We start from the raw sequence: 128421 nt of genomic DNA, 5'->3' as shown, positions 1-128421 counted from the left end.
TGAACATAGGGGAAGGAAAGGGAAAATAAGATCAAAACAGAGAGGCAAACTATAAGAGACTCTTAACTCTAGGAAACAAACTGAGTGTTGCATGGGGGATGAGGTAACTGGGTGATGCACATGAAGGAGGGCACTTGAGGTAATCAGCACTGGATGTTGCATATGCAACTGATGAATCACTAAATACTACCCCTGAAACTAATAATACTCTATATGTTAACTAGAATTTAAATAAAATCTAAAAATATATAAAGTGCCCCAGTTTAGGCATCCCTGGGTGGCTCAGTCTGTTAAGCATCTGACTTTTGATTTCTGCTCCGGTCGTGATCTCAGGGTCATGGAATTGAGCCCCACATTGGGCTCCACACTCAGCAGGGAGTGAGCTTGAGATTCTTTCCCTGTGCCCCTTACCCCACTCACATGCTTGTTCTTGAACTCTCTAAGCAAAATCTTTTTTTAAAGATTTATTTCTTTATTTGACAATACAAGAAAGGGGAACTGCAGGGAGAGGGAGAAGCAGGCTCCCCACAGAGCATGGAGTCTGAATTAGGGATCCATCCCAGGACCCTAAGATCATGACCTGAGCTGAAGGCAGATGCTCAACTGAATGAGCCACCCAGGCACCCCCATTAAAATCTTTTTAAAAAATAAAAGTGCCCCAGTTTAGGTAATTGATAGACTCAGGCAAGGTCTCTAATGACTTGTGGGATCAAGCTCCAAGTCAGTCTCCATGCTCAGCATGGAATCTGTTTGTATTTCCCTCTGCCTCTCTTCTCTTCTCTTCTCTCTCCTCTCTCTCTCTCTCTCTCTCTCAAATACATAAGTCTTGAAAAAAATCTCTAATGATTGGAACACCTGGGTGGCTCAGTCAGTTGAGCACTGGTCTCAATCTGAGCTCAGGTCTTGATCTCATGGTCATGAATTCGAGCCCCACACTGGACTCCGTATTGGGTGTGAAGCTTACCTTTAAAAAAAAAAAAAAAAAGATCTCTAATGACCTAACCCTGAATTCACTTTGTTTCTGAAAGTATTCTTTCCCTCATACCCAAGAATTTAACTCAATAGCATTCTCTCCTTGAGAAAATACAGGTATTTTAAAAATCTGTGGTGAAGTGCCATAGATGAGAAATGATACTGGTCGAAAGCATAGCAAATTTCTCTTTGGAGGACACCTGGGTAGCTCACTCAGTAGGTTAAGCGTCTGTCTTCAGCTTGGGTCGTGATCCCAGGGTCCTGGGATCGAGTCCCATGTCAGGCTCCCAGCTCAGTAGGGAGCCTGCTTCTCCCTCTACCTACTGGTCTCCCTTACTTGTGCCCTCTCACTCTCTCTCAAATAAAATCTTTTTTTTTTTAAGATTTTATTTATTTATTTGACAGACAGAGATCACAAGCAGGCAGAGAGGCAGGCAGAGAGAGAGAGGAGGAAGCAGGCTCCCTGCTGAGCAGAGAGCCCAATGTGGGGCTCGATCCCAGGACCCTGGGATCATGACCTGAACCAAAGGCAGAGGCTTTAACCCACTGAGCCATCCAGGTGTCCCTCAAATAAAATCTTTTAAAAAATAAAATTTTTGTTTGGGTCTTCTGTCTATCTCTTGTTCAAATTCGAATTTTCCTGGTCTTGATATGATGAGTAATTATGCATTGTATCCTGGACATTTTGAGTATTATGAAACTTGTTCCTATTTAAATCTTCTATTTTATATGACAGTCAAACCACTTAGGTTCAGAATGCATATTCTGTTCCATTTATGTGAGTCCTTGTCAATTTAATTTTCTAAGCTTTTGCTTTGCTATTCTGGTCTGCATCCACTTGGGTCTTACCCAGAACCCAATCTGAAACCTGGGCAATAGTCCACACAGTTCATTTTGCTGTGTTGATTATGGTTTATTTCATGCATGGTCTGCTTGAGGAACTCCCCAGGACTTCATATACAGATTTAAAGGAACCCTTTCTCCAGCTGCCTCCTTAATCCTCCCTCAGTCTCCAATCCTCCCTCACCTAAAGATAATTAAGGTGCTGCCTCTTTGCAGCTGGTCACTTAGGGATGGTCTGCAAGGCTCCTCCCCATAGGCCTGGCCACATCAGTGAGTAGGGAGATGGGTGTTCACCAGGAGTGGGGCAGGTAAACTCAACTGGGTTTTTCCTACAGGTCACCCTTTTCCCATTCCTTTGTCTTTGAAATAAGGCTTTGCTGGGAGGAGTGGGGTGGTGGGGAGTAGCAGCAGGGTGACTGTGCCCATCAATGTTTTCAGGTTGTAACTTCCCTTGCACCCAAGGAAAGAAGGTAAAAAGAAGGCAAAAAAGAAAACCCCCAGAAAACTTTACTGCCAGATCATTCCTCAAGTTCCAAAATGCCTAGCCCCAGGCTACCTTCATTTTTTCCACCTTTCAGGGTCTTAATTGTTGCTTTATGTATTTCCTCCAGGGTTTTTAGTTATATTTAGCGGCAGGGATAGAGTGGAATATACTTACTTCATCTTGTGTGAAACTTGAAGTCCCCCAAGTAGCCTTTCAAAAACGGATTTTTACCTACTGAGAAACCAAAGCGTGTTTAACATTGAAGGAACTCTATTTGAGAGGAAACTGACATTAAGCACTTAGGTATCAAACACTATACTAAATAATATTAAAAATTTCCAACAAACCAAGAAGATCATTTCCTTCTATTATAAAACATACTCGAGCCAGGGGAAGGAAAGTAACTTCTATGCCTGTGGGGATTTTGCTTTTTTTTTTTTTTTTTTTTTTTTCCCCCGTAAGATTTATTTATTAGAGTTTGTGAGTATGAGGAGGGCCAGAAGGAGAGAAGCAGATTCCCCGCTGAGTACCTGAGCCCAAACTCCAGCCGGGTGCTCAATCTCCTGAACCTGAGATCACACCTGAGCCAAAATCCTTAAGAGTCAGTTGTTGAACCAGCTGAGCCACCCAGGCATCCCTGCCTGCTGGTGTTTTTTTTTTTAAAGATTTTTATTAACTTATTTGACAGAGAGAGATCACAAGTAGGCAGAGAGGCAGGCAGAGAGAGAGAGAGAGAGAGAGGAAAGCAGGCTCTCCACTCAGCAGAGAGCCCGATGCGGGACTCGATCCCAGGACCCCGGGATCATGACCTGAGCCGAAGGCAGCAGCTTAACCCACTGAGCCACCCGGGCGCCCCCTGCCTGCTGGTTTTTAAAGTATGAACAATTACAAAGAAATTGTAACTAACACCTTGCATATAGACTACTCAGTATCAGTCATTGTTAACATTTTTTTTAAATAAAGAACAAAATAACTACAAAGGAAGTTGACAACTTTGTCAACCTTTCCATATTTCCCTCCACCCCAAGAAATTATCCTGAATTTAGTGATGCCTTCTCAGTTTACTTTTTATTATGTATTCATTTATATAAGTATTCATAAAATATAGTATTTCAAGTATTAAGTTTTATGTAAATGGTATATTGTATGTACTCTGCAATTAGCTTTTTTACCAACTTTGTGCTTTGGGTTAATTTTCTCTTTTAAAAAAGGTAAATTTGTTATGATGCTGAAATATTTAAACTTATTCCTCTCATTGCATTTTGTTTTCTATTTATCTTTATTGTGAAAAGGGCAGGAGTAATTCCTGTCTTAACTTTCCTTCTTGTCCTTACCTCTAAAGAGGGTTTGAACCTACCCTCTTTCCCTTGCACTGCACCAAAAGTTATTCACATATTAAATCAGTTATTATTTTTTACTCTTTTATAATTTTATTTTTTATTTGAGAGAGCAGGGGGAGCAGCAGAGGGAAAGGGAGAGAAGCAGACTCCCCACTGAGCAAGAAGCCAAAGCAGGGCTCCATCCCAGGACCCTGAGATTATGACCTGAGCTGAAGTCGAGTTGGGCACGTGCAACCAACTGAGCCCCCAGGCACCCCAATTTTGTACTCATTCTTAAGTTTTTAACATACCTATACTTTGGAGCATATAAATATTTATAAAATGACCATTGTCTCTGTTTTTTTCCTGGATAAGTATCTCACCCTATTTTTTACTACCAGCCTTCAAATACCTTTTCTGATCTGTTTTCCATGTGTTTATTATATCAGTTAGAACTCTTTAAAACCTGAGTTGTTTTTTAAAATATGTGACTTACGGATTTACTGACAAGTTTTGTCTATTTCCTTGTTCACTATTTCTTGTTGAATACTTAAAGATGTTTTTGTACCATAGACGTTCCAGTAAATGTCTGTTTTCAATAAATTTTCTCAATCTTGCATGTCTGAAAATGTGTTTCTTTTTCACACTGTTAGAAAAATTGGTTTGGTTTAGGTCTAGGTTGCTAGTTATCTTTGTTCAGCATCTTATAGACATTCCATTATGTTCTGACATCTCTTCTTACTGAAATGTTGGGTGTCAATTTGTCATTTTTTTTGAAGGATGTAGCGTCTCTAATAGCTTCGGAGTTTCACTGAAATCCACCTAGGTGTGGATTAGTTTTTATTTGCTTGTATTGGGACTCATTGTATGCCTTTGAATTGGGAATGCATGTCTTCATTTTGGCAATTTTTTACTTTCTCCTAAAAACATTGACCTTTTCCTGTTTCCTCTGTCTCCTTCTTGATCTGCTTTACCTTAACATCTCTTACATTTTTCATCTCTTTACCCACTCTGTGCTGTATTCTAGGTGATTCCTCATATCTTTTTTTTTTTTAAGATTTTATTTATTTATTTGAGAGACAGAGATCACAACTAGGCAGAGAAGCAGGTAGAGAGAGAGGAGGAAGCAGGCTCCCTGCTGAGCAGAGAGCCCGATGCGGGGCTCGATCCCAGGACCCTGGGATCATGACCTGAGACAAAGGCGGAGGCTTTAACCCATGAGCCACCCAGGCGCCCTGATTCCTCATATCTTATAATTCACTGAATTTTCTTTTTTAGTCTAGCCTACTGTTTAACCATCTAATGTTATATTTGACTTCAACAGCTGTTTTCTTCTAATTTTGTTGTCACATTTATCTGTTCTTGTTTCATAATCTCCTGTTCTCATTTATCGATTTTAGTCCTTCTGTTTTCTCCTTGAGCATTTAAAACATACTTATTTCAAAGTTGTTTTCTGTCATTTCTGGTTCCTTAAGTAAGAATTCTGCCATTTTTTGGTGCTTAGCGTTGAACTTCATTGTGTTTTGTAAATTTGTGAGCTCATCTTCTGTGGCATTTTCTTCTCAGAGAGTTTTCCTTATGGCTTATTTTTGTGTGTAGTCACTTCCTTTGGAGAAATTTTTAGATTTGTTTCTTCTAGGGCCCTTAGAGTTTTCCTAAAACTGAACCAGTTGTTAGGTGAATTTTATTGAATCTGTTTTCACCCATGGCCTCAGATAGAAAGCTTGTTTCCTGCTGTGACCTTGGGCTAGTAGAATAATGATAATTCAGTTCTCTTGGAATAGAGCTTTCCCAGTTTTGAACATGCTTCATTTCTGTTCCTTACTATCTATTATAAATGCAGCTTTAAATTCTAACATTCATTCCCTGGCATCATTGAAACCCCAATCATAAGACACACATCTAGTCTAGCCTCCTCTTGGCCCAGGTAGTTTCAGGCCCTATGGGTTCTCTCTTCAGTTCTGCCACCTGGAGTTTTCCTTTTCTTCCTCAATAACCAGTTCTTATTTTCCTGTCTGTTTGTTTGTTTGTTTGTTTAATTGGGGGAAGAAGTACTTTATCAACATGTTCATTTGCAGCAGAGATGGCAATAGTTTTCACATCTGTGGAGTCTGTGTCCAGAAAGAAGAGTGCTATGAGCATTTTTCAACATTATTTCACTTCTCATACACACTCTGTGAGGTAAATAGTATTATGTCCATTTTACAGACAAGGTAAAGTGATTTCAGAGAGTTACTCACCCCAAGTCACAGGCAGTAGATAAAATTTAAACTTAAGGCTATGTGTTACTTTCTGCTACTTTTTCTGCTTCAGTGTGTTATTTATTTACTACAGTTTTTACTTTAAATTTATACTACAACCTTTTGCCTTTGAAAACCAGGTTTGGACACTATCTTAAAGGGAAGTCATATGCAACCTGACTGAATTTCATCTCAAAATATCCAATGGTTATTGCCTGGTGCATATTTCTTTTAAAGGCTTTTCTCATTTTCATACTCTTAAAAACCCTGGTTTCATTCTTAAAGGCAATTAATTTCTGGGAAATCCTAAAATTGTCTTAAGAACTGTACTGAGCCTGTTTGCCTGTGGCACCTTTTAGCATCTTAGGACCGTTAGTCTTCCTATTAACAGCAATTTTCTGAATGGCAGGTACATCCCAGGCAAAACCTGTCTTTGGCAAACCACAGAAATGGTGCTACCCCCCACAGTCCACCCCTCTTCCCAGCATGGCCAGCACCACTTACTATACTCACTCCTTTGCTATTTGCGAGTTTATTTAACAGCGTACCCAGCTGTCTCTTTCCGTGGTGACTATTTTCCTCATTGTCTTTTGGAATGCATTTGAAGCAGCTTCTTTTAACCAATAAAAACATCTAGTTGTTATATTCTGGGGAGCTTTAATATTCATCTGTAGTTCACATTGGATAGAATGTCTTGAACATAAGCAAGTTATTTTTTTCTTTCCATTCTTTATGCCCAGACTTTAAAGAAAGGATCTGTTTGCATCTAATCCTGCTTTGGCTGCTCATACTTCAGTGAGTAGCAGTTTTGGATCAAGTTCCCAGTGGCAGCACTACTGGGGGGAAAGTCTGCATATTTTTAGGATGACTGACATCGCTCCTGGTGCTTTTGGATTACAACCTTTTTTCCGGGAATTTATAACTTTGGCTGCTACTTAAAGCCCTTAAATCTTCAAATCTCACCAAGTTTTGTATTTTTTTTCCAAATGATCTTCCACACCCTGAATGATAACACTTTATTGGTAAGGTTAAAATACAGTGCAACAAACAGATCAAAAGCACACTAAAATTTCTCTTGCATTGGTTCTGAAAATAAGAGAGGTCCAGACACCCAGAAAGTCAGATAGATTGGTTCATTAAAAAAATTTGTACTTCATTTTTTTTCAACCCTCCATCTGTTGAATTTAGAAGAAATATCAGGCAATCTTCAACTTGCATTTTGGAAGTTAATTTGTAAAAGAATGAAGGCCATGATCTTTGACTTGATGTAGGTTGAAAATGTAATAATCTCATCTGTATGAATTTGTACAAATATTACCTATAGGAACAATGATACAGAAGAAAAGGGTAGGTTCCCAGGTTAGTGTATAGAAGCCTATTAAACCATAATTTAGCAAAACTGCTTTTATGGAAAAGGTATCCCTTGCCAGTCCCAGGCTCCAGAGTCCATCCCCTGTCCCAAAACAACTAAATTTCTCTAAATTTGGGGATGGGTGAGCCAAGAGCACAAATTGTAACTTCTTTAATATCAGAGACTTATCTCCATCCCTAGTGAGTTGTATGTATGAGAGGTGGGAGCTATGGGAAAATCCCTAGATGAACAATGTATACAAAATTAGATGGTTAAAGCTTGGCTAGGTAAAGCTACAGTTTGGAAGCACTCCTGAACTGGAAGGACTCAAGGGCATCAGGAGGAGGGGAAGAGGGTAAGATAGAGTATTCAGTGAAGCAAGCAATGAGAATTGCATATGAACAGGAGCAGGAAGAAAAAGGCAGCAGTAGGAAAAGCACATCATACTCTGATGTATATAAACACACTGCACAAATCATGCATATAGGGCACCTGTATATGTATAAAGTTGATAATGAGCAAGTGGGTCTTCCAGCACCTCAGCCTCCCATTCTGGGTTAGTAAAATAGTCCTGGGAAGTTTCCACCAGCCTTATATTCAGGACTTTGTTGCAACCTGGGCTTAGATTTCAATTTTGCAGACATTCTAACCCCAGGGCTTTCCCTTCCCTGCCTCCTGCTTCCTTACCTCTGGCCTCGGGTCTAGGCACCCTTACCTCAACAATCTCACTGCCTAGTTGGTTTCCAAAAAAGATTTACCTCCTCTCTTCTCTCAGGGTCCTCCCCTCTCACCCACCTTTCCCTTCCAATCATGGGCTTCTCTCTCTACCCCTTTACTAAGAGGCCACCCTACAGTTGACCAACGACCCTCCCAGACTTTTGCACTCAACATACTTGTTAACCATCCCCCTTCCCCAGTCTCATCTTGTTCCCTGTCCTCTTCCTGATTTGGCAGTCGTCTCTCACTTTTTGATCCATGCCTTCTCGTGCTCTTGACTCCCTTCTCTTACTTCCCACTGAAAGAGCTTTCCCAATCTCTCCTACCCCAGCATTTCCTGACTCTTCTGTCTAGTCATTGAGCTAATGATGTTCTTTCTCTTTCCACATCTTAATCCCTTCCTTCTCCCCATCCCTACCAGAGGCTCTTCTCTACCTCCTCGACCCTTTCCTTCTTGCATATTTCTCCCACTTTCTATCCTACTCTTTCCCTTCTTGTCCCTGATTATAGATCCTTCCCTCTCTTCCTGACCCAAGGACCTCCATCCACCCCCATTTCTTTTCTCCTTTTCCTTTTTCTCAAAGCCCTTCACCTGAATCAGTGTCCCTTTCTTCTCTGGACCCTATTTTCATTCCTTGTGATCTTGACTCTAGGCTAAAACCCCTCCTCACTATTCATAACTCCTAGAAGGAGTCCCACACATCTCCCCAGCCTCAGCTTTTATTCCTCACCTTCTCTCTCCCCTCCATATTTCCCAGGGATTCAAACCTTTACATATGAAAATAACCAAGTGCTGCAATGGAGATACTAACGTGCTTCAAACATGCTTCTCTCTATTCCTGAACACTCCCCTACCCCTTCCCTACATCTAGTTATGGCTGGCTTCTTGTTTTCTTTAGATTTTAGTTGAAAAATCACCTCCTTAGAGAATCCTTCCCTACCCACCCAATTTGAAAAGGTTCTAAATCCCCCATACATATCATTTGATTTTTATTTTCTAAGGAATGTTTAACACTGAAGTCTTGATTGATGTGTTATCTGTTTGTCCATCTAGCATTGGTGCACCATGAAAGAGGTGTCATTTAGAATTGTGCCTGGTACACAATGGCGCAGTCAGAATTCACAGACTAAGTTCATGATTTCTATGAACACTATGCTAGGTGCTCACTTTGTGTTATCTCATTTAATCCTTAGAACAAGCCTGATTAAATTAAGTGCTATATTATTGCTATTTTATTTTATTTTATTTTATTTTTTTAAAGATTTTATTTATTTATTTGAGAGAGAGACTGTGAGAGAGAGCATGAGCGAGGAGAAGGTCAGAGAGCGAAGCAGACTCCCCATGGAGCTGGGAGCCTGATGTGGGACTCGATCCCGGGACTCCAGGATCACGCCCTGAGCCGAAGGCAGTCGTCCAACCAACTGCGCCACCCAGGCGTCCCTATATTATTGCTATTTTAAACCTTAACAAACTCAAGTGCAGAAGTGATAAGTGAATTTGCCTTTTGTCTCAAAAAAATTGGCATATCTGAGAATTTAATCTAGATCTGTATAAAGTCTCAGCCCATGTTCCTTCTACTTTCTCTGGCCATCCAGAGGAAATGGAAAGGAAAGCAAAGGAAATGGATCTGAATGCAAGGTAGGTCCAATTGGGGTCAGCATCCCACTCCTGGAGAAGAGAGTGCAGGGATTTATAGTATAGGACACAAAATCCTTAATGAAGATGAAAGTAAGAGCTAACTTAATAAACACTTATGTTGTGTCAGGCACTGTTGGAGCAATATATTGACACTTCACCCAGGAGTGGTAGGTAATATCATTTTACAGGTAAGAAGACTGAGGCTGAGAGATGCTATTTATCCTAAGGTCATCCAGCTGGGATACGGAGAAGCTAGGATCTGACTCTGGAGCAAATACTCTAATTGCCATCCTGCACTACCCTCAGTAAGAAGAGTGGAATACTGTGTGTTGGGCACTAAGTCCTGCTTCCTGGATTTTGTCCTGCCTCTTGGCCTACTTTTCACTGCTGTCCGTCGAGGAGACAACTGATGATAACATTCATTCATCCATGGTGCTCCACTAGTAAGGCGAGACCCCTTGGTATCTCCCCTGTTCACCTGGGATTAGCACGGGGCAGCACTTCTGCACCGGTGCACTGCTCTACAGACCCAAACTGTCTTCCTGAGTGGCTATCCTAGGCTTAGATTGGAGAAGCATCAGAGTGACAAAAATGGAGAGTAAGCCCTTATGATTCAGCTAAAAACTCCATTTACCAATCAGCTTTATTAGTAATTAGCTGATTATTTTGGACTCAAAAAAAAAAAGAAAGAAAGAGAAAGAAGAAAGAAAGGGAGAAAGAAGGAGAGAAAGAGAGAAAGAGAAAAACTCCTTGATCCTTGATACCACGTTGTTAGGAGCAAGCCAACTAGATCAGAGAGCGTGGCCAAAGCCCTGCTTGCTTCCACTCCTAAAGAGCCTCCTCCTGCCTTAGGATCTTCAATGACAGCAGGGGAAAGAGGCATTTTTCTCAAAATGGTAAGATTTGCACAAAAAAATGCAAGGCTGACTAAATCCAGCCTCTTACCCACCTTCAGCCTCTTAAAACCCATCCTTTAGGGACGCCTGGGTGGCTCAGTTGGTTAAGCAGCTGCCTTCAGCTCAGATCGTGATCCCAGCATCCTGGGATCGAGTCCCACATTGGGCTCCTTGCTCAGCAGGGAGCCTGCTTCTCTCTCTGTCTCTTCCTGCCACTCTGCATGTGCTCTCTGACAAATAAATAAATAAAATATTTTTTAAAAAAAATTAAAAAAAAAAAAACCATCCTTTAAAGTCTGAAATGTGAACAAAGAAGGCTGAGAAGTACTACCTGGAGCATGTTAGAAATGCAAATTCTCTGGTCCTGCCCACAAACTGTATCAAACTGAGGCCAGGGACTCAGAAGCCCTCCTAGTGGTCTATGCATGCTAAGGTTTAAAAATCACTGCCTTAGGACACATTCCTGACCAATTAAAAACCCTACACATTCTGAGCCAGAGCCCTCTGACCCTCCAAAAGTGCTAACATCTCAGCTCCCAAACTACTTGTCCCAGATGTCACCTCCATCCTTTATTTGGATGATAGGCACCAGTTTTGTCATTGGGAAACTTGACCTCTATGTTTACATAGTGGTTTCATGGGGTTTCCACACTAGGCCCTTGCCCTCTATCATTCACAGCAGCAAGGCAATGATTGCTCCAACAGTGGCCTCCTGTTCCAGGGTTGGGAGAGGGCAGAGGGGAATTCCCCATTTATACGAAGTATGTGCATGTCTACCTCAGATCCTCCTCTTCAAAACTGCTGAAAAGGTGCATTCTACAAGTACTTAATGCTACTAAATTGAATAATTTAAAATGGTAAATTTTATGTATACTTTACCACAATAAAAAAAAAAAAAGGTGGGGATGGGGGAGCATCCTATACAAAGCCTATCTAGAGGCTTTGTCTTTAAGGCCTGGCATTTTGTACTTGAACAATTACTTGCAGCAGGCACTGGAAATACTGGTTTCCATAAGAGTGTCTCTCTTTAAGACAAAAGATTGGGGGGACGCCTGGGTGGCTCAGTTGGTTAAGCAGCTGCCTTCGGCTCAGGTCATGATCCCAGGGTCCTGGGATCGAGTCCCACATCGGGCTCCTTGCTCGGCAGGGAGCCTGCTTCTCCCTCTGCCTCTGCCTGCCTTTCTGTCTGCCTGTGCTCGCTCTCTCTCCCTCTCTCTCTCTGACAAATAAATAAATAAAATCTTTAAAAAAAAAAAAAAAAGACAAAAGATTGGGGCACCAGGGTGGCTCAGTTGTTAAGCATCTGCCTTGGCCTCAGGTCATGATCCCAGCATCCTGGGATTGAGTCCCACATTGGGCTCCCCGCTCAGCGGGGAACCTGCTTCTCCATCTGCCTGCTGCTCCCCCTGCTTGTGTTCCCTCTCTCACTCTGTCATAAATAAATAAAACCTTAAAAAAAAAATCATTCCTTTACTCAATTCCTATTTCTTGCTGTTGAACATACACTATGTGGAAGACCCTGGCTGAGCACTGGGAATCCAATGATGAATGAGATTTATAGTCCCTGTTCTCAGGGAACCTAGTCTGCTAAGGTAGAAGAAAACCAAGTAAACAGGGTAATTACTTGTGCTAAGGGTAAAGGAAAGCAAGCTGAGTGCCAAGATACAAAATCATAGCACATTTCACAGATGTGTGGAAGACCTTTTTTTCCCCCCCTAAATGAATTCTTTATTTCTCCACACCATACCTAAGCATAACAGTCTCTTCCTATTCAAAGTAGGGCAGGTTTTGGTGTGAACCAGTTAGCCCCTAAGAGGGTTCAGAAGTTGATTCCCACCAATCCTCATCCCTAAACCATTCAGGTGTTGTTCTTTTCTGAAGCTCCTCTTCTACTTAGATCCAGGATGGTGTTTTTTTGTTTTTGTTTTTTGTTGTTGTTGTTGTTGTTTGTTTTTTTTAAGATTTTACCCACTTATTTGAGACAGCACAAGAAAGGATGAGGATCAGAGGGACAGGTAGAAGCAGACTCCCTGCTGAGTCACTGAGCAGGGACCCTGAGATCATGACCCAAGCCAAAGGCAGCTGCTTAACCAACTGAGCCACCCAGGGCCCCCTAGATCCAGGATATTCTTAAACATGCTTGTTTTGGGGGGGAGGGCAGGGAGAGGCAATGCAGTAAGCAACAAAGCATGAAAACAGATCCAGGGCATTCTTCCAAAGATGCTGCAAGACTCTAGGCCTAGGACAACAGATCATTTGATCAAGTGGCCTCCGTTTCTTTATCTGGAAAATGGGACGAAACTACTACTCATCCTGCTAACTGTAGGTTTTAGGATAAGCAAATAAGATGAGAGAGGAAAAGTGATCTTTCTTAACCATCTACCAAGGACGAAGCTCTTTACTGGCGTTAAGTCATTTTCAAAAACACAACAGCACTACGAAAAACGACAAATACCCTCCTGGGCCTATGAAGCTATAGGTGTTTGAAGAAGATCAGCCTGGCCTCCAAGTCCAGGAAGAAGCCGGAAGTGGCAGGGTGGCCCATGTTTCTGAGGTGATGCAACTGGCCTGGGCTCACCTTGGTTCCCATGGTAGGCTCTTCCCTGTGCTGACCCATTCTCTGAAGCGGGCTAGGAACGCCGGTTTGGCTGGGCGCATGTATGAAACCTGGTTCTGCTTTCTCTTAGCTAGTCCAGGGGTGGAGGGCAGACTATGGAAAATCTTCCTAAGGAAATGCTAAAATGAACTAACAGGAGCTAGTAAAGCAAAGGTAGGAGGGGAGAGTGCTCCAGGTGGAGGACACCACTCAGGCAGAGACCCAGGGGCGGTAAAGATGGATACAAGCATCATGTGAACATATGAGCGACTTAACAGTCAAGGACAATTTGAATATTTGCTCACCTGCACCTCTGATATACTTTACAGTGAAAAGAAAAGAGCTGCTGTTTACTTCGGTGATCTGTTTTCATATCCTGTCCTTCTTCCAAAGGGCATTTTCCATACCCTGAAGGCTAGTCTGTATTGACAGCCTGGTTTCCAGCTCAGGAAGGACAGTCTCCGGGTATGCAGTGACCATGGTAGTGTGGTAACCTGTTTTGACCAGTTGCCACTGGCGTGGTGAAGCCTGGGTTCAAATTCAGATTCTCCCTCTAATCAGCTGTGTGACCTTGGGCACTGCACCATACGCCCTTGTGTAAAAGTGGACTGTTGTGAGGCTCCAAGGAGATAATACAACTTAAACGTTTAGACTACCTGACCCCAGAGAACTCAGTAAACATTAACCATTTAATTATAATGTTAAAAAAAAAAACCCACATATGGATCTCATCACTTCTCTACTGCTTAATTAGGCTGTAATAAATTATTCTACAAATGTTTAAGTGTAAGAATAAGTGGATCACTTGCAGAGCATTCAATAGAGCACTAAGTCCTTTCTTCTGATGACTATCATAATAGCTTGAATAACAGTCAATTGAATGAGCTGCAAAGAACTAAGTAATCAGGAATCGAACAAGTGCTCACAATCAGGGAAGAAACTCTGAAACATTTGCTGTTTCTAGGGGAAAGTTATTTTGTGGCAGGTGTGGTAGTTGGGTACTAAAACCCATTTCCTCCCTTTAATTTATCTAACAAACTCCTGATTTTCTTTGCGGCACTAACATACCCAGGTTAAAGACCTCCTCATACTACCTTGCAGCTAGAAGTGGCAATGTGAAACAATTCTGGCCCGATAAAAGCAAGCAGAAGTTACTGGGTGGAATCTCTGAGAAAGCATTTCAAAAGAAGTTAATGTGGATGGAATTTGCCTTTTGTTTTCCTCCCTTTTTCCTATCTAAAATGGTTATGTGATGTCAATACATCACAGAAGCCATCTGAAAACCACGAGGATGATGACAACATGCAAAGGAAGGCACAACGGGAAGACTGAAGGAACACTAGACCTTGGCTTATTATCTCTTCTGTTAGTGTCTAATGAGGAAAAACTGCTAGACAAAACTGATCATGTAAAAATGGCTATTGGGTTGGGTATTCTCACTGCCCTTCAAATCTCTCCGAACCTGGGCTATGTAGAAAGAAGATCGAAAAGACAGACCAAGAAGGCATTCTTCAAATTGAAATGCTTTTATTAGAATACTAATAATTGCAGACAAATGCAAACCACACACATGGAAAACGGAAAACACTCAGAAATGCTACTATAGATTAGGCAAATTAGAGAAAAATTTTCTTCAGTGTATATAAAATGTAAACATTTGCCCTGGGATTCCTCACAGATGGCACAGTCCACAAGGACTTATTTGGAACAAGAATCTATCAGAGTTTACAGTAGAACCTCTATAAATCATGTCTCTGAACTTCCTACATCGAAAGTTAAAGTTCCTAGCACACCCAAAATTTTCTATGCAAAAAACTAAATGGCAACTTGAACATCAAGGCAACTTGAACATCAACTACTACATACGGAAGCAGCCACTGAGGCATATCAGGCTTCCAATGAGTTTCCACTCACTGTGCTAATGGTATTTACATTTACCTTGACAGAGCTTACAAAAATATACACAGTATATAAAACCCCAAGTTGAGTCTGGGATGGAGAATTATACAGTTCTTGCTCATCAAATGCTCCAGAGTGAGACATCAAGTCAGTTGCTTGAACTTAGGGAGACAGGACTAAGAAGAGGCCCTCTTCTGTTCAGAAAATGGGGACTCATAAACTTCCATGGGTGGGCAGGTGCAAACCAGGTGCTGATCTCCGTAGATGTCATCAATCCGGGCAATGGTTGGCCAGAATTTGTTCTCTGGTTTCACAAAGGGCTGCAAGGGACAAAAGATGGAAATGTTCTGGGGTATTCTGAAACATTTCTCTTGGGGAAAGAAGAGATTTCAGTGATGTCCCCACAACCTAACCCCCAATAAGTGCCCAAAAGTATAAGAAGGTAAAACCCACACTATTTTTATTGCAGCATTATTTATGGTAGCCAAAATATGGAAGCAACCCAAGTGTCCAACAGAGGATAAAGACACGCACACACGCGCGCACACACACACACACACACAGAAATGTTACTCAGCCATGAAAAAGAATGAGAGCTTGCCATTTGTAACAACATGGATGGACCTAGAGAGTATTATGCTAAGTGAAATACATCAGAGAAGAACAAGTATCACATGATTTCACTTACATGTATCTAAAAAACAAAAAAGAAACAGAACCATAAACACAGAGAACTGACAGTTGACAGAGGGGAGGGTGTGGGGAATGGGCAAAATGGGTGAAGGGGAGTGGGAGGTACACCCTTCCAGGTATGGAATGAATAAGTCAGGGAGATAAATGTACAATACAGGAAACAGAGTCAAGAGTATTATAAGAGCATTTTGTATGGTGACAGATGACAGCTACCCTTGTGGTGAACACAGCACAATGTACCAAGTTGTCAAATCACTATATGGTATACCTGAAACTAATGTAACATTGTCAACTATATTCCAATACAAAAAAAGCTAAAAGCAATCCTTTTGTTACTGTCCCCCAAAATCCCAACTTTTGACTCTTGTCTCCACCCTGCCAAACAGACTATAGAGTACCTTTTACATGTAAGAATCAGAAAGGAAACAAAAGACTGTATTTGGTGCATTTGGAGCTATCTCCCTGTTGGATGACAGTAGAAATTTGGCAGGGACTCCTATTTGGTCTTCCTCCACCGTGTACCTGGTGGATTCCCAAACCTATGGCTGACACTCTGACCTCAGACCTCTCAAAGCCAATGTCTGCGCTCTGCATCACTTGTCATGACCCATTTAAGAAAGTGTCCCACATAGGGGCGCCTGGGCGGCTCAGTCGGTTAAGCATCCAACTCTTGATTTCAGCTCAAGTCAAGGTCTCAAGGTCTGAGACTGAGCCCCACATTGGACTCTGTGCTCACCGTGGAGTCTGCTTGTACCTCTCTCTCTGTTCCTCCCCACCCCCTGCTTTCTCTCTCTCTCTCTTACACTCAAATAAATAAATAAAATCTTTGTATTAAAAAAAAAAAGCATCCCACATATAGTTACTATAATGCGGCTGCAAGGATGGGAGCCCCACCGGATCGGCAATGGCCCTTCACACACACACATGAACACTACCAGCTGGCGCGTGCAGCTTCAGAGGTGAACTTACAAGTGGGAATGCTGCCACCTCTCTGGAATAAGGCCGATCCCAGTGTGAGGATGTGACACAGGTCAGGGAGTGTGGAGACATCTGAAACAGACACACAGTTGGGAAAGGGATCAGACTAGAACACTGCCTCCTCCTCCCGTGCTTTGTTTCAGACAGTGAGCTGATGGAAGCCCAGGGACACAGGGCGGCTGTTTGTTTAATTTCAACATAAGGGGGAAAAATTGATAGGAAACTTTTTATTGTGAAGCATTTCAAATGTCAGAAAGTTATGGTAATATATTAGAACATCTACCACCCAACCAACATAAATCAACATTTTGTCATATTTGCTTAACCTTTTAAAATAATCATTGCAGACAGGCACCTGGGTGGCTGGCTCCTTGAGGTAAGTGTCCAACTCTTGGTTTGGCTCAGATCATGATCTCAGGGTCCTGAGACCGAGCCCTGTGTCGGGCTCCATGCTTTGCTGGGAGTCAGTTTGAATTCTCCTTCTCCCTCTGCCCCTGCCCATCCCCACATGTGCTCACTCACTATGTCAAAATATAGAAATCTTTAAAAAAATAAACAGGGGCACCTGGGTGGCTCAGTCGGTTGAGCAGCTGCCGTTGGCTCAGGTCATGAACCACAGGTCCTAGAATCAAGCCCCTCATAGGGATCCCCACTCAGTGGGGAGCCTGCTTCTCCCTCTGCCCGCCCCTCCCCCTGCTTGTGCTCTCCTTTTCTGTGTCAAAAAAAAAAAAAAAAAAACCCTGCAGATACAGTTGAGGCTGCCTACATATCCCATCCATCTCATCTCTAACCCTACTCCCCAGTGATAACCACTATGTTGAATTTGGTGTTCACCGTGCTGGTTGTTTTTATACTATTACTGCATATATATGCATACATAGCATATAGCACAGTTGGGCACATTTTAAAATCTTAATTATCATCCTGTGAATATTATTCCCCACTTGTTTTTGTAACTCAGTATTACGTTCTTTAGATTTCTACTGCCATTTTTAAAGATGGCCTAAGTCCTTAGAATCAGCAGTATCCACAGAAAAGAGAAGTAATAATAAGCAAGATCCCTTCTCCTGCCAGCCTCTGGCCCAGGTACTCCGCCCTCAGCTGGACACTATGGAACTTGCCTGAGCTTCCCCAACCATCTCGGACTTGTTCTCTGGCTTGGGACCATAATAGCAAAACCATAGTCTTCACAGTATTTTCAATTCATGACCCCCCACCCCCAGCTTAATGTCTGGACCTAACAAGAGACTCACAAGCTCACAACAAACATGTTTCAGATTTTCTCCAAAATAGGCCATAACATTATAAAAGGCCAAGTACCAATTAGTTGTTGTAAGCAATAACTGCTCCAATATAAGAACTTGTCTTTATCCAGAGTTTGTAAGGTAAATAATCTCACTAGAGTGTATCAAACAGATACACAGAACGGTAAGACTCCCCAACTACACAGTTCTTCAGCCTCTGCTCCCTCCTTTGGCAACCAGTCAGGTACATGTGGGAGATATACCTCCCACAATGACAAAAAAGTTACATAAACAAAATTTAAACATACATCAAGACATCCACATTGTGCTTGAGTAACTGCTACTACATTGTTCAAGAAGATTTAAATTTGCAAGTAATGAATTTTTTCAGAAGAATTCTCTTATTCTAGGCAAGAATAATCTCATCTTCTGATGGGAGTTCAGGAGTTGCTGGCACACTGCCATACCCAATCTTCTCTATGGAACATTTTGGATAAAGTACCAGTGCCTACGCACCTTCAGTGGATTGACCCTGGGGTCAATGCGGCCCTCCTCAATGTCAGCGATTTCCTGACGAATGCTGATCATGGCATCACAGAATCTATCCAGCTCTGCCTTGTCTTCTGACTCAGTAGGCTCAACCATGAGAGTCCCTGCCACCGGCCAGGACATGGTAGGGGCATGAAAGCCTGCGAAGGAAATAAGGGAATTTGTGTCATTAACTTTGACCTCCCCAATTTAGAAGAGACCCTCCCCGTCTTAAAATTTATCACAAGGAAATCACTGGATAAATGTGCTTACATATATAATTTGCATATGTATATGGATTCATCTTAGCACTGTTTATGCAAGAAAAAGAAAAATAGGGGAAATAAACATCCAACAATAGGCGATTGGTTAACTAAGTTTTACAGGGTATCCAAACAATAAATAAACTGCCATTCAAATGTAAGTAAATTTGTATTTGTAAATTGGGTAAACATTAAAAAATATGAAGTCAAAAAAAGCAAGCTACATAATAATGATATTTCATTTTATAAAAAAAAGTGACAAAGTATTTATTATGAAGGAAGACACCTTGAAGAATAAATACTAGAATTTTAATAGGGGTTATCACCAAAATATAAACTATTTTTATTTCCTTTGGTTTTGTTTTAGAATCTACAATGCTTGTGTATTACAGGTAATTAAGAGAAATTAAAATATCATAGCCTATCACAAGTTAAATAACAATATAGCAATCATAAACCTGAAGTGAGAATTACTCACTTCAAAATAGCAACTGAGAATGACAACACAGATTCTTAATCACACCTACTGGATCTGAGTTTCCAGGTAACCTGCATATTTAGTAAGCATCCCACATATAAGTCTTTTTTTTTTTTTTTTTAAGATTTTATTTATTTATTTGAGAGAGAGAGACAGTGAGAGAGAGCACGAGCGAGAAGAAGGTCAGAGAGCGAAGCAGACCCCCCATGGAGCTGGGAGCCTGATGCGGGACTCGATCCAGGGACTCCAGGATCACGCCCTGAGCTGAAGGCAGTCGTCCAACCAACTGAGCCACCCAGGCGTCCCTATAAGTCTTTTTTTTTAAGATTTTATTTACTTATTTGACAGAGAGAGACACAGTGGAAAGGGAACACAAGCAGGGGGAGCGGGAGAGGGAGAAGTAGGCTTCCCGCTGAGCAGGGAACCTGATGTGGGGCTTGATCCCAGGACCGTGGGATCATGACCTGAGCCAAAGGCAGATGCTTAATGACTGAGCCACCCAGGCACCCCCCACAGACGAGTCTTAACAGCCAAAGATGAGGAAACTGAGGCTTGACCGGTACACAGAAAGCCTTTTGTCTTTACACTGAATACAGACTGAATGTATTTCTGTTTCCAAAAGTTTTCATACATAAAATGAATCAACAAGACACAGGCTTCAGAGAGATTTCCTGGACAAAGGCCAAAAATCACCTTTTCCCACTTCTTACCCTTTTTCTATGAAACTGTTAAAAGATGATTAACAGCCCCAAAGCTGATATACCAGTCAGTTAAATTTAAATGGTTCCCAAATTCTGATCTGCATAAATCACATGGAGTGCTTTAGGGTCATGTCTGTGTGCTTGAAGGGACTGTCTCCTCAACATGTTATAAACATTTTCAAACAGTAAGTTGAGAAGACTACAGAGTGAATGAATACCTATATACCATTCACCTAGATTCTAAAATGATGCTGTTTGCTTAATCACGTATGTATTCATTCTTCCACCGTAGTTTTTTTTTTTAAAAAGATTTTATTTATTTATTTGACAGGTCACAAGTAGGCAGAGAGGCAGGCAGAGGGAGAGAGAGGAGGAAGCAGGCTCCCTGCCGAGCAGATTTTAACACGGGGCTTGATCCCAGAACCCTGGCATCATGACCTGAGCCAAAGGCAGAGGCTATAACCCACTGAGCCACCCAGGCGCCCCTCCACCTTAGTTTTGATGCATTTCAATGTATGCTTCAGTCATCAGTGCACTGTTCTTTTAAATACTTCAGCATGCATATTATGAACTAGAATTTCGTATTTGTTCACATGTATTTGTGATAAAATTTACATAAAGTAAAATGCACAAATCTTAAATTATTTAGTTAAGTTTTCACAAAGACATATAACTATGTCATTCAAACCAGAAAAGCATTTATTTTTTTAAAAACAAGCTAATCTCATTACCCATGAAGTCCAACCTCATTTCATGTGTGAGCAAATTCAGCCCAACATATTCTGCTATAGCAGCTCCCGTATCTTAAAACCATCAGAGTTGTCTTAGGAACACAGATTCTTGGATCTTTACCCTGATTCAGGAAGTCCAAAGTAAGGCTCAGAAATCTATGAGTCTTAAAAACTCCCTGGTGACTTTTATTACTAAATTTGGAAACTTCTCCCCCAGGGCAGCGTGCTCCATCTTTTGCTGTTAAGACTCATCTGTGGGGTCCTTGTTAAATATACAGGTTACCTGGAAACTCTGATCCAGTAGGTGTGATTAAGAATCTGTGTTGTCATTCGCAATTGCTGTTTTGGGGTTTTTTGACGGATTTTTTATTTGTTTATTTTACTTAGCTATTCATTCACTCTCTCACATTTTTTTTAAAAGTTTATTCAAGTAATCTCTACACCCAATGTGGAGCTCGAACTCACGACCCTGAGGTCAAGAGTTGCATGCTCCACAGCCAGCCAGCCAGGCACCTCATTCTCTCACTTATTAAACACGTACGTTCTGAGGTGTTTACAAAATGCTAGGCACCTGTACAACCTAGACTTGGGGCAAGTATGGCAATCACCCTATCAAACATCAAAATAATATCAAGGTTGGAGATAGACCAAGACTTTGAAGTACTGGGTCGTAACTTCAGTGACAACTTCCTCCTCACCTGCCCTGTCCCTCCCTGCAGATGCTGCTGCTGCCAGACATGTAAGGCAGACAAGAAAGCTCAGAGGTGAAGCTATAGCCTGCATGAATTGCCCATCACTCAGTCATTCGCCTGAAGGCCACGTCAGGTTACAGGAGCAACCAAGAGATTTTGAGGGAGAAACGGCTAATTTCATTAATGAAAACTTTCTCTGGCTTTCCCACTGCATATATTATAAGGCATAATAAGATCGTGCATTCAGGAGAGGAATGAGCTACACATATGGGACTCCCGTTATGATGCACTAGGGAAACTATTAAATTTTTGAAGCTTTCACTTTCCTTATTAAGAGAAGTTATTCAAATTATTAAAATTCAGATAGATCTCCACACCCACTGAAAGGCAAAGTTCTCCCCACCTTAGCCGGAGAATAGACGTGTCTTTGATATTATTGATAATGGCACTAAAACATATATTTGAATAAGGACTGTGCTGAATGAACATCCACTAATTCACGAAGGGCCTGTGTCTTTCAAAATTCTTCCCAGAAAACTGCACTGTCTTTATGAAACCATATTCCTATGGTGGAAGAAACTCTTCATAAGGTGAGGGAAGCCAACTCCTTCATCTATAGAAACAGCTAAAACAGCTATGCCACAACTGAGGTGCTTGTAACACTCAAATGCCATTCATTGGTCTCGAACACTTCTATTTGTTACCTGCTTCTACTTCCTACATTACATCAACTTATCTCTTCATGAACTCCTTTGTTTACCAAGAGTGGAAAAGGAGTAAGAATTTACCAGAAACATAAGCAAGACAACACACACATACAAAAAAACAATCCAATTAAAAGAAGGCAGAAGACATGTACAGATACTTCTGCAAAGAGGACATCCAAATGGCCATAAGATATATAAAAAAGATGCTTGACATCACTCATTATCAGGGAAATGCAAATCAAAACTCTAAGATATTACCTCATAACTGTCAGAATGGCTAAATTAAAAAACACAAGAAACAACAAGTGCTGGAGATGATGTGGACAAAAGGAACTCCCTTGCACTGTTGGTGGAAATACAAGCTGGTGCAGCCACTCTTGATCATAGCATGGAGTGTCCTCAAAAAGTTAAAAATAGTTAAAAATAAAGTAGGTATTTACCTAAAGGACACAAAACTACTGATTCAAAGGGACACATGCACCCAGTGTTTAGAGCAGCACTATCAGCAATAGCCAATTATGGCAAGAGCCCAAATGTCCACCAACTGAAGAATGGATAAAGAAGATGTTGAATATGAAGTATTATTCTGCCATAAAAAAGCTTAAAATCTTGCCATTTGCAACAACACAGATGGGAGTTAGAGAGTATAATGCTAAGCAAAATAAATTAGTCACAGAAAAACAAGTATCATATGATTTCACCAGTATGTGGAATTTAAGAAACAAAACAAATGAACAAAGAGTGGAAAAAAGAGGGATAGGCAAACCAAGAAATAGATTCTTAACTAGAGATCAAACTGATGATGACCAGAGGGGATGTGGGGGAGATGTGTGAAATAGGTGCTGGGAATGTACACTTATCATGATAAGCACTGAGTAATGTATGGAAATGTTGAATCACTACATTATACACCTGAAACTGACAAATACTGTATGTTAACTGTAATGGAATTTAAATTAAAAATTTAGTTAAAAATGTAAAAAAAAATAAAGAAATATAGGAAACAGCAGCCATTTTCTTTGGGGTTTTTAATTATGTTAACTACAAAGACTTCTTTCTAGGATGCCTATCGATTCAGGATATATGATTTAATATCTTTTGAAGGATATTACCAATGCAGTCATAGGGAAAGTGTTTTCTCATCATTTTGAAGGTTGCCTAGAACCCAGTGCTCACCGTTTAGCCAATGGATCAGTTTATTATGGTGCCTGCCCATGTGGTTAGTGCCTTGAGGAAGTGGCCCATAGTCAGCATGGAAAATTGCATGAATGTCAAAAACCTGAGTTGCCCTAAAAGGAGTTGCTCCCACAAGGTCACTCACCATAATCCTGAAGCCTCTTGGCCACATCCACAGCTTCAATATTTGCAGACTTTTTGAAGGGCCTCGTATCCAAAATAAATTCATGAGCCACATAACCTGGAAAATTGTTTCAGCTCAAGATTAGCAACAGCTTGTTTTACCCAAGCAAATGAACAAATAAATCAGCTTTTTAGCACAGATCAACAAAGTACCAAGAAGCCATGGTCACCTGCCAAACTTATTGCTGGTAACAAAGACCTCATCTACTTTATCAAATATAAAATATAAAAATAATTGTAAAAATAAAGATGTTTTTAACACTTCAGGTCAGTGTGTCCGATCTTCAGTGCACAACACACCCCTGAGCCAAGAGGCTGACGGGAGCTGGGACTCAAGTGCCGATGTACTGCTGCAGGATTTGCTTAGAGATTCCTGGGGATGGTATTTTTTTCTACTCTGTGGTTATAAAATCTACTTCCAACAGTTAAACATATCATCACAGGCCTGACCCTTTTATTACAAAATTATTTCTAGAGCTAAAGATACACTGACACTGTTTTCAGGAACTCTGCCCCCAGCATCAAATAACTTTCTTCTGAGTCTATATGAATATATAGTAAACCTATATCTGTAGGGCATATACGTAATTGTATGTGATTCTTCAAAGGGGCTCTTGGGATTTTGGTTTCAGGCTTCAAGCTGAGAATCAGAAATTGGGACTGTCAAACACCACACCACAGGTGGCAAGAAGCTGAAGAAGCCAAAGGCTCTGGAAGTCAGTTCACTTTGCTCTAGTCCTTGCACGAATGGTCCTCCAGGCCCAGGCTGCTATCGGCTCAGCATGAGCTATTTGATCATCCACCCGTCAGCAGGAATAAGTCATCAACTAAGTCAGCATTTTCATAAATAGAACAACATTTCTGGGGGCGTCCAAATTCCATGTCTCACACAACTGATGAGTTTCCTTCTAAGAAAGTATCTGCTCCTGAGATGATAATGTACACCTTCTTCTTAACCTACTTCTCTGGAATCTCAGCAAACAATGAATCTTACTTATACATACAGAGTGGACATAATTCCTCAAGCCTGAGTACAGCTCCCATCATTAATAATAGCCCCTGAGACCATCTGTAACTGCTCTGCTTCTTATGTAATGACGAGGTAAGAAAGGACTGGTTTTGTTAGAAAACGAAAGTATGAGAACCTGAAGCTTTAAATATACTGTCACTGAGTATTTTAAAAATATTCTTCCTAACAATGATGGGGATTAAATTTGTAGGAAGTGGGATTCCAAAGTACAAGGCTGTATTCCTAGCTAGGTAGTCAGGGAGGAAAAGGTACCTAAAAGAAGGGACCAGTTGGAGTACTGGGTGGGGCTGGGGGCTGGGGGTGGCTGGGGAGGGTGGGAATGTGAGATCATTTAAGTCTAGAAATCCTAAATACAAAATTGTCCCTACCCCATTTTGGTAGCCCAGCCTCAACTTTTAACCTTTCTTCTCTGACCCTCTGGCAACAACCCCAGCACTGTGACAGTGACCCAAGAAAGAAGGCTAATGGAACTCACTGCTCTGAAGGATGCTCAGTGGGCCAAAGGGGGAGAGGGACACATGATGGAGGAAAGGAGTCACTCCCGCTGGCAGGCAGAGGGCAGTCTTCCAAAGAGAAGTTCAGTCACGCGGAGCCCCGCCCGGTACTGTTAACACAAAGCCCGCCTCTGCAGGGCCCCCACCACAGCCAGGCGGTTTGGAAAGAGCTCGGTTTTCAAAATAAGGTTCAGATGTTATTTTCTAAATCCATATCCTAAGGTGTTCAAATGGAAACAGTGCAATTTCAGTGTATCTCTCTCTCTCTCTCTCTGTACTTGAGCCCTGAAGGGGGTGAAACTGATTCTTGGTGGCTGTTAGAGGCCAGATCCCAAGACGTTCATCTTTGTTTGTATTTTTTAAAGAGAAAAGATACGCAAACCTTCTATGGCATATGGTGAGTCAGGGCAATCTGAAGCAGAAATTACATAAACTGATCAGCACAAGTTTTAATTTCCTTTGGAGTTGATGCTCCTGCTGGGCCTAACCATGACTATAGCTGAGTCTGAAAAGATACCAAGTTAAAGGACCAAGAAGGGGAGGGTGGCATAATGGAAAACCAAAATAAAAGTGGCTTGGCTCTAAGCTCCGCATCCTCAGAGTGACTGCCTAAAAAATAAATGGAACTCACTGACTAATTGCTCATAAAGCTTATTAGGAGGGTAATCAGGGCTTGGTCAAGCTTTTCAGATGCAATCCAGGGACCATAACTAATCGAATCAAAACTGCAAAACTGAATGTTTCCTTGGAAATGAGGTCAGGTAGATGGGGCCTCTGGCCTCAGGAGGGTCACTTTCCTGGCCTAGGATGTGTAGGCCCATCCTATACATGAGGCCCATATCTGCCCATAAAGGACACTGGGAAACCAACTGAGGAACAGGAATTTCCAGGCAGTGTTACATTTGTCTGAGGTCAAAAAGGGATAGGCATTTAAGAAATTAGAACCTAAATAAAACTTTGGGATACTAATAAAGTTGCCTACTCCCCTGACATCATTTAGATCTGTAAGCTTAGCCTCCCACTAGAGTAGACATCTGTGAATTTTTTTAATTCCTCCTTTAAAAAAAGGTACCATCTAAAAACAAAAAACACTCAACTGGATGAGTGTTTCTTTCTTTTCTTTTCTTTCTTTCTTTTATTTTTTTAAAAGACTTTTTATTTATTTATTTATTTTTAAAGATTTTATTTATTTATTTGACAGAGAGAAATCACAGGTAGACGGAGAGGCAGGCAGAGAGAGAGAGAGAGAGGGAAGCAGGCTCCCCGCTGAGCAGAGAGCCCGACATGGGACTCGATCCCAGGACCCTGAGATCATGACCCGAGCCGAAGGCAGCGGCTCAACCCACTGATCCACCCAGGTGCCCCTTTATTTATTTATTTGACAGAGAACACAAGTAGGCAGAGAGGCAGGCAGAGAGAGAGGGGGGAAAAGCAGATTCCCACGGAGCAGAGAGCCTGATGTGGGGCTCGATCCCAGAACCCTGGGATCATGACCTGAGCTGAAGGCAGAGGCTTTAACCCACTGAACCACCCAGGCACCCCTGTTTTTCAATAAATAAGAATTTATCATTAAAACAAACAAAAAAAGATACCATTCTACCAGAGGTAATTCCTTTCTTTCCTCATCCTAAATACTACTGCTTTTCCCCCAACCCAATTCTTGCCTGTCACTTCCTTACTTCAGAAAACTATAAGCCTTAGTGGTTTAGCTGGTATTTTCAAATCTCTCAAAGAAATAGTTCATAAAGGGAAGCCTGAAGTTCATTAAAATTATTGCCTCATAGTCATCTGTAATTCCAAAGTCCTTTATATAGAACTAGTAAATATGATTAAGATGAATAACGGTCTTTTAACATTGCCATTAGACATGTTGGAATACAATGTGTTTATTAAGAACATTTCTATTTTGGCCCTCGGGAGATATGGTGGTAATTCTTTTCTAGGTCCTAGAATACTCAGCTTCAAATTATATAATGAATGTGTTTACCAGACCAAACATGAGACAATTTTTTATTTCATGAACTTTTGGGATTAGGTGATAAAATCTGTAATCACCAATATATCTCTGCGTGGGATAAGAAATACAATTTATTATTTAATTCTGGGATAAAATGTCAGAGCAAATGGAAATTGCATCTATCATTTTGTGCTGCAAATCCCCAAGAATGGAGACCGTCTCTGCTTAAAGCAGTCACTCAAATGCTAAGCTCATGGTGGGCACCTGAGAAACGCTTGTTCACTTTCTCTGCTAGACTGCCACTGTACCCCCATGCAGTCCAGATACTTGCATTCTTTTTTTTTTTTTTTGATCACATGCAATCTTGCTTTAAAAAACTAAACTTCAGCCTGCACAACTGTGTGAACACACTAAAAATCGTGAATCGTACATTTAAAATGGGTCATTTGTATGGTATATGAATTCTGCCTCAATGAAGTTTTCAAATAAAGTTAATCATAAGTAAATTTCAAATACCTTAAAAAAAATAAACAGGAAAAAAAAAAAACCCTAAAGCTTGTCAATTAAAGCAAAAAGATCATTTTTTCAACCACCAGAATGGCAAAGATACTTTGTTTTTGTTGGTGGTGTCTTTTCAGCCTGGCACCTGGTATTCACTAGGCCCTTGTGTGACGGTCACTTCATATGCTATTAGCATGAAATAAATTGGTACAAATTCTCTGTGGGGACAACCAGACCACACATACCAAGAGCTTAAATGCATTCATTCTCTGAGATAGCAATTTTTCTTCTACAGCTCTAACCTCAGGAAATAATCAGAAATGTTTTTTTAAAATCTAAATTTAAAAGATATTTGTTGCAGCATTGTTACAAATGTAAAGCAAACAACTAGGGGGAAAACATTATACCTAGATCCTGGTATATCCATATAATAGAATCAACGTAGCTACTTTCTTTTTTTTTTTTTTAAAGATTTTATTTAATTATTTGACAGAGAGAAATCACAAGGAGACAGAGAGGCAGGCAGAGAGAGAGAGAGAGAGAGAGAGAAGCAAGAGAGCTGAGCAGAGAGCCCGACGCGGGACTCGATCCCAGGACCGAGATCATGACCTGAGCCGAAGGCGGCGGCTTAACCCACTGAGCCACCCAGGCGCCCCTCAACATAGCTACTTTCAAATAACATTTAAGGACAAGGGGAAATGATCACAATATAAGTTCAAAAACAGGACACAAACTGTATTTGTAATATGATTTCAATGGTCTAAATGTAAAAGCAGAAATATAGCAAAATATTAATTGTGGTTATGTCTGCTTGATGAAACCATGGATTATTATATTTCTTTCCTCATAGTTTTTATCTTCCCAATTTTTTTGTTAAGCATACACAAATTACTTATACACTCAGACAAAACAAATACTTAAACTAATCCTAAAGGCCAATACATAAGCAGGATACATGGAGCTCTGTTTGAATGAATTAATTAGTAGTTCTTGTAGCTTCTTCATTACCCACCTCAGAAGCATTTTACTGTATTGCTTAGAGACGTATTGTCCACAACTTTCTTTCCTAATCTCTGGGGAGCATTCCTAACCAGAGCTTCTAGTTATTTAGCTCTTCTCTATTTTCAAACTCCAGAACTAACCCTTTCGATACATATTTTTTTTTTAAACTTTTTTTTTTGTAAAGATTTTATTTATTTATTTGACAGAGAGAAATCACAAGTAGATGGAGAGGCAGGCAGAGAGAGAGGAAGGGAAGCAGGCTCCCTGCTGAGCAGAGAGCCCGATGCGGGACTCGATCCCAGGACCCTGAGATCATGACCTGAGCCGAAGGCAGTGGCTTAACCCACTGAGCCACCCAGGCACCCTCGATACATATTTTTAAGGCAAGATCCCAGGTGTAGATATATACTCCACCTGAGCTAGAGAAACAAAGTCAGAATGGCCTCCTTCTTGTGGCCCATGCTGCTTATTGATGGCTGTCCCTCTGCTCCAACCTCCAAGTCCCCATCCGTCCCTGTCTCTGATTCTGTGCCCACAGCCAATGTGCTGCCTATCTACCTGGCTCTTAGCACCCTCTCCTCCCGTCACCTCCAGGATGACTTTGTTCACCCATCATTCCTTCTGCTGTAGCTTCACTTTCCCCTCTTCAATTCCTTTTCTCTGGCGGTTTAAAATCACGTTCTTTTTTTTTTTTTTTTTTTTTAAGATTTTATTTATTTATTTCAGAGAGAGAGAGAGTATGAGAAGGGGGAGAGTCAGAGGGAGAAGCAGACTCCCTGCCAAGCAGGGAGCCCGATGCGGGACTTGATCCCCAGACTCCAGGATCATGACCTGAGCCGAAGGCAGTCGCTTAACCAACTGAGCCACCCAGGGGCCCAAATCATGTTCTTTCCTTATTTCAAAACAAAACTGCATCCTATTGGAGTAGCTCCCACCTGTCCCCTGCCTTCACTACCGTGAATAACTCCCCCAAACCATGAATGCCTCTCCCTTCTTTTCCCCACCCTCAGTCCATTTCTCAGCTCATTTCCATTTGGCATCTGCCTTATCATTTTTGTCCCCATTTTCTTTCAAAGGTGACCAAAATGTTCACAAGTGTTAAAGGCCAAGTTCTTTTTAAGACTCGTGTCATAAGACCAGTCTGTTTCTGCTGTGCACCACTGCATACATTTATGGTTGGCCAGGCATGACTGATAGGGGTACGTGCTAGAGAGTGGAAGCAGGCACAGTCTTGATCCTGCAGGAGTTCAAGGTCTGACGGAGAGAGCCAGACAAGAAACCAAGAGGGAGAAATCTTCAGGAGTGGAGGGAACAAGGGAAGGAGTAGTTCTCTCTGCCAGGATAAGAGGGCTTCAGGGAGGAGGTGTAGCCAGAACAGAGACACACAGGACAAGCAGGGACTTTTCTTGGGAGAGGTACTGTGACAAATGCAGAGGCCCTAAGGCTGCCTCAAGCATGGAACCCTCCCTCACCAGGTACTCCTTTCTTGCTCATCCCTGTTAGTGTAGCCATCTGCTTGACGGGTCTTACCCTAGGTTCTCAAAACTCTTTCCTTGGGTTTCAGCATTTCTAAGAGTCTGCTCATAGAGTCTGTGCCCAAAGCCAGATTTCAGCAGATCTGTCTGGCTCCATCCCCTCCCATCTTCCAGGGTAACTTCTCCCCCTTCTATTATTCCAACTATTGTACCTCTATTGTCAGCGTTAAGAGGCTTACACAGAAATTCTCTTCACACTCAAATAATCAGTAACTAAGTCCTATTGCTTTTACTTCTAATAGGATGTTCATCCCCTCCCAATTTTCTTAATGACTTTATCATTCTCCTAATCCCGTCATTCCCCTGATCAAAAAACCTTTCATGGCTGTCATCTGGCTCAAGGATAAAGCTAAGAGCCTTCTGAGATCTTCAAGGCCCCAAGCTGCCTCTCCAACTTCATTCATCTGTTTCCCTTCCTCCTATCCCACCTATCAGCTCCAGCCAAAGCCTCCCACCACCTAGACAATTCTGGCTTGCTGCAGTCTCTGCTTACCAGGGTCTGCTCCTCTCTCATCCAGGGTCATCTCAAGGGGCTCCTCCCAGAAGTCTCTCCCAATTATTTCACCCCTCCTCTGTCCAGTCTGAATTACTCCACTCTTCTAGAGGCATTCCCATAGCACTTTGTGAGGGAATGAGCTCTCCGTATTTATGTATGCATCTCTCAGTGGGTGTAACTCCTTGCTGACCGGAGCTGTGTACACTAACTGCATCACACAGCCTTCCAAATACTCATACTCATACTCCTCAATTATTCACTAAATAGAAGTTATTTCCAAAAAATCTATGCTTTTCTCTGGTATATGCTAAGAAACGGAAATTTCCTACCCACTGTAGAAAACCATTAGGTCAAACTTGGTCAAGAAAAAAACCAAGGTGATGGTAAACTAAGGTTGATACTTGCCTCTTGCACCCCGGAAAAGGACTCTGTAGTGTTTTTCTAATCGCTTGGCCATGTAGTTGGCATTTAATATAGCAATTTCTGTGGCCTGTTTAAGGCCCTTGCCTCCCATCATCTGCAACAGAGAGAGAAAGAGTCATCAAGAACAGAGTAAGTAAAACTAATGGACACCAATCAAGGACACCCCTAAATAAATCTGACTTACAAAGGGAGTCAGCCCACTATCACTCTGGATTACAGATGGGTATAAAATCCCAACAAGGAGGTCTGACAGTCTCTTCTAAATAAATTCTCAATAAATTTTAGTTTTCTCCTTGGAACATGACTTTGTATTTCTTATTATAGTAACAAAGTAACAATAAGGAACAAAGTAACAAAGCTTACAACAGGGTAAAATTGGCTGCTGACTGTGTTTTATCTAAGGAAGAAAAAAGAATGAGACTCTTTTTTTTAAAAAAAAAAAGATTTATTTATTTATTTATTTATTTGATAGACAGAGATCACAAGTAGGTGGAGAGGCAGGCAGAGACAGAGAGAAGAGGAAGCAGGCTCCCCGCTGAGCAGAGAGCCCCCTGCGGGGCTCAATCCCAGGACTCTGGGATCATGACCTGAGCCAAAGGCAGAGGCTTTCACCCACTGAGCCACCCAGGTGCCCCAGAATAAAAGACTCTTGATCACAAGAAATAAACTGAGAGTTGCTGGAGGAAAGGAACGTGGAAGGATGGGTTAACTGGGTGATGGACATTGGGAGGGTATATGTTATAATGAGCACTGGGTGTTATATACCTCTGAAACAAATAATATGTTAATTAACTGAATTTAAATTTTAAAAAAAGAAAAAAATAAAGAGGAAAAAGCATTTTAGATTACATGCACTTGGGAGAGCTTATGTTTGTTTACTATGAAATTGAAATGTCTTGGTAATTGCCAGAAATCTTGTGCGATCTTGACCTAAATCCCCCCTGAATCAATCTGTATGGTTTGTCTTACCGTTGTCCATACTCAGGGTCATTTGTATGTTTAACAACAGCCAGAGTTGATATTATTCTTTTCTGATAGTTTCTAAATCCCTGTGGTTACACAGGGTGAACATTATCACCAGCAAAGAGCTTAAAATCAAGGTTGCACTAATTTTTATTGTTCACATTTTTTCCAGAATACCTCATGTATGATGGAGGCTTGGTATATATTAAATACATAATTAGTATCAAGCACATGAGACAGCATCAAATAAAACAGTGACCAATGTCCAAAGTAAGGAGAGGACCTATCTTGCCAAGCTGGACAAACAAGGGTTACTAGAGTATAAGTCAGAACTGGAGTGGAAATCTAAAAATGGGTGGAATCTGGAGAGGCAAAAAGAAAGGGGAAGGAGCTCCAGATGCTAAGAATGACAAAACGGCAGCATGGAAGTGAGGCACAGGGCTGCAGTCTGGGGGTTACTGTAGAGGTGGTGGGCTGTGACAATCCTCTTATAAGATTCAAACCTTTGCTATGAAGAACTTGGATTTGGCTCAGCCAGTCAATGGCTCTCAACTCATGGATCACCTGGAAAGTTTGATGACCCAACCCCTACCTTCTGAATTTGATTCCCTCTGGGATGGGGCCTAGGCATGTGCATTTTGGGAAGAATCCCCTAAGGATTCTGTGTAGGCTAGTAAGACTGAGCAGTAAAGGCAAAAGGAAACCAGACGATAATCTGGGCCATTAGGGGAATCCTGCTGTACTACGGAGTGTCCAAGATGGACTGAAGCAGGGAAAGAAGGTAGTTCTGGAGCCCAGGCAACAGCCCGAGATAAAGAGAGGGGTCAAGGTCAGAGGGGTAGTTTAAAACCTATTTCACTTATAATGGAGATTATAAATGTCTGGTATTCCTGGCATATGGCCAAACCAGACTTGGGACATTATTTTTTGTTATGTGGGAAATACTCTCTAACTCGAATATATCCATAATAAATAATCTAGGTTTATAGGATCTCAGGACCAAAAGGAATCTGAGAATAAGATTGTTTGTAAAGAAGCAGACCTTTACTATAATTGTTGTTGTTGTTACTATTTGTAAAACAACTCGAATATCACTTTTAAAAGGAGGTTTTAGTCTCTGAGGTACAGAATTGTTGTCCCAGCTTCCCAGAAAGTTTTCATTAAGAGTCATAAATGCCGCACTGTTTCAGAGTAACAGCCAGCCCCAGAGAGCCATTCAACATGACTTGCGTAGCTGAGTTTTGGAGTCTTATTTCACTAGAAGCCACTCTTCCTTTAAGGAGGGAAGCCAGTTTGGGGATGCTGCTTAATTAGCTGCTGAACAAGTGTTCCGATCCAATGCACAGCCTTGTCAGCCTAGGAGGTGGAGGTGGGCAGGCCCATTTGAATAAGAGCTTTATAAAATAAACTCTGGCTCTAGAGTTTTTTGTAGAAACACAAAGAAAGGAAAGCTGTTCTCTAACAAAGTCTAATTACCCCATAGAGTTATAGTTCCACAGGCTCTAAAGGGCAAAGAGCTTTGGGAAACTACCACATAAGCAAATTTCTGCTATTTTTTAGTCTTATCTTCAAGGTACCTAAGAAATATAAAGCAATATGAGATTTATTCCTAAAGATTTACCTCAGGATTTCAACCAAGTGTAATAATTAGTACGTGCACTGTTTTTCACTTCCAAGAGGCTATACGAATCCTACAGGAAACTAAAATGACGTAGCCAGAACATCCATATGACTCATGGAACTTAACTTGGTCTGAAAAAACATGTCTAGTTTCTGTGATGTTAAACCCACTATGAAAACCCAAAGGAAATAGCACTGTGAAAAGAGAAGAAATAAATTTTTTTTAAAGATTTTATTTATTTATTTGACAGATCACAAGTAGGCAGAGAGGCAGGCAGAGAGAGAGAGGAGGAAGCAGGCTCCCTGCTGAGCAGAGAGCCCAATGTGGGGCTCGATCCCAGGACCCCGGGATCATGACCTGAGCCAAAGGCAGAGGCTTTAACCCACTGAGCCACCCAGGCACCCCGAGATGAAATAAAATTTATCTCATCTCTTTAAGAAGGTTTCTTCCACCTAAGTCAGCAATCTTCACTGAACCATATCTCAGATCATGGATTTCTTCTTCTTCTTCTTCTTTTTTTTTTTTTTTAAAGATTTTATCTATTTATTTATTTGCGGGGGGAGGAGCAGAGGGAGAGACAATCTGTAGCAGACTCTAAGCTGAGTGCAGAGCCCCATGTGGGACTCGATCTCATAACCACAAGATCATGACCTGAGCTGAAACCAAGAGTTGGACACTTAAGCAACTGAGCTACCCAGACACCCCTGGATTTCTTCATTTTTAAGTCAAGAAGAAAGTCTTAGTTTCCCACCCACTTATCACATCCCCCACCTGCCTAACACAGTCACAGGCCTTACCTTAATATAGGCCCACGAAATGGGCAAGATGGAACTGGAGCCCCATGGGGCTGCACTAACAGTACCCACAGGTCGGTCATCCTCACTTGGCTTTACCGAGATGATGGGATGACTGGGCAGGAAAGGGGCAAGATGCTTCTTCCTGTTATTTTTAAACACAAATTCAGAAGATATAATGAAAAGATCCAGACCAAACAAATAGGCAAGTGCTAAGCCCTCTCCAAAAGCTCCATTCCTAGTAGAGGAACTCAGAGTGGAGAGGACCCGACACTTGCTAAGAAACAGATGTTCAGGAAGTGTTCCTTCCTTCCTCCTCCTCACAAGCCATCAGTGTCCCAGTGGCTCACCAGAGAACTATGGCAGATGACTTGGCAGATAGGCAGCCATGAAATAGCTTGCAATGAACTCACCAGGATGTGGGGACCTCCCAGCCCCATGCCCCACATTCTTTCCCGAGGCATCTAAGGGACAGAGAGTGTTGCTGAGAGGGAGCCCCATTGGGCCTAAACATCAGAGGCCAGCACCGAACATGACTATCCCACCTCCCCACAGCTGAGGTACTGAGACGACCCCACTAGTTACAAATAAAAATAATCAAAAAGAAAAACAGGAAAAACCAAGAGGGCCAGGCTCCCAGCAACCTGAAGTCTGGGCCCTTTGGTCCATTTTTGGAAAACCGAAGAAACTCAGGAAATGGTTACTCAGCATCATTTTCACAAGAAGATTCAACTTCACAGTGTAAAAAGTTATCAAGAGCTACGAGACATTCCTTTAGTGTTATTCTGACCTCATCTAATTATTTCTAGTATTAAGGTCCGTTTCCTTCTGACTTCTCTCAGATGTAGTAAGAATCCAGACTGCAAAGTGTTTAAAACTTTACATCCAACTCACTTCTTTCTTTTTCTTTCTTTGTTGAGAACATCTAATTTCTACTCTCTTAGCAAATGTCAAATGCAATACAATACAGTGTTATCAATGGTAATCAACATGTTTTACATGTTACACTTCTCATAACTTAAAGTTTATACCCTTTACCAACCTCTCCCTACCCACCTCCTTGCTCCCCAACCCTGGCAAGCAATTTTTTCCTATGAGTTCTTTCTGTTATTGAGAGATAATTCATTTTCAACCATCAGCTGATTTCTTTTTTAAAAAGAGTGAATAAAAAGAAAAGCTTCTTGGAAATCTATTAAAGTCTAAGGGACACTTGCAGGTGCTAATATTCCAGTTCAGATACATAATGGCTCAGGAAACTCCCTACTCACTGCTCTGCTAATAAACGGCTCTGTCTACACATGACTAGGAGCTGACGGCGGCCAATCGCCCTGTGGTTAATAAAATCTACTTATGCTCCTCTTTGGACATCCTCTTAATCACCCTTCTCACTGCTTCCCTCCCAGCCCCTGCAAGCACACTAGATATGAAGGTGTCCATGACACTTGAAGACCTTGATGAGAAGAACAGCAAATTTGGGGGCATTCTTTCATTTTAGTCTCTAAAACCTTCCTGGAACAAGCAGCCCAGAACTCACACGCCGATGGGCCCCATGCCAGGGCCGCCTCCTCCATGGGGAATGCAGAAGGTCTTGTGAAGATTTAGGTGTGAGACATCAGACCCAAAATCTCCAGGACGACAGATTCCCACCTACCACAAAGGGAAAGAGCCAAAATCAAAAGTCAAGAGCTTGAAATGGTGCTCTGGAAAGGTGGCCAGGCTATTTACTGCAGCCTCTCCCTTTAGAGGAAAAGGCAGGCAGAGCTGTTCACAGAAATTTTCTCAATACTGGCCAAGTTCTGTAGTCAAAACCTCACATCCCACAGGCAGCCTGGCTTATAGTTTCTATGGAAACAGCAACTGACCATTTAGCCTAATTTAGATTTTAAAATGCAGATTTGAATATACAGTCAATTCCTAATTTTCCACCACAAGAGGGAGAAGAGGAAGCACCCTAAGCAAAAGAAAGGGAAGTACCTCCTTGCTGCACAAAGAGATTACTTTCACCCTAGCAACATTACCTCCCCCTGTCTGGTTGGCTTTGAGTAGCATGTACTTCGGGCATACCAGTGGAAGGGGATGGAAGGCCACCTGAGAGGATGCTAAGCCAAGGGCAAGGAAGGGAGGCTGACAGTTTTCCTGAGACTACCCTAAGACCAGCTACAACATTCAACAGGCCCTCCTGCCACTTTGGCATTAGGACTAATTTTCAATGTGGCCGAAGATGAAGCATGCATTAATGCTAGTGAAGCAACAGACAATCCCTGGACCACACTTACAGAAGCAATCAGACAGAACTAAAGAAAAGCAGGAAGAATTTGAAATGGCTAAGTAAAACAAACCGAAATAAAAAATGAACAAAAAACAAAACCAACCCACAATCACAACAATAAACAATGACCAAGAAGTTAGGAAAACTCTGAAAGATCACGACATCCTCTGCTCCAATGCCCCTACAGCATTTGCTCAGGGGTGTATATTACACAGAACCCTATCCAACCCTCCCTCCCTCTCTCACTCTAGCACACACACACACACACACACACACACACCCCACGTAAGTAATCAGGATTGGCCCTTCAGGGACAGAACTCTTCAGCCACTTTACACTGAAAAAGTTGAAGCCAGATTAATGGCTTGTTCATTGTCAAGGGATACTGTGAGAGATCAACATCCGGACTGGCCAGAACCCGGGTCTGAGCTCCCATAGGCAGGGAGTCAAGTGACCTTCTTACCAGTAGCACCCCGAGAGAGAGCCCAACTTCGGACGAACTAAGGACATTCAGTTCATTCCCTGTATCCTGTTGCTCTCTTTATCTCCTCCCCAACCTCCACTATCACCTCCTTTAAATCTAACCTCAGAGAAATTGAAGCACTTTGCTTGAAATTGGCAATAAACAAAGTCAACCACAGTTCTGAATTCAGTATCATCTTTTAAGACAATTGTCAAGAAGTCAGAGGAAAAAATATTTTTCTGACTTACAGGCAGTCCCTCTTTGTGTTGCCTACCTGTGCATTCATATTTGCCCCATCTAGATAGACCTGTCCTCCGTGTTGGTGGATCAGGTCACACACGTCACCAATGTTCTCTTCAAACACTCCATTGGTGGATGGGTATGTAATCATGATTGCTGCCAGGTTTTCCTTGTGTTTATCCACCTGTGGGATAGAAAAGAGCAGAGGGAGACAAAGGAGGATATGTTTATTGGCCAAACTCTTTCTTTTTACTTTACAGAATTAGGAAAGATGAATTCTTGGACTTTCCATTTATGGAAATGGAAAGTCTTTAGTCTTTTCTTAAGCCATTAGTCTTTTCTTAAGTCATTCCAAAGAAATAACAAAATGCCTTTAGGTTAGGTCTCCAAGATCAAGACCTAAAAGACTATTAGAAAGATTTGGGGGGAGGGGGGTGGCGCCTGGGTGGCTTAGTTGGTTAAGCAACTGCCTTCAGCTCAGGTCATGATCCTGGAGTTCCGGGATTGAGTCCCACATCAGGGACTCGGCAGGGAGTCTCTGACCCTCCTTTTCATGCGCGCGCTCTCTCTCATTCTCTCTCTCTCAAAAAAATAAATAAAATATTTTTAAAAAAAGAAAGATTTTTGGATATTTTAGGCTCAACTCCCCTAGGTTTTCCTTGGTTTTAGTCATCTGAATAATTATTTCAGATCTTTTTGGTTCCAGACATGTCTTTCTACAGTTAATCTCTCTCAGCTCATCTTGCCATATCCACCCCTATTCCATTTCCCTCTCATTCTGTTGAAATTAGAATTCCCATAAGGAGTGTCCTGCTCTGATAAAAAAGAAATCTCCCTCACATTTCCTTTTCACAGAAAGCAAACATATATAAAAAGCACATTCCTGTTGTTCTGGCCAGTGAGTCAGAGTGTGCTTATGTGGAAATGAAAAAAAAAATTTTTTTAAAGGTCATATCCTATATTGGGGAAACTTAGTAATTACAACTACTACCCCAAAATATCTGTTGGTATAAACTTTGTGGGGCTCTGGAAGGGGGATAGATGGGAGAGACAAGTGGTGCTGTATGTTTTCAGTTTCCTTTGAAGGCAGTTACATGAAGTTCTCAGTCTCCATGCCTAGTAATGCTGGCAAAATCACATTGCTATTCAACTGATTTCCTTCCCTCTTAAAGATGCAGCCTCCAGTCCACCAGTGGAGAGCAGATACAGTTGCTAGGCAACCTCTTCCTGGAGGTTGGGAGGTTGGGAGTGGGGGTTGATGTTGCGGGAAGGAGATGGAATGCTGCCCGAATTTCAGCAGGTAATGGCTGGGACAGCCACACACATTTGCAAAATCTACATTTATGTTTTAATCCCCAACACAAAGATTGAGAATAAACTGGGACCCCTAGTTTGATTATTAACAGGGAAAACAGGGGAAGGTTGGGCAGGAAGGAGGAGGCAGGCAGGCCCTGCAAGGAGTCGCCTTACTATCACCATGAATAATTCATTCAGTTTCTTACATATGCATTAAGAGGATGGGATTTCAGTTTAAAGGACCTTCTCCCAGTTAGTGAAGGACGAAGTAGACTATGTTCAGTTTTATTATGGACCAAAAATGTGACTGTTGCTTTTTATTTTTCTAATGGAGATGGTTAGGTTTTCTGATTTTACACCATCTTATCCAGACCCATTCAGAGGAGGAACTGCAGTCTTTTAATTAGAATGCAAAGAAAGATAACATTGATATAAACCATCCAGTCCCTTCTCCCCACCATCTCTTCCCAACCCAGACCTCGCCCATCTGTTTAGTGGAAGACGGGTACCATGGCCTTGAGGTGAGCTGTGTCAATATTCCCGTATTTATCCACCTCCACAGGCTGAATCTTCATGCCTGCCATGTGAGCACTTGCGGGATTGGTCCCATGTGCTGATTTTGGAATAAGGCAAACCTTAGGAATGAAAAGGAAGGAGAAAAAATCATCACCAGGCTATTCATGGCAGAAAAGTCCTACAAATGCTTGAAATACAGATTAAATCGGCACCACATGCTTTATTTAAACTGGTCACTACTGCCTTAAAATCTGCTATGATTTCAGTATTATTGTAGTGTAAAACAATGTCCGAAAGAGGAGTCTGCCTTTGAATCCACAAATATTGCTCTTTAAAGACTCGTGTAATATTAGTACTCTCTTCCCTTATCTCAGCATAGCAAAAACCAGACCCAGGCTTACTGTGACCTTGTCACAGTTATAACATGTAGAAAGAAGGCATCTTATAAGAACATGAGGCTGGAAGTTAAACCCTAGGACCCACGTGCCCAAATCACAGCTTCAGTGCTTGGCATGGCTTTGCTGAGATGCAGGAGAGATGACAACGGCAGAGATAATTCCAAGGTCTTCCGGTGCTGATACATCAGTTATGTCAGCATTTACTGGATGCTTAATCTGTGCAATGAATTGTTAGTTGTCACACAAATCATAAGGTGAGAATGAAAGCATATCATGTGTTCATAGACAATGCTAGCAAATGTATAAACAGGGGCCACAGGAACTCAGAATAAGGGGGTGTCACTTCAAGCGGAAGAGGGAAAGGGAAAGGGTTTCCAGAGCTAGAGCCCAAGCTAGCCTTTAAAGATGAGCTGAATTCTTACAGAAGGTGGATGGTGGGTACAATTTTAGAATTCCCAGATTTAAATCATTTTCATTTCCTCCTACAAATCACATGGTCGCAAGCAAACACATATCCTTGGGTAGATGTGATGACGCTGCACTACAGGAAGGTGCACCAAAGAGTTTTTCCCAACGGAAAGCAGCAGGAAAAGCAATGATCACCCTGAAAATAATCCTCTTGTTTCTAAATCCCAGAACCATCACTGCAACCCCTTGAAGAGAAATGGATGGGCATTACAGAAGGGGAAACTTGGCTCACAGCTGTTTCCTCAAAAACATCAAAGCTGTCTACTGAAGAAAAATGTGCATACACAAAGGCAAACTGTCACTTTTCTGTTGACAGAGCATTTGTGCCTCTTTTGAATGGTTACTGGTCTCACGCTGATTATGCATGGTGTCCTCAAATCCTTTTTCTAGTTTAAATGATTCCCTACTGTATTGACTTTCTTTAATTTCTCAACCAAAGTCACTTGTCCATTCCTATGAAGTATTTTTATTCTATCACAGAATCGTTGGATAAAAGGACACCTTCTGAGCAGAACATTGATCAAGAAGGAAAAGGCAAATATGAAAAATTAATATAGTCAACTTATTCAAGTTAAAATTTTTTGAATAAATATAAAATATTGATTAAAGGCCTAAATTAAGAATTTGTACCAGTGAAGTTCTGCTGAAAAAAAAAATATTCAAGATAAAAATGTCAACTGTCCTGTGGTAAGCTGAATAATGGATCCCCTAAAATGTCCAGACCTGATCCCCAGAATCTGTGGATGTTATCTCAGGGCAAAATGGACTTTGTGACTGATTAGATCAGGTTCTTCAGGGGAGAAATTATGGATATTGAAATCTGGGTTATCAGTTGGGCCCTAAATATATTCCCTAGTATTCTCAGCAGAGGGAAGCAGAGGGAGGTTTGACTACGAAGTAAGGAGAAAATTTCATGAATGAATGGGAGGATGGAGAGATGGCAGGAAGGGGCCCCAAGCCAAGGAATGCAGGAGGCCTCCAGAGAGGCAAAGAAACAGATTCTCTCCTGAATCCTCCAGAAGGAGGTAGCCTTGCCAACACCTTGACTTCAGCTGAGGGAAATCCAATTTTGGTCTCCTGGACTCCATAAGTAAGAAAATAATTTTTTGTTTTTTTCAAGTCACTGAGTTTATGAGGATTTGTTATAGCTGCCACAGGAAACTAACACATATCCTGACATAAGGCTGCAGAAAGAAAAAAGTTTCAGCGGTTTTGTCAATGATCATTTATATGTTGCTGTTATATATTTCTGGTTTTCTCTGTGGAAATAGGAAACTTTATTTAATAATTTAAGGGGGGTAATTTTTAAAGGTCATTTTCTCTCACTTTAAAATTATGGGGTCACAAGGAACATAGGAATAACAGGACCCAGATTTGATGCTTTAGTTTATATAAAACATTCCTCTTTGGTGCATTCATGCCCATTTAGGTGGATGCTATGTTTTTCCAACGCCCCAATGTTCCTGGCATAGACCCAACCTAGAGCTCATCCTCTAACACTTGCTGAATGAGTGAGGGATTAAGGAGCAGTGTTCCTTTGTAAGGGAAATAAATTTCTTTTCACTAGTAAAATCTAACAACCAAAGTCTACTATTTCATCTCAGGCAGTTGGGAAGCGAAAATACTCCCATATACATTTGTGTGTAGGGAGCGGTTTTAGGTGTTTTCTAGGGGTTAATGTTTTCCCTTTGTATAAGAATCTCATCTCTGATTAGCAAATCTAAGTTAATATTTGACTAGCAAGTTGAATTATTAATTATAAAGGGCTTTGGAGAGTACTTGGTAAGTACTTGTTAAATAAATTTATATTCCCCCAAATTAAACTGGTAAATCAGGAACTTGGCTGTTGCATTTTAGGAACCTCTGAAATTTAACCTAAGAGCAAATGTGAAAATAACTACCCAACAGCTTGAAATAAGAGAACCATCAGGAACCTGGGAGCTTCTGAGGCACATGATTTCCCCACACTCCTTTTCAAAAAAGAAGGATATATTTTACTGGATTCCATTAGAGTCTATCATGCAGTAGCAGCTGCCTTGGATTTCTCTGATGTGGAAAAATCCTTGATTATTTGAGCAGTAAGTCATTTTCTTCTTTTCCAACTGGAAACATTGGCTTTAATTAAAATCTTTAATCTGGAAAGGATGCTAACATTTCCAAACTTAAGACTTCTGTATTTCTATAAGCTCTGAGTGGCCTTCCCTGCCTCTCCCTCCCAGAGCCCTCCCCAAACTGCTGCACCTAGCTCCCCTCTGCCCTTCAGAACAGAACAAGGACACATGGTGATAATAGTGTAGACAATGGTGAGAGAAGAAATGTCACACACAGGGGACAGAGAGAGAAGGAAGGACTGAAAAACACATAGAGAGGAAAGCACAAGAAAGAAATCTATGAGTCCAAGATCTCTGCCCAGGTGCAATCAAAAGTTCTTCCATCCTTTCTCCTTGACCTTTCTGGTTTGGTCCCCAACTCCTGAACATTCACAGATTCTTCCTGGTGTCACACTGGAGAACTAGGAAACAACGAGGGGTGGGAAGCATCACGAAGTAGACAGAAAGTGTATGTTAGCTGGCTCTTAGTTATTAGAAGGTAGGCTCATTGCTTGCCTTCCATAAGCACCAGAGTGTAGATCTCTGAGGCCTCTCTATAAAGCCTCTGGGAAGGAGGGGGGTGAGACAAAGGAGGCAACGTGGTCACATTGGATGAATGGATCCCTTCCCAGGATTCCCAGATATCTTGTGGTTGAAAAGTTTAACAAGGGGGAGTTCTAGTGGCTATCTCAGTCTGAGGAAGCCACAGAGGAAAAACAGATGGGGGACTTTTAATGTCAGTCACATGGCATCCTTTCCCTGAACAACAGGAGCTTCAGTATTTCCTTTATGATGCTAAAGAATAATAGTAGTTCTAAACTAACCCTTGCTTAGAAAATTAAAGAATTCAGGGTGCCTGGGTGGCTCAGTAGGTTAAGCGTTTGCCGTCCCAGGGTCTTGGATTGAGTCCCACATCAGTCCCTGCTTCTTCCTCTCCCCCTCCCTCTGATTATGCTCTCTCCCTCCTTGTCAAATAAATAAAATCTTTAAAAAAAAAAAAAAGAAAGAAAAAGAAAAAAAGAAACGAAAGAATTCAAAACCACTAGAGAACCCAAGTGAAAAAAACCAAACTGGTGTATCAGGGACTGTGTCTATCTGAGTTATGACTTGATGTAACTCTGGACTGGTACACACAGTACCTTGTATATGACCAGTATTGAATAATTACTCAATTAATGAAAGTCCTCTTTTTCAAAATTCTTTAAAAATCAGTTCTACTTACTGCCCAACTAGGATACAGGGCTGGGAAAACACACCTGTGGAATCAGGATAAACAAATCAGGATAAAGAAAATGTTCTTTCTTCCCTCCTTTTTTGAAAGAGAGGTGAAACGCTTTTTAGATCCTTCATTGCAAAATACAGGCAACTAGCCATGAATAATCTAGTTTTAATAAAAACAGAAATGGGCTGAGATTGGGCCACTACCTATGGTATCCCACTTACTTGGGCGGCCAGAACAAGCCTGGCACCCTTTTCTCTAACTCTCCTGAGATGGGCAGACACTTTTGTCCTGCTCCCAACCCCTACCCACTGCTCTCTCTAAGAGGGAGCTCAGTTTATAGCTCATGTGGACAGCCCATGTCTACAACTCAGTGGAAGTTCTAGCTTAGTGCTGGTCATCATCAAAATGAAGACCTCCCTAAAACACAGTCCCTTTCACCACACTTGGAAGCAAAGTTCAGATCACTGCTACAAACACTGCCTCTGGGCATTAGTGGAGTCCAGTCAAACCCACTAGCACCTCTGCCAGTCCCTATACAGGCTCTAAGAGCAATCTGGACCCTAGAGACTAGACTCTCATACTCAAAGCAAAAACTGAAGCAGAACCATGAATTCTGCTCCATGTCTTCTTCTGCTGCTTAGAGATGACAATTCTTAATAGGGAATTTACTTATTCAGTAAATATTTAATTAAAAATTTATTTATGGGGTGCCTGGGTGGGTCAGTCAGTTAAATTTTGGCTCAGTTCATGATCTTGGGGTCATGGGATCGAGTTCCACGTTGGGTTCTGTGCTGGACATGGAACCTGTTCAGGATTCTCTCTCCCTCTCCCCGTACTTTTTTAAGCAATGTCTACATCCAACGTGGGGCTCGAACTCACAACTCTGAGATTAAGAGTCACATGATCCAAGGCACCTGGGTAGCTCAGTCAGTTAAGCATTTGCCTTTGGCGTGGGTCATGGTCCCAGGGTCCTGGGAGCGAGCCCTGCATTGGGCTCCCTGCTCAGTGGGAAGTCTTCTTCTCCTTTTCCCACTCCCCCTGCTTGTGTTCCCTTCTGTCTCTGTCAAATAAATAAATAAAATCCTTAAAAAAAAAAAAAAAAAAAGAGTCACATGCTCCATCAACTGAGCCAGCCAGGCACCCTTAATAAATTTTTTTTTTTTTATACAGAAAGCAGAATTGTGCCTAGTCACAGTAGGAGTTATAGAACAATTAAAGGTTGGTCTCTGCTCTTTGTCCAGGCCTAAGACCTGGAATTGTAACATTCCTGTCTTTTCCTTCCTTTGCTTCCAGGAGAGTTAGAGAAAAGGGTGTCAGGCTTGTTCTGGCTGCCCAAGTAAGTGGGGTACAGTAGATGGTGGCCCAATCTCAGTCCATTTCTGGTTTTATTAAAATGAGAAGATTGTTTATGACTAGTTAGTTGCCTGTATTTTGCAATGAAGAATCTAAAAACTGGCTGACTTTTACACACTGGGTTTGAGCAAAAACCTTTATTCCAAATGTTTTCCCTTAAAATGGTCCCATGAAATGTCCTGGGGTAAGGACCGTAATGGCCAGTTCAAAGAAATCTGTTTCTTGACTGTATGTTCCCTAGCTGCTTACAAGAAGGTTCAGAGGGAGTGTACCACAGAACAAAGAGGATGCTTGAGTTGGACCCACTGCCACCTGGTGGTAAGCAACCACCACTTGTCCATACTCACGGTCCTGTGTCCCTCTCCTTTCCCATCGAAGTAAGCTCGGATAGTGGCCAGCCCAGCATACTCCCCCTGGGCTCCGCTGCAAAGATAAGAAGAGGGTCAGGGCTTTGGGCCTCCTTGTTTTCATTTACTCGTTCAATAATCAATGGGCATGGGTGGCATGTTCACCAACATGCGACCTAAAGACATTACCCGACACCATTGAAAGCTCACCGAGGATCGCTGCACCAGCCTAAAAGTTCTTGAACAACCACAGAATGGCTCTTGGTCTTGTACTAAAGCTTACCCACTGCTACTCAGAGATGATCCTTTCAAGCCCTGCTAGGGACCATGCACCTAAGATTTCATTTATCATAGAAAATTTCAAAATTATACAAAAATAGAAGAATATAAGGAACTGCCATGTACCTATCACCCAGCTTCAACAATTCTCAGATACAGTCAATCTTTTTCCAGCCATATCCCTCACTAACCCCCTCACTCTGAACTAGATTATTATTTAAGTAGGCTCCATGCCCAACACTGGGCTTGAACTCACAACCCTGAGATCAAGAGTTCCTTGCTATGGACTAAGCCAGCCAGGCACCGTGAACCATGTTATTTTGAGGCAAAATTCAAGCATCTTATCATTTTATCAATTCAAATTTCACTGTTTGTCTTTCAAAGATAACAACTGTTTTTTAAAATACAGTTACAGAGGCATCTGGGTAGCTTAGTCAGTTGGGCATCCAACTCTTGGTTTCAGCTCAGGTCTCATCTCAGGGTTGTAAGAGCAAATCCGCCACTGGGCTTCATGCTCAGCAAAGAGTCTGCTTGGGTTTCTCTCTCCCTCTCATTCTGTCTCTCCCCTCTACATGCATGCTCTCTCTCTCTCTCTCTCTCTCTCTCGCTTTCTCTCTAAAATAAAGAAGGGCATGTAATGTAATAAACACTGAGTATTATATAAGACTGATAAATTACTGACCTCTACCTCTGAAACTAGTAATATACCATATGTTAATTAATTGAATTTAAATAAAAAAAATAAAATAATAGGGTGGCTGGGTCAGTCAGTTAAGTGTCTGCCTTCAGTTCAGGTCATTGATCCCAGGGTCCTGGGATCCAGCCCTGCATCAGGCTTCCCACTCAGTAGGGAGCCTGCTTCTTCCTCTCCCTCTGCCTGCCACTCCCCCTGCTTATGTGCTCATTCTCTCTTTCTCTCTCTCTGTCAAATAAATAAAAGCTTTAAAAAATAAAAATAAATAAAGAATAAAAATAAAATAAAATCTTCAAAAATATATATAGGTAACTACAAGTATTACACCTAAAACCACAATTTCTCAATACCACCGCATTTTTAGTCAGTGATCAGATTACCCCAAAGGAACTATGCACTTTGAATGTTTCAGCATTCCCTTTAGTCTCTCAGGTGGGCTTTCCCAGGCTGCATATCCATGGGGTTGCCAGGCTGGCCGTACTCAACTAAGCAGTCCTGGAAGGCTCTACTTCCAGAGCACACTCAGTGACTGACCGTCCAGTGAGTGATGCTGACTCAATCATAAACTGTTACTTAATGTTCTCAGTAATCTCTGCAGGAAAGAAAGGGAAGTGAGTAATGGGTTTTTAAATCCCATTCAAATGCGTATTTCCTCTATTTCGCAAAATTACACCATTCTTTAACTCTGAAGAAAGCCAAGTGGTTTTGGCATTCATCCTTTCTAATCACCCCACAATATTGAGATCATACTCTAAAAGCACAAGGCTTAAGGACAAACTAGATTAACTTTTATTTATAAACCAAAAGTTGAAATTTTGAGTACTGGAATATTTTTCAAGAGAACACAAGGATCAAACTAGTTGGATTTGAAATGTTTGCAAACTATTGTGGAACACTGATCATCTGGTGTCAGGAGACCGAAGAATTGAGGACTTAGGGGAGGACATAGAACAGGGAAGCGTCTGGGGCAAAAGGCCTAGAGTGTAGCTGGAAGAAGAGAAGGGAAGTGGTGATCTGCAGAGCAATTAAAATCGAGGAGATGAGCTAAGTAGCAGTAATAAGTATAAACTGCTCCATTAACCAAGCATGTCCTAGTTATCAGGCAGAGTGCACAAAGGATGCATTGGAAAATGGTAGCCCTTGTGGTGGTTGCCACCAAGCATTTTTCATCATCTTATTTAATCGTCCCAATACTCCCATGAAGTAGGTACTGTTGCTCCTATTTTGCGTGACAAGAAACTGAGGTCTAAGTATTACATGCCCAATGGCCCACAGTGGCAGATTTTACATTTCATACCACTTGGCCTCTCAAGGAGGCTCATGATTCCTGGGTAAGCTGTGCTACTCCTCTGAGTATGCTGTGCTTCCCAAAGGAGTCAGAGTTATGGTTTTCCTTCATAGAACACTTGTCTGAGTGATAGAATGAGGAGGTTTAACTAACGTAAAAGAACACCTGTCCCTGTAAGACTGGGGCACCCAGCTCCTCATTGCTTAGTTTTAATAAAAACTCTGCTCTGCTTGCTTCTAGGGAGGGAGGCAGATGCCAGTCTTCCACTTTCCTGGCTTTGGAAAAATAGTTGTGGTTCACACAATGTTTTTATTTTGGGAGCAGAAAAATGAATATGCCTCAGCAAACCACCCACACCCCTAATTACTTAGCCTCTCTGTGCCTCTGTATTCTCATCTTTAAAACAGGGATAATAAATTGCACCCATATGCAATCAGAGTATTTTGCTCGCTCTTCTGTTAATACAATCCTATACATGTACTGTACATTGAACATGGTTATAGAGCTCACATTTACTTTGTGTGCCTGTCTTGTCTCAGAGTGTAAGCTTTGAGAGTAGGATCTGGGTCTCAGAATACATAGAACAGTACTCTGCATGGAGTAGCTCTGCAATAAATGCTGAATAAATTTGTTCAAAATTGAGTTCCCATCTCCAGCCCAGGCAGTCAACACTGTCATCCTTTCTTCCATGGAAAGGGGCCTCAACAAATGGCCATGTGTTTTTCTCACAACTTCTGTTCATCTTGTTTTGTTGTAGAGCCAAAGTAGTCAGACCAAGAATGAAAGAGACTAGAACTATGAGCTGGCAATCCAAGAGAAAGGAAATATGTTAAAGATTTCATCGGCTCAGTGGGTTAAGCCGCTGCCTTCGGCTCGGGTCATGATCTCAGGGTCCTGGGATCGAGTCCCACATCGGGCTCTCTGCTCAGCGGGGAGCCTGCTTCCTCCTCTCTCTCTCTCTGCCTGCCTCTCTGCCTACTTGTGATCTCTCTCTGTCAAATAAATAAATAAAATTAAAAAAAAAAAAAGATTTCATCATAAATGCTGGATGCAGGGGCACCTGGGTGGCTCAGTGGGTTGAAGCCTCTGCCTTCGGCTCAGGTCATGGTCCTAGGGTCCTGGGATCAAGCCCCGCATTGGGCTCTCTGCTCAGCAAGGAGCCTGCTTCCCTTCCTCTCTGCCTGCCTCTCTGCCTACTTGTGATCTCTCTCTCTATCGAATGAATAGGTAAAATCTTTAAAAAAAAAATGCTGGATGCAGCAACTCAAAAAGTGCAAAATATATGTTCTAAAGGCCACATAAACCTTATTACTGCGGTTCTATTAAAGTAAGGAGAATTTTTAAAAAAGAAGAAGAAAGTAAGAAGAATTATTAGTGCCACCTGTTGGTGGAAAAGTATTATGAAAAATAACTGCTTGACTCCAAAACCCGTACTGAAAGTCTATCAGAAAACTACATGTGGAGTAGCAGCAAGGATAGTGGTTTTCTGACATCTTTTAAATTGGAAGTCGTTGGTGGCTTGGACCTGCAGAGCTGGCAACAGAAAGGAAGACAGCAGTGGGTGGGGAACCTCAGATCCACAGATCACGGGCTTAAACTGTCTTAGAAAAGTGAGCCAAGTGAGCATAGGCATAAACTGTCTTAGAAAAACAAAGTCCTGGGGCGCCTGGGTGGCTCAGTGGGTTAAGCCTCTGCTTTCAGCTCAGGTCATGATCCCAGGGTTCTGGGAGCCCCGCATCGGGCTCTCTGCTCAGCAGGGAGCCTGCTTTTCTTCCTCTCTCTCTGCCTGCCTCTCTGCCTACTTGTGATCTCTGTCAAGTAAATTAAAAAAAAAAAAAAAGAAAAGAAAAAAAAGAAAAACAAAGTCCTCTAGTCATGGCATTTATTCAGGCTGATGAAAGAACTGCTACATATTATACTGCTTAATACAGAATGAGTGAAATCTAGCAGATGACTTCCTGCAAAACCCAGACTCACTCTATAGACTAGAAGTCCCACAAGGAGAAAATAAGATGGAATTGATTGAATTCCACAGTTTTTTAATGATTTAACATGGACTCTATTAGTATCAGTGCAGCATCCTCAAGACAATTTCAGGCAGCTACTCAATGTGAATTTATCATAAAGGGGAAGGGGGAGGGGGAATCTGAAGATGACACGACAGTGCCAAGGTGATTGTTCAGCTCTTTTGCCAAGACTACACAAGAGCTTAAGGAAACAATAAATGTCAAAGATTTTTATCAGTTTACCTTTACCTTTGCTAAAAACCCTGGGCAAAAAGGTTGGAATTTAGAAATACTACAGCTTAGTTATACCTGGAAGGGTTACATTTTTAGATATTGGAACAAATTTTTATTGGACCCTTACATAAGATCAATCCCAAGGGAAAGTTAGAGACTTCTGCTAAATGTTAGAAACATGACAGCAAATGATTTGTCTATATATGATGAAGAAACATGGCGTGCTCTTACAGACTGTGTGGAACATGCATGGCCAGTGGTCACAGGTGGAAAGCTGAGCACCTCCTAAGCATAGAACTAATGATGGATTAAGATTATGAATGAACTGCATCCTGTAAAGAAGGAATTTTGGTCAGTTATTGTGTATATTTATCACTGATTACAGAAGTAATCTTTGACAAGTCATGAAAAAAACTCCTCAATCTGCTTAAAGAATATGGTGGCTGACATTACAGACACCACAGAAATTCCTCAGGATTTCGTTGCTTTGGAATATTTAGAGACATTATTAAAGCTGCTATTTTTAAAGATTTTATTTATTTATTTGACAGACAGAAATTACAAGTAGGCAGAGAGGCAGGCAGAGAGAGAAATAGGAGGATGCAGGCCCCCTGCTGAGCAGAGAGCCCGACGCGGGCGCTCAATCCCAGGGCCCTGAGATCATGACCTGAGCTGAAGGCAGAGGCTTAACCCACTGAGCCACCCAGGCGCCCCTAAACTGCTATTTTTAAAAGAAATATTTCATGGTTTTTATATTTATACATAGAACACATTTTACAAGACTACAGAATATGGTAATTCACGATTTAAGGTGACCCCAGTAGTCACCAAAAGTCCTACTGAATTATACTGCAACTGTATAAGAACATAACAGTATTTATGTTCTCTAGGAGGATACTGTATTTATACTAATCAAAAGCAGCTAAAAATGTGCCCTCAAGAAAATTATCTGTTATGGATTCTACCATTTTAAAATTTGGTGTCAGTAATTTAAGATTCATATTTTTTTTGAATTATTGAGTACCTAGATTTAGCAGATCTGTTCCTATCTTAATTTTCTCTAGATATTCTTACAGAAATTATTTTCTGTTTTTATCCCCATTATTATTTTTTGCACACTGATGGCCACAGTGTGTGTGGCCTTAAGAGAAGTTTGTGTGTGACTTAAGAGAAGTTCTCTTCTATGCTGTTTGTAAGTCAGTAGGCCTATTTTTTTTTTTTTTTTTTTAAGATTTAGTTATTGGAACTCTTGGGTGGCTTAGTCAGGTAAGCGTCTGCCTTCAGCTCAGGTCATGGTCCAGAATCCTGGGATTGAGTTATACATTGGGCTTCCTGCTCAGAAGGGAGCCTGCTTCTCCCTCTGCAGGCAGCTCTCTCTGCTTGTGCTCTCTGTCTCAAGTAAATAGATGAAATCTTTTTAAAAAGAAAAAAAAATAAAGATTTATTTATTTGAAAGAAAGAGAGAAAGTAGGAGGGGGCAGGGGAGAGAATCTCAAGCAGACTTCGCAGTGAGCACAGAGCCTGACATGGGGCTTAATCTCATGACCCTGAGATCATGAGCTAAGCTGAAACCAAAAGTTGGAGGCTTAACCATCTGAGCCACCCAGGCGCCCTGGACCTATTTTATTTTTATTTTTTTATTATTTTTTTTAAGATTTTTATTTATTTATTTGATAGACAGAAAGAGATCACAAGTAGGCAGAGAGGCAGGCAGAGAGAGAGGGGGAAGCAGGCTCCCTGCTGAGCAGAGAGCCCGATGTGGGGCTCGATCCCAGGACCCTGAGATCATGACCCAAGCCGAAGGCAGAGGCCTAAACCACTGAGCCACCCAGGTGCCCCCTATTTTATTTTTAATAATATTTAAATTTCCTGATAAGTTTCTTTTGGTATTTTTTTAACTATTACATTTAAAAAGACATTCTTCGTGAGAAATCATTCTTTTATGAATGATAAATTATACATTTAAATATGAAGTGAATTGTTTCCCTTTATCTATATCTAACAACTATCATCTAGCTCATTGTATGCACTGTAACATCTGGAAGCTAAAATATATTATCATTATTAAAAAAATAAGATTTCTATAGATATAAACGTTTATTCAAAAATTTATATGCAAGGCAAATTAACTAGAATAGCTACACTTTGAAAAAGAAGAAAGTGGGAGGAATCAGTCTATCTGATGTCAAGACTTATTATATACCTACAGGAATCAAGATTGTGTGTTACTGGGGGAGGAACAGACATGTAGATTAATGGATTAGAATACAGAAACCAGAAATCAATTCACAAAAATAAACCAAACTAATTTTTTTTTTACAAAGATGCAAAAGCAATGCAGTGGAGGAACAGTAGCCTTTTCAACAAATAGTGCTAGAGCAGTTAGACACATGTAGGTCAACCTAAGACTTTTTCTTTATTTTTTAGATTATTTATTTATTTATTTATTTGACAGAGAGAGATCACAAGTAGACAGAGAGGCGGCAGAGAGAGAGAGGAGGAAGCAGGCTTCCTGCAGAGCAGAGAGCCCGATGTGGGGCTCGATCCCAGGACCCTGGGATCATGACCTGAGCCGAAGGCAGAGGCTTTAACCCACTGAGCCACCCAAGAGCCCCTCAACCTAAGACTTTTACCATTATACAAAAATCATCTCAAAGTGGATCATGGATTTACATATAAAATATAAAGCTATAAAACTTTTAGAAATAAATGGAAAAAAATCTTTGGGATCTAGGACTAAACAAAGAGTTCTCAGATTTGAAACCAAAAGCACAATTCACAAAAGGAAAATTGATAAATTACACTTCACCATAATTACTTTTGCTCTGCAAAAGACCCTGTTAAAATGGCAAAAAGACAAGCTACAAAGTGGGAGAAAATATTTGCAAACTATTTATCAAATAAACAGTAAAGATATCAAAGACAGCCCAAGTAGAAAATGGTGCTGTGATGATCCAACACGGAAATGTGCTTAGAAATCCTAAAGAAGGGTCACCTGGATGGCTCAGTTGGTTAAGCATCTGCCTTTGGCTCAGGTCATGATCCTACCAGACCTACATCTGGTTCCTTGTTCAGCGGGGAGCCTGCCTCTCCCTCTCCCTGCCACTCCCCCTGCTTGTGTATTCCCCACGCCCCTTTGTCTGACAAATATCTCAAAAGAAAAAAAAATACTAAGAAAGGTTTCCATTAGGATGCTGGAGATTCACTGGGTATTCATTGTTGCTGTTTTTATGTGTATGTGGGAATGCAAAGTCTTTTAGTCCCCTTACTAATTAGGGGAATTTCCCATTTTGTGTGAGCCTAGGAGAAAGGCAGAGTCCTAAAACTACCTGTAGAAGCAGGAAGGGACCAGACATTCCCAATCACTATCCATTAACAAAGTGCTGGACACAAGACCCACTCCCGACCATAGGATACTCTAGTAGCCTGGGACTTCATCAATCTGGAAAGAGTGACCCAAGGAATGGGACAGTCACAGATTTTCCAGTGGTAGTGGTGACTCTTCCCCTGGAATAACCTTGATCTCTGCTGCCAGTCTCCCTTGGTTCTTGCCACCTAATTCATATGTGGATTTAAGTTTAAATTATATTATGTTACTATATATTATATTATATTATATTATATAAATTATTATAAAATCATGCATTCATGTGATTTAAAAATATGTATCAGTAAAACAAGCAACCCCCTCCTATTTTACCAGTCTCACTCTCCAGAAGGAAACCCAATTAATGATTTCTTGTGATGTATGTTTTGATGTTGAGCATTTTGATGTCAAACTCCCCTCATCCAAAAACATTTTTATTTTAAAAATACCACGATCAAGTGCTCAGGAAGTGACTAAGTGATCCCAGTGAAACATTGACATGGTAAAACTGATCCCAGTTTCAATCCATGGCAACATCATCACACACTCCCAAGAAAATAAGATTTAAAAAAAAAAAAAATGGCACTGATTCCTATCTTGTGAATGGAATAAACGGGGTTAACTGACACTTTTCCAATACATGTACTTTGGAAGCAATAGGATTTAATCAGTCTAATGCTGTTGCTTACCTCAAGAACCCCAAAACTGCCTGGATCTCCTTTCCAATGAGGATATAATAAAAACCTCTCAAAAGATCATTCTGGAATGTTCTTAACAATTTGTATCTAATTTGATATAAACTGAATTCTATACTTAACCTTCAAATTATGGTCAAGAAACATCTGAATAGATCCAGCTGCTCTAACCATTCTGGTATCTGAAGAGTACCTTAAAGCAGAGGTTCTCAAACTTAAGTTCCCAAACAAAGCATCAGCCTCGCCTGAACCTGGTAGAAATTCAAGTTCTCAAGTACTGAATCAGAAAATCCTGTGGGGGGACACTGGGTGGCTCAGTTGGTTCAGCAGCTGCCTATGGCCCAGGTCATGATCCTAGGGTCCTGGGATCAAGTCCAGCATCGGGCTCCTCACTCATCGGAGAGCCTGTTTCTCCCTAAGCCTGCTTTACCTGCCACTCTGCCTGCTTGTGCTCTGACAAATAAATAAAATCTTTAGGAAAAAAAAAATCTTGTGGGTGTGACAAGTGTGAGAACCATTGCTCCAAACCCTACAAATGGCAAAAATCAAAATATACTTTTGAGAGTTAAGGAAATTGGGGAAGGGGAGATCTTCTCCTTACTGTGTTCTATGCCCTCAAAGATGGTGCTCTTTTTTTTTTTTTTTTTTTGCTAAGATTTTTTATTTATTTGACACAGAGAAAGAGACAGTGAGAGAGGTAATACAACCACGGACAGTGGGAGACGGAGAAGCAGGCTTCCCGCTGAGATGGAAGCCTGATGTAGGGCTTGATCCCAGGATCCCAGGATCATGACCTGGGCCGAAGGCAGATGCTTACGGACTGAGACACCCACACACCCCAAGATGCCTCTCTTCATCCTTTACCATTCTCTTCTTCCTGGAATTCTGGGAAATCAGTCTCTAACCAGAGGAGGGTCTCTGCTATCTAGCCTCCCAGAGTTCTCTGAGAGGGAGGTTGTGGAGCTGCACCAGCCTCCGAGGAAAGTATGATCAGAGATTATCAATGGTATGAGCTCTGTTAAGAGCTATCAGTGACATCAGTCATGAGCTCAAGGATGGGGTTGTGGGAGGTAGCAACTATATCAGGTGTTTGATTCTCCTTGCTCTATCTCCTGATAGGCACATGATGGTTGTGATTTAGTCTTCAAAGGACACTTTCAAAGTTCAGACCACTGGAAGATATTCTAACTAACTAATCTCAGTTTACCTCTTTGGTGTTTGTTCAGGGCAACACACTCTCCAAAACAATGACGCACATTAGAATCACCTGGGTCGGGTATTAAAAAACCCATGACTCCTGAACACCCCCCGCCCCCCGCCCCAGGAGCTTCTGACACTAGTTTGAGGGGTAGGGAGAACATCATAATTCTTCACAGGCTCTCCAACTAATTCTAATGAGCAGCCAGGACTGTGAATGCCTCCAACCCCAGTGTTTTTCACAGTATGGTGGCCAACCAGCATATTAACATCATCCAGAAATTTGCTAGAAATGTAATTTCTTAGGCCCCAATCCAGGCTTACTGAATCAGCAACTCTGACAGAGAAGTTTAGCAATTTAACAAGCCCCATAGGTGATTCTCCCACAGAATAAAGTTTGAGATCCATAGATTATTCTGTTTACACCTCTGTTTAAGAACCTTTCAGGTGGCGATTCTGGGAAACTAACTGACAGCTCTATATTCATGATCATAGTTTGCTGTTTTTAAAGATGAAAACAACTTCCTTACTCTTATTATAAACCAAGGGAGCTAATAATAATCCTGGTTTGTCTTTCACTTTAGATACCAGTGAAAGGTGTTAATTACTGTTTCTGTCTGCCTTAAACGTTACATTGTAACTCTAACCCAGCAATTTCTGGAGTGTATCTGTGTGCTGCTGAATGATTTTAAGTGTGTCACAGTGTTTTGGGGGAAAAAGCCAAAGCAAGCTATGCTGGGCACAGTAGAACATGGAAAGATAATAAAATTTGATTTGGTTACTTTCTTCACCAAACTGGAAATGCTCTCCATGTTTGTGGGTAGAGCAATAAATACAAGAAATGGGGACAAGCTTCTTAACATTTTTGTTTCAAGTCTTAAACACCTTGGGAATCTAACAGTCCCAGGAAATGGAGCAAGTAAAAGTTTAGCCATATGAGTTAAAGATTTCATGCCACAGTTGATCATAATAAAATCCTTTATCAACCATAATCATCAGCCATTCTGACTGAAGCTTCAATTAAGCTTCAGTCAGATCAATAACAGCATGTGCCTTCTTGCTGGGAGAAGAAACCTATATTATGTCTAAGGAGGAAGCCCTTTGGAGGTCTAACATTTTCTGGGTGTTAACCCAGAATTCCCTTTCAGGAAAAAAAAAAAATCCACTGAAGGGAAAGGTCCTGTGGCAGTATATACCTAGGCAGGCACTATTATGGAAAGACCAAAAGCCGTCTGTGAGCATAATGTAAACTCTACTGGATCAGATCAGAAGGGCCCAGCAGCAGAGATGAGGCGGAGCAGTCAGGACCACATGCAGGACACTCAGGTTCATGCCTGAAAACTGTTCTCCTACACAATCATCTTAGAACCAGAGAGCTGTGTTACGAGTCCACTTGGTGTTAAATTTCATTCTGTTCTTCGGAGCTTGTTTCCTATGCCCTTGTTGCAAGACTTTCTCACTTTATGTTTGAGTACTATGTTGCCGCTAAGACTGAGGTAGTATATGGTTTGGAACGAACCCCAGGGCAGGTGTCAAAGCCAGCTTTATCACGCCATCAGCTGACAGAGAAATGCTCTGAGATCAGAAGACCCAGAGTAGAAATGAATCTGTAAGCATCTTACATTGTGTTTAATTGTTTCATAGTATGCATGCTCCCCACAATAAAATTAACTTCTTTTTAGATTATATACTAGCATTTATCATGGTTAAAGAAGTTTTTAGCAATCTAGAAAAGCGTAAGGACAGGGAAGGGGAAAACCAAGATAAAAAAATTAAAAAGCATAAGGACAAAAAGCATTGAAGTTCTACCACCTTGAGAAAACTAACTGTCCTTCTTTTCATATACCTCTTCCCACCTACACCTCTGCATTAATATATAAATCAGTATGGCCATGCCTCAAAAAAAAAAAATCTGAGTATATACCCAAAAGAATTAAAACCAGGAACGCAGGTATCTGTATACCAATTTTCATGGTAACATTATTCACAACAGCTAAAAGGTGGAAAGAACCCAATGTCCATCAAAGGGCAGAGATAAGCAAAATGTGGGGCCACACATACAGGAAATATTATTCAGCCTTAAAAAGGAAATGCTGACATATGCTACAACATGGATAAAGACATTATGAAATAAACCAGATACAAAAAGACAAATATTATATAGTTCCACCTACATGACATACCTAGTAGTCAACTTAATAAAATCATGGCAAAAAATAAAATCATGGGTGCCAGCGGTTGAGCTAAGACAGAAATGAGGAGTTGTTGTTTAACTGATACAGAGCTTTGATTTGGGAAGATAAAGTTCTGGAGATGGATGGTGCTGATGGTTGCAAAACGATGCGAATTCATGCTATTGAACTGTACTCTTAAAAATGGTTAAAATGGGGCACCTGGGTGGCTCAGTGGGTTGAGCCTCTGCCTTCAGCTCAGGTCAGGATCTCAGGGTCCTGGGATCGAGTCCCGCGTCAGGCTCTCTGCTCAGCAGGGAGCCTGCTTCCTCCTCTCTCTCTGCCTGCCTCTCTGCCTACTTGTGATCTCTGTCAAATAAATAAATAAATTCTTTTAAAAAATGGTCAAAATGCTAAATTTTCATGTCATGTGTATTTTACCACAATAAAAAATTTTAGAGTTGCAAAATATTCTAATCCTATGGCAATATCTAATTCTATGGCAAATCCTATGGCAATATCTAATCCTATGGCAAAAATTTTAATTCTTAAAAATTTTGCCATAATAAATATAAATATGACATGTCATATTTATATCATAAAAATCATCAAATCAAAAAGGAAAAGAAAGTTTAGATGGAAAACTTTTCAGTGACTAGCCTCTAGAACCCTACAGATATACTGACCAACTCCAATTAGGTATAAATGAAAACACCAAGAAATAGTCTCCTGATGATAATTACGACTGCACCCCATATTTTATTTTATTTTATTTTATTTTATTTTATTTTAAAGATTTTATTTATTTATTTGACAGAGAGAGATCACAAGTAGGCAGAGAGGCAGGCAGAGAGAGAGGAGGAAGCAGGCTCCCTGCTGAGCAGAGAGCCCGATGCGGGACTCGATCCCAGGACCCTGAGATCATGACCTGAGCCGAAGGCAGTGGCTTAACCCACTGAGCCACCCAGGCGCCCCTGCACCCCATATTTTAGACGTATAATTTCAGTGGCTGAAACAACATAGTAAATTCTCCCTCAATACAGATTATCCACGAAAACTTATATTTCTTCTTACAATAAATATGAAGGCTACATCAATACCTTGGATTGGAGTGGTCAATAGCCAGCAGTAAATAATGATGAATTAACCAATAAATAGTTAGCCCTGTGGGTAGACTAAGTATAATACTTAGAATATAATGAGACCTGGATATATAATTGACTTGTGGAGAGAAGATCAGCACAAACAAACCAAGAGGGTTCTAACCAGATAAAAATAAAATCCTTACATAGAGAATATATGGTGTATCCCTTCCTCTTTCCCCCAAACTTTAATCTCTGGAAGCATGATTTACCCAAAAAAAGAGTAGGGCATTTCCTCATCTGTCATAGCAGCCTCTGCTAAGAACAAGAAATATCCCTCAATAAGCCTCAACTTTGGGCACGGCTCAAGTTCCTTTCAAATCAGCTCTTAGAAATGAGGGTTACATCTGGGAATCTGTGAAGGTGGAGAAGGCATCACTGGGCATCACTGACAGAAAGGACATCCTAATAACAATCTCCTTCCCTCCTACAAAACTGAGACAGGGTACTGAATCTCACTGCCAATCATATGAGTGAGGAGAGCAGGACAGAGATATAATAAGAAAAACAACAAGAGAAACTTCTACAACAGTGGTTCTTACCCTTGCCTTCAAACTGGTATCACCTGGGAAGCTTTATAGAAACACTCATGCCTGTGTCCCTTACCTTACCCCTGTCTTTCCCTGCTAAGATTACAGTTCCATCTGGGACTGAGATCTGGACACCAGAATCTTTTTATAAACTCACCACATGACTCCCAATTTCCAGTCAGGGTGGGGAACCATTGCTTTAAGGGAAGGCAAGCTTCCTTGTCCTTAGGTCCCATCTTTCAGGACCCCAGCCGGGCCCTCAATGAGCTGCAAAAGCTAAGGACTTAAGAGTTAAAATAATCCTAAACAATTACTCTCCCATAGGACACAGAAGATGTAATCATAGTCCATCACTAGAGGGCGAAGTTTCTTCATTTTCAACATTTAATTAAAGTATTATTGCCACAGATGAATAATTCAGTCAGGTTTTTCTCTTTCTTTGAAAAGGGGGAGGGGCTGACTGATGATGTTTTAATGAAGGTATGAAGCCTGCTTTCATGCATGTCATTCCTTCCTATTTATAAAATCAGGATTTGAGAAGCTATTACTAAAAGAGCTCTGTGTCCTTTCATTTGCCATATGCCCCCTTCCTAAAGGGTTTGTATTTTATACGATGTATGTTTTTACAAAGTGCATGACTTTGCTGTAGAGCTTATGTTACCAAATAGGAGGTAGGGCTTGATTGTAACTAAGATCTAATTACTTTCTATTTCAGAGAGTGAGACAATAAATGTTTCAATTTTAAAATCATTTGATTTTGGGGGTGCCTGGGTGGTATAGTTAGTTAAGCCTCCAGCTCTTGGTTTGGGCTCATGTCATGATCTCAGGGTTGTGAGATCAAGCCCCCTGTCAGACTTCTCCCTCGGGGGGAAGTCTGCTTGAAGATTCTCCCTCTGCTACTACCCAGTACAAATAAATAAATCTTTTTAAAAAAGCATTCATTTTTGTATCTTTTTTAAATTATTTTTATTAACATATAATGTACTTTTTGTTCCTTGATTTTTGTATCTTGAAATCTGCATTTCTAACAAGCTCTTGAGAGATGGGACACAGACATTTGTATTTTATTAAGTACCCAAAAACTGGTGCTAGAGCCCTCTGCTTTAAAAAAAAAAAAAAAAACCAAAAACAAAAAAAACCTCACTGTTCTTCAGAGTTTTTACTTTATAGATATAGAAAGAGGCCAGGATGGGGGCAGGGAACTTTCAAAGTTATTAGTGATAGCACAAACCAGAATCTAGGTTCTCCTGACCCTACTGGATTGAGACACTGTTGCTTCCTAGGAGTTAACATGTGTACTTGATTCTAATTCTAATGTTATGTCATTGATGGATATAGTAACTAGTTTTCAAAGATAGCTCACAATGAAACACAACTCTGGACATTCACACCTATGTGTTGTCCTCTCCTGCATTCAAACTGGGCTAGCCCTGTCACTTGCTTTAATAGACAGAATTCTCTGGAAGTCATGCTGTGAAACTCCAGAGGCTGAGCCTTAAGGGGTTTTGCAGCTTCCACATTCTTCCATCATGGAACACTCCACTTTGAACCTAGACATCATTCCAGGATGAACGAGCCTCAAGCAACCACATGGAGATGTCTACATGAACAAGAGCCAAGGCCCAGGGCAACATCCTCGACTGAGCTCTCAACCAACAGCCCATCATTAACTTGCCATCTATGTGAATGTGGCTACTAGCTGACCTTCTAGCCATCCACCCAAGTGGAGTTAACTGTCTACTCAACTCTCAGAATGATACGAAATTGTTGTTTCAAGTCTCAAAGTTTTGAGGGGGAGGGGTACTATACCAAAAGAGATAGCTGAAAAAACAGAAGAAATCTCTTACCTGTTAGGCTGGAAGGAGAATCGGTCATAGCCCGTGAGTTCACATAAGTCTTTCTCAAGCTCTTGGAAAAGTTGCTGATACCCTTGAGCTTGGTCCAGAGGCACAAATGGGTGAATGTTTGCAAATTCTTTCCATGTGATAGGCTAAAGAGCAATAGGGGAGAAAACACATGCATATGTACAACTGTAATAGTAAGAACAATACTAACTTTAATAATGATGACAATAATAAGTATAGCAATACCTAGCACAAAAAGTGTTTACTATGTACCAGGCCTTGTTTTAAGCACTTTAAACACATTAATTCATTAAATCTCACCACAGTCTTACCAGATAAGTACTCTTACTGCCTTCATTTTGTAAGTGGGTCAGAAAGGCCTAGAAAGGGAACTTACACAAAAATATAAACTTTTTTTTTATCTTTTCAGAAACAAAAAGTCCCTGAAATAGATTTATATCCATGAAACCCAATGAGTTGTTTCCGGTATGGTTTACGGCACATATATTTATCCTCTCTTCACTGAGCAGAACAAGACACAAACAAAAGCAAATGGGGAAAATGCTTCCAATCACAATATAAAATGATTTTGTTGTCTGATGTGTTTGTCATACTAGAATAATCCTATGGTAAAAAAGGAAGAAGACAGTTCTGCTAAAATGGATCCTAGCCTAGGAGAGATTTATCAACCACAAGAGCAAGTTACACAAATCTTCTGTTGATACAAGAAATAAATCAAAACCTCTATCCTTCTGGCACTGTGAATGCATTCCTAGAAAGAAGGCTTACCGTTCTGAATTCTACCGAGCTTAACAACTACAAGTTGATAAAAGCATTGCAGGTTTAAAAGGGGGAATAAGAGGGGCAAGTGGCTGGCTTAGTCAGTAGACATGTGACTCTTGGGTCTCAGGGCTGTGAGTTCAAGCCCCACATTCAGTGTGGAGACTACTTAAAAATAAAATCTACAAATAAATAAATAGGGGGTAGGAAGACATGAATATTATATATTTAATCATTTTAATTTAAATTCAATTGATTAACACATAGTATTAATTTCAGATAATTTTACTCAAATTTAAATGATCAAGTTGCAATAAAAATTGGGGTTTCTCCTAAAATTGTTGAATAGCAAGGTAAAGATGGGGTGCCTGGGTAGCTCAGTTGGTTAAGCGTCTGCCTTTGGTTCAAGTCATGATCCCAGGGTCCTGGGATTGAGCCCTGCATTAGGCTCCCTGCTCAGTGGGGAGCCTGCTTCCCCCCTCCCTCTGCCCCTCCCTGCCCACTCGAGCTCTTTTCTCTATTTCACTCAAACAAATAAATAAAATCTTAAAAAAAAAAAACAAACAACAAAAGAACAGCAAGGTAAAGAATTATTCAGGTAGTTATTAAATCACAATCCCAGTAGCTTTCTCCAGTTATCTAACTATGTACAAGGTAGAACACTGCTTCTACTAAGTTCCCTCTTAAGAGAAGTATCCTACTTACTGCGAGTTCAGATGAGCTGTTGAGCTTCATGGTACAGGACCCCTTTAAGAAGCATATCCAAAACGAATCACATTAGTGATTTCCTCTTGACCCTTTGAGCTCCCCATATGGCCACCCCTTCATCCCTCTTGCAGCATATCAGATATAATCCAAACAGGTGCGACCAGGAATAAAGACAACAATTACCAGTGGAATCATACTGTGAACAAGAGAAATGTCTTTGTTTTCCAATTTCTTCATGTATCGCACAATATTTGTTTCTGAGTGATAGCTGTGAACACAAAACACATGATTTGGGGCATTATTATGAGGTAAGAGTCTATACACATCCTCCTGAAAGATAAGACACACAGATCCACCTTCAAAATACAGATCAAACTGAGCCATAGGCAACATGCCAACAAAAGCATCAGAGGAAAGGAAAGACACAGAACCCCCACGAACCTCAGGACAAGAAGCTTCTGTGGGCAGGAGGGAAGGTTGGGAAGAAGAGTACATTGAGTTCCTGGGTATCCACAGTCCTCTCTTTCTGACAAGTGGGATTAGGGGTTACACTGCCAATGGAGCACAGCCACCAAGAGGTTACTTTGCCAAAATCAGGAATAGAATCCTTATGGAGATGGTTTATTAGAGAGCCAAAGCTGAGTTACAATAACCCGAGCATATCATAGTTAGATCCAGATGCTACTCCCTGTGGGTGCCTGAATGGCTCTGTTGGTTAAGCCTCCCACTCTTTGTTTTGGCTCAGGTCATAATCTCATAGGTAGTGAGATCAAGCCCCATGTCGGGCTCCATGCTTAGTGGGAAGTCTGCTTGAGATACTCTCCCTCTGCCCCTCCCCCAACTTGCACACTCTCACTTGCTCTCTTTCTCTCAAATCAATAAATCTTTAAAACAAATTAAGCAGCCACTCTCCATTGTACTCCCAAGCCACAGCTCACAATGCACATAACCACACAAACCTGTTGAACACTTGATGTGTGAGGAAAGAGCTAGTTCTCTTGAAAGCAGTCCCTGGAATACCTCTCCGCTCCTCGCCCATGCTTTCAGCAACCAGCTCCTATGTGGAGAGACCACAGACTATCAGTGGAAAGCATGCCTGGAACCACCTGTGGAGATCCAGATTCTGGTCGGCATGTACCCCAACAAAGCACTAGAGATCTACTACCACTGCCCAACCCCCTGGCATCTGGCATGGTGAGATAACAGGTATCAGGAGGCAAGAATTGTGGCAATTCTCCAGAGCATCATTTTTAAGTTCTGTTGACATTTGCCACAGAAAAGAGGAAAAATCACAATTTTTATTGCCTCTCCCCATCCCCAGTAAGACTTCTTCTGCATGTTCCTTGAGTAATGAAGCAAGTTCTAGTAAGTTATTTTAGGGAGCCATCAGAAAAGTTATGATGGGGGCACCTGGGTGGCTCAGTCAGTTAAGCAGCCAACTCTGATTTTGGCTCAGGTCGCCATCTCAGGGTCCTGCTTCTGGCTCTGCTCTCAGTGGGGAGTCTGCTTGAGATTCTCTTTCCCTCTCTCTCTGCCTCCCACCTCCGTGCATGCTCTTGTTCACGCTCTCTCTCTCAAGTAAGTAAACTTTTAAAAAAAAGTTATGAATACAACACTCACATAAGTATTCTCCCTTGTCAGTGCTTTCATCTGTGAGAACAATTCTAATAAAACACATGTGCCAAGACCATTCAGTGGGCAAGAGGATAATCCCTTCAACAAACAATGCTGAGAAAGTGGGTATCCAGATACAAAAGAATGAAGTTGGACCCTTACCTTTTACCTTATACCAAATGCCATATACAAAAACTAATGCAAAGTGAACTAAGGACCTAAATTAAAAAGTCAAAAGTATAAAACTCCTAGAAGAAAAGACAGGCACAAATCTGCATGATCTTGGATTTGGATTTTAGTTTCTCAAATAGGATATCAAAAGCATGAGTAACAAAAGAAAAAGTAAATAAAGCAGACTTCAATTAAAATTAAAAACTTTTGCATCTCAAAGGACACTATCAAGAATTAAGAGACAACCCACAGAATGGGAGAAATGTTTGCATATCGTATCTGATAAGCGTTTAATATCCAGATTATATAAATGCGTGTCTTGTTCCTCATTCTGCTGCGGGCTAATAGTACAGCCACCTAGAGCCCTCGGTGGGTGCTCCATAAATATTCCTTAAATGCATGGAACCTGGGGTTTAATTCAATGCAGAGTTCTAGGAAGAAAACAGCTTATTCACTCCGATTTATTAACTAAGGCTTAGAAAAGAACAGTGTGCTATCTCTTTGATGGTTTACAACTGTGATCTGGTACTCAAGTCCTCTCTTAAACAATACCTACACTGTTCAGCACTCTGGAACCTATTTCTACTAGTATAGGAAACGTTTCCTTCCACTGATGCATTCAGCAGTGTTTACTGAGTGCTTCCTGTGCATGGGTCCTGCAGAGTGTTGTGATTAACATCTCATCATGCCATCTCTCTATCATCTTCATTCCTTTCTCCTCACATGGCCCTGCTATTTCATTGCTTTAGAAACCAACTCCGTCACACTGAACTGCCCCTAGTTCACATTGTAATCTTTGTCCTCTAAGTGTTTATTGTTGCTCTTCCCAGTGTCCGGAACACCTCTGGCCCCAAGCACCTTATTCTTCAATTGTGCCATCTCAGATTGGGTAACTCCCACCCTTCATCAATCAGAACTCAGCTTAGGACAATTTCTCCAAGTCTTGGGGAGAAGCTCCTCCTCACAGAGCATCTTCAGACATCACCTAGTATGACATATCACCTGGATTTTAATCTTGTACATGTCTGAGTCCCCATTAGAATCTAAGCTCTGTCGGGGCAGGAGTCATGTCTAATTCACCACCACCCTGAGGGCCTAGCATACTACCTGCCAGGTTTTAGGTATTCAATAAATATGTTACATGAATGAGTATTTTCCCAAAACTGAGATAACCAAGACATCAATGTCATGATTCTCCATATTAGGGATAGTTACAATTAAACACCATTAACAAGCCTCCCATGTAGCCTGGCTGCAGGGTACTAGCTAGGGCCCACAGCAGTGACCACCAGCTGTCAGGGATGGTCAGTGGCATAATTTTAACAACAGGCCACCCAATGTCACACATGGAACAGGAGGCCCAGTCATCTTTGACAACATCTCAATTATTGTAAGAAATGCACCTTCTTAATTTACTTACTGCAGATGACTCACAGCCAAAGATCCACAACAAGTCATCCAGATCTTTTTCATTGACGGTTTCATCAAGAGAAATCCCAAGCTACAGAAATGGAAATGAAAAGGCAAACATCAGCCCTAAACACCAAGACAAGTGGAGAAACCCCAAGAGAGGTCAAAGGGAGGAAGATGCTGGATAAAACCCTCAGTTATTCCAAAATATCTGGGTGCCACTGTATCCAATTTGGCCCATGACTAGATGAGTCTGAGGCTTCACAAAGTTTGGAGTTTTAGGAGCCACCTCCAGGCTCTAACAGTCTGGTGCCTGTAGGTCACCCCTATTGACACTAGATTCACTTACCCTTTTCTTTCCTTAACTTAATTTATTATATCACTTATCATGTTTTACCTTCAACAGTCATACTGTGAAGGGTATTATGAGAAAATATGTGCCTTAGAGTCCCCTACATGAAAACACAAAGTCTTCAGTAAAGTTAAGAATGAATTATCCTTTATTTAAAAGTCACAATGTTCCTAGTGGGAAATGAAGATTGTTTAAAAAATATAGATTGTGCCCAATATTCCAATGCTTATTTTTTTAAGAAGAAAATTTTTAATAAGAAAAGTCAGGAAATTTTAAAGTAGTTTTAAAAAATGGGTAAGTTTTACTTAACTGTGCCATCCTCAAAGAGCCGAAAATTGATTTGCCGCTGAGTGGCCCGGTCCAAGACCTCTTTCACTGAGCAGCCACACTGAATCTTCAAAGTGTCAAAGAACAAGTCATGCTGGAGTTGATGCCCTGCTCGCTTGAGACCTAGACAAGACAGGAGAGTCATGAGTCCCCAACAGAAATCTGCTCTGCAGCCCCTGACCTTTCACAGAGAAGTAAAGAGGTAAACTCTTTTTTTTTTTTTAATTAAGATTTTATTTATTTATTTATTTATTTATTTTGGAGAGAGAGCACAAGCAGAGGGAAGGGGAAGGATCAGCAGACTCTGCACTGAGCACTGAGGATCCTGAGATCATGACCTGAGCTGAAATCAAGAGTAGGATACTTAACTGACTGAGCCACCCGGGGGACCCAAGAGGTAAATTTTAACTATAGTCTGTTCCTGGTCTTAGCCAGTGTTTAGATAGCTGCTTTTTTTTTTTTTTAAAGAAATTAAATGCTTATTACTATGCTATAGAATATTATAAAATAAATACATATTTAAAAAAAGAAAAATCACCATAATCACCATCCAGAAATACTTGCTGATTACAATTTGGTGTATATTACTCTAGAATTGGGATGTGTGTGTGTGTGTGAGAGAGATATCACATACAGTTCTTTATACTTTAAAACATTTATAATACATAAAGAATATTTTTTTTCTATAGATCAGTATCTTTGTGATCTTTTTAATGTTTAATCACTTACTACTGAACATTAAGGCTGTTTCTAAGATTGTGGTATTATAAACAACGCTTCGGTGGATATCCTTTACATCCTTACTTGATTACTTCCTTTAGATAAATTTCTAGAAGTAGAAATTTTTATTCAAACTTAGGCACATTTTTCAAGCTTTTGATAATGTACTGCTTACATGCCCTCATAAAAGTTATACCAGCATGGGCGTCTGGGTGGCTCAGCCAGTTAAGCATCTGCCTTCAGCTCAGGTCATGATTTAGGGTTCTGGTAGGATAGAGCCCCATGTTGTCAGACTCCCTGTTCAGCAAGGAGTCTGCTTCTCCCTGTCTCTCTTTGTCTGTATTCTCCCTCCCTCTCTAATAAATAAATAAAAATCTTTAAAAAAAAGTTATACCACCATCAGCATTCTTTTTATTTTTTTTATTTTTTATTTTTTAAAGATTTTATTTATTTATTTGACAGAGAGAGATTACAAGTAGGCAGAGAGGCAGGCAGAGAGAGGAGGAAGCAGGCTGAGCAGAGAGCCTGATGCGGGACTCGATCCCAGGACCCTGAGATCATGACCTGAGCCAAAGGCAGCGGCTTAACCCACTGAGCCACCCAGGCGCCCAGCATTCTTTTTAATCTTTACCAAGTAATGGGAAAAACACTATTGTTTCAATTTACATTTCCTTAATAGTAAGGTTGAAGCTTTATGCTTATTGGCCATTTATTTGTATATTTGCTTCTTTTAAAATTACATTTAGGCTCCTGGGTGACATAGTTAAGCGTCTGACTCTGTTTCAGCTCAGACTGTGATCTCAGGGTTGTGAGACTGAGCCCTGCATCAGGCTCTGTGCTTTAAGACTCTCCCTCCGCCCCTCCCCCTGGTTCTCTCTCTCTCTAAAATAAAATAAATAAATCTTTAAAAAAATTAAAAAATAAAATTACACTTAATGTCCTTTGCCCATTTTTCTCTGAGTGATCATTACTGATGTTTATGAGGTTGGAGAGCAAGTAAGAGATCTCCATATTAAAATTTTTAACACCCAGTCTATCAGAAATATTGAATTTGTTTTGTTTTGTTTTGTTTAGATTTTATTTATTTATTTGTCAGAAAGAGAGAGAGTGTGCCTGTGCATAAGCAGGCAGAGTGGCGGCAGAGGCAGAAAGAGAAGCAGGCTCCCTGCCAAGCAAGAAGCCCGATGTGGGACTCGATCCCAGAACACTGGGATCATGAGCCAAGCCAAAGACAGCGGCCTAACCAGCTGAGCCACCCAGGTGCCCCAGAAATGTTGAAATACTTTATTTGACCTTCAATTTTGTATACAGTATTGGACACAATTTTTCTATTTTACCTACTCAGGTTTATCAGTCTCATTATATCCCAAAGTTTTTAAACAGATAAGTGACTCACCTTCAGACAAAATCAAAGTGGCATTATGTACCCTCCTAGCAATATGCTCCAGCCCACGGGAACCATGGTAGATTGCAAACATTGCAGCCATGTTTGCCAAGAGAGCCTAAAACAACAAGAACATTTAAGGAATCACGCTCAACAATGTGATGAAGACAATTAGTGAGAAGAAATATTATTTTGACTTGAAATGCCAAATTGAAAACAGGGACCAAAAAATGATCAGATTTCCTGCATTCTCTATGATAGTGGGGGACCATTTATAACTTGCCTATCTCAGGGGCAAACACAGCCTCCAAGACACCCTGGAATCATGACACTAAACCTTCAAATTTGACCACCATAAAGGAGGAGGATGAAACTTATAATCATATCACCCATAAGGGGGGAATGGGGCTGTCATTAAACACTGAGAAGTAGTATTTCATGTAGGAAGACAATGGAGTAATAAAGTATCAGGAAAAAAAAGTGAGATCTAAGAATTTTATACTCAAACAGTTCAAAGATAAAAGCAACAAGCAATTTTCAAATACTCAAGAACTCAGAAAACACAATTCTCCTAAGAACGTAAATAAAGTGCTAGAAGCTGAAGTTCAGCCAAACGACAGAATGGAGATTGTGTGAAAAAGGACTACCGAAAATGAAAATGCAGGACATAGGGAATAAAACCACAATGAATTGGCAGGACATACATTAGAAAGAGAAAATCAGCACCTATTGGCTCTTCCCTGCTCACAGCAAAGTCACTTTCTCAGGCAAAGATATCTCCCTTGACCACGGGACTGAGGTTTCACAAACATTTACAGGGAAGCCTGTGTTTTGTGTGATGAAAAACAGAAAGGAACGGCACTGGAATTTCTCAGAGTAAGGGGCACAGTCAGCTCAAGGATGGTTCAGTGAGGAAGTCCTACATGGGAAACACGGAAAAGGACCCACTGTGATGGCATGTTGAGTCAGGGAAGAGGATAAAATAAGATAGCTAGGATAAGAGACCAAAAAGAGTTACAATGTGGCAAAAATTGATGGAGGCCCACCTAGTGCTTTTCTCTTCTTCCTGGTACCATCCCTCATTTGTGTTATCACCATAGATCCGGCCAATTAGCAATCTTCTAACCATGCAATACCATCCTGGCCCTCTAGGAAACTGGTCCCAACTCGGGTCTCAGATTCCTACCCTGCCCAGCCTACTCTATTCTCCCACTGCCACTCCCATTTTACTAGGTAAGCACTATAAACTCAGAAGTTTTCAGTCCCATTTGTGACTTCTCTCCTAAGATAGTAAGTAGGTCAGTAGTTAGTTCAAGGTCATCTTCACAGCCAATCACTAACGAATGGGAAGGGAAAGTGAGAAACATAGTGCTTTAAAGTTGGATGATACTCAATATTGGATTGATTTTTTTAGGTATGATTTTCTCAGCGAGCCTGCCAGAAGGAATCCATGGGACCACTGCAAAACAAGAAACAGTTCTCAAAAGACGCCAAAAAGGGACACCTGGCTGTCTCAGTCAGTTAAGCATCGGCCTTTAGCTCAGGTCATGTTCCCAGTGTCCTGGGATTGAATTCCACATTGGTTCCTTACTCAGTGGGGATCCTGCTTCTCTCTCTGCCTGTCACTCCCCCTACTTGTGCTCTCTCTCTCTCATTCTCTCTCTAGCAAAAATTAAAAATAAAAATAAAAAAGATGCCAGAAAGTGAAGCCAACATGCAAAGGAAAGGACGACATCTGGAGCACCTGGGTGGCTCAGTGGGTTAAATATCTTAACTCTTAAGCATCGTAACTCTTAATTTTGGCTCAGGTAATGATCTTGGGATTTTGAGATCAAGCCCCACGTTGCACTATGCACTGGGCATAGAGCCTGCTTAAGAGTCCCTTTCTCCCTCTCCCTCTCTTTCCCGTTCTATAAAAGAAGACAACATCTGAGAACACAGAAATAGACTTTCTTAACAAAAATTCCTCCAAGAAAGTACAGAAGCTCTGTGGACTCTGTATAACAATTAGAAATAAATATAGAAGCACTAAAATACCTTCCAGTCACGGAAAGGGCAAGTCAAACAACCCATGACAACTACATATGCAAATGCTTATGACTACTTCTGAGGAATAGAAACTCAGGCCTGATATTCACAGAATTCTCTGGAATCCTCTTATCACAACAATCCTGCATAATGTAGAGATGGTTCTTTTCCACAAAGAGGAAACTGTATCAAGTGACTGGCCAACAAATTGACAACAAATATAAAATCATTTTTAGAAATCTTAGAAAGGCTTTAGAACTCCAAAGTTCAAAGAAATAAAGACCAAGAAAATTCAAATTCCCTGGATAACCTGGACAAACTTAACGTAACTAGTCTACTTAAATAAAGTAATAAAAAAGTATAATCAAAACCTCATAAAAGTTGCTCAGAATCATTAGTTATAAGGGAAATGCATATTAAAACCACAATGCGATAACACTTCACACTCAATAGGATGGCTATAACTGAAAAGACAGGCAATTAACAAGCATTGGCAAAAATGTGAAGAAATTACAACCCTCAAATAAAATATTCCCTGCTGGAGGGAATAAGAAATGGTGAAGCCCCTTTCGAAAACAGTCTGGAAGTTTTTCAAAAAGTTCAATGTGGGTCAATAAAATGGTGTAGTAATTCTACTCCTGGGTATATACCTAAGACAACTGAAAACATATGACCCCATGAACTCTTGTATGTGAATGTGCATAGCAGCTTTATTCAAAATACCTAAAAGTGGAAACAACCCAAATATCCATCACTTGATAAATGGGTAAACAAAATATGGTATGTCCATACAATGGGATAATATTCAGCCATTAAAAAAAAAAGTACCGATTCATACCACAATATGGATGAACCTTGAAATCATTATGCTAAGTGAAAGAAGCTAGGCACAAAAGGTCACATACTGTAAAAATCCCATTTATATGAAATGTCCAGAATACGCAAATACATATAGGAAGAAAGTAGATTACTAGTTCTCAGGGGCTGTAGGGAGGGGAGAAGGTTGGGGAGTGACCGCTTCATAAACTGGTTTCTTTTTGGGGTGATGACAATGTTCAGAAACGAAATGCTAGTGATGGTTGCACAACTTCACAAAAATAACTAAAAACCACTGAACTGTATTCTTTAAATGGTCAAATTTTATGAAATTAATTAACTGTAAATAATTAATTAACTGTAATAAATTAACTGCATTCTTTAAATGGTCAAATTTTATGAGTTATAGCTCACTGAAAGAGTTAATGAAATGTAAATTATACCTCAACACAATGACTTTAGAAAAAGCTAATGAAAAAATTGCTTGTGGTAGTATAACCCAAGAATAAAGAAGACATAAAGAACAGGACATGATGCAAAGTCAGATGACTGTGAAATATCACAAGTTTATAGAAAGAATTTTTAAAAAGAATTCCATAACACGCTTTCAGAGATTTAAAAAAAAAAAAAGGCTTTGTACTACCAACAGTGCACAATTAAGACAATTCCAGCGTGGAGCCTATTATGCTCAAGAGAAAAGGGGCAGTCAAGAAACAAAGAGCAGTTGCTAAGGAAGCAGAAAGCTGGAGTTAAAGGCACTATTGCCTCCAGAAAGCTGGAGTTAAAGGCAATAGTGCTCAAGAAGCATCTCAAAAGATTATCAGTCATCTCCTAACAAAAAAGATTAATTACATGCTTATAGAGAATGACACTGGAATTATGAGCAACTGCTTTATGCAACCAATTATGAAAAGAAATTCATGAAATGAAATAGACAATGGATAGCCAGAAGCTCTCCAGAATGAGAAGATAAAAATCAGAGAAGACAGGGGCATCTGGGTGGTGTAGTCAGTGTCCAACTCTTGCTGTCAGCTCAGATCGTGACCTCAGGGTCCTGGGATTGAGCAGCACATCAGGTTCCACACCCACTGTGGTGGAGTCTGCTTGGGATTCTCTCTCCTGTCTCCCTCCACTCCTTTGCCCCCCACCAACTCTTTCCCTAAAATAAATAAATAAATCTTTTAAAGAAAAAATCAGAGAAGGGGCACGTAGGTGGCTCAGGCGTTAAGCATCTGCCTTCTGCTCAGCTCAGGTCATGATCCCAGGGTCCTCAGATCAAGCCTCACATCAGGATCCCTGCTCTGCAGAAAGCCTGCTTCTCCCTCTCCCACTCCCTTGCTTATGTTCCCTCTCTCACTGTCTCTTTCTCTCTCTCAACCTCTGTTAAATAAATAAATAAATAAATAAACAAACAAACAAGCAAATAAAATCTTCAAAAAAAAAAAAAAATCAAAGAAAACAGAGTTGGGCTAGTTCCAAGGCAAACATCACTTTAATAATTGCTAAAAAAGATGGAGACCTTTGTTCAGCCCAAGTTCACCAGTAAAATTAATTTCAAACATTGAAGCAGAAAACCCCTTAATGCATTTAATAACCAGACGGATATCTTTTTCAAGTACATGAGCAGAACAATGAGGAACAATAAGTACTTGCAAAGGAAGGGGAAGTATGCAAGCAGGGAATTCAACAAATAAGGGGTAAACTACAGAAAGTAATAGCATCACATAAAGTTCAATTTGTTATCAACAGAGGAAAAACTCTTGACAGCTGGCTCCTTCCTGTGATAACAGAAGAGTTCTTAACTAACTAAAAAGCAGCAGCCACCTTTTTGAGGCCATAAGACAAGAAAACCTACTGAGGACGCTAGTCCAAAGACCAAAGGCTATAGAACCAAATATAAGATCTTATTATCTACTGCTCCTGGAGAGTCTTTCTAAAACCCCAGGTTGGTGGTGCTTTCAGCCAATGCCCTAAGAGAAAAAAGCACTGTATTGCCCACTGAGATGTTGAAGAGAGCTCTTTCTCTCACCCTGAAGAAGATGGACTGGTTGCTCAGGAAGAATCCTCCACCTAAGCCCAGAAACTGGTCTGGTCTCAAACACTACTCCTTCTGACATGAACCCTGGGCAACTTCCAAAATCATCAGGAACTTAGGAAGCTACTCCTCTTTTATACCATCGTTTCAGGAATGCTTATCCTGAGTCCCCAGCAAGAGTACCCCACGACCACCACCAAAGAGTCAATCTTCATCACCCCTCAAGCATAGTCATGTTGCCTTCCTCACCACATTCCTAGAGGGCTTCCATTTCAACCCTAAGGAAAGTGCCCAGTCGCATGCCACCCATAATGGACCTGGCCCAATGGCCGAGAACGCTAGAAACACTGAAGTATCAAGTATATTCGTACATAGAACTCCAGGAAAATACATTATATTTTGGTTCTGACAAGACCACAGGGCTTCTCTACCAGTAAGATCACACCATTTCTGATGCAAACACTGGCCAGTAGGTGGTAAATGGATGAAAGAACAATTGAGAGAATGCATGAGTAGCTCATTTCTGTCAATTCTAAATGATTCAGTGGGCAAGGCAGGAATGTGATCTACCTGAGCTGTACAGATGTTGCTAGTAGCCTTGTCTCTCCGGATGTGTTGTTCCCTGGTTTGAAGAGCAAGACGATACACTTCTTTCCCAGTGGCATCTCTGGTCCAAGAATAAAATACTTAGTTAATACATATGATCATAGCACAAGGCTGGTCACAAATGGGCCTATTTCTTTCCTTCCCAGCTTGAAAGGAACCTAGAAAATGTATTTGGCTGCAAGGCCATAAAGAAACAATTCTTAAGCCACCCTGTTTTAAATAGGACTAATAATTTTTAGTATACACTCTGAGGGAGGAACTGAGATATATACAGTAAGACTAGCAACCTTGAAAGAAAACTTCCCAGGAACTACCCAGACTAATATAAGGATGGTGAATGAAGATTCAATTTAAAATTAAATTTAGAGAAAATTCAATTTCACTTTAAGCATCTTGGCAGACACAGAAAAAAGGTATCTGACAAAGGAATCAACTTCTGCATTAGAATCTAAAGCAACTGTACTGCTACAAAGAAAAAGAATGTGGTGAATCAATAAATTGTACACCTGAAACTAGTATTACACTGTATGCTACGTGGATTTTAAGAACTTAAAAAAAGAATATTAATAATTTTACCACTTATCTCTAAGAAAAATTTTCCTTCTGGGATGCCTGGGTGGCTCAGTTGGTTAAGTAGCTGCCTACGGCTCAGGTCATGATCCCAGCGTCCTAGGAGCGAGTCCCACATCGGGCTCCTTGCTCGGCAGGGAGCCTGCTTCTCCCTCCGCCTCTGCCTGCCATTCTGTCTGCCTGTGCTCGCTCTCTCTCCCTCTCTCTCTCTGACAAATAAATAAAAATCTTAAAAAAAAAAAAAAAAGAAAAGAAAAGAAAAGAAAAAAAGAAAGAAAGAAAAATTTTCCTTCTTTCCTAATATAATTAAGAATTTGGATACAGGCACCTGGGTAGTGCAGTTGGTTAAGCAACTGACTCTCGGTTTTTGCTCAGGTCACAATCTTAGGGTTGTGGGATCAAGCCCTGAGTAAGGCTCCTCACTCAGAGTCTGCTTGAGATTCTCTCTTGCTCTCCCTCTGTCCCTCCCACTCATATTTCTCTCTCTCTCAAATAAATAAATAAATCTTTAATAAAGAGTCCTGAGATTGAGTTTGGAGTTGGGCTTCTTGCTTAGTGGAGAGCCTGCTTCTCCCTCTGCCTGCCACTCCCCCTGCTTGTGCTCTCTTCTCTCTTCTCTGACAAATAAATAAATCTTAAAAATAACATAATTTAAAAATTTAAAAATTTTTTAAAAAAAAGATTCAACAGTCCTGTCCTTATTTCACCAAGCTCTGGGGTCCATTTTTCAGAAAGATAAGCAAAGATCTTTCAGAAAGATAATACAAAAATCAGCAGATAGGGGCACCTGGGTGGCTTAGCCGTTAAGTGTCAGCCTTTAGCTCAGGTCATGATCCCAGAGTACTGGGATCAAGCCCTGCACCTGGCTCCTTGCTCAGGGGTGAACCTGTTTCTCCCTCTCCCTCTGCCTGCTGCTCCCCCTGTTTGTGTTCTCTCTTTATCTCTGTCAAATAAATAACTAAAATTAAAAATTAAAAAAAAAAATCAGCAGACAGGTGGTCCTGGGTGGTTCAGTCAGTTAAGTGTCTGCCTTCAACTCATGTCACGGATGATCCCAGGGGCCTGAAATGGAACCCCACATTAAGCTTCCCACTGAGCAAGGAGCCTGCTTCTTCCCCTCCTCTGCCTGTTGCTCCCCGTGCTTGTGCTGTCAAATAAAGTAAATCTTTAAAAAAAAAAAAATCAGCAGATGGGATGCCTGGGAGGCTCAGTCAGTTAGACATCTGCCTTCAGCTCAGATCATGATCCCAGAGTCCTGGTATCAAGCACCATATCGGGCTCCTTGCTCAGTGGGGAGCCTGCTCTCCCTCTGCCTGCCTCTCCCACTGCTTGTGCTCTCTCTCCCAGACAAATAAATACAATCCTTAAAAAAAAAAATCAGCATACAACAATATATTAAATTCTTTTTAATTAGAAAATTTTCTGCCTCATTTCGCCTGGTAAAGATATATCACTGAAAGAAGCAAATGTAAAAATTTGAAGAAACTGGAGCACCTGGGTGGTTCAGTGGGTTGAGCCTCTACCTTCAGCTCAGGTCATGATCTCGGGGTCCTTGGATCGAGCCCCGCATCAGGCTCTCTGCTTGGCAGAGAGCCTGCTTCCCCTCCCCCTCTCTCTGACTGCCTCTCTGCCTACTTGTGATCTCTGTCAAATAAATAAAATCTTTAAAAAAAAGGGCACCTGGGTGGCTCAGTGGGTTAAGCCGCCGCCTTCCACTCAGGTCATGATCTCAGTCAGGGTCCTGGGAAAAAGTCCCGTATCAGGCTCTCTGCTCAGCACGGAGCCTGCTTCCCTCTCTCTCTCTCTCTCTCTGACTGCCTCTCTGCCTACTTGTGATCTCTGTCAAATAAACAAATACAATCTTTAAAAAAAAAAAAAGAATACTTGAAGAAACTACTTTTACACTAAAAAGCAAGGTGCCTCTTGCTATTATGTGGTAAGCTGCTTTTCAAAAATTCAAATTATTCACTAATATAGACTATTCACTTAGGCTAATAAGTCCAACTTCAATGAAAGGTCTAAAAGAGCATGCTAAATTTCCCCAGTAATAATCATGACATTCATCTAAATTCTTAATCTGAGGGGCGCCTGGGTGGCTCAGTGGGTTAGGCCACTGCCTTCAGCTCAGGTCATGGTCTCGGGGTCCTGGGATCGAGTCCCGCATTGGGCTCTCTGCTCAGCAGGGAACCTGCTTCCCTCTCTCTCTGCCTGCCTCTCCATCTACTTGTGATTTCTCTCTGTCAAATAAATAAATAAAATCTTTAAAAAAAAAAAATAAAAAAAAATAAATTCTTAATCTGAGGAGGTGTATCAATGAGAAGCACTTGAGAGAGTACATTTAGAAATTACCAGAAAAAACAAGTAGCAGACCTCTATGAAATAATGTAGATAACAGTTACGTGTACATGGTAATCTCTCACTGTGCATGTCTTTTACCTGTGTGGCGTGATAATGCTTTTGAGAATAAAAGTGGTTAGATATAAAACATGCCTAAAATGTCCAGTCTTTCAATGCTTTTGTCAACCTAATTAAATTAACTTCTATGACTTCAATACCAATATGCTGTAAATTACCCTGCATGGCCCGATTAAATTCAGAGAAAAATCAACAACTTTTATAATCAGACGAGACAGGAAAAACAATTAGCACAATCAAAAAGTGGAGAAACGTGAGCTGCGTTACCTTGTTACCCCCACCATTCTCCCGGGCATCATCCTCACCAAGCTTTCTCTAACAGCAAAAAAGGCCGCATGCGGTCCGCCATAGCCCAGTGGCACTCCAAACCTCTGTGAGCTACCGAGGGCAATGTCCACTCCAAACTCTCCAGGAGGCCTCAAGATACACAGAGCTAAAAGGTCAGTAGCACAGCAGGCCAGGCTCTAGAAAGGACACAAGAGAGAAAGTGGTGGTTAACTGTCACCTTCCCCTGAGAGCAGTTGGAAGAGTAGTAAATTATGTTCAATATAAGCAGACAGACAGGGTTGTTTCAGACCTGGTGAATTCCATTTACTCACTGATTCATTCAAAAATATTTACAAAGGGGCACCTGGGTGGCTCGGTCAGTTAAGCATCTGACTTCAGCTCAGGTCATGATCTCAGGGTCCTGGGATCAAGCCACACATTGAGCTCCTCACTCAGCAGGGGGCTTGCTTATCCCTCTCTTTCTGCTCCTCCCCCTCCTCATGCTCTCTCTCTCTCTCAGATAAATAAAATCTTAAAAAAAAATTACTGAGTGCCAGGAATTAATGAACAAAATAAACTTGAAAAAAGGCAGGAAGGATAGAACTTAACATTCTAGGCGATACAGGTATAGAAACTAAGATGCATTAAAATCATTAATTCAAAGTTGGGACACACCTCTGTGAAACCCCACAAGGAGAGATTTGCCTACCCCAGTCTGATGGGCCCTCTCCACAAGCTCTGTGAAATCTTCCACCTTCCCCTCAGTGTCTGGATACTGGAAGAGCACTCCACTAACATCTTTTCCACTGAAGTCCATTTCATGGGGTAACTTCAGCTCAATGAGAACGCCATTGTATCTGGAAAGACAATAGACAAAGAGCAATCATGCTTTTGATTTTTAAGAGAAAATAAAAATCCCTTACAATTTATTTTCAGTGATATAGTGTCCATATTCCATGTCCTTCCTCATTGTCCCCCACCCCACCTCATCCTGACACACACTCACATATAGGCGCGCGTGCGCACGCACACACGTGCATGTACCCATCTCACACCTGACCTTTCATTGTTAACAGAGCTTCACACCATCTCAAGTGCTTCCAACAGCTTGGCTTCTGTTTCTCTCCTCCACCCTTACCACTCCCATTCCGCCTTTCCTGCTAGAACTTGCTCCTGAAAGGGTCAGGAACAAGGCTTCCTAGGACTAAAGAACCCAACTTTAGATAGCAGTCACCACTTTCACCTGGGATCAGTTTTAGGTGAATGGAAAGCCATCAATAAGACAAAGAGAAAGACCTTTCTTAACCATCCAGTTCCAATCCTATGTGAGAACACCCCTTCTGAAGGGATGGTGGTTTGGGGTTGGGGAATATAATACTGCCCAGTTATTACAAGAAGAAAGCAAACAAATACACCAGCCAGGGACAGCTGTGCTGTGTTTATCTGATTACAGCACTAAACTAATATAGTACGCTTGTTTTTGACTATATCATACCACACCTAGGTTTTACTTAGATTCCCTATAAACAGCGTTTGCAGTAGTATACACTAAATTCTAACAATTGCATGAGAATTCCATTTTCCCCCTACTTTTCAAGCTTTCTAGAACATTGTTGAAATTATTTCAGTATTTTTAATTTTCTTTTTAAAAAAAGAAAACAAACAACATGGTTACTCAATACAAAGCAAAGGCAACTAAAGTCACTTCTATATTCTCCATTCTGGCACATTTTACTTACAAGGCAAGATCTCAGGAAGACAGTGGGAGGGAAAGTAAAACTGAACAACCTCAATGTAAACCAGGTTCACCTCCAATCAGTTTGAAAGTAACAGAGAGAAACAACAGAGATGAGTATGATATATATTACCCCTGAGTTCAAAATAAGATTGAAATTAATTACTTGGCTCGAGTCTGGACGACAGCTATTGTCTGTGGGTGGCAACGGGGGTCAACAAAAAATCTCTTCCTCTTGTTGTGTCTGTTGAAAAGGAAAGTCACATTCAAACATGAACGTTAAAGAAATCAAAGTGGCTTCTAAGAACGCAAAGCAAAGGTGGTACTTAGGGAAACTCTGAATGCAATGTAAAAAATGAATCATCAATTCTACTGAAATCCACTTTCTATTCTTAAAAAGAAAACCAAAGGCCTAAGATAGAGTCACTTGTGCTAGGTTCATGTCACCAAACTGAGGCTTAATACATACCTGATTATAGTTTCAAACATCCCCAGTAACACAATCTTAATTGGTCAGCCTAGAATTTCCTGATAAGCACCAATGAGGTGGTAATTCACCTAATAAGACCCTTTTTGTCCTCCAAAGGAAAGTGACATTGCTCTAAGTAATCCTTTTCTTGTTTGAAACTTCCTTAAAAACCTTTTTTCTTTCAGAGCAGTTGGGTGGCTCAGTCTGTTAAGTGTCTGCCTTTGGCTCAGGTCATGATCCCAGAGTCCTGGAATCAAGCTTTATGGTTGGGCTTTCTGCACAGTGGAAAGTCTACTCCCTCCCCCTGCTCATGCTCTCTCCTATCTCTCTAAAATAGAGAAAGAAAATCCTTAAAAAAATAAAATAAAATAAAATAAAAAAATAAAAACCTTTCTCTTTCAAACTGGACAGCAACATATAAAAGAATGAAACTGGACTACTTTCTTACATCATACACAAAAATAAGTTCAAAATGAATAAAAGACCTACATATGAGACCTGAAACCACAACAGTCCTGAAGAACACAGGCAGTAATGTCTTTGACATTGGCCAAAGCAACTTCTTATTAGATATGTCAACTGAGGCAAGGGAAACAAAAGCAGAAATGAACTACTAGACCTTCATCAAGATAAAAAGCTTCTGCATAGCGAAGGAAACAATCAACAGAACTAAAAGGCAATCTACTGAAGAATCTACTGGGAGAAGACATTTGCAAATGACATATCTGATAAAGGGTTAGCATCAAAAATATATAAAGGACTTATAAAACTCAACACCCTAAAAGCAAATAATCCAATTTAAAAATGGGCAGGAGACATGAATAGACAGATTTCCAAAGAAGACATCCAGATGACTAAAGATACTCAAATCACTCATCATCAGGGAAATACAAATCAAAACTATAATGAGATATCATTTCACATCTGTCAGAATGACTAAAATCAACAACACAGGAAACAACAGGTCTTGGCAAGCATGTAGAGAAAGAGGAACCCTCTTACACTGTTGGTGGGAATGCAAACTGGTACAGCCACTCTGGAAAACAGTATGGAGTCTCCTCAAAAAGTTAACAGAATTGCCCTATAATCTAACAATTGCATTACTAGGTATTTACCCAAAGGATATAAAAATACTGGTTCAAAAGGATACATGCACCCCAGTATTTATAGCAACATTATCAACAATAGCCAAATTACGGAAACAGCTCAAGTGTCCATTGCCTGATGAATGGATCAAGAAGATTATACACACACACACACACACACGATGGAATATTACTTGATCATAAAGAATGAAATCTTGCCATTTGCAGCAATGTGGATAAAGCTAGGGAGTATTGTGTTTTGCCAAATAAGTCAATCAGAGAAAGACAAATACCATACAATTTCACTCATACATGGAATTTAAGAAACAAAACAGATGAATGTAGGAGAAAAAAAAAAAGAGAGAGGAAAGCCAGGAAACAGGCCCCTAACCACAGAGAATAAACTGAGAGTTGTGGAGGGGCAATGGGTGGGGAATGGGCTGAATAGAGATGATGGGTTTTAAGAAGGGCACTTGTTGGGTGCCTGGATGGCTCGGTTGTTTAAGAAACTGCCTTTGGCTCAGGTCATGATCCTGGAGTCCCTGGATCAAGTCCCACATCAGGTTCCCTGCTCAGCTGGAAGTTTGCTTCTCTCTCATACTCTCTCACTCTCGAATAAATAAATAAAATCTTTTAAACAAAACAAAACAAAAGATTTTAAGAAGGGTACTTGTGATGAGTATTGGGTATTTTATATAAGTGATGAATCACTAAATTTTATACCCGAAACTAATATTACACTTTAACTAACTAGAATTTAAATAAAAATTTGAAAAAAGAAATTAAATCAGATATTAAAAAAAAATACCTTTCCCTTTCTGTAGCCTTTATTACTCTTTTCTATTTCCTAGATGAGATGCTGCCTAATGCATGAATCATTGAATAAAGCCAGTTAGATCTTCAAATTTACTCAGTTGAATTTGGGGTTTTATTTTTTTTTAAACACTATTCCAACCCTATTTAGCAAAATCAATCTTAAACTGGCTTAAACTTTTAAATATGTTAAGAGTTAAAAGAAATAAAAATAGGAGGGGCACCTGGGTGGCTCAGTTCGTAAAGCCTCTGCCTTTGGCTTAGGTCAAGATCCCAGGATCTGGGGTCGAGCCCCATATCGGGCTCTCTGCTCTGCAGGGAGCCTGCTTCCTCCTCTCTCTCTCTCTCTCTCTCTCTCTCTCTCTGCCTGCCTATCTACTTGTGCTCTCTATCTGTCAAATAAATAAATAAAATCTTTAAAAAAAAAAAAAAAAAAAAAGAAAAAGAAAGTAAAACAGGATAATGACTGGGTACAAGTAGAAATAAAAACATCTGAGAATTTTACTGCCAAAGAAGCATTTGGAGATTATCTAAACCAAATGTCCTCATTCATGAAAAGGACTCAAGAGAAGTGACATGGGCAGTACCTTACAGCTACCAAAGGACCTAAATCCTGGGAGTTTTCTAAACGTTCATGATTTCAGGAAACAAAATTGATGGAGATTGTTAAAAAGAAAACCAAAATTTTTTTAAAAGGGGAGGGGCGTCACCCTGGTTTGGTCTTTGGGCATCTGCTTTCAGCTCAGTTCATGATCCAGGATCCTGGGATGGATTCCCTCCTCACCTTCCCCTGCCCCACTGGCTCCCTGCTCAGCAGTAAACCTGCTTCTCCCTCTCCCATTCCCCCTGCTTGTGTTCCCTCTCTCACTGTCTCTCTGTCAAATAAAAAAAAGAAAAAAAGAAAACCAGAGGCCCAAAATGGTGTTTCTTGCACCAGGCCCAGTTACCAAACCGGGACTTAATACCTAAGCTAACTGCAGTTTCAACCTCCTCCAGAAAGGTAGTCTTAACCCTGAGTCAGGAATTTACTGATAAGCACAAAGGAGGTAATCTGTCATGTGGGCTTTCTCCATCCACCAAAGGCTAGAAGTGGTCATCTGAATAATAAGACACCCTGTCATTCCCCCTAAGGGAAGGTGAACTTGCCTATCACATTCTTGCCCCACCATCCTTCCTATATAAGAAAAATCTTTCATTTGGACAACTCCTCAGGGAGCCTTTCTACCTGATAAGTAGAATGCTGCCCAATTTGTGAACTGTTTAATAATAAAGCCAGTTCAGATATGCTTCAGATATGCTCAGTTGAATTTTGTTTTTTTTAATAGTATATGTAACAGTGCATGTATCATGAGCACATCTGGGTAGAAAGGATGGGGAACACGACATGTACATTGTGCTATGCATTTAATTTTCCAGAAGAATACACACTGACCAGTTAACAACAGCTTTCTCAGTGGAACAGGACTGAGAAACAGCAGGTTCACTTCATTATATTCTCTACCGTTTACATATTTTTCCACTCTGAACAGGTATTTTTATAATTAACATAAATTTAATAGAGCATTAAATTGGGAGAAAAGAGCCATCTGTTTTTGGAAACAAAAACACTGCTATTTTAACTTTATTATTATTATTATTTTATTTATCTTTTCTAAAGATAAAAACAACAAAGCTACTTCTCAAGAGTCAAATTAAACATAGGCCAGAAGGTATGAGAATTAAGAGAGATGAAGTAAATCGAGCATTTGCAGAGCTGTAGCTCATTAACTTAAATCAGTTCAGGACCGAACCCCTGAACCATCAACCAAAAAGGCCTCAGGTTCTCCAAGTATGAAATGGAAGCTTAGAAAAAGAGGCGGAGGGAGATGAAGCAGCAGCAAGAAGGGAGATAAGGAAGAGATAAGATGAAAATGTGAACAGCTGAGAACAGAGAAGCATTCTTTCTGGCTGTCCACCCAGGATCAGGTGGAAGAGTCTGAACCCACCTCTGCTGCTTGGAAAGCAGAATACCCTGCGGCTGGAAATTCAGAGCTTTCCATACCTGCTAAGCAAGTTTGTTTGGGGTTCAATACTGCAATGTTGTGATTTATAAGAATATATATTTGGTCATGACCAAATTTTTAATATATCAAAAACCAAATATTTCATATTTTCATTTATATTTAAGCCTTCATCCACAGTTCTTGGTTCATAGCTCCCCAAACTTCCTAACTGTGGAGAACACAAAGATGTCATTTTACATGTTAATTAAATTTGGAAAATGTCCACAGATGGGGTTTGGTTGCCAATGGAACCAACTATGTGATTAGAGGGGTGGAACTTTTAGTCCTACTCCCTGACCTCAGAAGGAACAGGGACTGGAGGTCAAATCAATACCCAACTGCCAATGATTTAATCAATTCTGCTTATGTAATGAAGCCTTATAAAACCCAAATGGACAGTGTTTGGAGAACTTTAGGTCAATGAATATGTGGCAATCGGAGGAGAATGGTATACGCTGAGAGTGAGCATGGATGCTCCACACCTTTCCCACATAACTTGCCTTATGTATCTCTACCATTTGGCTATTCCTGTTTTTTTCCTTAGTAATAAACCAGTGATAGAGTAAGTAATGTTTCTCTAAGTTCTGTGAGTCGCTCTAGCAAATTAACTGAGCATGTCCTGGGAACCTATTGTTTATAGCCAGGCACTCAGAAGACAAGGAAGTAACATGGGCTTGCCACAGGCATATGAAGTCGGGGGGTGGGGGGGTGGGTGGAGTGTGTGGTGGGGCAATCTTGTACTGAACCCTTAACCCCTGAAATCCGATGCTATCTCTAGGTAGATTGTGTCAGAATTGAGAGGAATTCTTAGACACCCTGCTGTTCTCAAAGAATCGTTTGTTGGTGTGGGGAAAACCTCCACACACATACTGGAATTGGTACCAGAACCAATTTAACCATCTCTAAGTATCTGGAAGCCAAGAAAGAGAGTTACATAGGCATTCAGAGCCAGAGGCACAAAATCTCAGACATACCATGAATATGGGCAGATTTCCCAACCAGATGACATCTACAGGAAAATTCTACCAGGAAGGTAAGCTCAAAAGTACTCACAAGGCCAAGAACAAAGGAAGGTGAGGAACTGGAAAGCAACTGTTAACGCTATACCATGACCCAGCAGTTCTATTTCTAGAAATGCATCCTCAGGAAATAATCAGAATTTTTTTAAAAAAATTTTTTATTTAAAATTATAAAATATTAAAAAATCAGAATTAAAAAAAATTTTAAATGTTTCTTTTAAAAAGTTATTTTTTCAGTGTTCCAAGATTCAGTTTATGCACCACACCCAGTGCTCCATGCAATCAGAACTTTTTTTTTAAGATTTTATTTATTTATTTGACAGACAGAGATCACAAGTAGGCAGAGAGTCAGGCAGAGAGAGAGGAAGGGAAGCAGCCTCCTTGCCAAGCAGAGAGCCTGATGTGGGGCTTGATCCCAGGACCCTGGGATCATGACCCGAGCCAAAGGCAGAGGCTTTAACCTACTGAGCTACCCAGGCATCCCGCAATCAGAACTTTTGACAAAATTTATTCTAAATATGTAAAACAATAGCATCTGTAACAGTAAACGATGGTATCAAAGTGAATGTGTAACAGAAGAGATGAGGTTACATAGATTATGGTACTTTCATGCGAGTGAGTAATACCAGGTAGTCAATAAAAGCCATGTCCTAGAAAGCTGACTAAAGCAAATCTTCTCACAATGTATTGTTAAATACAAAAAAACAAGGTATAAAACATTTAAGGACAACCTAAAACAATTTGCTTCATGAAAGAAAATGGTATTTCAACAATACAGATCGCCAGTTCCTACCCAATAACCATTCTCCCCTTTACCAACAGGAATAGAACTCGAGAACGTAGTGGGCAGCAGTGCGCCTCTAATAAAAGCTGCATTCCCCCAGGTCACATAGGTAGGGGCTGTCAAGAAAGCATGAAGTTGTGAATGCAAGTTTCCAACAAACTCTTTCAAGAGGCCTTATTTAGCTAGCAGCACCCTTTCCCCTTTCCTCCTTCCTGGGTGCAGAGGTCATGGTTAAAGCCCCACCAGTCATCTTATGACCATGAGGACAAAGGCCTCACACTGACGATGGCACAGAGAGGGGAGCTTGATACTATCTCAGAGCTGCCCTAACATCCCTGAACTTAACACTATGGATGACCAGAGCCTACACAATGAATGAGAAGAGCCAAATGTTTTCTCATGTTAAATGGAAAACAATAGCAGCTTTAAAAAGCCACTTTTCTAAAGCTGCTACTATTGCAGATTTTTTGGTTCTCTCAGCTGACTGGTATAATGCTACTCTGTGTGTGTGTGTGTTTCTGAGACAGAGAGAGAAAGTCACTGGACACCAATAGGGCCAGCTCTACCTGCACAGCCAAAGACACCCGAGAACGGCCCTTGGCCCATGGGCCTCTCACCTGTGGCATAGCTGCATCGCCTCTGCAGCTGCTGTGGCCTCATCCAGCAGGGATGCGTTGGCCATGTCCATGCCCGTGATGTCGCACACCATGGTCTGGTAGTTTAGTAAACTCTCCAGTCTCCCCTGAGATACTTCTGGCTGGTATGGAGTATACTGGGTGATCCTGTGAAAGACACAAAGGCTATGTCCAAACTGTGACTTCACTATCAGAAAAGTGCACGAGATGTGTTCATTTTGGAATTCAGTAACTGGAATTAAGTTTGCCTTCTTTGAGAATTGTGTTATCAGTAGGGATGCTTAGACTTAAATCACAGTAACAATATTATCTTTAATTTGGCCATGTTCAGTACTTACATTTCTATTTTTTAAGTTGCTTTTTAATCTTACAGGTCTGTACTAATAATCTTATCATATGTACGTGTTTTATTGTAACCTGGTTCTTAAATCCACGTGAGTTTACCTACGGTAATATAAACACAAATTTTACTTCCTGTTATCTTTCTTCTAGCTAAAAGCCTATCTCAATCACAGTCCACAATAGGAAAGCATCTAAGAATTTACTATCTATACTCAAAAGTGGTATTTTTTTTTAAGATTTTATTTATTTACTTGAGAGAGAGAGAGAATGAGAGAGAGAGAGCATGAGTGGAGAAAGGTCAGAGGGAGAAGCAGACTCCCTGTCGAGCAGGGAGCCTGATAGAGGACTCAATCCTGGGACTCCAGGATCATGACCTGAGCTGAAGGCAGTCACTTAAGCCACTGAGTCTCCCAGATGACCCACAAAAGTGTTGTTTTATGGGGATCTTTGTTTTTATACTAAGCAGCAGAGATTCTATGTGCTCCTAGGAAATTAAGAGAGGTCTATTTAAGAACCCTGACTATTCAGTTATTAAGTCTGGAGAAGTTAACTCTGCAGCTATCAAAATTCAAGGATATAAATGGTTAGAAGACAGCACAACAAGAGTTTTAGTCTTGTATCTTCTAGTTATTAGCCAGAAATATTTCTTCAGGTATTTGAGCTAATCCGTTTTGTACTTTAATCCTTTTTTCATTACTTCACTCATCCTACAAACTTTATTACTTGCCTATAACCACCAAGAACTAGGCTATGTTCTGCTGATGATACATCATAAACAAACGGGTAACAGTCCCTGATCTCAATAATATGCTGTCATGGGGAAAAAGAGATAATAAATAAATGAAATCATTTCAGAGTGATAAATTTTTTTAAGAAAATAAAATCAGGTGATATGAGAGGGTGACTGAGGACTCGTAACACAGTTGCTATCTTTTCACCCAGATTCCATTCACTTTACCACCAAAGTGGGTCAGATTGGGGTCCATGCTCCCACATGTGATTGACATTGTTTTATAATTCTGTTGTTTTTGTTCTCCTAAGCCAGAAAAGTATTAGGAAAAAAAATTTTTTTTCTTAAGCCCTATCCCTTTCTGTCTTGCTCTGGTAATCATGTGCAGGATATTTCCATCCTTTTTCTTTTCTTTCTGAAGGCTTTGAAATCAATACTTCTTATGTTTGAGGGGGAGTGGGTGGGGGAACTTGCCTAACCAAGCAGTCCAATGTCAAGAGTTTGAAATAATTTTAAAACTTTTAACTGGCATAGTTGTGTGTGTGTATATGTGTGTAGGTGTATAGCAGAGTACATTTTTGCTCCAGTTAACTCCTTGAACAGCCTGGCTTAGCAACTGTAAATCAGTTTGCCAAATTCTAAGTGGGTGGTGAACTGGAATGAATGAGGCACACAATACATGTTGTAGACAAAGTAGAAAAGGAATCTGAGTAGAAATGGGGTCACACAAATGGCACAGACAAGAAGCAATTGTGACCTCACAAACGATAAGACTTTCACACACAGCATGGCCTGCCACCACAAAGACATGCTTAGATTGCCTGGCTATCTGAAACTTTCATTTTATTCAGAGTCGTTATTTTACATATAGACAGACACACAAACTTGTTCAGGCACACACGTGAGCATACACAAATTAGCTGGTCCATCCAATAAACGGGAAAGATTCGGAATACCCATGGACACAGCATATACAATAGGAATAGAGACAGCAATATTCCAAAGAATTCATCACAGCACTGAATATTGAAAAAGGAGTAATAACAACAACACAAAAGCAACAAAATGAAGTGTTCACTGAAAAGAGAATTATGCATACATAATACTACACATTTATTGAAAATAATGCATTAAAGAATAATTCCTGACATGAAGGTGCTCCTGATATATGTATTTAAAAAGTACAAGTGTTAAATACCATGATCCCATTTTTGTAAATTTTCTGATTATCTTACACCTTTTTATTATAAAAATTTGGAAAATTCAGATGAGAAAATAAAATCACCCATTATCTGAAAACTCCCAAGATAACAACAGTTACAATTTAAATGCATTTTTCAATGTTTTCTTTTCTCTTTTATGACAGACACACTCAAGTATGTTGCCCATTTTTCTGTTGTGGTATCTGCCCCTTGTTTATTTGTGACTTCTCTTTATAATTCCTTTTTCTCCAGCTTTATTGAGATAATCGAGAAAACGGTATATATTTAAAGTGTACAGGGGCACCTGACTGGCTCAGTCAGTAGAAGGTCCGACTCCTAATTTTAGGGTGGTAAACTCAAACCCCACACTGGGTGTGGAGCCTACTTAGTAAAATAAAATAATAAAAAATAAAATATATAATATAATGATTTGATATACATATTTTGGTACCACAGTCAAGCTAATTAATTTACTCTTTCTACACCATAATCATATTTATATTTAAAATAATATTATATTCTGTGTAAAGTTTTATGCCCTGTTTTGTTAACAGTATCCCATGAACAATTTCTAATAACTTCAATATTGTTCAATGACATAATTTTAACTGTTATGTAGCATTAAATCACCTTATTTACTATAATTTATTTAAGTACCCTCAAATTAAGTACCCTCTGTCTTGGGGCGCCTGGGTGGCTCAGTGGTTAAGCTGCTGCCTTCGGCTCAGGTCATGATCTCAGGGTCCTGGGATGGAGCCCCGCATCGGGCTCTCTGCTCAGCAGGGAGCCTGCTTCCTCCTCTCTCTCTGCCTGCCTCTCTGCCTGCTTGTGATCTCTCTGTGTCAAATAAATAAATAAAATCTTTAAAAAAAAAAAAAAGTACCCTCTGTCTTATTTCCTTCAGATAAATTGCTAGAAGTAGAATTTTGAACTGTATATGATAATTAATTTTAAGGTTCTCAGTACATATTGCCATGTTCCTCTCCAGAAAGATCATACCCTTCCGTACCCTATTTAGTACTATAATGATCCACACATTTCCCTGCATTATCATGATACTAGTATTAAGAAGCCCTGGGTTTCAACCTTAATTCTTTTTTTTTTTTTTAAAGATTTTATTTATTTATTTGACAGAGAGAGATCACAAGTAGGCAGAGAAGCAGGCAGGCAGAGAGAGAGGAGGAAGCAGGCTCCCTGCTGAGCAGAGAGCCCGATGTGGGACTCAATCCCAGGACCCTGAGATCATGACCTGAGCCGAAGGCAGCGGCTTAATCCACTGAGCCACCCAGGCGCCCTCAACCTTAATTCTTTAACATACTACCTGTGAATTGGGACAAGTAAACAAATCTCTCTCTCCCAGTTTCTCTTGGTGATCAATGAAGATAACATCACCTATATCGTTATGTTCTTAGCATTCAAAGGAGGTTAATATATAAAAAGCATATGGAAATGGTAAAATCCTGCCCAAATATTAGTTGTCTTAAAAAGGGTTTTTTTCCCATTATTTTGATCTTTAAGAGGATTTACTCACAATTCTGCTCAGATATTATTAGGTATTCCTATTTGGAAAGGTTTTTTTCTGAAAATTTATCACAACTTTGTCAGCTTCACATTGCCTATTCTTCCTCCAACTAGATCCCCAAATACACTAGTTTCTCTTCCTGAATATTCTTATTCCTTCAAAGGTGTTGTGCTAGTTCTCTGCAGTAGAAACTGCAGTTTTTTTGAGCCCAAATCATGATCTATTCCCATTAATCTTCCTTCCAATGCCCCATATCCACAACTTGCCCTTTGTTACCTTACTGCCCTAATGCTGTGCTTAAAAGAGGAACTTACTGAAGATCTGTTGTACAGAAGTGTGTAGTATTTGACTTCCCTTTTTAAATGGAGATGGCTCCCCATTACTTGCAGGAAAAAACCCCAGCCATCCCAAGTATAGTCCTCCATACCTTAGACCACACTGTTTGTTTGATAACAGACTTTGAGATTTAATATTTTCTTCTCTTGCCAGCTTTTCTTGCCTTGCTCAACACTCTAATAAGCCCAAACTTAGACTGAAGGTAATTAGTCCTGCTAAAGGTAGAGAGTTTTATAATTGTTTTCTTGCAAAAATAAATATATGATCCCACTTCTTTTATTTGTGAGCTTCTTTTAGTCTACACATTTTCTGGAAAACTATAGTAACAGGTATTAAAGGTCTTAACAAAACTATTAAAAAACTCAGGACAGTGAGTCTAAGGCCCAAGGACACTAATAAACCCTCATTTCAGGAGAAAAATGCTAACACGGACCTGCTGTCATCTATACAAAGGTTTTGCTGACTCAATTAGGCAAAATGTGGTGATTAAGATGGGGTGTCTGTGACCTACATTTTCTATTTCTTCTTTTGTTTAAAGATTTTATTTTTAAATAATCTCTACACCCAGCATGGCGCTCAAATTCCCCACACTGAGATCAAGAGTCTCATCCTCTACCGACAGAGCTAGCCAGGCATCCCTACATTTTCTTTATTTCAACTGACTAACTCAATTCATTTCTGCTTCTAGATGTATTTTAATATATTTTTAAAGCATCTGCACATCCAAGAAAGCATTTTATCTGGCTCAAACAAGATGCTTATATATTTAACATGGCATTAACATTTATCCCAAAATAATCAGTATTTTCTACGATTTTGGGCTGTGACATTCTTGTGGGATTGAGAAAGGAGGTAGTGCAGTAGGACAAACATTCATGAGATTCTCTCCTTTTAATCCCAGTGCCAAAGTTACTCAGAACAGAAATAGCCACAAGGAAAATTTAAGTGTTTTTCTATTAGTTACTGATGTTATCAGTCATGAAAGATTTGTTTTAACAGTGGACCCCATAAAATAAAATTTTGGACCTGATGTAAATTTTCTTGTAAGGGCCCAAATGTTTGTATTCTTTTGAAGCTATGTTGTCCATTTATTTTCACCTCACGTCACCGGAATTTGTTGGTTCTGTCTCTATGGAAACCATTCAGAAGGGTGATACTGTGAAATCTCCTTGCCCTCATGTGCACAGCCCTCTCTATCAGTGCTGGTGAAGTACAGTATTACCCTCTGAGATTCAAATCAACTTTCAGTGAATGGAAAGGAACAACATTTAAAATGTGCCCAAAAACCAGGACTGAAAAAGCAAAACAACATTGTTTCCCTCTCAAAATGCTGGCAGCTCCTAAAGTAAATTAACACATCCACTCACAGCCAGGAAGCAATATGGTGAATATTCTCTATGGCCACCAAGAGTGAAGGGCTCTGGCCAGTATTCAGAGAGCTAAAATGCTGCAGCTCATTCATGTACTTTTGAGGCTTATTTTGTAAGGGGAAAGACAGGCCATTTGCTTTTGAAATCAAACTTGGAGTTCAACCATGCAAACTTTTGTCAATACCACAGTGGAAAAGAAACCTCAGCAGTGCAAATTATTCACACACACACTAAAAGCAAAAAACAAAAACAAAAACAAAAACAAAAAGCACCTAGTTCTTTGATGGTTCTTTCCTGTTCTCCTACTAATGAAGAAATGGAGCATATTGAAACTAAAAGCTCTGGCCAGGAGGCGGGAGTGATTAGGCCAATAAATCTGGCTCCTCTAATGATGGGACATGAGCGACTTCATCCAGGACAAAGCACTCTGATGAACAAGGACTGCTCTGCTATTCAAAAGCAGAAAAAGGTACAAAGGTGCTGTGCTTCTCATCTATCCAGGCTAACCTCTGCCCTAGCCTAGACAAATGCTTTGTGCCTCAGAACTGCAGGTGTGGACTTGAGGCAGCAGATGAGGGCGGTGTGTACTGATGGCCAACACAACGTCAACTCCTCACAGACTCAAACACACAAAAACCAGCTTGTGTGGGGAAATGGGGAGAAAACAAGCTTGTGTGGGGAAACGGGGAAACTCACGCAGATCAAAACACAGTACTCCTGTTTTCAATCTAGTAATACATTACCATCCTGTATTCTCCAGTAAATTCCGCAAAATCGTCTGTGGTACAGAGCAGTTATAATAGCCCATGCCCATATACGATCTCCAGATCTTGTTTTTGCTGGAAATGGCATGCAGAGTTGTAAGGATTTCATTTTCACCTGATTACAAAAAAGAGAGAAATATTATAAACAGAAAAACATATCAAAAGAGAACTCTAACTATAGTGTAAGAACTTTGTTTTCTTTGAATATATATATGAAAACAGTTATATGAAAAATATAAGAATCAATTCCCCAACAATACTACATAGTGCATGCAGAAATTTTTTTTAAAATCCCAAAACAGCACTCAATTACCCCTCCAGTTTGGTTCCCCATAACTTTTTTTTGGCTCTTCTTTTTTTGGCTTTGTTAGACTTGCCCAATTTTAATATTTGCCACATTCTGAGTTTCTACTGTTCCCTTTACATTTCTATGGTATTTACACTTTCTACTTTCTTGGGACACCTGGGTGGCTCAGTTGGTTAAGTGTTGGACTCTTGATTTCAGCTCAGGTCATGATCTCAGAGTTGTGAGATTGAGCCCTGTGCTGGGCTCTCTGCTCAGCATAGCATCTGTTTGTCCCTTTGCCTCCCCAACTCTCGTTTCCTCCCCACCCCCAACTAAAAAAATAAAATATTTTTTAAAACCTCGCCTTTCTCAGGGGAGCCCTCCTATACTGTTGGTGGGAATGTAAGCTGGTGCGTGCACTCTGAAAAAGAGTATGGAGGTACCTCAAAAAGTTGAAAATAGAGCTACCCTATGACCCAGTGATTGCACTACTGGGTATTTACCCTAAAGATACAAATGCAGTGAACCAAAGGGGCACGTGCAACCCAATGTTTATAGCCGCAATGTCCACAATAGCCAAACTATGGAGAACCTAGATGTCCATCCACAGATGAATGGATAAAGAAGATGTAGTGTGTATACATATATATATACAAAATGTATATAAAAGTATCAGTTACACACACACACACACACACACACACAAAGGAATATTATGCAGCCACAAATAAATGAAACCTTGTCATTTCCAACAATATAGATAGAATTAGGGTATTATGCTAAGTGAAGTGAGTCAGTCAGAGAAAGATACTTATATGATCTCACTGATATGAGGAATTTGAGAAACAAGACAGAGGATCATAGAGGAAGAGAGGGAAAATGAAAAAGATGAAATCAGAGAGGGGGATAAACCGTAAGAGACTCAATCTCAGGAAACAAACTGAGGGTTGCTGGAGTGGAAGACGGTGGGAGGGGATGGGGGGTGGGTGATGTATATCAGGGAGGGTATATGCTATGGTGAGTGCTGTGGATTGTGTAAGACTCGTGATTCACAGACCTGTACCCTTGGAAACAAATAATATATTATATGTTAAATTTTTTTTTTAAAAGATTTTATTTATTTATTTGTCAGAGACAGAGGGAGAGAGAGCGAGTGAGCACAGGCAGACAGAGAGGCATGCAGAGGCAGAGGGAGAAGCAGGCTCCCTGCCGAGCAAGGAGCCCGATGTGGGACTCGATCCCAGAACCCTGGGATCATGACCTGAGCCGAAGGCAGCGGCTTAACCCACTGAGCCACTCAGGCGTCCCTATATGTTAAAATTTTTTTAAAAAAGTAAATTCTGCTTTCTCTTAGTAAAATACTGTTTTCCTTTTTAAACTGCCTTTATAATACCAATATTGATATGTCTTAAATAATGCATGATCTATATTTTTCTCTAAAACTCCTCTACTAACTCTTATGTTTTTTCCTTTGCGTCACTTACAGGGCTACTTATAAAAAGCCCTTCACCCAACAGTGTAAAGTAACAGCTGTAATAGAAGATGCAATTTTAACCAGCATTCCCATTAGGACACTTCGATAATTAAGAAAGAATTATAAAAGTTCTTGGATGCAGGTGAGACCCTATTTGGGGTCATTCATATAGTAACAACAAAATCTGACCTCTGAGCATTACTCTTTGCCAGGAGTCATACCAAATGCTTTTCTTGCACCTGAGGAATCTGAGGCATGTATAGGATCACTTGCCCAAGGCTACATGGCTTTAAATTGAATGGTTACAACCCGGTCTGCCTGACTCCAGATTCTACACTCCCCCCACCAGGCCCAGTACAAACTAGCTTCAGGCACAGCACTTATACTAAAAGATAGTTTCTAGATACAAATGACCTTACATGGTTCTTTTTCTGCCCTTCTGCCTATAGATACATCATTGCAGTAAAAATTTAACTACTTGGGCAAATATATGGCTCCTCTAAGATTTTCTCAGGGATTCATTCACTTAAATTTTATAATTGTCTGATTTTATTGTTACTATGTCAGAGAAAAATCTATATACAGCAGTCTCTAAAATGGAAAACTAGATAAGAGGATGCTTCACTTTATTTTAATCCAACTGAACTCTGTGACTATTGCTCTCATTAATCCTTCTTTATCCTCAATGAAAACACTTTTACCCTCCATCCCACCCTCCCACTCCACATGCTTTCACAAAAAGTAAATTTACAAGAGATGTGTCATTTTGCCAGATTAGGTTAAGGAAAGAGAAGACAGTTTTCTAGGTATCAGTTTCATGAGTAAGTATCATCCAACTGCCTTATGATAGACAATTTTACCTTTTTCCATTGAAAGTTTAGGAAATGTAAGTGAAAATTCAATAAACCAGTATCTGAGGAGTTATGCAAGTGCAGCATCCTTAGAAGCAGTCATGCAAGAAATCCACTCACTTCCCAAAGCTTTCTTACAAGAGGGTGATTGAGAACCCACTACGAGTTGGGATTGACTAGCAGTGCCTGGTAGGCACACAATTCAGCAAGGCCAGCTTCAATTCAATTGCACAATTCTGTGCAAGAAGGACAGGTCCCTGTTCTGTATTATGTCATGAGGACAAAAGGTCTACCTCCCAAATGAAAATGGTCTGTGAAGGGCTTTATCTGTCAAATCAAGGGTTTAACCTTTAGGTGGGGGCACCTGGGTGGCTCAGTCATTAAGTCTGCCTTTGCTCAGGTCATGATCCCAGAGTCCAGGGATCCAGTCCCCCATTGGGCTCCCTGCTTGGCGGGAAGCCTGCTTTTCCATTTCCCACTCCCCCTGCTTGTGTTACCCTCTCTCACTGTGTCTCTGTCAAATAAATTAATTAATTAATTTAAAAAAAAAAAGAGTTTAACCTTTAGGAGTAACAGAGTAATGAATAATATCTTTTTTATGTTACAGAAAGATAATTACTGATATGGTGACTAGGTCAGAGGGGAGACCCTAGAAACATGGAGATATTGTAAGAAGCTAGTACTTTAGTCCAGAAGGGAGATGGGCAGAAGAGTGCCATGAATTGAACTGTGTTTTCTAAAAAGATATGTTAAAGTCCTAACCCCTGGTGAATATGATATTATTTGGAAATACGGTTTTAACAACGTAATCAAGTTAAGATGAACTCATGCTATTTTAGGGTTGGTCCTAATTCAGTGACTGCTCTCCTTATAAGAAAAGGGAAATTTGGATGCAGAGCTACACATATGAGGAGAATGCCACGTGAGGACAGATCAACAAGCCTTGCTTCTCAAGCTTGACTTTTTCTATTTACCTTCTTTTGGAATAAAGTGAGTTAAACAAATGAGCAGACATCTGTACACCAAGGACACTCCTGAGTCATCAAGAGTAGGGTAGGTTCTTGGCCATGCTTCTGAAATGCTTCCCATTTTACTCCAGAGCAAACCCCACAGCCGTGCACATTCTTCTCACTCTTCCATCCAATCTGACAAAAACAGCTTCCTCCTGTAAACAGGCCCAATTCCAGTAACTGTCTTTCTTATGAATGGCTTTGAAACTGACCAGGGGGAAAGGAGACAGAAAGAGAAAGGGAGTGTCCATTAAGAAACACTTGGAAAAATAAAGAAAGAAACACTTGGAACAATGTGTCACTCTCCAAGTTCCTGCCTATAGTCAGTCACTGTGCATTATCGTGCATCCCCAGTCACAAAAGTCCTCCAGTAGTCCTTCAGGAATTCAAGCAATATGTTCTTTTCTTACGGAATAAATGCCCATTTCTGACCTTGTTTATTCCTCTGCTTCTGAGCATTGCATAATGCCCTGGTTCTAATGTACCAAGAAGAGAGTTCAGTGACCTCAGCACCACTCTCTAAGAATCCACAGGTGGATCTCCATACTGTTCCTCTTCACAGAATTCCGAATGAACGCTTTCTCCTTACGTAATTCTAAAAGAGACTTTCCAATAGCAACTCCCTTGTCACCAGCACCTAAAATAACAAGGGGGGCTTTGTACTGACCACTGCACCAAACAAATACTCCTAACAGGATCAAGCCAATTAGTTTTAAATACTCCATGCACTATACGCCCAGGTCTTAATTTTCCATGTATGAGAATTTTGACCAGAATTGGAAAAAAATATCATTAGAATAGACAGGCAGGCTGTAATGGGCAATGTTCCTTCTATACTGAAACACACATGCATACACACATTGTTCCCCACACTTAAGTCGTTATCCCTAACACATAACACTATGATTACTTTTTGTGTCAATTGTATGAAAAAATGTACCCATGCTTTGTTTTTGTTTCTTGGCAATCTTAAAATCTTAGGTCAAAGTTTCCAAGGAGAGAAAATAAAGGATTCTGCCATTTACATTAAAAAAAGAATAAACAGGGGCGCCTGGGTGGCTCAGTGCGTTAAGCTGCTGCCTTCGGCTCAGGTCATGATCTCAGGGTCCTGGGATCGAGAGTCCCGCATCGGGCTCTCTGCTCAGCAGGGAGCCTGCTTCCTCCTCTCTCTCTCTGCCTGCCTCTCCATCTACTTGTGATTTCTCTCTGTCAAATAAATACATAAAATCTTAAAGAAAGAAAGAAAGAAAGAAAGAATAAATACATATGCATATGCTACATAGTAACAGAATATCTTGGGAATGATTCTCAAGAAACTGATAGGAGGAGACTGAAGGAGTCTTGCTTTTTCCTATATATCTTTCTGTGTTTTTAAATTTTGGACAATATGCCTATGTTATTCAAAAATTTAAAAATTCAATTAAAATGTTATGTGCAGAACAAAATCCTCCTTGTTAAATATATGAGTGCAGACGCCTTTCGGTGCCCACAGTGGCCAAAGGTCCACAGGGCATTTTCCGGGAAGTCCAGCAGCAACGAGCACAGAACAGCCACTCCACCAATGTCAGCCTCCCTCCCACTCCCTGCCCTTCGTGTACTTGGCAAGATACTCAGAAAAGGTCTCCAAGGAAATCATCAGGACTGAAAACCAACACAATCATATTTGAATTTGCCCAGAAAGGCCTTTTTCTGCCAGAGGCTGAAGGGGAAAGCTGGGGCCAGAATGTTAGGACAGAGACTGCCTTAGCATATTTTTCTTGCCAACCTGCAGATCCTTGACTTCAAAGCTGCTTAGAAAAGCATGGGGTGGGGTCAAGGGTCTCAATCAAGATAAACAGACCATGAATGACAGCCCTTGTCAGGCCATTTTCTGATTTTCTGAGTTGAACCTGGAATTTGGTACAAATTCCATCATAATGTGCAGCCTTTCTGTATCATCACCTCATCATTTGCAGCACCCCACTCCTCCCCCATAACCGCCTGACTTAAACTCACTTACCGAATCCATAAATGCTACTCCCTCTTATGCGTTAAATTTCCTCCCCCAACAAAGAACAATTTCACAAACAAAGTCTGTGAATCAGAGAATTTCTCCATTCCAGAAAGGTAAACCAATCTGTAAGCTCTGTATCTTGTAGAATAAGGACACCACAACTCTTCAAATTGAACATTCTTTGATACTCACAAAGGGGAACCTGTGACAAGACATGCTTGGGACAGGACCATGCAGGCCTGACTGGGGCTCTGATCCACCTGACCCTAATCCTGCCAGATTCTTTCCCATCTTATTGCTCAGTTAATTAACATCCCACTTCACCCAGCCCCTCATTACCCCAGGGGTTAAAGCTCTCCAGCGGGCACCTCCAAAGCCAAAAGGAGCTGAGGCAGGTCCAACCTGTGTTTGTGATGACACCCTGGCCCCTTGTCTCCATAGGAGTGAGCAGTCCCTACAGCCCTTCCCATTCACCCAAAATCAGGTTCGAGATCTTAATACTAACTGTAAGAAGACGAGAACATCCCACAGTGGGGAAGTGAGGACAAGAGGCACCATTTCTGTTACTTTCTCCTTGGTCTTGGATCACACTACTTTCTGTGGGAGGCCTCCTCTACCACCTCTCTTCATCTAATATATGAACATTTTAAAAAGAAATTTACAGAGAAACTGCAATTCACATCTACCTGGTATACCTGTTTACCTATATAATCAGGCCAAATGGTGAGTTTGAAATGAGAATCAGGGTGAAGTCCTGGAGTATTTGTTTTTCCTCTTTGCTGCCCTGTGGGGACATTGTTATAGCCAGCAGAGCAAAAACAAGAAGGGAAGGATATGTTCTAGGAGTTCAACTCAAACAATCCAACATGCTTGCAAGAAAGAGATAATTTTTTATAGACCAAAGAAATAGGCAGAAGGAGAAAGTTATAGTCCAACCCAGAATCTTACCCACCAAATTATAATCTCTTTGTGAGCAGGGGCATAGCAGGTTGCTAGGCACATAGCAGGTGCTCAGAAAATACAGATAAATTAAGGCATTGCAATGAAAACTTGCCTTAATTCCCACATATAGCTAGCTCAAATATTCACCATAATCACCCATCACAAAATCTCATGATGACAAAGCAATGCACAACTGTTTTCACGTTTAGTCCACCTGCATCCCTAAAAGTATGGGCTTCAGAGAAACATTTATGGGTGGAAAACCACAGCCATTAAGTTCTGTGAAACAACACTGTGTATTAATTAATGCAATTAATTTCAGAATCTTAGAAACTGTATTTCCTCATTGTTTAATCAGTATGTTGATGATGTGGGCATTGCAAAAATACCTTTTTTTTTTTGGTAAAAAAAGGTATTGGGTGCTCACAATAGTTATTCTGAACCTTAACCCACTTTTCTTTAACATTCAGTCTCACGTTTTCCGTCTCTCACTCAAATCATCAGATAGGCAACCCTTCAACTCTTCTTACTTCAGAGTGTCCTCACATCCTCAGGTGGACTTTATTCCTTCTTCTGTCTAAGAAAAGTCCAGAATATGCCAGCGGGGTCCACAACCCCTAACTGAAAATTTATCCTCTAGCCTCTTTAATTACTTCACTTCAGACAGCTCCGCCTCCTTTTACATGCTCTGTTTCCCAACATCCTGACTTCTATTTTGCTCCTTATATTCCATCCCGAGGACATCTCACTCCCCATGAATTTGTTTAGAAAACTCATTAAATCTGGAACCCCATCTCTCATCTCTATTTTGAGTTCTAGATGCATTAATTCCAACTATTGCTTCAACATTTCCAAATGCATGTTCCATGAATACCTCAAACAATTCTGCTCAAACATTCATGATCTCTCCTTCCTCCAGGATCCTCTGCTTCTCTGTTTCCTGTTGATGACATTACCATCACCTCTAGACACTCAGCCTAGAAACTAACAGCCCACCTGTTGCCCCTCTGGATCAACACCATGTTTATACTAAAACCATAATCCCCATAGGCTGCTCACAGCCAGATACTAAGAACATCAAGAGAACTAATGCAGACCCATTCTTGCAAGACATAGGTGACTTTGGCTCAAGGACTCCCATTTGGACCAATCAAAACTTTCTTAGATCTGTGCTTGCAGCCTAAGATTTTCCTAGCCATTCCTCCCCTTCTATCTCTCTCCCTTTCCACCAGGGTCAGAACTTCAAAGCAGTGTAAAGACCCCCCGCCTTCTCCTGTTTCCACTTCTATTAAATTTCTTGCATATCTAATGTCATCCTGGTGAGTTTATTTCGGTGGACCTGAACTAATGCACATTTCAAATATCATCTCTAAACTCTCCAACAATCTCTCAGCTCCTTCCATATCTTAGTTATTATAAATAATGCTACAATAAACATAGGGGTGCATATCTTTTTGAATTAGTGTTTTCATTTTCTTTGGTTAAATACCCAGTAGTGGAATTATTGCATCATACAGTATCTCTTTTTAAACTTCTTCTGGAACCTCCATACTGTTTTTCCACAGTGGCTGTACCAATTTTACATTCCCACTGACAAGGTACAAGTGATCCTTTTTCTACATCTTTGCCAAAATTTGTTATTTCTTGTTTTTATTTTAGCCATTTCAATGGGTATAAAGTGATATTTCATTGTGGTTTTGATTTGTGCTTCCTGATGATTAGTGATGTTGAATATCTTTTCATGTGTCCATTAGCCATTTGCGTATCTTCTTTGGAAAAATATCTATTCATGTCCTCTGCCACTTTTCAAATCAGATTGTTTTTTTAGTGTTGAGTTGTGTAAGTTCTTTATATATTTTGGATATATTATGCTAAGTGAAAGTCAGACTGAGAAAGACAGACTCCATATGATTCCACTCATAGGTCAATCTAAAAAACAAAACAAACGAAAAATAAAATCAGAACTATAAATATAGCGAATTTGATTGATCATTGCCAGAGGGGAGGAAGGGTGGGGAAATGGGCAAGATGGGTTAAGGGGAGTGGGAAATACAGGCTTCCAGTTGTGGAATAAATAAGCCATGAGAATAAAAGGCACAGCACAAGGAAAAAAGTCAATGATATAATAAGAGCATTCTATGGTGACAGATGTTAGCTACCCTTTTGGTCAGCACAGAAAAGGCATAAACTTGTCAAATCACCGTATTGTACATCTGAAACTAATGTTAACATTGTGTTCCAACTGTATTCAAGCATAAAAAAAAATTTTTTTTTTTAAAGATTTTATTTATTTATTTGACAGAGAGAGATCACAGTAGACAGAGAGGCAGGCAGGGAGAGAGAGAGAGGAGGAAGCAGGCTCCCTGCTGAGCAGGGAGCCTGATGCGGGACTCGATCCCAGGACCCTGAGATCATGACCTGCGCCGAAGGCAGTGGCTTAACCCACTGAGCCACCCAGGTGCCCCTCAAGCATAAAAATTTTTTAAGTGAAAGTTAATTCCCTTTCTCTTGAATTCAGGCCGGACTTAATGAGTCACTCTAATCAATAGAAAGTGGTGTTAAGTGATGCTAAAAGAATTCCACAGCTAGGTCATAAAAAGGGTAGCTTCTGCCTGGCTTTCTTTCCCTCTCTTGAATCACTGGCTCTGGGGGAATCCAGCTGCAGCTGAAGGAGAGATCCAGGTGAGGAGGCACTAAGACCTCCCCCAACAGCTGTTGTGATTGAGCCACCTTGAAGTGGCTCCTCCAGGCCCAGATGAGCATCCACCAATGCGACCACAATATTACAAAAGACTCTGAGCCAGAACCATCCCGCTTGGCTGCTCCTGGATTCCTGACCCACAGAAACGGTGAGGATTACAAATGTTCATGGTTGTTTTAAGTCACAGAATTTTGCAGTTACTTTCTAATAGATAAAATAGCTTCCTCCCCGCCCCCCCAGAAAAGTCAGTTTTTAAATTAATATTAAAGAAGTAATTTCATTTATATAAAATGTATTTGAGGGGCGCCTGGGTGGCTCAATGGGTTAAAGCCTCTGCCTTCGGCTCAGGTCATGATCCCAGGGTCCTGGGATGGAGCCCTGCATTGGGCTCTCTGCTTTGTAGGGAGCCTGCTTCCTCCTCTGTCTCTGCCTGCGTCTCTGCCTACTTGTGATCTTTGTCTGTCAAATAAATAAATAAAATCTAAAAATAAATAAATAAATAAAATGTAGTTGATGATACTGGATAAATTCCATGATCCTTTGGAATCAAGATGGAGAGGGAAAAAGTTGTTTTTACATTTTATGTTCTTTGTCCCCATCACAGGACCTATTTTATTTGTTCACTATGTTTATATGTTTGTATCCTTTATATGTCAAAAAAGAAGGAAGTCTGAAACATTTTATTTATTATTTCTTAAAGATTTATTTAAAATCTCAAAGATTTACTTACTTATTTAAAAGAAAGACACAGAGAGAGACAGCAAGAGCAGAAAGAGAGGGAGAAAAAATCTCAAGCAGACTCCACACCAAGCACAGAGCCCAATATGGGGCTCAATCTTACAACCCTGAGATCATGACCTCAGCTAAAATAAAGAGTCAGACACTTAACTGAGACACCCCAAAACATTTTAATGCTAAGAATGATAACTTATAAAGACTGAGATACCAAGTTTGAATTCTAACTTTAAAAAGAAGGGAAAAAATGATTATTTTAGGGTGCCATCTTTTTTTTTTTAAGATTTTATTTATTTATTTGACACAGAGAGAGAGAGATCACAAGTAGGCAGAGAGGTAGGCAGAGAGGCAGGCAGAGAGGGGGAAGCAGGCTCCCCACTGAGCAGAGAGCCCCATGCGAGCCTGATGCGGGACTCGATCCCAGGACCCTGGGATCATGACCTGAGCCAAAGGCAGAAGCTTTAACCCACTGAGCCACCCAGGCACCCCAAGGGTGCATCTTTTAAGATTATTGTTTTCCTTTCTCCACTTCTATCGGGATATGCCTCCACCATTTAACTGAAATATCACTGTGGTATAGTAAAAAAATATTAAAAATATTATATATTATATATATATATATATATATATATATATATGGTCTTTGGAATTTGAATAGTATTCTTTTGTCATTCATAAGAAGCCCTTTGAAGGGTGCACTCTTTCTCTTTCAAATAAATAATTTTTTAAAGCCCTTCTGATCGCACCTGATCTTATGCTAATGAAGTGATTTAGAGTGGTGCCCTACATAGCCTCAGGATGGGCCTGGCTAGAAAGACCAAGAAAAACCTACTAATTAGAGGGTTGGAACTTTGTTGGCCTCACCCCACAGACCTCTGGGAAAGAGACAGATTGGGGATGGGAAAATACAGATTACGCTCTATAAAAACTCTTGAACAACAAGATTTGATGACCTTCTGGGATGGCTAATGCATCCACATGCCAGGAGGGTGGTGAACCCCAAGTCCCACAGGGAAAGAAGCTCCTGTGCTCAAAACCCTTATGGGCCTCACCCTATGTACCTCTTCATCTGATGATTCACCTGTATCTTTTATAACATCCTTTAAAATAAACTGACAAACATGGAAATGTTTCTGAGCTCTGTGAGCTGCTCTAGCAAATTAATCAGACTCATGGAGGGGGTTGTGGAAACCTCCAAAATATAGCTTATCGGTCAGAAGTACAGGTGGACTTCGGATTGGCATCTAAAGAGGGGACAGTTTCATGGAACCAAGCCCTTACCCTGTAGGATCTGATGCTATCTCCAGGTAGACAGTGTCAGAATTGAGTTAAATTTGTAGAATACCTGGTTGAAGAATTGCTTTGTTGATTGAACTGAACATACACCAGAATCCCCAAATGACTGACAGTGTAAGTATTATGATAAGATTCCATCAATGATGGGGGCACCTGGGTGGCTCAGTGGGTTAAGGCCTCTGCCTTAAAAAAAAAAAAAAAAAGATTCCATCAATGATGAGATTCCAACAATACTAAAATACTTCCCTAATTGTGCTTGTCATGTTGCATTTGTCTTTTCTTTTTCTGTGAAGATACTACCTTTATTTCTTTGCATTTTTTTCCTTATATACACACACACACAAAAAAAAGTCAATTAAAGATAATTGCTTTTGCTTCTAACTCTTTACATTGTTTCAAAAACCCTATTTGTCTCCCAACTTCACATTTCTGAGCACTCAGCATTTTTTTTATTTTTTTTTAAAGATTTTATTCATTTATTTGACAGACAGAGATCACAAGGAGGCAGAGAGACATGCAGAGAGAGAGAGGAGGAAGCAGGCTCCCCGCTGAGCAGAGAGCCCGACGCGGGGCTCGATCCCAGCACCCCGGGAGCACGACCTGAGCCGAAGGTAGAGGCTTTAACCCACTGAGCCACCCAGGCGCCCCAGCACTCAGCATTTTATCCATAGTTCTTACAGCACCTGGGACTTTTTAACTTTCTGACATAAGCTTCTTGAGGATGGTGATTATGTTTATTCATCTATTTTCCCTCACAGTGCTTTGCACATACTAGATGGTCAATGAACTTTTAGCAATTCAGGCAATAGATCAACTGTCCAAGATATCACTCAGATTAGCAGCTGTCTGCCTAAAAAGAATTAATGACAAAAATCTAAGGACAAGACAGATTCTATTGTAAGACTGAATACAAAAACAGACAATGGCTAGACCATATTATTACCATGTAATTTTCCACCCACAACCTGCAGCAGCCTGCTCAAGAAACGAACACTTTTTCTAAAACACCAGAAGCCAGCCTGCTTAAGTTAGACTTGCAGTATGCCAAATTGCTATCTTCAGTGACAATCCAGCACAATAACTTATATAGTAGTTGGACCAAAATTATTGGCCAGGACTTGATTAATAATTGACAGCTTGCTTAAGTTTAGTCTTGGCTTCCAATACAGGACCAATCATACAAAGCCAAATATGCATCCTTTTTTAAAAAAAAGATTTTATTTATTTATTTGACAGACAGAGAGAGATCACAAGTAGGCAGAGAGGCAGGCGGGGCAGAGGGGTGAGGGGAGCAGGCTCCCTGTTGAGCATAGAGCCCGATGTGGGATTCGATCCCAGGACCCTGAGATCATGACCTGAGCAGAAGGCAGAGGCTTAACCCACTGAGCCACCCAGGTGCCCCCAAATATGCATCCTTAACCAATCACACAGGATCCCCTGTTTCTACTTATCTCCCCCACATCTTCTGCATGCTAATAGCCCTTGACACGGGCATTTCTGAAGTCCTTCCTTTATTTCACTATAAGGCTTTCTCATTCCTCTGCCAAAACAAAAGTCTGTCTCCCTTCATACAACAAGTTCAGAATAAATGGTCTTAACTTTTCTCATTTGGTTGGTTTTCATTTATTTTCATATGTAAGGAAAACATATAAGGAAAATCCAATGGTATTATCCTAAAGACAAAATAATTCATATTAAGCCAGAAACCTGGTCAGGAATAAGCCAAGGGAGAGCCTTGTAACAAACTTAGAAGAATCTACATGCAAAACCCAGTGATAGCTATCATTCAGCTGAAAGACACTTGACATCCACAGTCTGGAGAACAGCTGTTTTGTTTAGGTGTACTTGGGGTCAGTGCAGGAGAATACCCAACACAACTCACGTGACACAGTCACCACCTGCAGCTACATTACACAACATCCCCTTTATTAACCATTTATTAAACACCACTCTAAACGATGTGGCTTAGAACATTAAGTTCATCAGAAGTCCCATTGTGACAGCTCAGCTGCTTGGTTCTGGCTGCATAGTTTGAACATTAGAGGAGTTAGTTTCTCCTCTCTCTTTCTAGGCATTCTCATAATAAGCAATGTGCAATTTTCTGTAAACTTTAAACCCTGCAGCTTCTGTGAAGTTATGAGCTAATTCAATCTGGTTAGCTTGAGATGACTTCACTGAAAATACTACACAGTAAGGCATACCATAGCTAAAAGTGACTGGGCTGGTTCATAAATTACCTCTAAATTTGGTAGTAATTACAAAATAAATATATAGTTATTGTAGAAAATCTAGGAAAAGGTAATAAAAAAGAAAGCTAAAATCATGCAACATGGCCCATCCAGGGAAATAAGTGCTCCCGTTGGTAACTTTTTTCTCTTTCTTATTGTGTGTATGTGGGTGAGAGTGGATTCACTTTAACAGGATGACAACAGGGTTTTGAATCGAGTAGCTTTCCTTATTTCTTTGAAGCATGATTTGCTGAGAAGGCAACTTATAAGGTATTCTTTCAAAGCACTTAAATGTCCTAAGGGAGGGGAGCATCTTCATGATAGATGAATCATCTATACCTCGTTGATTCTGTCATGTCACGTCCTGTACATAATGATCCCTCTACCTGTAGCAGCTTCCGCCAGCCTTTCCCAGCAGAGCATCATTTTTCATCCTTCAATACTCAACCCTAGTCCTGCACCTGTGACCCCTTCTCTCTCCCTGCTTGTGGATGGCTGTTCCCACCTCTGTGCTCTCTGCATGCCACTGCATTTCCACCAGAGCAGTTGGTAAATGGCAGGGGGAATCTGGTATAACTGGATTTGTGCATAAATGTAAACAATGAAGACAGTGGTTTAAACTAGTGGTTGGAGGGTGGACAGTGGAGCTAGGTTGCCTGGGTCAAATTCTGTCTCCACTGCAAGTCATGACATATCCTCTGTATGCCATGATATCTTTATCTTTAGAACAGAAAATGGTATTTACCTCAAAAGGTTGCACTAAGGACTAAATTAACACACGAAAAAGCACGCTTGGTCGGGGGTGTGCCTTGGGTGGCTCAGTGGGTTAAAGCCTCTGCCTTTGGCTCAGGTCATGGTCTCAGGGTCCTGGGATCGAGCACCACATCGGGCTCTCTGCTCAGCAGGGAGCCTGCTTCCTCCTCTCTCTCTGCCTGCTTCTCTGCCTAGCTGTGATCTCTGTCTCTCAAATAAGTAAATAAAATCTTTAAAAAAAAAAAAAGCACGCTTAAAAGTGCCCAGTACAGGGTAAGCACTACATAAATGTTTGAGATTATTGAATTATGTGTAAGAACGAACCCAAGTATCTCCATGGTACGTACAGCTCTCAGTCTTCTTTTTACTCAGCAATGAGGGCATTTAAGACTCATGTAACTAACTAGCTCTTATCAGTTTCCTGTGTATACACTGAACAAGTATTAGGTCCAGAATTCCTAACTATAACAGAACACAGGCATTCAACATTAAACCATTTGGATAATGCTCCTCTGCTATAGAAATACTACTACTGAAAGTTACACAGACCAATTTGTTCTCCCCATGTGGAGACATTCATTAACCATGACACGTGCACACTTTGGTAAAACACTGATGCCTTTTTGACACATTCTATGCTTGCCCCAACCAGACCTCACTCTTCCAAGAAGCAAGCCTTGTTGGAGAGCCAGTCCACTTCAAGGCAAGGAAGTGGCAAGGCTGGTGGCAAGGCTGGTGGCAGGGAGACCTCCTGACTGTGCAATATTTTCTCTAAGTCACCTCAGAATAACCAGAGGGACCCAGCCCCAACACTCACAGAAGCCACTGGATTTAAAGGTTATAAGTAAGCTGCATATTACTTATCAGGAGCATGGTTCCACTGAGAAAGGAAAAATGGAATCCCCCGAAGTTCACATTATTCAGTTGGAAATGAGTAGATGTACTTTTTTTTTTAAGACAGACAATTTTGACAAGTTTCTTAGGCTCTAACACTCTTCAAGAACATCTATTTTAGAGCAGACTGTAAAAGGGGCTGACCTAAACATTTTCTGACTTTGAAAGTCTCAGAAAGGCATTACCTAAGCCTTGCTTTAAAAATATACAAATTGGAGGGGCACCTGGGTGGCTCAGTGGGTTAAGCCTCTGCCTTCGGCTCAGGTCATGATCCCTTTATTTTATCAAAATAAAGCCCACATCGGGCTCTCTGCTCAGCAGGGAGCCTGCTTCCCCCTCTCCCTCTCAGCCTGCCTCTCTGCCTAGCTGTGATCTCTTTCTGTCAAATAAATAAATTTTAAAAAATCTTAAATATATATACAGTTTGGAGGGTGCCTGGGTGGCTCAGTGGGTTAAGAATCTGGCTTTTAATTTCAGTTCAGGTCAGGATCTCAGCATTGTGGGATCAAGCCCCAAGTTGGGCTCCCCACTCAGTCTGCTTGAGTTTCTCTCCCTCTGCCCCTCTCCCTGCTCACTCACTCTCTTTCAAAAATAAATAAATAAATAAATCTAATGTATATATATGTAAAGCTCTTGAGGCATTTGGGTGGTATAGTGGTTAAGCAACCAACTCTTGGTTTCAGCTCAAGTTGTGATCTCAGAGTCCTGATCTCAGGATGGTGACCTCAGGGTTGTCAGACGAAGTCCTATTTCATGGAGTCTGCTTGAGTGTTTCTCTCTCTCTCTCTCTCTCTTTCTTCCTTTGCCCCTCCCTCCCTAAAATAAATAAACAAATCTTAAAACTCTTCACTTTTTAAACGTCCAGTAAATCAGTATTATCATTTCCTAAAATTGAAACAGATAAAGCTTCCAGCTATCCCTAGGTCTCAATCAGTTCAGCTGAACAAAATGTGCAGATTTTCTTTGAAAGGCAAGATCCCTATGGTCAGGAGAAATGGTTCAGATTTGAAACCAACCAGGTAAGCAGTCCTCATCATAGCTTGAGTTATATTAGACCGCTGGAGCTGGACTGGCTTCATACCTCAAGTTGTTGGTTTTTTGCCCCTTTTTTTGGAGGCAGGAAGGGGCAGAGGGAGAGAGAATCTTAAGCAGAGTCCATACCCAGCTCAGGACCCGACTCAGGGCTTGATCACAAAGGCCCTGAGATCGCGACCTGAGTGGAAATCAAAGTCAGACTGATCCAGGTACCCCTCAAGTTGTCTATTTTAAAACAAAATAAAGTTTGGGCCACTTGAGTAGCTGAGTCAGTTAAGTGACTTCTCTCGATTTCCACTCAGGTCATGATCTCAGGGTTGCGGGATCCAACCCCCAGCTGGGTTCTGCACTCAGAGCAGAGTCTGCCTGTCCCTCTCCCTCTGCTCCTCTCCTGGATTGCACACAATGCCCCCTCTCCCTCTTAAATAAACAAACAAATAAATAAAATCTTAAAAAAAAAATGAAGTCTGCCATCTATATATCCTTTCTGTCCTAAAACCCAAAACAAAACAAAGTACCCTCTCTTCACCTGGCTCCAACAAAAGTGTAAGAGACAGCATCTCTATGATTCACAACCACATATCCCCCAAGAGAATTCTTTCCTGTTCAGAGAGAGGGAGAGTGCTCTTCAGCTCTGCCTGACTAATCCTGTGACAGATGAACTCATGCCTAAGTCCATGAAAAGTCCATGAAAAGTCAAGTGCACACATTAAGTCCATGAAAAGTCAAGTACACACATTAAAATAATGGGTGACTGGGTGGCTCAGTTGGTTAAGCGACTGTCTTCAGCTCAGGTCATGATCCTCAAGTCCCAGGATGAGTCTCCCATAGAACCCCCTGCTCTGCAGGGAGTCTGCTTCTCCCTCTGGCCCTCCCCCACTTTCATTCTCTCTCTCTCTCTCTTGCTCTCGCTCTCACTCTCACACTCTCATTTTCTCGCTCTCAAATAGTAAATAAAATCTTTAAATAATACCTCTGAAATTTAGTCTTTAGATTATTAGAAATTTAAACGTATAACAAAATTCTAATTCCAAGCACAAATATTATTTGCATGTTTCTTTACAAAAATCATTTTATCTTGAAGAGTACTGCTGCCTTACACTAAGCATAAATAATGAAACTAGACCTGAGATAAATAAACAATGTGAAACTGCAATCCTATAAGGAAAATTGGGCTAGATGGACGGTTTACATCTCCTCCCGTTTTTTCCACTTCCATAGCTGTATGATATTGGCAATTCCTCTTTCCCTTCACAGTATCCTGATTTGCACAGAGGTGATGACACTTCTCAACCCAAAGAATATGAGAACCGTGGCGTGGGATGGTTGCCTGGGAATTGGGGAGTCCTGCATACGCCTTTGGGCACTGCCTTCCCATTGGAAGTTTGCCGGCGCCTAGATAAAAACCTAGAAAGGCGAGCCATGGACTCCAACCTAGGGTACATAAGTGACTGCTCCAGGAACTAAATATTCCACCATCTCCTGCCCAACAAGGTACCCGCCGCTGTTTTATTTTAATAAACATATTCCCAGTCCTGGGCAATCCTAACCCAGAGCTGTATTTTCAGAGACCACAGAAGACAAATAGGTCAGAGCAAGCGGAGTCTAAGGGAGTCCTCCCGGCAACTTACAAACAGGGTCTTCCATTTTCAAGGGTCTTTTCAAGCGGATGCTGGCGGGGACCGTCTTCTCAATCAGTTCATCAATGCTCTAAAATTAAAACATTAAGTCCATGAACACTAAAAGGAGAGGAAAGTGCTTCGGGAGTTAAAAAGAGTCACCTCTGTGTTTTGCATCTACAAAGCCTTGTGGGAACCTCATTTAAATCGCCTAATTACGGTTTCTTTTTTTTTTTAAGAGAAAAGAACAACTGAGCAAACCAGAAATCACTTGGAGAAAAGCAAATGAATTCGGTTAGTGATTCGACCACTCCAGGTTTGATTTCAGCCAGCAACCGGAGATAATAGGATAAACCAGGCGGTCCTCCTTTTGCAAAGTTAGGGTTCATCAGGAGGGCGAGTTGGGTTGAAAAACGTAAGGTTCTGAGGCGCGAAGAGCGGGTGGAGAAAGTAAATGGGTGAGAGAAGGCTGGGGCACAGGAACCGAACTCGCGGGCTCGCTTCCATGCCAGGGCCCCAGAGCCGGGAGCCCGTCCCACGCGGAGCAAAGCAAAGCTCCGGGCGGGCCCGAGAGGCTCCGCCGTCAGAAACCCGGCAGGATGGGAGGAGGCCCTAGAAGGCCGGGTGGGGTCCTTACCGCCAGCCCCAGGGCCTGTAGCATCTCCCTCTGGTCTTTGTCCCCAGGGCCGATGTGCCGCCGAGCGAAGTCGTCGTGTCTGGGCAGGAGGCGCTCGAGGAGGCGCGAGTCCCCAGCCCTGCTGCTATCCCCGCCGCAGCTGCTGCTGTCACGGCCCCGCGGCACCCAGAGCAGTCCCTTGCCTCCAGCCAGGCGGCGGCCGCCCCCGACTACACAGCCCAAACGCAGCCCCCAGGCCCTGGCGCATGTCTGCATGGTCGCGGCCACAGTCCCCTGTCCCGGCCCGCGAGGGTCAGCCGCGCTTTCGGCCTCTTCTGGTCGCAGCCAGGTGGCTGCTGCCTTCTGCCTGGAGCCTCTTCTCGTGGGCCACCGGCTGAACAGACGGATGCGCGCTCGCGGGCAGTGAATGGACGCAGCGCTCAGCCTGAACACGCGCGCAAAGTTGTTGCTCCACGCGAGGCACCTGCTCCGCACACTTTAAGCGTTGCCCTGCAGGCGGGCGGTGGGATGGGGCCAGGAAAGGCTCTGCCAATGGGAGTGGACAGAGGGGCAGGGGCGGGGCACAAGCCGCCCCGCCCCCCTCCCCTACTCTCCTCTCTGGCCCTCAGCAGTCTTGCTCCTGGCCCAGAGCCTGCCATCCTCCGGCATTCTTACTCCCTCTCTGGCTCACGCGAAGACCAGGGCGATCCATGCGCTTGGGGTTAAGGTCTGGGACCGCACTGGTGCGGGATCCGGCTGCACAGCTGCGGGCGAAGCGCTTGGGGAACTCAGCTGAGATGAAAGATGATTCTGATAGAGAAGCCAGGCTCAAATAATTAGTTTCCATTAATTAATTTTAGGATCTCGTTCCTGGTTATATTTCATGGAAACCCATATGGGCAGATGAAAGTTTTTTTTTTTATAGTTGTGACTGTGGGCAAGTTTTATAGTTGTGATTGTGGACTCAACCTCTGAGCTCCAGGTTTTTTTCAACTCACACAGCTGGATGGATTTAAAGAGATCATGCATTGAAAGAACTGTTCCAACCGTAGGCTGAATCATTTTTCTTTTTCTGTCTCTCCCCATACATAATGTGGGGAGGGAGGGAATGCAAAAGATATCGAGGTATATATTTTGCACTATCGTCTTAGTTAGAAAATTGTGTACCTCTAAGTTCTCCAGCTATCTCTTGACATTTTTATCAAGAATGAACTCTGAAGGGGCACCTGGGTGGCTCATGGGTTAAAGCCTCTGCCTTCAGTTCAGGTCCTGATCCCAGCGTCCTGGGATCCAGCCTTGCATCAGGCTCTCTGCTCAGCGGGGAGCCTGCTTCCCCTCAGCCCCTCCTACCTCTCTGCCTACTTACGATCTCTCTCTGTCAAATAGGTAGAGTCTTTAAAAAAAGAAGAAGAAGAAGAACAAGAAGAAGAAGAAGACGAAGAAAAGAAAAAAGAAAAAAAAAGGAATGAACTTTGAAGGGACACCTAGGTGATGCAGTTAGTCAAGAGGCTCCTCTTGCTTTCAGGCTAGGTCTGATCTCAGGATGAGATGGAGCCGCACCTCAGCTGCTGCTGAGCGCTGAGTCTGCTGAAGTTTCTCTCTCCCTCCCACTGCATCCCCCCACCCCCAGCCTCATACTCTCTCTCTCTCCCAAATAGTTAAATAAATCTTTTTTAAAAAGTGAGCTTTCTGGCACCTGGCTGGCTCAGTCTGTACAGCATGTGTCTCTTGATCTCAGGGTTGTGAGTTCTAGCCTGTGCTGGGTGTGGTGATTACTGAAAAATAAAATCTTTTAAAAAAAACAAAAAACAAAATGAACTTTCAAAATTACAATTGTCCTAATATAAGGAAAATAAGACTGGCCAAAAGTCATCAGAACATCACTTAGACTACAGATAAGTAGAACCTGTTCTTTTCTCCTCTAAGCTTCCTTCTTCAATTATCCTCTGTACATTCTGGGCTCCGTAGTTGATAGGCACATAGACTAGGCAAAGAGGAGAAAAGTATAAAACAAAACAGTAAGCAAAATGTGTGCATCTGGCAAGCAGGGGCAGTGGTGAGCTAGAAGGGCTAGGTTGAATGTCTTTGAGGTTTTCATTCATTTGGAATGGGAATTACAGCCTTCATAAAAGTTGGGAGATACCCTCAGTGTGGGATCCCATCCCTATTCCTGTCTAGTACACTCTGTGTATCACAGGGACTAGAAGGCAGAGAGCTATAATTACCAGATTCCTTTGGCTCCAGGGTTCTGTACATTATTAATCTTCTATCAGCAAGATAGACTTGTGTGAGAACTAGAAAATGGGATAAAGCAGAAATCATTTTCTTATTTCTCTGACAGAAGACATGGAGTGCTTCCTTACCAGCCCCCCACACTGGTACAGCAGGGTAGCTGTGTCCCTCAGTGGAAATGTCCTTTGGTTTTCCAACATAGGAGGCAGCAGAAATTTCTCATTGAACTTCAGGGGTTTACCTGAAGATAGTGGTGTTCTACCTACTCAGTTTTTTGCTCTTGCAATTCTTCCACACCTATTCCTGGCATTTTAATCCTCCTCTGTTTGAAATACTCCACGTTTTCTAAATGAATCTTAGGAGAGCCTGTAACAGAGACAAAAAGTAGCTTTAAGAAATTAAGCATCAAAGACAGGAATCTGCGATTAACTGTCTAACCTGTTCTGTTTGAAGTACATGATAACACTGTCACTAGTGGAAAATGAGATAATGATAGTCTTGTCAAGAAATGGAAACAATTACTTAATTCCCCATTTCCGGGAATTAAGTAACTATTGAAGGGACGTCTTTGTTAGATGAACTAGTTGCTGATAGACCTTTGTGGTGTGAATGATATCTACAAGGACTATAGGGAGGGCCTGTGGCTTCCAGGTGCGCTAGAGAATTTACAGGATAAAATGATAATTCGAAGAACTAGAGAGCTCAACCACTCTAAAAAAAATCTCTTAACTTCTTTAGATGCAGGGAGAAGGTATTTACAAATCACACCCAATCCAGAAGCCAAGAGGGACATTCTGACAACCAGAGGAAATGTAGGAAAAGTTATGTGGAAGGATCCCGTGGGATGGCCCTTGGGGGGTGCTTCACCGTTAGATAGCTCTCAGTTTCATTTCCTGTCATGATGTCAATCCTATTTCTTGCTCTATACCACTCTGCTTTGTTATATCAAAATTGTACGTCATTAAACTCTTTTGAGAGAAAAAAAAAAAATCACACCCAATGTTTGATCCAGGATCCATGGATTGCCCAGTTATCATACAAGTTGAATTCACAGCTTTATCAGGTCTCACATGTTAAAGTTTGGGATTAATTAAAAACTAAGTCTTAACTTGGAACAGGGACATTTTAGCAGTTTGGGTTGAATTTGATTATCGTGAATCTTCAACTTTCACTGAGTCCCTCTGACAGCTAAAGCTGCTCCTCATCCCCTCTTTGAAATGCTGACCATCCCTTGCTTGGTGATCCTATGATGGCTTCACTAAAGCATTAATCTTGCAAAGGTATGTTAATACTTCTTTACCTCTAGATCCACAAGACTCAGATCTCAGCATGCCCTGGGAAGATGAGTAAGATGCCTGACATTAGAGGAGAAGCCTACACAGGGAACAATGGCAAGATATTGTTAATGTATGTCAGTACCGAGGATTGGGTCAGTACTGAGTGGGAGTGTGTTCTAGACCAAGGAAAATAATATTGAAATTACTGATATGTTAGTAGCATCAGAGATTCTGGATTCAGCATATCAGCTCAATCAGTCAGGAGTGGCTCTAAGAGTTTGCTGAGCTGGTTGACTGAAACCAGACTCAACAATGGCCTTCATTAGATTAGATTAATATACTAAAACTTTCTTGGCATAACAGAGAAGAAAGGAAGGCTTGATGAGATAGGAATGTTGGGATGGTTTCATCGTGTGCAATATACTCTTCAACCCTTTCATTATATCCCTCAGGAAGTCCCAGAGGACAATCACTTCACCTTAACCTTGAGAAATCCATTGCTAAGAGGAGCAGTAGTATTCTTTAAAAGCCTGTATTTTCTGTGTCTGCATATATGAAATGATGGTAGAAGATACCACTGTTGAAATGCGCTCCTTGTTTTCAGTGGTAATGATAGAGTCCCACAGTGGTAGGGCCAGTGGCAGCACTAGAAAACAGAAAAAAGCAGGCAAGTTTGCTGTAAAGGGCAGCAGAGTCAGAGTAGTAACTAGTCAGGCTTGATCCACAGGGATCTTCGGTGCTAATTAATGACTAACCTAAGAAAATCTTCCTTAATCTGGTGAACCAAAATTTGATACGTCACCCAAATAAAGACACAGCCTCTCAAGTAGTTTTCTTTAGCCAGCTCATAGACCCAGAGCCTCCCAAATGAAGGAAATCTTTAAAAAGAACACCTGAGAAAAGATCTTATAACTCTGCTATACATATACACTATAAATCCTCTTCCTAAACTCTCCTAAAGATACCTGTGGCCATTTACCAAGTGTGATGGTTAGGCCACAATGCCCAGATATGTAGAGTCAAACCTTATTCTGGTGTTCCTGTGAAAATGTTTTTGGTTGAAATTAACGTTTGAATCAGTGGATTCTGAGGAAAGCAGATTGACCTCCAAAAGTGGGTGAGCCTTAGCCAATTAGCTAAATTTGTATCCAAATAGAACAAAAAACTGATGTCCCCTAAGCAAGGGGAGATTCTGCAACAGGGAGCGTTTGGACTTGAACTGTAATATTGGCTCTTCTCTAATAATCTTTAGACATGAACTTTTTTTTTTTTTAGGTCTTCTCTATGTCTCCAGCCTACTAGCATGCTAATGCAGATTTTGGACTTGGCAGCCCCAATTTATTTATTTATTTATTTATTTATTTATTTTTCTTTCTTTCTTTCTTTCTTTTTTAAGATTTTATTTATTTATTTGTCATAGAGAGAGAGAGCACATAAACAGGGGGAATGGCAGTCGGAGAGAGAAGTGGGGTCCAGGGAGCCGGACATGGAACTTAATCCCAGGATCCTAGGACCACGACCTGAGCCAAAGGCAGCCACTTATCTGACTGAACCACCCAGGTGTCCCAACAAGAGCCATTTTCTTAAAACTTCTTTTGATATATCTATATACATATACTATTGATTTTGTTTTTCTGGAGAACACTGACTAATACTCCAAAGAAAGGAAAATACCCAAACTTTGGGCAGTTACTGGAACCTGGTTCCAAGATAATGCTAAATTCTGCAGATCCAAAACAAACTACTCTGGTCCATTAATTGTAGTGGGATGTTATGAAAGTTTGATTATAAATGGAGATTTAGAACTTCTGCCTTCAGTTCCAATATGTAAAGAGCATGAACGTCATCACTTCTGTCCTTACAACAAGAAAATGCTGGATAAACTAAAAATCAATGACTTTTGGACACCTCTGAAACTGACATTGCAAGACAAAATGCCACCTTGAAATCTGGTAGACAGGCTCATCCAAAGAGGCATAGCCAAGATTTGCTTTCCTAGAGCAGAAGCTGCTAGAGTAAGAAACTGGTAGTAGTAGGTAATGATAATTATGATGGATCATTGGGTGCTGACTGTGGACTAACTTGAGAGGGAGAAACTCCTGGGGGCTACAGTTTTAGTGGGGCCCACACTTTCATGGACTTTACCTCTAGAAGCTCCACCACCGTTAGGGTAAAAATCCAAGAAATATCTACCCCTAGCAATGGTAGGAAAAGGAAAAGAATAATCATTGTGAAATATGCCCAGAGCCATCTTCACAACAAAGAATTATGCTCCAAAGAAAAGGACTTCCAGAGTTTATCTAAGCTAGGGAAGGGAATTCCTCCCACTCCAGCCCCATCCAGCCTTCTTATCTCACATAATGAAGGAAAAAATTTCAACTAGGTTTAGTGCTTCGAGGGAATCGATTGGGAACCCTGCAGCCAAGGAAAGGAGTATGAGGTGGGGTGGGAGTGAGAGAGCTAAATCATGGAAGATACAGTTGGGGGTTCACAGCCCAAGACATAGGCCTATATTTAACTGGAACATTAGAAACCACTTCTCTATCACAACACACCACCACATAAATAGGACTCCAATGAAACAACTAAAATTGCTGTCAGACACAGGCTGTCTCTGAAGAAGAGTACTAGGGAATCTTACAAGCAACGGGGGAAAAATAAACAAGGACACTAGAGGAATTGGAAGCCTCTGTCCCTGTTAGCTACAGCAAACATTAAACACAATACAACCCTAGTCAAACTAGCATCAGTCCTCACACTGAAGCCCTATTTACCTCAGTTCTTATCACACAATATACATTATGTTCAGCTTTCAACAAAAAATTACAAGACATGCAAAATGTCAAGAAAAAAGCAGTTTGAAGAGACATAAATCAACAAAATCAAACTCACATATGATACAGATATAGAAATCATCAGACAAGGAATTTAAAATAATTATGATTAACGTGTTTAAAACTCTAGTCGAAAAACTAGATGATTTGTAGGAACAGATGGCCAATGTAAGCAGAGAGATGGAAACTCCAAGAAATTATCAAAAGGAAATGATAGAAATCAAAACACTATAACAGGGGCACCTAGGTGGCTCAGTGGGTTAAAGCCCCTAACTTCAGCTCAGGTCATGGTCCCAGGGTCCTGGGATCGGGCCCCACATCGGGCTCCCTGCTCAGCAGGGAGCCTGCTTCCTCCTCTCTCTCTCTCTCTCTCTCTGCCTGCCTCTGTGCCTACTTGTAATCTGTCTGTCAAACAAATAAATAAAATTAAAAAAAAAAACACTATAACAGACATGAAGAATGCCTTCTAAGTGATGATGAGTAGACTTGACCCAGCTGAGGAAAGAATTAGTGAATGCAAACTTAAGTTAATAGAACTCTCCCAAACTGAAATTCAGAAGAAGAAAACAGAATGAAAAAGCAAAAACAAAAAACCAAATCAGAACATCCAAGAACTATGGGAGAATTTCAAAAGGTGCATAACTAGAATACGAGGAGGAGGAAAAGGAGAAAGTAAAGGAAATTTTTGAAGTAATAATAAGAAAACTTTCAAAAATTAAAATAAACACAGAAGTCACAGGAAGATCAGAGAACACACTAAGCAAGAGAAATACAGCAACATTTAGGCATATCATATTCAGACTGAAGAAAACCAAGGGAAAAAATGAAAAAAATTTAAAGATTTTTATTGTTGGGGAACTTGTGTGGCTCAGTTGGTTAAGCGACCAACTCTTGGATTTGGCTCAGATCATGATCTCAGGGTCACGAGACTGAATCTCACATTGGGCTCTGCAATCCAGGATGGAGTCTGCTTGGGATTCTCTGTCTCTCCCTCTGCCCCTCCGCCCACTTGCATGTGTGCTCTCTCTTTTGAAAGTAAGTCAATCAATCAATCAATCTTTGGAAAAAAATATTTTATTTTAAAATAATCACTTCCCAATGTGGGGCTCAGAATTACAACCGCAAGATCAAGAGTCACATGCTCTATCCACTGAGTGAGCAAGGTGCTCCAAAAGAAAAAATCTTTTTAAAAGCCAGAGAGAGAGGAAGGCAAGGTTGGGGGTGTAGGGGACCCCATTTCAACTGGTCCCCAGAATTTAGCTGGATATATGTAAAACCATTTTGAACACACAAAATCAGCCTGAGATGTAAGAATATATATCTGGATCTCTACAAGCAGGAAAGCGACTGCTTTTTGCAAGATAGGACATGCAGAGTCGTGAATCTGTAGGGAGGTATCAGCAGATAAACAGAAGGGGGAAGGAGCATCCGTATATTGGCTCCTGGACAGTGATATAACACTGGAGTGCAACATCAGAACCCTTAGAAATCTGCTTTAGTGAGAGACATCCCTTTCTGAAAGGGACTCTGTAAGTGAAAAGACAGAATTCTAGATAGGGCATTGTGGTCTTGGGATCCGATGAGTCACAGAGTGAACAGGGATGCCTGAACCGGTACAGTGCCCTAGCAGTGGAACTGGCAAGCAGGTTATGGTCAGTGAGCCCAGGAGGGTGCTATAAACCAGGAGTCTGGCATGCAGTAATCCCTCTTTTCCTGAGCAGCCTGAGAAAGACTGGAGCCTGCACCCACCAACAGGTAAAAGCTCGTAGGGTGGTAGTGGCTGAGAAAGGACATAAAGTCAGCACTCAGACATGAACTAGGACTGCAAGCCTGCAGCCACTCCTGGTTTTAGATTCACAGAGGGCAGTGGCACTCCCAGGCCCCTGGGACTACCTCTGAGGGAGTTGCAGCAGCACTCACTGCGGGAGGCTGCGGTTTTTGGCTCATACGGAAGTGCAGACTGTTTGTCTTGAAGGGTTTATTAAAGAGGGCAGACAGTGATCTTTCTGTTCTGGCCCAGAGGTTTGGCTGCAGCCATGTTTGTTCTGATCCTCTGGAGAGGCACAGAAAGTCTCCAGGGAACAAAAGCCACATAGAAGACCAAGTTTGTGCTGAGCCCATTCCCCTGACAGGGGATGGGACATCTCCACCCGGGCAGGGATACCTGAGCAACAATGCAACAGACCCCTCCTCAAGAAGACAGTCTGGAAGGTGGATGACAAGCCTATGGGTCCCACAGGACTATAAAATTCCAACGACAGGGGAAAAGAGTATATTGAGATCCAGGTGTTGCTTCACAACTCATTATTTTTCAGAAGAATTCTCCTTTTCTTTTTTTTCTCTTTTTCTTATGATTTCCCCCTTTTTTTTTCTTTTACCTTTTTCTCATTTCAACTAGTTGCTTATTATACTAACTTGTGTTTCATGGTCACTTTTTAACCTGTACTTTTTCTCATTTTATTTATTTATAGATACATGCTTCATTTTAGTCCCTTTTTCACTCTATTCAACTATATATATATGTGTATATATACATATATTATATATTATTTATTATAATCATACATATATAACAAATATATAATATATACTATTATACATAAGAGTATATAATATTACATATTATACATTATACATATTTATTATATATATTTATAATATATATGTTTTACTTTCCTTTTAATTTTGGGATTTAGTGTCTTCAAACACACAGAACAAAATTCACCCAGGAACAAGTGCAACACCCTGCTTTGTCCACACTGCAAGATTATACTCCCTCTTCCCCCACCCTCTTTTAAAAAAAATTTATTCTTGTGTTTCATTTTGGCTTTGTTTTTCTGTGATGGCTTCCAATCATGCCAGATTTTGCTAGAGTGCATCTTGCTTGGGTCATGGTTGATATTTTGGACTCTGTTCATTCACCCAACCATCATTCTCTGGACAGAATGACAAGAAGGAAGAACTCACACAAAAAAGAAACAAGGCAGTATTCTCTGCCACAAAGCTAATCAATATGGATATAAGTAAGATATCACAGATAGACTTCAGGATAGGAATTATATAGTTAATAACTAGGCTTGAAAAGAGCATAAGGACAAAATGAGATCTAATCAAGCTGAACATAAAAATGCTAGGAATGAGATGCAGTATAAACTTGTTACCTAATAGCTAGGGTCAGTGATACAGAAGAGAAAATAAGTGATCTTGAAGATAAACTGATGGAAAGGAATGAAGTTGAGAAGACAGAGATAGGCAGCTAGTAGCCCATGAAAAAAGGCTTAGAGAGATTAATGATGCCATGAAACATTCCAGTGTCAGAATTATTGGGACTCCCAAGTTGGGTGGGTAGCTCTCTCTAGAAGGTATATTTGAGCAAATCATAGCTGAGACCTTCCCTAATCTGGGGAAGGAAACAAGCATTCACATCCAAGATGCCGAGAGGACCCTTCCCAAAATCAATAAAAACAGATCAACACCCCGACATATAATAATGAAGCTTGCAAATCTTAGAGCCAAAGAAACTATCCTGAGAACAGCTAGGGAGAGGATTCCTTACATATGGAGGGAGGAACATCAGAATAATATCAGATCTATCCATGGAGACTCAAGAAAGCCAGGAAGGGCTAGCAAGATGTATTCAGGTTATTAAATGAGAATAACATGCAGCCAAGAACACTTTATCCAGGAAGGCTCTCATTCAGAGTGGACAGAGAGATCAAGAGCTTCAAGGACTGACAGAAACTGAAAGAACATGTGATCACCAAGCCAGCCCTGCAAGAAATATTAAGGGGGATTCTGTAAGTGAAGAGAGACCCCAAGATTAATATATACCAGAAAGAGACAGAGGCAATCTACAGAAACAGGAACTTTATAGGCAATACAGGGGAACTAAATTCATATCTTTCAATAATTACTCCAAATGTAAATGTGCTGAATGTTTCAGTCAAAAGATGCAGGGTTTCGGATTGGATAAAAAAGAAGGTCCCATCCATATGCTGTCTACAAGAGACTCAATTTGAAACTTAAGACATCTCCAGATTGAAAGTAAGGGGATGGAGAGTTATTTATCACCCCAATGGACCTCAAAAGAAAGCTGGGGTAGCAATTCTCATATCAGAAAAATTATATTTTAAAGCAAAGACTGAAGTCAGAGATGTAGAGGGACACTATATCACACTTAAAGGGTCTCTCTGTTAAGAAAATCTAACAAATGTAATTAGCTATGCCCCCAACATGGGAGTAGCCAATTATATAAACCAAGGAACAACCAAAATAAAGAAACATATTGATAATAAGACATTAATAGTAAGAGACTTCAGCACTCCATTCCTATCAATGGCACATCATCTAAGCAGAAGATCAACAAACAAACAAGAGCTTTGAATGACACATTGGACCAGATGGACTTCATAAGATTTTTACAGAACATTCTACCCTAAAACAGCAGAACACTCATTCTTCTTGAGTATTACTCAAAACTTTCTCCAGAACAGATCATATACTGGGTCACAGATCTGGTCTCAACCAAAACCAAAAGATTGAGATTATTTCCTGTGTATTTTCAGACCACAATGCTGTGAAAGTGGAACTCAACCAAAATAAGAAATCTGGAAGGAATTCAAACACTTGGAAGTTAAAGAGCATCTTGCTAAAGAATGATTGGGTCAACCAGGAAATTAAAGAACCTAAACAATTCATGCAAGCCAATGAAAATGAAAACATATCAGTTCAAAACCTATGGAATACTGCAAAGGTGGTCCTAAGAGGGAAATACATAGCCATCCAAGCCTTTCTCAAAAAATTAGAAAAATCCCAAATGCATAAGGTAACCTTACATCTAAAGAACCTGAAGAAAGAACATCAAATAAAGCCTAAAACCAGCACCAGAAGAGAATTAATGAAGATTAGAGCAGAAATCAATGAAATAGAAACTGGAAGAACAGTAGAACAGATCAATGAAACTAGAAGCTACTTCTTTGAAAGAATTAATAAGATCAATAAACCTCTGGCCATACTTATTCAAAAGAAAAGAGAAAGGACCCACATTAATAAAATCATGAATGAAAGGGGAGAAATCATGACTAATAACAAGGAAATAGAGATAATTATTAGAACTTATTACCAGCAGCTATAAGCCAACAAATCAGGCAATCTGGAAGAATTGGATGGATGCATTCCTGCAAACTTATAAACTACCAAAACTGAAACAGGAAGAAATAGGCAATCTGCACAGACCAATAACCAGCAAGGAAATTGAATCAGTAATCAAAAATCTCCCAAAAAACAAGAGCAAAGGGGCAGATGGCTTCCTAGGCGAATTCTACCAAACATTTAAAGAAGAAATAATACCTAGTCTACTGAAGCTGTTTCAAAAAAGAGAAATGGAAGGAAAACTTCTGAACTCATTCTATGAGGCTAGCATTACCTTGATCTCAAAACCAAGGACCCCATTAAAAAGGAGAATTATAGAACAATATCCCTGATGAACATGGATGACAAAATACTCAACAAGATCTTAGCCAATAAGATTCAACAGTACATTAAAAGCATTATTCACCAGGAGCAGATGGGATTTATTCCTAGATGCAAGTATGTTTCAACATTAGCAAATCAATCAACATGATGGATCACATTAACAAAAGAAGAGACAAGAACTATATTACCCTCTCAATTGATGCAGAAAAAGCATTTGACAAAATACAGCATCCTTTTCTTATTAAAACTCTTCAAAGTATACGGATAGAAAGAACATAACTCAATATCATAAAAGTCATCTATGAAAAGCCCACAGCAATTATCATTCTCAGTGGGGGAAAACTGAGACCTTTTCCCTTAAGGTCAGGAACATGACAGGGATGACCACTCTCACCACTATTGTTCAACATAGCACTAGAAATCCTAGTCTCAGCAATTGGACAACAAAAAGATACAAAAGGCACTCAGGTTGGCAAAACAGAAGTCAAACTCTCTCTCTTTGCAGATGACATGATACTTTATGTGGGAAACTCAAAAGACTCCACCCAAATTACTAGAACTTACATAGCAATTCAGCAAATTGGCAGCGTACAAAATCAGTGAACAGAAATCAGTTGCATTTCTATACACTAACAATGTGACTAAAGTAAAAGAAATAGGAATCAATTCTATATACAATAACAGCAAAAACAAGAGGATACCTAAGAACAAACCTAACCAAAAAGGTAAAGGATCTACACTCTAGAAACAACAGAACACTTATGAAATAAACTGAGGAAGACACAAAGAGATGGAAAAACATTTCATGCTCATGGGTTGGAAGAATAAATGTTGTTGAAATGTCTGTGCTAACTAGAGTAATCTACATATTCAATGCAATCCCTACTAAAATCCACAGAGATTTTTCACAGAGCTGGAACAAACAATTCTAAAATTTGTATGGAACCAGAAAAGACCTCGAATCACCAGGGGAATGTTGAAAAAGAAAACCAAAGCTGGGGGCATCACAATGTCTGACTCCAAACTATATTACAAAAGTGTGATCGGGAGATTCAAATTAAAACCACATTGAGATATCACCTTACACCAGTTAGAATGGCCAAAATTAACAAAACAGGAAACAACGTGTGTTGGAGAGGATGTGGAGAAAGGGGAACCCTCTTACACTGTTGGTGGGAATGCAGGTTGGTGCAACCTCTTTGGAGAACAGTGTGGAGATTCCTCAAGAAATTAAAAATAGAGCTTCCCTATGACCCTGCAATTGCACTTCTGGGTATTTACCCCAAAGATACAGATGTCGTGAAAAGAAGGGCCATCTGTACCCCAATGTTTATAGCAGCAATGGCCACAGTCGCCAAACTATGGAAAGAACCAAGATGCCCTTCAACGGATGAATGGATAAGGAAGATGTGGTCCATATACACTATGGAGTATTATGCCTCCATCAGAAAGGATGAATACCCAACTTTTGTAGCAACATGGACGGGACTGGAAGAGATTATGCTGAGTGAAATAAGTCAAGCAGAGAGAGTCAATTATCATATGGTTTCACTTATTTGTGGAGCATAACCAATAGCATGGAGGACAAGGGGCGTTAGAGAGGAGAAGGGAGTTGGGGTAAATTGGAAGGGGAGGTGAACCATGAGAGACTATGGACTCTGAAAAACAATCTGAGGGGTTTGAAGTGGCAGGGGGGTGGGAGGTTGGGGTACCAGGTGGTGGGTATTATAGAGGGCACGGCTTGCATGGAGCATTGGGTGTGGTGAAAAAATAATGAATACTGTTTTTCTGAAAATAAATAAATTGGAAAAAAAAAAGTGTGATCGGGGTGCTTGGGTGGCTCAGTGGGTTAAAGCCTCTGCCTTCGGCTCAGGTCATGATCCCAGGGTCCTGGGATCGAGCCCTGCATCCGGCTCTCTGCTCAGCAGGGAGCCTGCTTCCTCCTCTCTCTCTGCCTACCTCTCTGCCTACTTGTGATCTCTGTCTATCAAATAAATAAATAAATCTTTAAAAAAAATGTGTGATCATCAAGACAGCATGGTATTGGCACAAAAACAGACACATACATCAATGAAACAGCACAGAGAGCACAGAAATGGACCCAACTCTATATTTAACTAATCTCTGACAAAGCAGGGAAGAATATCCAATGGGAAAAATTCTCTTCAATAAATGGTGCTGGGAAAATTGGACAGTTACATGCAGAAAAATGAAACTGGACTATTCTCTTACACCATACACAAAGATAAACTCAAAATGGATGAAAGACCTCAATGTGAGACAGGAATTCATCAAACTCCTAGAGGAGAACATAGGCAACAATATCTTCAACCTTGGACATAGCAACTTCTTTAAAAACACATCTCTAAAGGCAAGGGAAACAAAAGCAAAAGATGAACTTTTCTGACTTCATCCAGCTGAAAAGCTCTGCACAGAGAAGAAAACAGTTAACAAAACTAAGAGGCAACCGACAGGATTGGTGAAGATATTTGCAAATGACATTAAAGATAAAGGGCTGATATCCAAGATCTATAAAGAACTTCTCAAACTCAGTACCCAAAAAACAAATAATTGAGTCAAGAAATGGGCAGAAGACATGAACAGACACTTCTCCAAAGAAGACATACAAATGGCTACATAGTAGCCAGACACATATTCAACATCATTAGCCATCAGAGAAATACAAGTCAAAACCACAATGAGATACCATCTTATACCAGTTAGAATGGCAAAAACTTATAGATGGGAAACAACAAATGTTGGAGAGGCTGTGGCGAAAGGGGAACCCTCTTACACTGTTGGTGGAAATGCAAATTGATACAGCCACTCTGGAAAACAGTATGGAGGTTCCTCAAGACATTAAAAATGGAGTTACCCTATGACAGAGCAATTGCACTGCTAGGTAATTACCCCAAAGATACAGATGTAGTGAAAAGAAGGGCCACATGTACCCCAAGTTCACAGCAGCAATATCTACAATAGCCAAAGTGTGGAAGGAGCTAAGATGTCCTTCAACAGATGAATGGATAAAAAAGACAAAATTCAGGGAAAACTGGGTGGGTCAGTCAGTTGAGTGTCTGTCTTCAGCCCAGGTCATGATCCCAGGGTCCTGGGATTGAGTCCTTCGGGCTCCCTGCTCAGTGGGGAGTCTGCTTCTCTTCTGCCTCTGCCTGCTGCTCCCCTGCTCAGTGCTCTCTCCCTACTCTTAAATAAATAAACCTTAAAAAAAAAAAAACAACTATGTGGTTCATATATACAATGGAATATTACTTAGCCATCAGAAAGGATAAATACCTACTATTTGCATTGACATGGATGCAACTGGAGGGGATTATGCTAAGTGAAATAAGTCAAGCAGAGAAATACAATTATACGGTTTCACTCATATGTGGAATATAAGGAATGACATAAAGGAAGGGGAAACTGAATAGGAAGAAATTAGAAAGGAGACAAACCACGAGAGACTCTGGACTCTGGCAAACAAACTGAGGGTTGCAGAGGGGAGGGGGTTTGGGAGATGGGGTAACTGGGTGATGGGTATTAAGTAGGGCACATGTTGTGATGAGCACTGGGTGGTATATGCAATTAATGAATTGTAGAACACAATATCAAAAACGATATGTTGGCTAATTGAACATAATAAATAAATATTTTTAAAAAGCCAGAGGGAAAAACACCTTACCTTTAGGGGAACAAAATAAAGAATTACGGCAGATTTCTTATAAATAAAAATATGCAAATAAGAAAAGATTGGAGTAAAATATTTAAGCTACTAAAAAAAAACCACCACCTTAAAATCCTATGCAGTGAAATTATCCTTCAAAAGTGAACAAGAGTCCTTGGTGGCTCAGTCAGTTAAGGGTCTTCTTTCAGCTCAGTCAAGATCCTAGGGTTCTGGGATTGAGTCCCACATCAGGCTTCTTGCTCAGCAGGGATCCTGCTTCTCCCTCTGCTTGCCACTCTTCCTTGCTTGTGGTCTCCCTCTCTCTGACAAATAAATAAATAAAAATCTTTTGTTAAAAAACCCACAAAATTGAACAAGATAAAGCTAGAAGTGTATAATGCCAAGAGAAATAAATTAGTCAGAAAAAGACAAATACTGTATGATTTCACTCATATATGGAATTTAAGAAACAAAACAGATGAACATGGGGGTTGGGGGATGGGAGAGAGAAGTAAACCTGGAAACAGACTTTTAACTATAGAGAACAAACTGAGGGTTGATGGAGGGAGATGGGTGGGGGATGGGTTAAATGGGTGATGGGTATTAAGGAGGGCACCTACTGTGATGACCATTGGATGTTGTAAGTGATAAATCACTAATTTCTACATCTGATACTAATGTTGCAGTGTATGTTGACTGACAGGAATTTATTTATTTATTAAGATTTTATTTATTTATTTGAGAGAGAGACAGTGAGAGAGCATGAGAGGCGAGAAGGTCAGAGGGAGAAGCAGATTCTTCACGGAGCTGGGAGCCTGATGCGGGACTCGATCCCCGGACTCCAGGACCATGACCTGAGCTGAAGGCAGTTGCCCAACCAACTGAGCCACCCAGGCGCCCCATGACTAACAGGAATTTAAATAAAAACTTGAAACTATAAAAAAAAAAAGGAAATAAGAAATAAAGAAATAAAGACTTCCTCAGATGAAAACTGAGAGAATTCATAGCTAGCAGAAATTACCTAAATTTCTGCTCTTTCCTTTGGTCTTTTTTTCCTGATGTTCCAAGAGTGTTTTGGGGGTTTTGTTAAATCATTTTCTTTTTGTTTAGGGAATGTCCTTCAGTTATTTTTTTAAAAGGCTAGCTTCTAATTCTTAGTTTTCCTTTTGTGGGAATAACTTGATTTCCCTTTCATTCATGAAAGGTCTTTCAGAAGACAAAAGATTCTAGGTCAACTCTTCCTTTTTTTCAGCACTTGAAAAACATGTGATGTGTTCCTGTCCTCCATGGTTTCTGATAAAAAATTTGTTAGCATTCAGAGACTTTTTTCCTATAGATAAGGTGTTATTTTTGCTTCTTTCATCATTTATCTTTGTCTTTAGTATTTAGCAATTTGACTATGACAGGTCTTGGCATGAACTTTTTTGGGTTTATCATTTTTAGGGAAAGTGGTTATCTTGATTGAGATTTTTCAGTGTCTTAGTCAACTTGGGCTGCCATAATGAAATACCATAGAGTGGGTAGAAACAACAGAAGTTTATGTCTCACAGTTCTGGAAGCTAAAAAGTCCAATTCAATTCCTGGTGAGAGCTCTCTTCCTGCTTTACACATGGATACCTTCCTGCTAGGTGCTCACATGGCCTTTCTTTTTTTTTATGATAATTTAATAGTTTATTAAATTAATAAATAAATTTATTATTAATAAATTTGGTGTCACATTGCAGAAAAGACTTTTTATTTTTTATTTTTTTTCCCAATTTATTTATTTTCAGAAAAACAGTATTCATTATTTTTTCACCACACCCAGTGCTCCATGCAAGCTGTGCCTTCTATAATACCCACCACCTGGTACCCCAACCTCCCACCCCCCTGCCACTTCAAACCCCTCAGACTGTTTTTCAGAGTCCATAGTCTCTCATGGTTCACCTCCCCTTCCAATTTACCCAAATTCCCTACTCCTCTCTAACGCCCCTTGTCCTCCATGCTATTGGTTATGCTCCACAAATGAGTGAAACCATATGATAATTGACTCTTTCTGCTTGACTTATTTCACTTAGCACATGGCCTTTCTTTGGTGTGTACATAAGAAAAGGGAGGGGTTAGGGGCTGGGGAGAGAGAAAGAAAGACAAAAGAAATAAATCTTCCTCTTTTTATAAGGCCACCAATCCTATTGGACTAGTTCCCCAACCCTTAGGATCTCATTTAACCATTAGTTACCTCTTAAAGCCCCTATCCCCAAAAACAATCACATTGGGATTAGAGCTTCAATATATGAATTGTGGTGAGGAGTACAATTCAGTCCCTTGCACTCAGCTTCTTAAAGATGTAGGTTTGGGGGCGCCTGGGTGGCTCAGTGGTTTAAGCCTCTGCCTTTGGCTCAGGTCACGATCTCAGGGTCCTGGGATGGAGCCCCACATCGGGCTCTCTGCTCATCAGGGAACCTGCTTCCCCCCACCACCACCACCCGCCCTGTGTGCTGCTCTGCCTACTTGTGATCTCTCTCTCTTTGTTGAATAAATAAAATCTTTTTTAAAAAAGATGTAGGTTTGTATTTTTTTACCAAATTTAGGAAATTTTCAAACATTATTTTTTTCTTCAGCTCTTTTCTCTTTTTCTCCTCTCCTTCTGGGACTTCAAAAACATGAATGCTAGACCTTTTGTTATATTTTCATATGTTTCTGAAGCTTTGTTCATTTTTTCCCTCCTATTTACTCTTTGTTGCTCAGCTTGGGTAACCTTTACTGCTCTGCTTTCAAGTCCACTGGTTCTTTCCTCTGTCCTTTCCATCCTGTGTAAACTCCAGCCATTGGTTTACTTTCTATTTATTTACTGTATTTTTCACTTCTAAAATTTTTATTTAATTCCTTTTTATGTTTCTCATTAAGTTAAGGATTTTCCTCATTCTCAGTATGATTAGTAACTTTGTATTTTATCTAGGACATTTTGAATATTGTGAGACTATGGTTCCTATTTAAATCTTCCATTAAAAAAATAAAAATAAATCTTCCATTTTATAAGGCAGTCAAACTGTTTAGGTTTAGAATGCATATCCTGGGGTGCCTGGGTGGCTCAGTGGGTTGAGCCTCTGCCTTCGGCTCAGGTCATGATCCCAGAGTCCTGGGATTGAGGCCCGAGTCGGGCTCTCTGCTCAGTGGGGAGTCTGCTTCCCTTCTTCTCTCTCTCTCTGCCTGCCTCTCTG

At 40.8% G+C, this 128421-nt stretch overlaps 1 protein-coding gene and 1 long non-coding RNA gene across 2 annotated transcripts; both read right to left on the bottom strand.

The window, feature by feature from the left end:
• Window positions 1-14567: 14567 nt before the first annotated feature.
• Window positions 14568-110237, bottom strand: GLDC (glycine decarboxylase). The gene is made up of 25 exons (XM_044265703.1): window positions 109761-110237; window positions 109136-109214; window positions 91286-91421; window positions 85023-85187; window positions 78360-78437; window positions 77168-77315; window positions 76459-76655; window positions 73171-73267; window positions 67734-67839; window positions 65601-65740; window positions 64949-65029; window positions 62703-62800; window positions 61927-62011; window positions 61741-61782; window positions 60259-60401; window positions 44809-44884; window positions 38924-39049; window positions 37153-37302; window positions 35681-35793; window positions 34150-34291; window positions 30751-30862; window positions 23293-23388; window positions 18388-18560; window positions 16619-16699; window positions 14568-15276 (listed from the first exon to the last, which is right to left on the bottom strand). The coding sequence occupies exons 1-25, from the start codon at window positions 110013-110015 to the stop codon at window positions 15133-15135; spliced, it is 3063 nt and encodes a 1020-aa protein (XP_044121638.1). The 5' UTR covers window positions 110016-110237; the 3' UTR covers window positions 14568-15132.
• Window positions 110238-111643: 1406 nt separating this feature from the next.
• LOC122916946 lies at window positions 111644-112302 on the bottom strand. The gene is made up of 3 exons (XR_006386326.1): window positions 112238-112302; window positions 111965-112033; window positions 111644-111723 (listed from the first exon to the last, which is right to left on the bottom strand). It is a non-coding gene; the product is annotated as an uncharacterized LOC122916946 (long non-coding RNA).
• Window positions 112303-128421: the final 16119 nt, after the last annotated feature.

Source organism: Neovison vison, chromosome 9, assembly GCF_020171115.1.
Source record: "Neovison vison isolate M4711 chromosome 9, ASM_NN_V1, whole genome shotgun sequence".
In the NCBI taxonomy this organism is placed as follows: domain Eukaryota; kingdom Metazoa; phylum Chordata; class Mammalia; order Carnivora; family Mustelidae; genus Neogale; species Neogale vison.
The sequence above is the reverse complement of the archived record's forward strand: the minus strand, read 5'-3'. Positions and strand labels throughout refer to the sequence as shown.

Coding starts and splice junctions, on each gene's coding strand:
- GLDC (XM_044265703.1), bottom strand. CDS start 110,015: ATGCAGACATGCGCCAGGGCCTGGGGGCTGCGTTTGGGCTGTGTAGTC. Junction 65,741..67,733: donor CACTTTGATTTTGTCTGAAG/GTGAGTCACTTA, acceptor TGTCTTGTCTAG/GTCTCAAGCGAGCAGGGCAT. Junction 62,801..64,948: donor TTGGCTGTGAGTCATCTGCA/GTAAGTAAATTA, acceptor CTCTCCACATAG/GAGCTGGTTGCTGAAAGCAT.